We start from the raw sequence: 144179 nt of genomic DNA, 5'->3' as shown, positions 1-144179 counted from the left end.
GAGTGGAATCAGGAAACACTCATGGGCAAGCTGGAGCCCAGTGTGCTCAGATGACTCATAGCATAATAATCATCTCAGGAGGCTACCCAATCCAGAAGTTGGATTGAGTAGCTTCTGCCATTTGGTTTCAGAGTGGGGCACATCTAACCACAATTAGCCTGTTAGCTTGCAGAGACTGTATATTTACTGAGAACATTACAACATAAGATATGCTGTGTAACCTGTATTATCCTTAAAATCTGTGTACGTTTGTGAAGGTAAGTGGCATTGAAGGAGTATCATATTATAGACAAACTTTAAAAAATGTTGTTGTGTTTTTTCTTGTTGTTAAACCCTAATTGGCTGTCCTGTCCATCCATGTCTCTAAAAGAAAGTAAAAGTTTGAGCCAGGTTTCTGGGATCTTTTTGTCCAGTGGCATAATTATCTGGGATTGTAATACATTTTCTTTTTGATAACACACACACTTGCTTTGATAATGTAGAATTTGAATGCCTACGGATATAACTTCCTAAGCAATTTGTTCTAAATGCCTTTGTGCTGTTTTGAAAGGACTCTTCACAAGAACTATTTCACAAAGGTTTAAGACTGTCACTACACTGACTAGATAGCCATCAAAAAGGGATGAAGCTTTGATTCAGAATTAAGGGTAATAACAAGACAGCCACAAATGATTAGACTTATGAAAACTATTACAGACAGCTATCAAATTACAATCCTTTGCTTCACAAATTGGCAAATCCAATTTTGCAATGTTGTGGGTATTTTTGCAAAGATATACCAAGATTTTCTTTCTTCATCCAGGATGATTGTTTGCTGAGGCTAGAAGGATTAGAGAACTGACATATTAAACTGTCAGTCCCACTGTTTTCTGAGGCATTACTGATGATTTTGTGTAGCCTAGTCCCAGAAGTGTAAACTGATGGCATTACAAGGCTGGAATAATTAAACGTGGGAATGATTCCGACTTTACCCATGCTTACAGCTAATATTTTATATTTGTTTGCCAACATGTTCCAGCCAGAGAGCTAAAATAAAGTATGGTCTTCAAATTGTGACGTTGGTTAAGAAAAGTTTTTTTTAAATCATGATTTCTGTAGCTTTCACATCTTCAGTGTTTTCTCATCTCACAGTCCTAGTTCATCTCAATGCTGCCGGGTTGGATACCAGATATCTTTTATTGTTCCTTAAGTGAATTGGATGGGAGTTGTTTGTTTTCACTTTGGGATTTTTTATAACTCTGCTTTGTTAGGATGTTAGGAGGAGAAAAAAAAACTGGTTGGCAGGTCAGGTGACAGAAGTATTTTCAGTTTCAGTTCTGAGCTGCAGTTTAGTTTTTAGAAGGGACAGCAAGCTAAAAATAAGTGTTTTCTCTCTCCCTGTTTATTTTGGAAATTCTGCTGGTTATCTGAAAGAAAGGTCTTATCTCTCTGCAGTAAAGATTGTACAGTTGGTGGCATGACTAGTGAGTCTCTTCCTGGGGTTCTGAGAAGCTGTTTTGACTTCAATTTGTTCTGTGCGAATCCAAACGACTGCAGATTTCAACCAAATTACTCAATTTCCAGTATCACTGTGTTTAAAGGGTTTTGTCTACGGAAATTTTTGGTTTTGATTAAAGCACATTAGATATATTTTTAAAATGTCATACGTTATGGTGTTTGTTCTGTTTCTTGTTTGTAATTGATAAAAGTTCTTGCTAATTTTTTTACACGTTGACTATATTCTTATATAAACATTGTTTGATAAAACCTCCCTAGTAGGTCATCTGAATTACAACTGAGATGAAGCATATCATGCTTATCCTAGCCAAATTCAAGATGCAAAACTTATGATCCAGGTGGGTTCCATACAACACTTTGGAGTTTCTGACTTGAAGCACAACAAAGTTAAGCAGGATTAGGAAACGGGGAGGATAATTAGGTCAGGGATTGCAAGTGAAATTTAGTCCCCTTTTTTAAGGTTATTTGCCCTGAAATTCTAGACAACTGATTCCAATCTATCTTAACGTTTTAGAGTTTATTTCTTGGTGTCATAAGTAGGCTTACGTTAACACTGCAACTAATTTACTGTGAAGACTCTGGGAAAGAAGCAGAGCACCTGGAGAAAAATCATGCAGACATGGGGAGAACATGCAGACAGAGACTCAAGCCAGGAGTTGAACTGAGATCCCTGATGTTGTGAGGCAGCAGTGCTAACCACTGTGCCACCGTGCCATATCTTCATATTTGTTGTGAAAGAATGTTGGAAACCCGAGAGAAATTACATAAATGATCGTGAACACCAATTTGTAACATTGTGCTGGGCATTCTGCCCATCTCCTGCTGCAACCTCTACGGAACCCATGCAGAGTTATAGGCCAAATATTTAATCCAGAATTGTGAGTTAGTTCTAATTATAGTTTTCACAGGCTGATTCCATTACAACTGTCAACACAAGAAAATATACTGGGATATAAGCAGGAAGGTATTTAATTGTTGATATTATTGATTCTGAATTGTTTTGGTAATAGCAATCATTTAAAATTATATAATGCCCATCACATAATGAAAGGCATCTAATTATACTGGGTGAAGTATGGATACAGACTTTAAATGTTTAGTAAGATGAATGGAGGGATTTGTGGAATGCATATGAAGACTAAAAAGTTTCAGATGAAATTATTTTGAGGAATTTTCCAGAGGGCAGGGATGTATTGACCAAAAAACTGGCTTCTAAAAATTAATAGAATAGAATTATACATTGCAGGAGACCATTTGGCCCATTGATTCTGCACCGACCACAATCCAACCCAGGCCCTATCCCCATAACCCTATCCATTTACCCTAGCTAGTCCACCTGACACTAAAGGGCAATTTAATCTTAGAATAATAGATCATAGAATTTACAGTGCAGCAGGAGGCCATTCACCTATCAAATCTGTACCAACCAAAATCCCACACACATCCTATTCATGTAACCCCACATATTTACCCTCCTAATCCCCCTGCCACGAGGATCAATTTAGCATGGCCAATCAACCTAACCTGCACATCTTTGGAGTGTGGGAGGAAACCAGACCACCCGGAGAAACCCACAGGAAAATGTGCAGACTCCGCACAGACAGTGAACCAAGACTAGAATTGAACCCAGGTCCCTGGCGCTGTGAGGCAGCAGTGCTAACCACTGGGCCACCGTGCCGCCCTGGAATGGGCAGTGGGAAATTGTTCAGACTCAAGCAGGAAGCCTATTCTAGGATGAATTACAGGGGAAATCCCACAGATAAGGCGGAATGAGTTTGAACACTTGAAGACTCTGATGGGTATTGACAAGGTGGATGTGGAGATTAGGTTTCCACTTATGGGAGAATCTAGAACTAAGGTTCACTGTTTCAAAATAAGTGGTTAGCAATTTAAGAGAGAAATGGGGACAAATCTTTTCTCTTGAGAATGTTGTGGCTCTCTGAAATTCTCTTCCTTAAAAGGCAGTGGAAGCAGAGCCTTTTAATATTTTTAAGGCAGAGCAAGATAGAATCTTAACAAGCAAAAGAGTGTAAGGTTACCAGGGATAGGCAGGAATGTGGAGTTGAGGTTAGATTAGATAAGGCATGATCTTATTGAGCTGCAAAGCTCTCAAGGGGCCAAGTGGCCTACTCCCGCTCCTAATCTTTACATTTGTAATTCAAAGTTTTAAGGAGAAGAAAGTAGGACTTTCAGAATTTAACTTGCTAATTTGTGCCAGCTGATGCAAGAGTTGGCACCACATGGACTGGGAGTCCAGCCATTGCCTGTGGCCCTGAAAGTCACTGCCACTTTGAATATCTATGCCAGTGGCTTCTTTCAGGGCTCAATGGGTAATCTGTGTAGCATCCCCCAGTCTGCTGCACACAAATGCAAAAGGGAGGTCACAGGTGTGATATTTGGGAGGGCATCAATTTGGACCAGGTCCAGGTGAACCAGGATGCCAGGAACATGGGCTTTGCCCACATGGTAGGCTTGACCCGGTTGCAGAATACCATCAATTGCACCCACATGGTTCTGCATTCCCCATGGCAGCATGAGGTGACATTTGGGATCCCATTCTTTCAACATCTAGATTGACTTGTGACCACAAAATGCGCATTATGCAGATGTGTACCCACTTCCCTGGGAGCTTCCATGACAGTCGCATGTTGGGCATACGCAGACCCCATTTGTTTTTGAGGGTGAGCAGCAGCTGGAGGGATGGTTTCTTGGGGACAGAGGGTATCCACTCAAGAGGTGGCTGATGACCCCAATGCAGAGGCCCCAAATATCTGCTGAGACTTGCAACAACGAGGCTCATGCATCAAAATGTGCACTGGTCAAGCAGGTTATTGGCCTGCTCGGAATATGGTTCTGGTGCCTGCACAATTTGGGGGAAGCTCTCCTATACAAACTCCAGAGAAGCACTGCCCAAGGGACAAAGTGCTAATACCCAGGAGGCACCTTGGCACTGCCCACTGGACATCAGGGCCAGGCCTCTGTGGTGGGAAATCGCTGGGGATGGGGGTCCCGATCCCACTTTGCATTGGAGGTTGAAGGCAGAGGGAGGGAGGCTAGCAATCAGGGCTGGCTACTGGAGTGGGGAGGAGGTTGGCCGGCTGGGGGAGTTGGAGCTGCAGAGGGCAGGTCGAGACTGCAGGGAGAGGGTCGGGACTGTGGGTGGAGTGGGTGGGCATTCAGAGCTGGCTGGGGCACCTCTGGGAGGGTTAGTGGCCTGTTCAGTGTTATACGGCTGGCCTCTCCAGTGGGAGTAAGCCCACTCACTGATCTTTAGCATGATTCACACCAGGGCTGTCTGTAATGTACAGAATGCGGGAGACTCATTTTGAAAATGATTTACTCCAGTTTTTACGCGAATTCAGCATTTAGATTTGTTTGGACAGAATCCCACCTATGGCTCAAGTTCCACTCCAGAGAATTGAGCACTGAACTCTCAATGCAGTACTGAGGAAGTGCTGCATTGTTGGAGGTGCCGTTTTTGGCTGCAGTGATGAAGTGAGACACCAGTTGAACATGAATGAACTCATGACACTATTTCAAAGAAGAGGAGGGAAGTTAACCCTGGTATCTTTATCCATAACTATCCCTCAATTAATATGACTGTCATTGATGATCTAGTCATCATCTCATTGGTGTTTGTGGGAGTTACCCACAATAGAAATGGATGTTTCACTGAGATGACTGGAACAGCACTCTATTCGCTGAGAAGCAATTTCAGAAGTGGTGAGTTTGTGAAAGATCCTATGTAAATGTCAGTCTTCCATTTATTTGGTGTTATTTACCCATCAGACTATCTCTACAAGAAGGTAGTCACTAGGAAAAAGGATTTGAATGTGGTTCATTCTTTATGTTTGGCTTGGATTTAAGCTGGCATTAGCTGAAATGGACACTGAGATGGAATTTATTTTATTCAGAATGCTCTGAATTGTGATTCTAACACAGGTGGCATAGAAATCCACTATCGGCAAATGTCAGGGCTGAAATCTCCTGGCCCGCTAGCTCCCAGTGAGAGTCACGAGGTCTGGAGAATCAGGCATCAGGCAAAAAATCGGGTTTAGCACCCGGCGCCAAACCGATCGCGGCACTCTCAGACAATCCTGCAGCCTCGACTGGATTCCCACACATAGTGGCTGGGAACCCAATCAAGATTCAATTTGGCCAGTTAACATACTATTAGCGGGCTAGAAGCCTGATTCAAATAAATCTTGCTTTTCATCCGCCTCCTGAGAGAGACGTGGAGGAAGCAAGCTTTTGTATAGGTCATGACAAGTGAGGACCTGGCATGTTGGATCCCAAGGATCCAGGAAGTACCACCAACCCCTCAGCAATAAGAGGCCTCCACCACCCCACCCCACCACACTGTGTAGACAAGAGGTATACCTGACCTGATCCCCCACTCAGGCCACCTTCCCCCCTCAGAACACCACCTCCCCCCACCCCCCCACTCAAACCCCCTTCATAGAATCATAGAATCACAGAATCTCTACAGTGCAAAAGGAGGCCATTCAGCCCATTAAGTCTGCACCAACAACAATCCCATCTAGGACCTATCCATGTAGCCCCACATATTTATCCCCCGAACCTACACATCCCAGGACACCAACGAACAATTTAACATGGCCAATAAGCTAATCTTTGTGGGAGGAAACCGGAGCACCCGGAGGAAACTCACACAGACACGGAGAATGTTCAAACTCCACATAGCCAGAGACCCAAGCTGGGAATCAAACCCGGGTCTCTGGAGTGTTAATGGTGCACTGTCCCTTGGCACCTGGCACTGACACCCTGACCTGGAATTTGGGCTATGAGGGAATTCAAAGGAGTAGGTCCAGTGGCCATTTGCTCCTCCACTGTTGCCAGGCTACAGAGGAAGTGTCCCTCAAGTAGGGTTGGATGGGTTTGTGCTTGGAGCAAGGGGCTGACCTCACCACTCTCCACCAGGATGGGTGTGTTAAGGCTTGACTGCTCCTTGTAGTCCACGCACACTTGAAGATCACCCCTATCATGGTGATTTCAGGCATCCCTGTCATCCACATTTAAATTCCTGCCAATGAGCTGTGAAAATTTGGAAGTGGCCAAGTCAGTTTAATTTCTCGGTTCTCGCATGATCCCCCAGAAACCTGGTACAACTGCTTCCTGTGTGTGGTTTAGTCCAGAGGTTCCGCGCAATATTTCTTACGATCTTCCTGAGTCACTTCAATGGGAAGACTTCAGTAGGGATTTTACTGCCATTTTGACAGGAGCTAAATTGGTCTTAAATTATTTGGTAGCAAACAATCAGCTGATACATTATACTGAGCAGCAAGCTTCGGAGACACAATTAACTGAGGTTCAGGCTTAATTAGGTCATTCCCAAACCTCAAATTGGGCAGAAGATCATAACCCTGCCTCCGCGCCCACAATGGACAGCACATGAATATCTAATATTGAAGCAAATGGAAGATTTGTTGTAGCCTAACAATCAAGGCTGTGTGGCTTCATTTCTTCACATGTATCCAGTTTACCTCAATTGCATTGCATGCTGTTATATCTTCCATCAATATCCTAATCACTGTATGTTGTTACTTAAGTGATTCGACATGAAAGAAAGGCATGACAGGAAATCCCGCGGTCGACTTGGAAATGGATAGAGGACACAAGGTAACATGTCTTCTCAGATATCAATATTTTGTCTTTTTCAAAGCTGCACCTGGAGCTATGAATAATTACAGCAGTAAGCAGGCCAAGGAATATTGCACAGAACCTGCATGTCGTTTTATTTCTGATCACATTACATTAACATTCCTCCATTCATCATAAATGGTCATGGCAAGATTTGGCTCATCATTCCAGCCATTTTGGAATAATATTCACCCTACAGATCAACTGGAGGTGAAATCAGTAGTTTATCAAATTCAGAAATTCATTTTCTCGCTATTTTCTTAAAACAAAATGTTACTTGCCTGCAATCTATTGCCTCACCATCCCTTCAATAATGAAAGGTTTGACATAGGAGAAGCTTTTGAGGACTTTGCATCCGCATTTAATGGAATCCAGGAAGATAAGGGGCAGGCTGTCAATGAAGCTTCCAGAATACTGGAAGTCCTGGATTGAGTGGATGTAGGGAAGATGTTTCCATTAGTAGGTGAGACTAGGATATGAGGTCACAGTCTCACCTTTTAGAATCGAGACGAGGGGGAGTTTCTTCAGCCAAAGGGTGGTGAATTTGTGGAATTTGTTGGCACGGAAGGCAGTGTAGGCCAGGTCATTGAGTGTATTTAAGACGTTAGTAAGCGGATCAAAGATTACAGGAAAAAGGTGGGAGAATGAGGTTGATCGAATGACAGAGCAGACTCGACGGGCCGAATAGCTTAATTCTGCTCCTATATCTTGTGGTCTTACGGTCTCACAAACTAGCAGAATATCAAGGCTCTTTTTTTCCCTTTAGGCCTCAAGTGAACACTAGTGTGTTATTTCTTCCCTTCAAAGAACTTGGATGTTGGCTGCTTCTCTTTCAGGTCAGGACCAATGTGAATAATTTTCTTTAGTCGTCATGGTGATTCCATCCCCTCATGCACTCAACAAAGGTTATTGAAGGGATAGTGAAGCAATAGATTGCAGGCAAGTAACATTTTGTTTTAAGAAAATAGCAAGAAAATGAATTTCTGAATTTGATAAACCATTGATTTCACCTCCAGTTGATCTGTAAGACGAATTACACTGAAGATTTAACTTAAGAAAAGAAGAAAGTGACTTCCAATTACTATGACAACACTTTTCACACTGGTGTATTCCAACCGGCTCTAACTGTATCGACTTAAAGTGCACAAAACTTTAATTTTCTAACCTTTTTCCCTGTTACATATTACTGATTTATGTTAATAATCCAATTCCGGAGTGATTCTTCTTTTTCCAAACTGACAACGTAACAACAGATAAAAACTTACCCTCATTAAGGGATGCATATTTTTCATTACTGTGCTATGGGGGCAATGAATAATTATTTTGAAAGGGTAACACTCCCGTAATTAATTGAAAATGTATGGATGTTTTGTAAGATAAAACTCGGTTATATTTTGAATAACTGTGGTTTTGCCTTGCCTTTCAAATGTTGGATTTAACAGGGCACCATAATCAGCCTGACTACAAAGTCACAGGTGGGGGGAAGCCCACTTAGGAGGGTGGGGGGAGGGCATGGGAGTCCACCTCCCCACCAATCATCCACCCACCCAACAAGCCCATCCACAATTCCACCCATCTTCGATGGCACGCACGATCCCAAACATAAGCCCAACTGGGAACAGTGATTGGAAGCAAGACTTTGGACATTCCCCTTGCCATTTGGATCAAGCCTGAGTTCAGGTGTAATGCCTGTTCTTGTCATCTTGGAGCTAGTATGCCTCCTTGTCAGGACCATGAATTGGATTCAGTTTGAGATAGGGTTTTGGAATAAGCAAGGACATGGATTAAGAGCTTTCCCTGTCCACTTTGAATATTGTTTTTGTAACGCTGAGAATGGCATATTTTTTCTTCAATTAATTGGCTACATAAGGGCCTCAATGGGTTTCAGGGTGGGCTGACTGCCCAATGGCTATCCTGTCCCCTGTTTAAGTGTGATGGGGTGGCATTAAATGGTAGAACTTCTGCCCAAAGGATTTTCTGTCCCACCTTCAAGTGCACCAGTAGCAGAGCATATAATCTAACAGTAATCTTACTGTTAACAAGATATTTGTATTTGGATAAGCTACACAAAATTGCATGACTTTCATATCAACATATTGAGTGAGATTCTCTGGCCTGCTAGCCGAATAATGTTTCCCGCTGGCAGGAGGTGGCATGTTGTTTGTTAGCGGCAGGAAGGGGAATTCGCATTGATGGCACCCCACACTGGCGGGAAACCCATGGGTGGCTGTGCACTGCCAGCAGGGCTGGAGAATCCCGCCAACATGAATGGCCGGAGAATTCATAGAGTCATAGAATCATAGAATCATAGAACCCTACAATGCAGAAAGCGGCCCTTTGGTCCATCGAGTCTGCATCGAACACAATCCCACCCAGACCCTACCCCCATATCTCTACCTACTATCTCCACTAATCCCTCTAACCTACACATCCCTGGACACTAAGGGGCAATATCATTAGCAATTAACCTCACCCGCACATCTTTCCAGCCATTATATTTCCAAACAAGATTTGGTACATTGAACCACTTATGTGCATACACATTTACATTTTTGAATAAATAGGCAGACAGTAACTCAAATTAATATTTCATCCAAATGATATCCAATCCGACATTGCAACATTCCCTCAGAACAGTGTTAGTCCAGGTTTATTTACTAACCCTGAAGTGGGAATTGAGACCACAACTACCTGACTCAGAGATGAAAGCACAAGCACTGAGTCAATGGGATAGTTATTCCCCTGGTGAGGACTTCAGATGGTCACACTGGCAGAGCATGCCAGGCAATCTCTTAATAATTTCTGCAGAATTCCAGGCCATTCTGATATCTGGGCGTTATTATCATTTGACCAGTGTGCTAGAAAGCTGGTGCTTGGAGTAGTCCACCAATCCAGGTCATAATAATATCAAAGAAGGCAAATGTATGGGAACATTGTGATTGGGAGGGTCAGTCTCAGGGGAAGAGGATTAATAGAAGTCCTGGGTGACTTTGAAGAGCCTGGACGGTTATATTAAAAATATTTACCATGTGACTCAGCTAGGTACTGATGCACAGCAATAGTTTAAAACAGGATCGCTGGCCTTTGACCAGCATTCTGGGGATGTGACTGCCCCATTAATATCAGGCAGGAGACCCTGAATTCCCCTCCAAAGTTTTGATGCACGATAAAATAACATTCAAACTGACACCAAAACCACGGTTCAGTAAAACCAAAAGGACTGCAATTACACAGCAATGTTGTCACTTTGAAGCTCGTACAGACACTAAAATTGCAGAGAGAATCCAGCATCAGATCAGCCTTGAACTTTGGATTTACAATGAAAAACATTGGCGTCCAGACAACGTGACAAGGCTTTACATCAATTTGACCTTTGTACAAGAGCCACCTAAACTGTAAAGCTGCTCTGAGCTGACTGCTGTAAAAGCAACTCCCAAGTAACCTTGTATAATTACTGCTATAAAAACAAATGCTACAAAGACAGATGGCTCACAAATTTGAGTTCTTAGAATGTTACAGTACAGTAACAGGCCAATTGGCTAATCAAGTCTATATTAGTGTTGTTTGCCATCCAATCCCACTCTCATGCTTGTTCCACATATCTTTAACAAACATCTAATTTCTTTTTAAAGTAATTCATAGACTTTGCTTCAATACTGGTTTGTGGTTGAAATTTCCGCATTCGTACCAACTTTTACATCAAAGAAGCGCTTTCCAACATTTGATTAATTTTATGATTGTTCTAAAAATGTTCCCTTTCCTTCCCTTCCAATTCCACAACTGCTGCCATCTAGAAAGACACGGTCAGCAGGTGCATAGGAACTCCACCACCTGGAAGTTCTTCTCCCAGCAACACAGTATCCCGACTTAGAAATTATAATATATTGAAGGTAACTCATTGTGGCTCAATGTTTAAATGAGCTTATTGTCAACGATAAATAAATATCTACAAACAACAGGTCTGACAGAACCAAATACACGACTCTTTTCCACTCCTCCCTGGCTCCAACGGAGAATCTTCCCTGACCCAGCACCCAAATGATTCAACTTCCTGTCTTGACACTCCGTAGGGTCGGGTCCAATCACATGGTCCTCAGGGATTGCCCCTTAAAGGATCACCCGACTGCAGAAATATATCGCCATTCCCTCACTATTGTTGGGTCAAAATCCTGGAACCGCTTTCCATACAGCACTGTGGGGATACCTACACCACATGGACCGCAACAGTTCAAGAAGGCAACTCACCACCACCATCAAGGTGACTAGGGATGGGTAATAAATACTTGCCAGTGGAGCCATAAATTAATTTTAAAAAAAGTAACCTTTTCTGATTTGCTTCATCCTAATTTTTCATAATCATGAAGATCTCGATCAGCTCACTGCTGAACGGCTTTCTCAGCTGCAGTGAAGGAACGCAAACACAAAATTTCTGTTCATAAATGAAATCCCTTGCTAATGGCAGCAAAATCTACAAATGTTTCAGAATGGAAAAGGCCACTAGGGGCGGCGGTGGCACAGTGGTTCGCACTGCTGCCTCACAGCTCCAGGGACCTGGGTTCAATTAATGATTTGGGTCACCGATGTGTGGAGTTTGCACATTCTCCCCATCTCTGCATGGGTTTGCTCTGGGTGCTCCAATTTCCTCCCACAGTTCAAAGATGTGTGGATTAGGTGCATTGGCCATGCTAAATTGCCCCTTAGTGGCCCGGGATGAGTCGAGTTAGAGGGATTAGCGGGTAAATATGTGGGGTTATGGGAATAGGGCCTAGGTGGGAATGTTGTTGGTGCAGACTCGATGGGCCAAATGGCCTCCTTCTGTACTGTAGGGATTCTACCCTATGAGAACATGGTAATGACTCCATCTTGTACCTTTTCCATTTATTTTCTACCCTTCCAATAATGTCTCTGGGCCCAAACCAAGGAACTGTTTATGTTGCTTTTGTGGATTATTTATCTTTAATGATTGCCATATATTCATGTTGCAGATTGCTCCATTGTTCAATTTAAAAGCTTACTATTGAAGTTTGATGTTGCTTTCCCTGTTTTTACTCTCAAACCATGTAATGGATAGCATCTATCATCGATTTGTTGACCTGTGAGCCTATATCCTCTGACATGTTAAACAAGCTTTCTCACAATTTGCCACATTCTTTGTTCCCTTACTCAGTAAGTCCAGAACATTTATATACTGTGATATCTCAAAGGATTGGCGACCACCAAGTTTAGTAACTAAATCAACTATTTATTGTAATGAATACATTGGGCCTGATTGTACCATTGCATCACGCCTGAAAGTTGGGTGTGAGACCATTAATCTGATCCGTGTCTGCATCCACGCAGATGGCCACTTTACCAAGGCCCGAGAATGGCCCCGATCCAACCCAAAACAGGCGCAACAGTGATTTAAATGCATTTGCATGCATTGCAATTGTATTAATGAACTGCCCACCCAACTTTATCAGTAACTCCTCCTTTTCCTCCTTCACCACCACGTTCGCCGATCCGAAATCGCACCAAAATGGACATGCTGAATAAAAGCCTATTTCGGGTGGTCCAGCTGCTGAAGAAGTAAGTTCGGAACTTCCGATGGCTTTCTGACTCAGATCAGTTGGGGGCGGGGGGAGGGTGGGGAGGAGGGAGGTGGGTCAGATCATTCTCTGGTGAGGGGGTAGGGAGGGAGGCGGAGGCAGGTCAGATGTACCTCTTGGGGGGCGGGGGAGAGGGGATGGGAGTCAGGCCAGATCGTTCTCTTGGTGGGGGGGGGGGCGGGAGGGAGGGAGGCCAGATCATTCTCTGAAGGTGGGGGGGGGGGGGGGGGGGGGTGTGGTGTGGGGGCAGGGAGTGAGGCCACATCATTATCTGGTTGGGGGGGTGGGGAGGAGGGAGGCAGGTAAGACGCATCTCTCATGGTGGTGGCGTGGGGGGAGGCCCGATCACTCACTGGTTGGGGTGGGGGGGTTGGTGGAGTGGGGGGGTAGGCCAGATGAATCTCTGGTGGGGGGAGCAGGGGGGTCCACTACCGCTCTGCGAGTGATTGTTGGGGGGGAGGGGGGGAAGAGGGCAGGAGGGCACGATCAGTCTGGGTAGTGGGTAGATAAGGAGGACAGTGATGTGCGTGTGCGTGTGCACTATTGCTCCTGCATTTTGCCTCTGGTGCGTTTTCTGCGGTTCGGATGTGACACAGGCCCGCTTTTCCAAATGTTTTTCTCCCTGTGCATGCAACAGCTCAGAGCTCTGATCATTTCAAGCGTGATAAGCCCCGCTCACAGCGCCATTCAGACTCACTATTTGTTTTTTTCAGGCTGAATGCGTGTGGGGACGCCTGAAAGCAGATTTCCAAGTCGGATCTGAATGTGCCCAGGGTCATCACTTAGAATGAAAATGGTAAAATCAGGCCCATTATGTACAGCTGGTAGGAAATACGCTATTGACTACTTCGAAACCACTCTCGGGCTGACTGGGAAAAGTCTGTCCTCAGCCCCAAGATTTGTGCACTTCAGCCCAATCAGTGATCAGGTCACATGACACCTCACAATCTTGGCCCTAAAAAGGGGTTTGTTATTCTATATACTCAATAATTAATAAAAGTCCCAACATCTGTCCCTGCAGATTAACTCTCAGTACATCTTTAGGATAGAATCATCTTTCTAAAATCCCTAACCTTGGAAGTGTCAGGCCTGATTAAGTAGTAGAACTCTTACCTCTGAACATTGTGGGTTCCTATTCCAAAGGTTTGATCATATGATCCAGATTGACAATTCAGTTGATATTGATTTGATTTATTATTGTCACATGTATAACATGCAGAATGTAGTATTACAGTCATAGCTAGGATGCAGAGAACGGTCAACTTAATGCAAGGTAAGTCCACTCAAAAGTCTGACAGCAGCAGGGAAGAAGCTGTTCTTGAATCAGTTGGTACATGACTCAGACTTTTATATCTTTTTCCTGATGGAAGAAGGTGGAAGAAAGAATGTCTGGGTGTGTGGGGTCCTTAATTACGCTGGCTGTTTTGCTGAGGCAGCGGGAAGTGTAGACAGAGTTAATGGATGGGAGGCCAGTTTGCATGATGGATTGGGCTACATTCATGACTTTTGTAGTTTCTTGCGGTCTTGGGCAGAGCAGGGACCATATGAAGCTGTGATACAACCAGAAAGAATGCTTTCTATGGTGCATCTGTAACAGTTTGTAAAAGTCATGGCTGTCATGCCAAATTTCCTTGCAACAGATTTCCTTCCCTAAAGGACATTAATGAAGAGACGTATTTTCATGACAAACTGGTCTTTCTCAAATCCAGACTATTTAATTAATTCAATTTAACTTCAATGATGGGGTTATTAGTCGAGGCCTCTGGACAGCTAGTCCACTGATATAATTGCTCAGCTAACAGACTCTCACACTAGGACCTTGCTGGCCAGAGTAGGAAGAAGGCACTGACAATAAAGAAAAACTATCACACGATCTGACGCCTGCAGCCACCAGTTCAGAATCTGTGCTGTTGTGCGCATTAGAGGGCAGCACAGAGGGTGTGTTTGCAAGTGGTTAGATGCTGGGCACAAGTGTTTAGGAGATAGGACATGGGTCAGGGATGCTAATGGATCACTAAGATTGCCAAGGAATTGTCCCAGAGGAGTGGCAGTAGCTCTGTGTTTTATGAACCTGTTGTCCTCTTTCAGCATTCCTGTTCCCATCCCTGCTACTCTGCCAGTGCCCTTGATGTTGCCCGGCAGCCAGTCAGCCCGGCCAAGGTGGCTCAGTCTGAATCTGAGCATTTTCAGGTTCAGAGCTGGTCAAGGTCAGTTCCAGTCTCCTCACTGAAGGGCAGCAGCTACTGAGGAAGCAACACGTAGTCATACAAGGAAACAATGAGGCAGAGCCCAGGCATTAAGGGAATGCACAAAAGTAATTACTTCAATTTTTCATGCATCATGCAATGACTGAAGTGATAAATTTGGAATTCAATTTGCATTTTATTTCTGTGGTAAACTGAGGGGAGGAACTTGTCAGAAACAAGCCGGCATGATGGTTAGTGAGAGAGGAAAATAATAAGTGTTTCTGGACTGCTGGTGAACAGGGAGGTTTAGTTAAAAGTAAAGTTCATTTATTAGTCACCGGTAGGCTTACATTAACACTGCAATGAAGTTACTGTGAAAATCCCCGAATCGGAGGAAATCCACGCAGACACAGGGAGAATGTGTAGACTCCACACAGACAGTGGCCCAAGCCTGGGATTGAACCCAGGTACCTGGTGCTGTGAGGCAGCAATGCTAACCACTGTGCCACCATGCTGCCCAGTTGAGGTACTGGCATCATTCACATCACACGGAGCTTCACCATCTGTCCTGTAGCCTTCCTTCATCCTTCTCTTGTATTCCCTCCTGCCCTTGTTCCTCCTCTTGCTCCTCAGCTTCTGGCCTATTCGGTGGCAGTAAGGGCTGTTCCTTCACAATCATAGAATCATTGAATCCCTACAGTGCAGAAGGAGGCCATTCAACCCATCAAGCCTCCACCCAGGCCCTATCCCTGTAACCCCATGTATTTACCCTGCTAATTCCCCTGACACGAAGGGACAATTTAGCATGGCCAATCAACTTGACGTGCACAGCTTTGGACTGTGGGTGAAAAACGGAGCATCTGGAGGAAACTCACGCAGACATGAGGAGAACAGACAGCGGCCCAAGGTCAGAATTGACCCCGGTCCTTGGCACTGTGACGCAGCAATGCTAATGACTGTGCCACTGTGACATCCAATGGTGAGGCACATTGAATATCAGCGCAAATCCCACTACCCACTCTGCTGAATACCGCTATACTTTTCCACAGCACAAACCTAGGCAGCAGAAACTTTGTTTAAGATTGTCAGTGGTGTGCTCGATAATTTTTAAAGTTTTTAAACTTTAAAGTTTATTTATTAGAGTCACAAGAAGGCTTACGCTAACACTGCAATGAAGTTACTGTGAAAATCCCCAATTGCCATAAACCAGGGTCAATGCACCTAACCAGCATGCCTTTCAGGCTGTTGGAGGAAACTGGAGCACTCGTAGGAAAGACAAGCGGACATGAGGGGAGCGTGTAGGCTCTGCACAGACAGAGATCCAAACCAGGAACTGAATCCATGTCTCTGGCTCTGAGAGGCAGCAGTGCTAACCACTGAGCCACAGTGCTACCCAGAGTCATAGGGGTTCACAGCATGGAAACAGCCCCTTCAGCCCAACTTATCTGTGCCGCCCTTTTTTTCAAACCCTTAAGCTAACCCCGATTGCCTTTGTTTGGCCCATATCCCTCTATACCCATCTTACCCATGTAACGGTCTAAATGCTTTTTAAAAAATTGTACCCACCTCTAATACTATCTCTGGCAGCTCATTCCAGGCACTTATCATCCTCTGTGAAAAAATTGCCCCTCTGGATACTTCTGTATCTCTCCCCTCTCACCTTAAACCTATGCCCTCTAGTTTTAGACTCCCCTATTTTTGGGAAAAGATATTGACTATCTAGTTGATCTATGTCCCTCATTATTTTATAGACCTCTATAAGATCACCCCTTAGCCTTCTACGCTCCAGAGAAAAAAGTCTATCCATCCTCTCCTTTTAATTCAAACCATCAACCCCCGGTAGCATCCTCGTAAATCTTTTCTGCACTCTTTCTAGTTTAATAATATCCTTTCTATAATAGGGTGACCAGAACGGTACACAGTACTCCAAATGTGGCCTTACCAATGTCTTGTACAACTTCACCAATACGTCCCAACTCCTGTATTCAATGTTTTGACCAATGAAACCAAGCGTGCTGAATGCCTTCTTCACCACTCTGTCCACCTGTGACTTCACTTTCAAGGAGCTATGAGCATGTGCTCCTAGATCTCTTCGCTCTATAACTCTCTCCAATGCCCTGCCTGAGTAAGTCCTGCCCTAGTTCAATGTACCAAAATACATCACCTCATATTTATCTAAATTAAACTCCATCTGCCATTCGTTCGCACACTGGCCCAATTGGTCAAGATCCCATTGCAATCGGACATAACTTTATTCAGTATCCACTATGCCACCAATCTCGGTGTCATCTGCAAGCTTACTAACCATACTTCCTATATTCTCATCCAAATTATTAATATAAATGACAAATAACAGTAGACCCAGCACTGATCTCTGAAGCACACCGCTGGTCACAGGCCTCCAGTTTGAAAAACAACCCTCTACAACCACCCTTTGGCTTCTGACAAGAAGCCAGTTTTGTATCCATTTTGCTACCTCACCCTGGATCTTGTAAGATTTAACTTTATGTAACAACCTACCAAGCAGTATCTTGTCAAATGCCTTGCTAAAGTCCATGTAGACAACATCCACTGTGCTACCCTCATCTACCTTTTTGGTTACCTCTTTAAAAAATTCAATCAAATTTGAGAGACATAATTTTCCACTCACAAAGCCATGCTGTCCCTAATCAGTCCTTGCATCTCTAAATGCCTGTAGATCCTGTCTCTCAAAATATCTTCCAACAACTTATCCACCACAGATGGGTGGCACAGTAGCACAGTGGTTAGCACTGCTGCTTCACAGCTCCAGGGACCTGGGCTCGAATCCCGGCTCAGGTCACTGTCTGCGTAGAGTTTGCACATTCTCCTCGTGTCTGCATGGGTTTCCTCCAGGTACTCCGGTTTCCTCCCACGGTCCAAAGATATGCAGGTTAGGTTGATTGGCCGTGCTAAAATTGCCCTTAGTGTCCTAAGATGCGTAAGTTAGGGGGACTACTGGGTAAATATGTAGGGATATGGGGGTAGGGCCAGGGTGGGATTGTGCTTGGTTCAGTCTCGATGGGCTAAATGTGGCCTCTCTCTCTACTGCAGGGTTTCTATGATTCCATTCTATGATAACTCCCTGATTGGATTGGATAAAGATGTGAGGCTCACCGGACTGTAGTTCCCAGGCTTTTCCCTGTAGCCGTTTTTAAACGAACACACAACATTTGCCACGCTCCAATCTTCAGGCACCTGACCCGTGACTGTCGATGATTCAAATATCTCTGCCAGGGACCCACAATTTCCTCGCCAGCCTCCCACAATATCCTGGAATACACTTCACTGGGATACCTCTGTTCCTTATAATAGCACGGCTCGCTTTGTAGGCCAGCAGTGTATGCATGTGGGTTCAGACCAGAGTTATGAATCAGTTCATGAGTGGCTGGCCCAATGCTCACTAATTTGCCATCATCCGTCAAACATAGAAAGTACAGAGGATAGTCACAGAATAAAGGCTGTTGCCAATGGGCACTCACTTACATGTCCCTGCCTGTAGTCACACACATCGAGGGAATGGGCTCCCTTTCTGTGAATGAGAATGGTCATGTTAACTGAGGTGCCACACGGCAAAGTGTGACTCAGTGGCACCCTGCAATTCATGAAAAAACCTGCTTTCATTGCTACTGCTTGTCCCTGGTGTGAGGAAGCGAAAGGTACATGTTGCTCTTTGTCTGGTGAGCTGCTGTGACCTGCCTTTTATAGCAGCCCCCTGCAAGCTGCGAGCTGTTGTTTACATCCCCAGCAGCAACCTGAAATGCACCAAAGACAGGAAAGTTTAAGAGCCATGATTACCTTGACAGCCACAGGCAATGCTGACCTTACCTGGAGGCTGCAGTTATCCTGCTCTGTATGACTGCTCTTTGTTCTCCCAGTCATGTTCCAATCTGAAAGGGAAACCCTACAGGTTCACCTGTGTCTGGAAGCAATTCCTTTCTTATTTTAAACCCTGCAAAAATAACTGCAAGACAAGCCAGCATGCTGCCTGCAGAGTACTGAAACTTTAGCCCAAATACATATAATCACACAGGCAGCCAGAGGAAGCAGGAGAACAGCTAACCTATGAGTAATCTATGACCCTATAAAGCCTGGGAATGTCCTTAGTCTTAGAGTCATAGAGGCATAGAGGTTTACAGCATGGAAACAGGCCCTTTGGCCCAACTCATTCTGCTTAACATTGCATCTGGGCAAAACAGGCTATTGGCTGGAGTGTGGAGTTTCAAAATCTTAGTTTTCCATGTAAGTTTGCATCATAATCTTGCTGTTCCCAGTGGTCATTATATTTGTCCCTTTGCCAAGGTGGCACCTAACATATTTTCCATCAGAAACGTGCAGATGTATTTTGTATTTTGACCCTGTCTTGAAAGCACTTTCTTTGGTAGCCACGTCACATCTTGAAGAAAGGTTCCAGATGCCCCAATCTCAGTCTCAGCCTATCCTTAACTTTTAAGACTAACTTACCTGTTGAAAATCGTTTTTTTAAATCTTCCTTCCTCTGTTTTGATAGGGCGCAAATCATGTTTTGGACGGAGAATATTACAAGAGGAGATTCATAAGAACATAAGAAATAGGAGCAGGAGTAGGCCATCTAGCCCTTCGAGCCTGCCCCGCCATTCAATAAGATCATGGCTGATCTGTCAGGCTCAGTTCCACACTCCCGCCCTCTCCCCATAACCCTTAATCCCCTCGCTTATCAAAACGCCATCAACCCGCGTCTTAAAAATATTTAGCGAGGCAGCCTCCACCACTTCAACGGGCAAAGAATTCCAGAGATTCACCACCCTTTGAGTGAAGAAGTTCCTCCTCAACTCCGTTCTAAACCGCCCCCCCTTTATCTTGAGGCTGTGCCCCCTAGTCCTACTGTCCTTTCTGAGCGGGAAGATTCTCTCCACCTCTATCCTATCCATCCCATTCATCATCTTATATCTCTCAATGAGATCTCCCCTCATTCTTCTAAACTCTAACGAGTACAAGCCTAGTTTATTCAGCCTCTCCTCATTGCTCAACCCCCTCAACTCCGGTATCAGCCTAGTAAACCTCCTCCGCACTCCCTCCAAGGCCAAAATATCCTTGCGTAAGTGCGGCGTCCAAAACTGCACACAGTACTCCAGCTGCGGCCTCACCAATGCCCTATACAGCCGCAGCATGACCTCCCTACTTTTATATTCAATCCCCCTCGCTATGAAGGCCAGCATCCCATTCGCCTTCCTGACCACCTGCTGCACCCGCAAGCTGGGTTTTTGCGACTCATGCACAAGGACCCCGAGGTCCCTCTGCACCGTTGCCTGCTGCAGTTTTTCGCCAGTTTTTCACCAGGATTCGCGCTGGTGAAAATTCTATTTGGGATTCTCTTCATTCCCTGCTCTGCCCGTCCCATGCTAATATAGTCTAGTTCATGAATCAGAATAACATATTTAAATTGCGATTTAAATGTGAGGGGTCAGTTTAAAGCCAGATTCACCCAACTCCCAGGATTGACCAACCCTCTGGTGCAATGGGAACCCCATGCGAATCAGTACTGGCCTCTACAAAGTGCAGGTGTGATGATGGTCATGCTGGTACCTTGGGAGTGCCATCTTCGGAGAGAACGGGAAGCGGGCCTGATGCAGGCAGGGAATGGATGTGGGGAAGGGGTGATGTGGATTACTACCATGACTGCCTGGGGGGGGTTGGGGTGGGGGGGGGGGGGAGGGGGTGGGGGGGGGGGGGGGGGCGCGGTGGTGCATGTGTCAGGATGCCTGACGCCAGGGGGGGAGGTGCCTTGGAGGGAGCCTTCAGCTTCACTTTGAGATTGGGGCATTCTTTAAAAATGGCATCCCAATCTCTGAGTAGCTGGCCTGGTTGGCATCTTTCTGTCCTGGAGGCAGTCTTCCCAAGCTCCAAGAAATGACTGGATTGTGATCTGGATTGTGCCAACCCACCTGGTAAGATTCTCACTGCTTTTCCTGCCAAGATGACACTTAGTCATTTTATGGGAGAATAACCAAATGTTAAGGCTGAATAATGTTGCCAGTGCAATTCAAGCACAAGAGGTTTGATGGAACTTTGTTGAAACTGTCAAGAGCATTGCTGTATCATTGAAAGTAAGAGCATCCATCATGGAATCCTTTACTCCTTTACTTTAGTCATGCTTCTCGACTGCAAATAAAAAGAAGCCTTGAACAAAAGCAATGGGTCGATTTCTTTTATCTAGCAATTATGGGCTGAGTTGCTAATCAGTTAAGTGCAAAAGCTTCCACAATGGAAGCGCTTGAGACAGATACCAAACATACCTACTAAGGATGCTGAAGGAACTCTGAGTGTCAACCAAGAATCACTGGAGACAATTTGAACATTCAATCAGGTAAAAAAAAGTTTGGACCAATATTCTTACTGATGTTCAGACCAGTATTCTTATTTTCCAGTTTTTAATGTTTCTTTTCCATCTTGGAAAGAAGGAGGAGGAAGGGGTAAGAACTGTTACCTGAAATCTAAAAGAAAAGTATCTATCCAGTTAAACTCTGCGCAACGATTGATTCATCAATGACACCAAACCTTAGGGAGAATACCATCAAAACGTGGGCATTAGGAACATTTATTTTCAACTGATAAATAGTTTTGCCACTTGTTGTGAACTGGAGGCTATATTCTGTGATCTGTCACTTGCAGAGGAAAGCAGTGCTCATAGGGAACACACACCACAAAAGTGTGCACACAAAGTTTCATGAACGAGCATGAACGAGCTGGGAAATAACAAAGTTGGGTGGCACGCTGGCACAGTAATTAGCACAGTGCCAGAGATTTACATTCAATTGCGACCTCTGGTCACTGTCTGTGTGGAGTTTGCACACTCTCCCTGTACCTCTCCCCTCCCAGGTTTTCTCCAGGTGCTCAGATTTCCTTCCACAGTCCAAATATGTACAGGTTAGATTGATTGGCCATGTCAGGGGGATTGGCAGGGTAAATACGTGGGATTATGGTGATAGGTCCTGGGTGGGATTGTTGTGGGTGCAAGCCCGATGGGCAGAATGACCTTCTGCTGCACTGCAGGGATTCTATGATTCTATGAAGCTGGCATTAACTTTTTCTTACAAGATATTGACCTAGATTTTCACAGGCTTACTGAGGCGCCATCGCTTCTCCAGATCAGGAAGTCCAGAAGTCATGTCCCCACTTGCGACAGATCCTATTTCCATCAGTAGGAGAAGAGGAGCAGGACATTACTTATGGGAGAGATGAGTTATGAGAGAGCCCAGACCAGCAAGGCCATTTGCACTCAGTGCTGAGTTCACAAAAACCCTATTTTTACTGGAATGAGGGTCTGACCCCACAATGTGCGTCTTACCTCTTTAGAGTAGAGGTAAAATGTTCATAAATTCTTGCCCATAAACAAAACCAACTCACCTGTGTTTCTGAGTTGAAAGAAAATGCTTGCAGTTTCAATTATTGTTTGTTTGTTGACACAATCCAAATGGTATCATTAGAGTTTTAATACTTCTTGACGGCTTCCACAACCCATCATTATCAAAGTGGCATGGGAAAGGGTGGTGCTATAAGTTTACAATTTTATTGACAGCTCAAGAAGGTATTCAGGATTGGCAGTTTTTGATGTAGGATTAGAGCTGCAAATATTTGCTTCATTATTAAGGATTAAGCACTTGATGGAATTTAAAAGTCTCAAATTGGTTTTTAACAATGAGAGTTTTTTATGTAGTGAAGTTTGTACTTAGGTCTGAAGTTTTACCATAAAGCTGTCTGCTGTGGTGAAAATGACAGAAGAGCATTGAAATTATTGGTCCTACCCCTAAAAAAGGATACTTCCCATTTTCACAGGGGTGGAAATAGAGGATGGCCAGGGTTCATGCATGCACAGTTCGTGGAGGCAGTTAACCAATTTAATAACCAGTTGCCTATAGTTAAATTGGGATTTTGGCACTGTAGCAGAGTGGAGACATGTCTTGGTGTGTTTCCTTAAGTTGGCAGGGTACCCATTTAGGGAGGTACTTCTGAGGAGTTATCTTTAAACTTGTAATTACCGTCTCAGAAGTGTCAAGAACTTAACTCCAACTGTTTTCTCAGAGTTAGACTCATAAAGTCATGGAGGTTTACAGCATGGAAACAGGCCCCTCGGCCCAACTTGTCCAACTTGAAGCTGCAAGCACTAATTTTTACCAATTAGCTCGTCCCAAGTGCCCACATTTGGCCCATATCATTCTATACCAATCTTAACAATTTAACTGTCTAAAGGCTTTTTAAAAGAAAAAATTGTACCTACCTCTACTATTACATATGGCAGTTCATTCCAGGCACTCAACACCCTCCATGTGAACAAATTGCCCCTCTGGACCCTTTTGTATTCCTTCCCCCTCAACTTAAACCTATGCTCTCTAGCTATTGACTCCCCTACCTTTGGGAAAAGATACTGACTATCTACCTCATTTATGCCCCTCATCATTTTAAAAACCTCTATCAGATTACCCTTAATCCTAGTATGCTCCACGGAAATAAGGCCCAGTCTATCCAGCCTCTCCTAAAAACTCAAACCATCAAGTCTGGTAGCATCCTAGTAATTTTTTTTTCTGCGCTCTTTCTAGTTTAGTAATATCCTTTCTGTAATAGGGTGACTAGAACTGCACACAGTATTCAAGTGTGGCCTTACCAATATCTTGTACAACTTCAAAAAAGTATCCCAACTCCTGTATTGATGCATGTCAAATGCCTTCTTCACCATCCTGTCCATCTGTGACTCCACTTTCAAGGAGCTAGGAACCTGGGCCCCGAGATCTCTTTGTTCTATAATTCTCCTCAAGGTGCCGCATCAAAGGCTGTTGCGCAAGGTAAAAGTGCACAGTGTTACGGTTAATATATTAGCATGGATAGAGGATTGGTTGACTAACAGAAAGCAAAGAGTGGGGTTAAATGGGTGTTTTTGTGATTAGTGATCAGTGACTAGAGCTGTGCCTCAGGGATCAGTGTGGGAACCACAATTGTTTGTGATTTACACAGATGATTTGGAGTTGGGGACCAAGTGTCGTGTGTCAAAGTTCGCAGATGACACTAAGATGAGTGGTAGAGCAAAGTGTGCAGAGGACATTGAAAGTCCACAGAGGGATATAAACAATTTGGTATGGTTTGGTCATTATAAGGGCAAAGGCTGATGGATGGATGGCATGAGTTGGCATCAAGTTGTTATGTGGCTCTGAGGGGCTATGGAGATGAGTGAGAAGCCATTAGTTGACATGATTTGGCAATAAATCTGCAGAGGGCCTATGGGAGCCATAGGAGTGGGCAGAAGGCATAGGTTGGCAAGAGTTAATATGCGTGAGACATGTCAAGTGTGTGGGCTGGGAGGGGTGAGGAAGTGAGGGCCTCGTATTTAACAACACAACTGAGATGAAGACCCAATGAACTGAAGTGTGCATTTTAATGAGCCTCCCCAAACAGCAGCCTCTGTCTCTGCCTCAGAATTGTTTCTAGTATTGGTCAGCCCAACTCCGGAATGAACCTGTGTCCTGGAACGAACAGCCCTCAATTGTCAACATTGTTTCTCAAGGTGGGTGCGACAAGTTGGAAAATTCCCCCAATTCTGTGCACTGGCATTGGCAGCAAAAATCCAGGCAATAGTGTTTAAATTTAGGACGGTGATTTCTCCAACTTCTTTGTGCTAATTAAAAAGTGAAACTTCTGCGCTCCCCTCACTATTCCAGATTCAACCCTGCTGCATACTTCTCTTTCCCACCATTTTGTTAGGGAATGGCTTGCTGAGCTGCCAATGAAAGCTACCTCCTGGAGTAAGCAACCTTCCTTCCTTCCCTTTCATGAGCCATTGTGTTGTAGCAAGCTCCTTTAAGGGATGGGGTTTTAAAGTTTTTTTAAAGTTTACTTATTAGTCACAAGTAAGGTTTACGTTAACATTGCAATGAAGTTACTGTGAAATTCCCCTAGTCACCACAGTCTAGGTCAATGCATGTCTTTCAGATTGTAGGAGGAAACTGGAGCAAGCCCACACAGACACAGGGAGAATGTGCAAACTCCACACAGACAGTGACCCACGCTGGGAATCAAGCCTGGGTCCCTGGCACTATGAAGCAGCAGTGCTAACGACTGTGCTACCATGCTACCCATTCGGCCTAATGGGTCAAAGCGCTCCTTAATAAACCTGTTGGACTTTAACCTGGTGTTGTAAGACTTAGTTCCCCAGTCCAATGCCGGCATCTCCACATCATAGCTACCACCGACACCGCAAACCGTCGGCTCAAAGAGGAGAGGATCTCCAAGAAGATTGTGCATATCAACACATATATCAAGTTTCTAAACAGGTGCAAGAAAACAGCATTCCATCCATTATCCTATAATTGAGTTTGTGCCAATATATGTCTTGTTTGTGAACCCAACTCCCACTCACCTGACGAAGGAGCAGTGCTCCGAAAGCTCGTGCTATCAAATCAACCTGTTGGACTTTAACCTGTGAGACTTCTTACTATGCCTACCCCAGTCCAATGCTGGCATCTCCACATCGAAGCACTCCTTGGGCAGAGTGCGGGCTCTCCCAAGCAGTCTGGAGACTGGAGTCAAAGTAATTGGTCACATCTTTCTCAGTCTCTGTAAAATAGTTATTCCTGTAAATAAATAGATCTTTAGTTTCTGCACTTGGTGGCCGCCACACTTTCCAAGATATTACACATAGTGACTGCTTTGTCTGTTTCTTAGTTCCCTGCTGATGCCTTTGAATTGAAACCAATCGAACTCTTCAAGGTGTGAAGCTCTGTGGAATTTGTTAACCATGACAACCCACAATTATGTCAAAACTGACAAGGATAACAGCTTTAATGACTAATTCATCTTCCACTGAGAGGCCCCATTGAAGTTCCTAGTCACAATTAGATACAGCCACCATAGTTTTTTTTGCTATCGATTCATAAAATTATGCTGGGGCTATAAAGAGTTATCCATTTGTAACCTAGACTTGACTTTATATCAGAAATATAAGAGAGGAAGGTTAAGAGTGATAAATAGGTTTTTTTCTGTTTTTATTTTTTCACGGGGGCGGGTGTTGCTGGCTAGATCAGTATTTATTACACACTGTTACGTGCTTTTGAGGAGGTGGTAATAAGCCACCTTCTTGAACCACTGTAGTCCACGTGGTATAGATATGCTCAGGAAGGAAGGAGTCCCAGGATTTTGACCCAGCGTTAGTGAAGGAATGGTGATATATTTCAAGAAAGTCTGTCTTTATGCTTTAAGGCTGGTGTGCACTGGTCACGTGTGACTTTTTTCACTGTAGCAGCAACAGGCAGTAGCATTGGTCCACTGTGTTGCCACTGTACGTGAATCAAATATGCTACACATCAGATGTTAAGAGCTCAGCAGCAAAACATTCTGCTTCTCAATCTGGGGTGGACCAATATTTGTGACCTGTTCAAACAATGTTGGACTTTCTTGATTTAACAGCGAATAGGCCACTATGTTCAATGAATGAGTGCTGGTACAGTGGCATAGTGGATGGCGCTGCTGTCTCATAACACCAGGGACCTGGGTTCACTTCCCGACTTGGACCACTGCCTGTGTGAAATCAGCACATTCTCTCCCTATCTGTGTGGGTTTTCACCAGGTGCCCTGGTTTCCTCCTGCAGTCCAAAGGTGTGCGGTTAGGTGGATTGTCCATGATAAATTGCCCCTTAGTGTCATGGGGGCCAGCTAGGGTAAATGCCGGTGGGTATGGGATAGGGCCTGGGTCAGATTGTGGCTGGTACAGACTCGATGGGTCAAATGGCCTCCTTCTGCACTGTAGGAATCTGTAGGATTTATAATTGCACCTTATTAGAATCATAGAATCTCTGCAGTGCAAAAGGAGGCTACACAGCCCATTGAACCTGCAATGACAACAATCCCATCTAGGGCCGATCTCTGTAACCCCACATATTAATAGAAACCCTACAGTGCAGAAGGAGACCATTCAGCTCACCGAATCTGCACCAACCACAATCCCATTCGGGTCTTATTCCCATAACCACACCTATTTACCCTCCTAATCTCTCAGACACTCAGGGGCAATTTAGCATTGCCAATCAACCTCACCCACACATTGTTAGAGTGTGGGAGGAAACCAGATCATCCGCAGGAAACCCACGCAGACACGGGGAGAACATGCAAACTCCACACAGTCATCCACGGCCAGAATCAAATCGGGACTCCTGATGCTATGATGCAGCAGTGTTAACCACGCTGCTACCATGCCACCACCATGCCACCCTGCCACAGACTTTATTGGAACATGAGAACTGAATGCATGATACAGCCATTTCCAAGCCAGTGTGCTATCCTTTGTAAATAGCATGCAACTGTGGCAACTTGAACTTCATCGGCTGATTTGGCGTCCATTCAATGGTTAATGTTAAAATGCATGGGACATGTACAGGACAATGTGGAAAAGGCCTCAACATAGCTGATTGCACTGAAGTGATAATCATCATTTCTTTAATCTGCTACATTGGAGGCACTCTGTTACTTTCTATGTTTGATTGAAGTGGAGATGCTCAGTTTCTGCATCATCTTTTACTGGATGAGGAATGTGCAATAATCACTCTTTGCTTCTCTTTCATCAGGTGAAATGCCTCTTGGGCAACAGAGCAAAATGAGAGATGTTAAACTGGCAACCATTTTATACCAGCAAGTACAACTGCCTCCCCCTCTGACAGACACAATTCACTCCTATGCCTTTTCTATCTTACCACTGTTAGTAGCACTCAAGAAGCTATGGACTCAACTGTTACCCTAGGATCTGAGCATGTAATGAAGCTTAAGCAGGATAGCAAAGAGAGAGAGTGCCTTGGTTTCAGTGTTATCACCTTGACAAATCATTAAGTTGAGGCATCATCTGTTTCTTCAGGAATGTAGACATACTCACAAGGGACTATTGGCATCTTTCATGGTTATAGAGAGTCAGGTTACAGAGGGGCACCATTCTCCCTTAAGAATGAAGCAATTCAAAGAATCAGGCCTCCATGAACAACTGTAAATAGTATAGAAATTGAAACCACGCCACTGGATCATTCTGCATTGCGCCCAAGCTCACCAACACTCACCTTCTTCTTCAGGTATTCAGAGAAAAGGCTTCTATTTGTCAACATTCCAAAATCATCCAACACACCACCAATAACAGATCAATGGTCCCCACTTGCTGGTTGCAGAGTCTCATGTGCAAACTGGTTGTTGTGTTGCCTGCACAACCACAAAATATTATTCATTATTTGTGAAGCATTCTTGGAAGCATTATAAAAATACAATTCCATCCTCTTTCCTTTTTCTCCTCCCTGCTCTCTACATTTGTCTCTTCATTCCATAACTTAACTCACCAGGTTACCATGTTTATTTTTATTTATTTATTAATGTCATAAGTAGGCTTGCATTAACACTGCAGCGAAGTTACTGTGAAAATCCCCTGGTCGCCACACTCCGTCACCTGCTCGGATACATTGAGGGAGAATTTAGCATGGCCTATGCACCTAACCAGCACGTCTTTTGGACAACGGGAGGAAACTGGAGCACCCGGAGGAAACTCATATAGGCACATGGAGAAGGTGCAGATTCTGCACAGTGACCAAACCAGGAATCAAACCCAGGCAGCAGTGCTAACTACTATGCCACCATGCCGCCCCAATGTATTGTTAATACATTAGTTTGGAACAGTTATGTCTAATGCTATGTTTTGCATAGCTATTGCAATCAATTATTGACATGAGCTTTTCTCCTGCCAGGTCATTTACAGGTATGGTTGCTACCACTGACATTTTCAGCTTCTTTCAGTTTGCATTATATTCTCTAGAAAATGGAACCAGCATTGGCTTCTTACCATGGCTAATATCTAATTGATTGAAATCATAACCTTCCATTGTTACACCTAGATTGAAACTTGCACACAGTCCTCAATGTAATGTGCAGAAACCCACAGGGTAGATTAACAATAAGAAAATCATTAAGACTTGCACATGAAAAATTGGACAACACAGAAATGGCCACAGTGTGTCAAATCCCCATTGATGTGAACAAAGACAGCAGAATTTCAACTTAAAGCCTGTCACTTGTCACGGAAAAATGCTTGTCGTGAAAAGTTATCATTACTGCCTGACCCTAAGGTAAGAGCGACTTTTGTTGGAAGTAGTGTTAAGCAGCGAGGCAGGCTTGCAGGAATCTCACACAGAGTCCTACTGTAGGATGAGCAAAAGCAAGGCGAGGTTTTCAGGGCCGGGTTAAAAATAACATTTTTTGACAAAGAAGTAAATTGCTCCTGACTTGAGGAATCGAATCACTGCTTTCTGCTGCTCCAGAACAAAAACAAGTTGTCCTTTCTAAATCAGATTTCTGCTTTTGACAAAGTATGTTTTAGCCTGTAAAATGCAATGTGCAATGGTGGCACAGTGACGCAACGTTAACACTGCTGCCTCATAGCGCCAAGGACCCAGTTTGATCCCCGGCTTGTGTCACTGTGTGCAGTCTGCATGCCCTCCGCCCCCCGGGGGAAATTCTCCCAACCCCGTTGTGCTAATTTTTAGTGCAGGGGGCTGGGAGAATTGCGCGTTGGCTGATTCGCGGGATTCCCGTGAGCAGTTGTGCCGTCCTTGCGTTTCCCAGGCCCCGATTTCCATCGGCATCTGTCTGGCGCCGGAGATCGGCTGAGAGGTGGGGCTAAAGTTTAAATAATATTTCACACACTATTTAAATGCTAATTAGGCCCCCCCCCCCCAGTGGTCAGGTAATGGTGGTGCCCCCTGGATATGGGCACTTTGGTAGTGCCAACCTGTGTCCCCTGGCATTGCCCAATGGGCAAAGTGCCCATGCCCCGGGGGCACCTTGGCACTGCCCACCGGGCATGGGGCAGTGCTAAGGGGGCATGGCCTATTGGTGACAGGGCCAAGGGGATAGGCCACGGTGGGGGTGGGGCCTAGACAATGAGTGATCGGAATGTGAGGTCCCGCTGCCACATTGCAGAGGGATTGATGGGGTCTGCTGGGGGTGGGTGGGAGGAAGGGGGGTCTGCCGGAGTGGGGCCTGCCTTCAGAGGGGTGGAGGGGATCATCACTGCTGGAGGAAGTAACTGGTGATTGAGCAGGGCCAGGGCATGGTGGGTTTGGGGCTGGTCCGTGAACGGACAGGGTGCCGTGATCGTGCCGTGGGAGTGTTGGGGGGCAGCAATGCAGGGGTCCCTGGCTGGCCAGCAAACCAAAGGCTGACACTTTGGAGCCACTGCACATGCGCAGAGGTCAACTGGTTACAGCCTCTCCAGCGGGAATAGGCTCCGTTCCCTAAAATTTAATGATGTTCATGCTGGTTTCCTCTGCAGCACGCAGAGTTTGGGAGATTCAAGTCTGAACTGCCACTAACAAAAACAGCATGAATTACTCCAGTTTTTCCACGAATTCAACACTTAGAATTTTTTTGGGAACATTGCTCCCCCCACCCTGTGTCTGCGTGGGTTTCCTCCGCGTGCTCTGGTTTCCTCCCACAATCTGAAAGACATGCTGGTTAGGCAGATTGACTGTGCTAAATTCTCACTCAATGTACCTGAATAGGAATGTAGCAACAAAGGGATTTTCACAGTAACTTCATTGCAGTGTTAGTGTAAGCCCACTTGTGACACTAATAAATAAACATTAATGCTAATAGTTTATCAGTGAAGATTTTTGCTTTTCTTTTCATCCTTGCCAGGTTTAATTTGAATTTCATGCTTTAGCATAAAATGAATGATAGCATATCAACAAAACAGCCTGCAAATTCGTTTTCACAGAATTTGGATCATCATATAAAGTCAAAGAGGTTTAAAGTTTATTTATTAGTCACAAGTAAGGCTTACATTAACACTGCAATGAAGTTACTGCGAAATTCCCCTAGTTGCCGCAGTCCACTTGTTCGGGTCAATGCACCTAACCAGCATGTCTAACAGACTGTGGGAGCAACTGAAGGAAATCCATGCAGACATGGGGAGAACGTGCAAACTCTGCACAGAAGTTTAGAAGTTTGACCCAAGCTGGGAATTGAACCCAGGTCCCTGGCAATGTGAGGCAGCAGTGCTAACCATTGTGCCACCATGCCGCCCAAAAATACCACCCTTTTCTCTCCTCACTCCCAACCTTGTGCTGCTTCTGCAGTTTTTACAAATTTTGACATTCCGTTCAGTTTGCACTGAAGGGTTTTTATTTAAAGTTGCAAACAATGCTTAAAATCCTTCACTGTAAAAAGATGGATCTTATTGTCCATTTTAGTGGCTCTGAAATGGTAGCAGTCAAGAGAGAAGGTCAGATACCTGGGTCTTTAGCTGAATTTTATTAATCTAAACAGGAATAAACAGACACAGTGAGCCACAGCTCATTTCCTCATCCATCTATAGCCAAACATTTTAATAATAAGCAGATGAGTGTAATGAAATGCTAGCAATCTACACAGCAAAAATGTTTACTGTTCCCGAATTTGCATGTTGAGAAATTGTTTCAAAAAGTCAAATTGGAGTAAGGTAATAGGAAAATCATCGAAGTGTTAAGAGTGTCATTTTACAATGATACTTTACATTTTGCTGCGATATCATATTAGCTATTATATTTTTTATGAGCAAAGTTACATTTGCAAATCATTTCGCAAATGAAGTAAATACCCTTTCTCCAAGGCACCGCAGAGTGCTGCCCTTTGTTCTGAGAGTTAAGCAGATTGCTTTCCAAATGTACAGAGAAAAGTTCAGTCTCACGCAGCAGGTTTCCTTCCAGTTGGCATTTGAGAGGAAGCAACAGCAGATGCTACCAAAGGGATCTTTACAGAGTGTGACTGAAATGAGAATAATGAACAACAGGCAATTCTGACATTTAATGCATACAACCGGCGCATAATTTCAGCAATCAAACCAAGTTGTTTTGCATTGAAATATGCCACAGCTGCCTGTGACTCTTGACACCTCGTTGGAACACAAGGTCGCAACTCTAGCTTGCTTTCTGCTATTGGGCTTGCTTTTTTTCTCTCAGATAGGATGGAGTGTCACAGCAGCCGGGATACTATTGGTCTCAAATTTTTAAGGAGCCTGAGTGCAGGATGTCAGATTTCCATCTAAATGGGCCAGTAATTGGTGGAAGACCCTTTAAGTTCTCATGCAGGATTAGGATTCACTGAAGGATTTTCCACCTATATCTTGTATATCAAAAGAACATGAGAGGTGGAGGAGTAAAATCACATTGAGTAGTCTAAGCTTTAGATCTCCTGTAAATATCATCACAACTTTGCCAATTGAAAATTTGTTATGCTTGATACATTGAAACCTATTTAGAGTAAAGATAATTAATCCTTGGATGGATGGGCACTCACCTAAATAGAAGAAATAGATGCTGTATTAGAAAAGCTTAACAGATGGTCTAGGCTAATGCATGATTTGGATGATGATGTCCCACTGACAACAGTTAGTCATATGTTAGACTCTCTCTTAGTCAAGAGAGAGAGGTTGGAATTATGTCAAGGAGTTATGTATCTTGATTAGATGTAGAGCTAATAAACAACTGTTAAGCAGATATCAGAGTTATGTCTACAGTTGTTCCCGAAACAACTCCCACACCAAAGACCGAATTTCAGAACAATGGAAGCATCAATGTACACTGCTGCCTCACAGCGCCAGGGACCCGGGTTCAATTCCCGACTTGGTCCACTGTCAGTGGAGTCTGCACATTCTCCCCGTGTCTGCGTGGACTTCTCCAGGTCCTCCGGTTCCCTCTCATAATCTGAAAGATGTATGGCTAGATGCATTCGTCAATTTAAATTTTCCCTCAGTGTACTTGAACAGGTGCCGGAGTGTGGCCACTAGGGGATTTTCACAGTAACTTCATTGCAGTGTTAATGTAAGCCTACTTGCACCGCTAATAAATAAACTTTAAAATAGATTTAAACTTAAAAAAAACACATCAGTGTTATCGAAGGAACCAAGAATGGAGAGAACTTTGAAAGCAGCTCATAATAATTTGGCAGAAGGAGGTAGCACACTGGAGAGAGCTAGCTTGACTTGATGAAGAGACTCTGTCCTTGCCCCACCCCAAAGGGCCTGCAGGGAAGCCAGCAGTGGGAGTTAAGGAAACACTATTTGGAGAAGTTGATACATAGGCAAAACTATTAATCAGCCAAGTTTATTTATTAGTGTCACATTAGGTTTACATTAACACTGCAATGAAGTTTCTGTGAAAATCCCCTAGTCGCCACAGTCCAGCGCCTGTTCGGGTACACCGAGGGAGAATTTAGCCCAGCCAATGCACCTAACCAGCACGTCTTTTGGACTGTAGGAGGAAACTGGAGCACACAGATATGGGGAGAATGTGCAGACTCCACACAGAAGGTGACCCAAGCGGGAATGGTCCCCGGCACTGTGAGGTAGCAGTGCTGACTACTGTATCACTGTGTCGCCTCCAAGTCAAAGCTTCAACACTACCTTTAAAATTGATACTGCAGTTGCTGTGAGTATCTTCGCAGACAATTTTGATTGATTTCAGCCAATGACCTTTAGCCATCAGGCATCAAGTTACACATTCCAGGGGGCTTGGACCTTCCAATCAAAGGCAGAAGTATTGCTCCTCTTAGCTACAAAGGGCAACAGATTGTTGATTCAATGATCTTCACAATCAACGTACATCCTATTGAATGGCAATGTTGCAATGCTGCTTGGAATCCTAAAAAATAAACAGACAATGCTCATCATCTGAATTGTCTTTAATGCAACAATCTTCAACCTTAATTTAGAAGCAGTGGAAATTCAGCTTCTGAAGTTACGGAGGTTTATATCCTTCGCGGTAAGTCCCTTTCTTTCACAGAGATACCATCCACTGGACCCTGGGTGGAAATGGAATTTATTATTCCCTCAGTTCTTCATGAAAAAAGATCAGAGGTGATGGATACAAAAGGCACTGCAGCCAACGGTGACCATTCACATGAAGACTTGCTGGACTTGGATTTGTTCTTAGAAAGTGAGGAGTAAAATTCCTTGAGTGATTTCTTGCAGGTTGAAGTCCTAGAAGATGATTTGTTATTCCAGCTGATGGGAGCACCATATGAAATATCTGTTGCCCTTCTTGAGGATTAAGTTTTAAGTGCTGAGTAGCATTCAGATCTTTGCTCAGGGAACCTACAAATGTATTGTATACTTTATTGACTGTAGTCTATGAAGAATTTTACAGTGATGGTCCTTTGCCTGAGTCCAGAGCAGAATAGTAATTGTGGATCCCATTACTAAAGAGTTTTTAAAGTTTATTTATTCACGTCACAAGTTGGCTTGCATTAACAAAGCAATGAAGTTACTGTGAAAATCCCTGAGTCACTACACCTCAGCACCTGTTCCGGTATACTGAGGGAGAATTTAGCATGGGCAATGCACCTTACCAGCATGTCTTTTGGACTGTGGGAGGAAAGCAGACCATCCGGAGGAAATCCACACAGACACGGGGAGAACATGAAGACTCTGCGGAGGCAGTGACCCAAGCTGGGAATTGAACCCGGGTCCCTGGCACTGTGAGGCGGCAGCACTAACCACCGTGCCACCTAATGCAGAGCTGGTACCTTCCAGGGGTGAAAGTCAATTGACATCCATATTCCAGTGTCAACTGAAAGTTTTCTTCTCTTCAGGTCTAGAGGTCAGCACAGAATGTGCGGTGGAATCCTGTACTTAAATGTTGTTCCCAAGTTAATTGTCTACAGGAAATCCAACACATTGCAGAAGATGAGGATGCCTTGTCTCCAAATTCTCAACAATTGTTCACAGAGTGGAGCAACCTCAGTGAGAGAAGTGTGGCTGTCTTAGCACTGCCCACAGAAAGTAGACAGTACTTCCAAAACACCATTGGGAAATTATCCCTTCGTTTTCTGACTGTCTTACTTAAGTTGGTTGTTATTTCCTTCATTTTCTGAGTAAATTGAAATCTCGGAAATTCTATGCTTTTTCAGTCATGGATATACAGTGGATGATGCAGCAGTGACAGTTGTCCCTGGAGTTGAAGATTCTCCTCTTCCAAAACTCCTTCTTTGGAGTGTTTTAAGAGAGCACCAAGATTCTCAGAAAGTCCACAGAGCTTCTTTTCTAGTCACAGATCCTCTGAATGTCAATGTTTTTCAGTCCTCTCTCTCTCTCTCCAATAAGTCTTTGCTGACCTTACAATTCAGACACCCTGCAAAAAAAAAGCCGTTGCTTGTGAGGTGTCACTAAACATGAGTCCTCTATAACAACATGTCTTTGATGGAAGTTTCCCAAAAAATGACTAACACCGAGATTTTCCAGCCGTTCATGCCCTTCCGCCACTGTCAGTGGAAACTGAGAATTTGACAATTAGTCAAACTTTCATTTACTGCAGCAGGACCAGAGAAACCCAGCTGTGGGCAATGCTGGATAAATGAGCTTTAAGTTTCATTTCGGATGAGAAAACCGGTGTGATTCATAATGGGATGTTCAACACGAATCAGGTTACAAGCTCCCCCCGCTTGTGGGGCAATTCTCCGACCATCTCAGAATCTAATGTCCCGGTGAATGGAGTGCGAGCCAAACATCGGGATTCCCGATGGGCATGTGAGCTATTGGGATTCACTCAACCCATGCCACTGGCCTCCATCGGCTTTCTGCCCAGAGCGGGCGACAACCCAATTATGCAAATCACTAATTTTAATGTCAACAGCGGGTTTGACAGCCAATTCATAAGAACACAAGAAATAGGAACAGGATTAGGCCATTAGGCCCTTCTAGCCTGCCCTGCTATTCAATACAAAAATGGTCAATCAATGCCGGCCTCAATTCCTTTTCTGTGCCATTTCCCCCTTGCTCTCTATTCTTTGATCTATCAAATATTTATCCATCTCTGTTTAAGTACTTCCAATGACCCAACCTCTACTTGTCTTTGGGGCAGTGAATTCCAGAGATTCACTCTTGAAATGGAAAAATATGTAATTTCTGCAGAGGCAAATTTCTTGGGAATGTTCTCCTCCACATCAAAAACAAGCTTAAGTCCCCATTGCTGTACTACCCCTCCCAGCCTCTGCTGCACCTTCACTCGGGCTGTTCCTTACAGCGGCCATTTCCACTGCAAACAGTTCACCACATTGCGCTCACCTTGTAGTTCAGTTACACCCTGCTCAATGGATTCAGTTGCCTGGGCCATCTCTACTGCTTTTCCCAGAGAGTTTTTAGTTCCAGCCAGAAGCTTTTTTTGTGTTGTGACACTCTTGATGCCACAGACCAAACAGGTCTCTGAATAGTTCCCCAAAAGCTAGGCTGAATTCTGCTCACCCTCTCAAGCCGGCCATGAACCCATACACAGTTTTCCCTGGCTCCCCAGCAGCAGAATGAAATTTATACCTCAACATAATAATTGAAGGTCGGGTATTGAACATTTCTGCTATCTGGTCAAAAGACTTGTGTCTGAAGCATCTGGTGATGCTAGACTCCTCACTAGACTGGAAGGTTGTGGGTCACAGACTGTGTTGTAGCACCTTTTGTTTTTCTACTGTGATCTCATTAGCTACAAAAAAGCAATGCAGTCTTTCAATCTATTGCCCCCAGCTCTCAACTTTTGAATTAAACAGCTCAATCTTCCCTATATAAGGCATTTTAAAGGTATTTATAGTTGCCTCCTCTTAGCTTTGACAATCACTCTCTTCCCCCTCTAATCGCATACTGTGATCTGCTGACAACCGATGTAGTATTTCCTTGTCACCTTTGTAGTAAAGTCAAGGGCAAATTGTGGCTTCAATAATGAATGATTTATTATCAATGTAATATATGCAGAAGATAAGGGTCCTACAGAACATAAACACAGGTCTACCCTTTTCTCCTCCCTGGCTCCAACGGAGGTTCCTCTCCATCCCAGGATGCACACCCTTGCTCTTGTTTGGCTCAGCTTCACACACTGCCTCTCCATAGGACCCAGCCCAATAATGTGGTTCTCAAAGGATTGCCCCTTTAAAGGAACCACGTTACCACAGATGTAGTGCTCATAGAGAAGTGTGAAGCAATTATCGGAATATATCTCAATCTGTCTACCAACCAAGTTTCACGCCTAAAGCTAAAGACAGAAGGACCCGGAAAAGAGGCTGAGAGGATAATTTTCTTCTGGCACTTACGAGGCCTCTCCTCTGCCGGAGGTGCATGGTACCACTCTAATTTTACTGCCCCTCAGCATTAACTACTGTCGCTCCGTGACAAATGTCAGCCTCACTTAGGATTTTCAGCCTCATCCCATTTTAAGATCGAGCTAATTTTAACCTGTTGGCTGCCAGGGGAACCTGAGAGTACTGGGGAAGTTTATATTTCCTCAGCTTGTGCATTTAGATGTTGAACTCTTACACTAAAAAAAGACACCCAATCATCCAAGCTTTGTTAACTGCCGATCTAACAATTGTACATGAAGATGAACACTTTACCAGTGCATACTTTTCCCATTTTACCCTTAATGAATATTAAGATTAATTTTCTCTTATCTGTTCTAATTTAGAATCACATAAACCTTAGAGTGCAGAAGAGGTCATTCCCATTGAGTCTGAATCGATTCTCTGACAGAGCATCCCATCCAAGCCATCTCCCTGTCCTATCCCTGCAACCCTTACACATTTCCCATAGCTAATCCATCTGATCTAAACCTCTTGGGACACTAAGGGGTAATTTAGCACAGCCAGTCCACCTAATCTGCACATCTTTGGAGTGTGGGAGGAAACCGGAGCACCCGGAGGAAACACATACAGACACGGAGAGAATGTACAAACTCCACACAGGCGGTCACCCAAGTCGGGAACACACCCAGATCCCTAGCAGCAGTGCTAATAGCTGTGCCACTTGTCGAGCAATTTTGAATGAAGTTGGTCAAATTTCACTTAACTTCCTTCAGTTGCCTATTTGCTTCCAACGTTAATCGTAAATGTTGGAAAGTGATTTCTTCACCTGGAAAGCTGGGATTCAGGCAATGTAAAGGCTGGCGTTGTAAAGCTTAATAGTCTCATCATAGTCATATAAAGCATTCCCAAATGCTAAGTGCTACGACACACGTGTGAATCTGCTCCTGGTTACTGCAGCACAATAGTACCATGATCAACGTACCATGAAGACCATGAAGAGAGCCAAAAACTATCTCCTGCTCACAAAAAGAAATGCTCTTTGTGAAAAATGTTAAACAGCATCTAACAAAAAACCTTTCTCAAAATCAAGTTGCAAAAGTCTTTATTCAAACATAAGCAATCTTTCAGGACAAGTGCACTTGTTTGCACTTGGGGCAATTTGCTTGTAAATTTGTACCAACTCAAAACATAAAACCATTTGTAAAATTACATTTTATGCAAAGCCAAAGCCACCAACACAAATTGCAATCGGGTTTCTCTTAATTTCTAATCTAAGAACTACAACGTGTTTCACTTCCCACATATTTAATATGCAGCATAAGCTATAACTTGTTTTTATATATACGTCTTTTGCCAGACAACATCTTGTCGCTGCCTTAAATCGCTAACTGTGAAAGGAAATCCTGAAGGAGCTGCTGACATTTAGAATGGCAAACGCAACATCAGTGCAATACAAGAGCTTGCATGTGGAAAATTCATTTATTCAGATGATGGCAGGGCAGGTGAATCAAAGATCATGGCAAATTTAAAAGTTCACACTGGATTTTAAAATCAAATCAACGTTGGAACAGCTCTAACTACCAGACTGTCGCTGAGGAACTATAACTTTCAAACTAAAAACTATCACATAAACTCTCTACTGTGAACATTGCAAAGGTTGATATTTCTGCTTTCACTTTTTTATTGTCCAAAGTTGCATTTATTTGTGGCAATTTCTTGCGAATGGGAGTTCAGTTTGCATTCGATCTTTCCCACATGATGACAAAAATGACTACCAATCAAAAGAGTTGAATTGAATTGTGGGTGGCATCGTGGCACAGTGATTAGCACTGCTGCCTCACAGGATCCTGGGTCCAATTCCAGCCTTGGATTACTGACTGATTATGGAGTTTGCACATTTTCTTTGAGTTTGCTTAGGTTTTCTCCGGGTGCTCTGATTTCCTCCTGCCGTCCAAAGGCATGCAGGTTAGGTTGACTGGCCATGCTAAATTACCACTTAGTGTCAGGGCGATTAGTGGGGTAAATGTGTGGGATTACAGAGGTAGGGCTTGGTTGGGATCATTGTCGGTGCAGGCTCGATGGGTCAAATGGCGTCCTTCTGCTTTGTAGGGATTCTATGATTCTCTAACTGTGAAGTGCACTGAAATATCCAGTGGTTGTGGAAGTTGTATATAATATCAGCCTTCCTTTCATTAGGAGCTGATTATTTCTACACACAATCTATTTGTCTTGTTTAGTCCATGTATGGGAAACGTGTACACAATATTTATCATTTAAACATTCAGCCTCTAATTAGAAAAAAATGCTTTGCAGTGAGATATATCTTGCATAGAAATCACATAGATTAATATTGTGCATGCCTGCATTGCTTTTTAATGGAGACCTGCAGGGCAACAATGATACACTTCATTTTAAATGGGGATAAATTAATAATAACCAACATTATTCACCATTTTCTTTCATGTATAGCAACAAGAAAACATAAGTTTAACTGTGATTTTCATTGCAGCTATTTTGGTTACCCTTCAGAAACTGAAGCAGCCCAAAAAAATAGCAACACAACAGGTTGACACAGTAGAATCAAACTCCAAAAAGTTATATTCTGTTTTAAGATGTTGTCTGCAAGGTAATTCGTGAAATATGTTTTGCAAAGATTGCTTATGGGAACAATAAAATGCATGAAACTAATCACACAAGGGAATCCATCCCTGCGTTATCATAGAATCATAGAACCCTACAGTGCAGAAAGAGGCCCTTCAGCCCATCGAGTCTGCACCGACCACAACCCACCCAGGCCCTACCCCCATAACCCTACATATTTTACCCATTAATCCCTCTAACGTAAGCAATCTTTCATTTTTGGAGAAACCCTTTTATTAACGGTTGCCTGGCCAATCTCACCGTGTCTGTTCCTCAAATCAGAAATGCTTCCACATCATGGTTAAACATTTCACTTGGATTGCTTTCTTCTCATATTTTCCCGAGATTGAATTATTCTGGATACTTTGTGTGTGGGTGCAGAGACATATGGCTGTCTAATCTGTCACCAAATTGGTGGGAATAAGATTGACTAACTGAAATGTTTCTTGGTGAGGGACGAGTACATAGCAAGAAGCTGTGGAACTGTTTAAACTCTTAGAGCTGGCACCTCCTCAAACTTCAGAACTATAAATATATGCCACAAAACCTTAGAACTATTGAATCATGACAGTGCAGAAGACGACCATCCTGCCCATTGAACCTGTATTGATTCTCCAAAAGAATATCTTCCCCAGGCCTACCCTACCCCTGTAACCTCACGCATTTATCATGGCCAATCCATCTAACCTGAACCTCTTTGGGCTGTGGAAAGAAACCGAAGTACCTGGAGGAAACCCACACATACACAGGGAAAATGTAGATACTCCACATGGGCAGTCACCCAAGGCTGGAATTGAACCCGATTCCCTGGTGCTCTGAGGCAGCAGTGCTAACCGTTGTGTGACCATATTGATTCAATTAATGAATTGTTTTCTTGAAGGATTAACTTTAGGTGCACAGTTTCTGATTAAGCAACTTTTATGGTAAAGTATGGTACGAGTGTATGGCCCTAAACCTGGAGGAGACACATTTTTGGAAAGCTTAACTAAAGTGCCAGTATCTTCTGGTAAGGCAGAGTCAAGTATGTACTTATAGCACAATGATCAGCAACATTTGTGACCCCTCAGATACTGAAGCCGTCTATGTTCAAATGCAGCAAGACCTGGACAATATGCAGGGTTGGGCTGACAAATAGCAAGTAACATGCACACCATACGTACCAAGCAATGACTATCTCAAACATCAGAGCGTCAAACCATTGTCCATTGACATTCAATGGCATTACCATTACTGAAACCCCCGTTATCAATATCGGCGGGGGGGGGTTACCATTGACCCCAACTCAATTGGACTAGCTATATAATATTGTGGCTATCAGAGTGGGTCAAAAGCTAAGAGTTTGAACCCACCAAAACTTGCCCACCATCTACAAGGCACAAATCAAGAGCGCAATGGATTACAATCCAATTGCCTGGATGAGTGCAGCTCCAACAATATGAAAAAAGCTTGTCACCATCCAAAGCAAAGCCACCCACTTAATTTTCCCCTTTTACAAACATTCAATCCCTCCATCACCAATGAACGATGACAGTAGTGTGTACACCTAGAAGATGCACTGAAGGAACTCACCAAGGCTCCTTATGCAGCACCTTCCAAACCCACGACCACTACCATCTCGAGGGACAAGAGCAGCAGGTACTTGGGATCACCACCACCTGGAGGTTCCCCTCCAAGTCACTCACTATCCTGACTTGAAAATATTTTGCCATTCCATCAAGGTCACTAAGCCAAAATTCTGGAATTTCCCCCCTAACAGTAATGCAGGCATACCTACACCTCAGGGGCCGCAGCGATTCAAGAAGGCAGCTCACACCACCTTCTCAACAGCAACTAGGGATGGGCAATAAATGCTGCCTAGCCAGAGACACCCTTATCCTCCTCCTCATTAATGAATAAAATATAAATATATAAAAGTTGTCATAAACTTATCTGGCAGCAGAATGAAAGATGTGTCTAACTTCTGCCAAACATTTTAATGAACTTTGCAGTTTCTCCCAAGATTCTGCAGTCTCAGCCTTAGAGCTGTTTACAGACTTGACCTTACGGTTGTCAAAGCTACAGTCAGAGCAGTTTGCAATACAACTTCTCTTTACATCTATGAGCTGGAGAACACTCCATAATAGATAATATGTGGGATGTTGAATGCATGTTAGCTTCTCCACCCACCAACATCTTCAGGGACTCTAGCCAAACTGACTTCTGAAAGCTTCAGCCCTTCTGACACTAGATATCCCTAGTAATTCTTCCTGTTTTGTGCTTAAATCCAAACTGTTGAAAGCTTTATTGCGTTTGGCACCTATGTTGCATAGGAACAGGAGTCAACCGTTCAGCCTCTCAAGCCTGTTCTGCCTTTTAGTAAGGTTATTTATAACTGATCTGTGACTGAATCACACACACCTGCCATTACCCAATATCCTCTAATACTCTTGGATGATAAAAACTTTTCGATCTCAGATTTAAAACATACAATTGATCAAGTGTTAATTGCCATTTGGGGAAAAGAATTCCAAACTTCTACCACCCTTAGTGTATAGAAAAGTTTCCTAATTGCATTCATGCAAGGTCTGGCTCTAATCTTTAGATTATACTCCCTAGTCCAAGATGTTCAAACCAGCAGTAATAATTTCTGACTATCTAATCCATCTGATTTCCTTAATATCTTGAAAACTTGGATCAAATCATCCCTTAGCTTTCTAAATTTCAGGGGATACCAGTTTGTGTAACTCCTCCTCAAAAGTAAACTCTTAGTCCAAGTGCCATTGTGGTAATAGAATATAGAATTGTACAGTGCAGAAGGGGGCCATCCAGCCCATCCAGTTTGCATTAAACACAATCCCACCCAGGTCCTATCCCCATGCATATACCCTAGCTAGTCCCCTTGAAGTAAGAGGCAATTTAGCATTGCCACTCCACTTAACTAGCACATCTTTGAACATCACTGTACTCCCAAAGAGGACAAATATCCTTCAGTAGGAGCAGTGTCCAGAACTGCCCCCATGCATGAAATCGGAAATCAACCAGATTTTCGGTTGGATCTTGGTTTGAACACAACTTTCTTCCCCTCCATCCTCCCTCTCCCTTCTTAAAACTATCAGGAATGTACGATGCAAGACGGGACATGAGATGCTGCTTGCTTATCCCACAAATGAGGTGGAATGCTAATTGATGAATCATTGTCACAAGCAAATTATAAATGTCATACTCACTCGCAGAATAAGCTGAAATTTTGACTATTCTGCACTATGCATTATCCATGTGGAACATGTGTAGAATATAATTTAAAAATGAAATCTTATTTGATTTTAATGGACATAATTGCAAGTACGGAGAGTACTTTGCCATTTTAAATTAGCTTCCTCAAGTTGCCTCGACAGACCTATCAGTATTTATCTCTGTGATTCACCACAAGCAAAAATAAATTAAGAATCCTCTCCTATTCACTGTTCGCTTTTCCATAGAAAGAAAAGGTCATTGTGATATTTTAGTTTTGCAAGGGAGGCAGTATTTGTGATAAGTACCCAAGTCAAACAGGTTTACAGCTTTGTTAGATTTAGTTTCGGGAAATTTACTATGGTATGCGATAATTTTGGTCTTACCTTACGTGTAACACAAAAAGGCTAGCATAAGAAGTACGAGAGGAAATATATTGTAAGTCTCTGCTTTATCCATAATGTAGTGTATTTCACTTGGTTGAACTGGAAATATTCAGAAGGTCAAATGCCTGTTCATTCTTTCCTAGTCTTTCCTTGTTCAGCATATGTTAAAATATTCTTCATTTTCAAGTTGCTATGATGTTGATAAAGGAGACTCAAACGCTATTCATTTCAGGTTTAGGTTTTAAATCAACAATAGCTCTTGAAATAATTAGCCACAATAACTTGCCCTAGATGGCTCTACTTCATCAGTGATAACCTTATTGCATGAGACGTTGCTTAAGAAAGTCACTAGAAATGGCCACTTTCTCAGATAATTCAGCAGCTGGTGGGTTCCACATAGCCAATGCCTACAAGCCCCCAAACACCAGCTGGGGGCAACAAGTCTTGACCACTTCCCCCAACCACCCAACCATCCATGTGTGCAACTCTGCAGTCAATCAAATTGAGATACCCAGAACTGGACAGTGATGGTGAAGCGTTTGCAGAACCAGTAATGATCTGACACTTACACATGATCTCAAACAGCGAGGAAAACGGCATTCAGCCAGAGGGCATGAAGATTACTTCCCCGACTAATGCTGGGTTAGTTATCTCAATGGGATTCTCCACACTGCACAGAGCCTTGTCTTAGATGACTTCCTGCACAACAAATATCGTCCTCTACTCATTCACATAGGCTCACATGTCGCAGTAGCTAACAGCCCTAAGAAGATGCGATGGAACTTCTGCAAACCGACTGTCCAAAATACAGTTAAACCTTGGAAGACAACATCCCATTCATCCCATGACTAAACACCTCTGTTGATGAACCTGATAACCATCTCTGGAGTGCCATCTACAAAGCAGCCTGCATGGCAACTCCCAATGCCCCAAGCTCATCTACAAATACACTCCTAAAGGCATACAAAGCATCAGGGGACCCAGACGTAGGAGACTATCTGGTCGAGTCCCACATTGCTGTGTGCCGCACCAAGTGGAAAGAAAGCATAGCAGAGTTAAACTTCACACATTCCAGCAGGAAATGCTGGAGTCTAATCTATCATCTTAGAGCAATCCAAACGCCACCCACTCAAAACCACCCCTCAGTTACTCCCAGCCATGTCTCAGGGCTTCTGCAAGGACCACATGCTTGCAATAGCTAAGGCTTCCCTGGACTGAAACATCCGGCATGAACTAAGACAACACCAACACAGAGAAGACATTATTCTGACCCCCTTTAAGGTTGCAGAACTAATGAAGGTCCTCCAGGGCTTGAGGTGCAGCAAGACAGCAGGAGATAACAACATTGAGCCTGAAGTTATAAACACCTTGTTTTAAATGATGCTCATAAATTCCAACAAAAAAATGCCAACAGCAAAGTCATCGCCATACCAAAACCCAGAAAAGACCCCATATTTGCAGTTAGGACCGTCCAATCTCTCTCCTGTCAGTGTCATAGAAAATCCTTGAATGCCTCATTCTTCAGCACATATTCCCAAATGTAGAAGGGGCCCTGGGCATCGATCAGACTGGCTTCTGCAAGGACCACAGTACAAGGCAACAGATACTGGCCCTTACCACTCACATTGAAAATGACTTTCAGAGTAACTTGAAGACAAGTGCCACAACCCTCAATCGCACAACTGCCTATGACACTCTGGCCTCTTCCTGAAGTTATCACATGCTCTCCTACATGAGACGAAAAGCATCAGAACACTGTTCAACAATCAGTGGTTCAGCGTTCGCCTTCGACAGGCACGGAAAAGACAAACCAGTCTCACCAAGACACTCTACTGGCTTCAGCCCTATTCAAACCCTGTTCAACCCTGTACACAAATAACCTTCCCCCTGAAAATTAATACATGCCAACAACATCTGCCTCGCAATTCAAGCCCTCACCTTCGAAACTTTCGACTGGACCCTACTTTAGGACTTTAACAATACTGAAACATACGGCGCATGAAGCCAAGGCCTGCAGAAACGGTTTCCAGCTTATTCCATCTTCACAATGCAAATCTCAACAAAGAGCTAAACATCCAAATGAATGGCTACAAGATAAAGCACCACACACCTCAAATATACCTTGGAGTGACCCTAAATGGGATGCTGATCTTCCAGGAACACCTAAAAACAACTGTAGCCAAAGTAAATCCAAATTGCCAAACTAGCTGGCTTGATGTATGGGATTGTTGCTATCACCCTCTGAACTCAACATTCCTACTCTCATAATCAGTAACAGAATACTACGTCCCTGTTTGGCCAAGATCTAAAACACACACACACACGCACACACACACACACACACCATGTATTTCATTACTGGGATACTACACACAACACCACCCCCTTGGCTCCCTGTCCCAGCAAACAAAACTCCTCCACTGACTTGCGGCAACCCACAAAATGACAGAAAAAGTTCACAATGGATCCCACAGATTCATGCTGATCCATCCAGCCCAGCCAAGGTACAACTCCAACTAAGAAGACCGATCTGGAAAAAATCTTCCCAGACAGGACTTTAACACAAATTCCACCTAGACAAATGAATCAGAATCTTTAGACTTGACAAGCAAATACCTGGTCTCAAACCCAACCCAAAAACTGCCTGGTTTCAACTTTCTAAGAAAAGAGTGGTCCACCCTCAACAGGTTCAAGGCCAGCCACAGCCCCTGCTTGGCCAACCTTCACAGATAGGGCATTAGTTCCAGCCCCCTTTGTGACTGTGGGAGAGAGCAAATTATGCACCACATCATAAAAGTGTGTCCAATCCACAAACTCAGTGAAGGCCTATCCGCATTCTAAGCAACAGGATTAGGAGAAACTGTTTGCCTTAGGGACTTTGCATTTGGTAAGTAAATTAGAAACATATGTTCTGTTTTCTTCTTACAATCTTATGTCCATTAGCCCTTCTTTAATACTTATACTTATTCCTTCATAGCAGTGCTGCAACTATTTCTTGCTTTTGTGTTTGGACAATACCATTCCCAGATTCCTCATTGCCTCTGTGATTAGCCAACAAATATCCCAATGACACTACATTCTTCACAGCGCATTGGCAACCTCCACTTTCTCATTATACATGTTTAAAGTTCATTTGGACCTCACATTATGTTTTTTATGTGGAGTGATTCTCTGACCTTGCTGTGCCAGTAGCAGATCGCATTGATCCTGAAGAATAGAATGTGGGTCTAAAATCCATTTGGCGCCCAGCACCAAACAGTTTGCAAGTCTCCCAGCTCCTTCCTAATGGCACAAACCAGATCGTGCTCAGAGCATGAGGCCAAATATTATATTTAAAGTAATAAGTAACTATCACAGCCTGTTCAAATCTCAGTGTATGGAAAACTCTGGCCTTTGGGCATGGCATGATAATGGCACAAATCATTTCTGGTCTCCACTAGTGGAGACTCGGATTGATGGGGGCTCATGCTGGGGAGCTCAGAGGCCATTTGAGCCCTCGGGTGGTTGGGGGCATAGCTGGCTGGTGCCCATCAGGCAGTGCCCACCTGGCAGGGCCCATATTGCACACTGGTGGTGCCCACTGGACACCCCAGCAGTGGCCATTAGACACTCTGGCAGTGGCCACGTGTCATTCCGGCAGTGCCAGTTGGGCACCTCCGATGTGCTGGGCAGTGTCAAGAGGGTGGGGCCTGTATGGGCACTATGACGGCAGGGGCTATGCAGGGGGGTTATGATCGACTATGTGGGGGAGAGTCTAATGCAGGAGTGGATCATGAAGGCTGTTATGGCAGGGGTGGGTATATCGGGGGTCATGTTGGAGAACTATCAGGAGGGCTCTGATGCCCCACTGCCGGTGGACCCATGTTGAGGAGAGTGTTAGGAAAACAACTATTATGGTTTCAGCACTGGTTAGACAGCAGAGAAGCATTTGGGCTATGCCTGAGTAACTTTTATGAGTATCTTGGCAAGTGCCTTGTATCTTATCAAGCTCCAGCAGAAATTATGTAGTGATATGACAGCTATGCACTATGACTGTGGATGTTGAAACCAGGTTTTGGGCTGTCCCAAGGGATCAGCAAGATTCGATTTGTAATCTCAATTCATCTGCTTCACAATAAAAGAAACCTTAAAAAGGTATTGGAAATAAATTACTTAGGTTAGCATGCTTTGATATCTGTTGATAGGACCATAATCTTCAAGGAGCTGTAAATCCCAAAGGCATTAGCTCTGTTCCAAGACCATGACTGTTGCTTTCCCCAATACAATACACATTTTGGTCCCTTTACATATAAGTGAAAGCAGATCCTGAAAAATATGGAACCAACTAAACATCAAGCCAAATATTGCTACTATCTTTCAACCAACCTGTCAGCTGTTAAGCCTTTCACAGGACAAAACATGAAGGGTCATTCAGATTTGAAATGTTAGTTCAATTCTCTCTCCACAAATGCTGTCAGACCTGCTGAGATTTTTCCAACATTTTCTGTTTTTCATTCAGATTCCAGCATCCACAGTATTTTGCTTTAGTTTTTCTTTTCCGCTGGGGTCCGCAGTCATCAGTATTGCTGTCAGGGACCTGGATTTGATTCCCAGCTTGGATCACTGTCTGTGTGGAGTCGGTACGTTCTCCCCATGTCTGTGTGGGTTTCCTCTGAGTTGTCCAATTTCCTCCCACAGTCTGAAAGACGTGCTGGTTAGATGCATTGGCAATGCTAAATTGTCCCTCAGCATACCTGAATAGGCATCGAATTGTGGCAACCAGGGGATTTTTACAGTAATTTCATTGCAGTGTTAATGCAAGCCTACTTGTGACATTTAAAAAAAACTTTAAACTTTATCAACCAGTCAGACCAGGCAGGCAAAGCTGAAGTTTATCAGAACCAATGGACTATTAAGTTAGCAGTAATGGGAAAATATCTTGATTTTGAAAATGCAACGAAGTGCAGTCACCGCAGATTTTAAAAGGAATATCGCGATTGAATGAGAGAGGTGGGATTTTACCACCTCGCTCGACCCCAAACTGAAAAATCCTGCCGAGGTCAATGGACCTTCCCATTGTCTGCCCTTCGCTCACTCTGATTCCAGTGGGCGGCACGGTAGAATTCCAGCAGTGGCCATGGTGTCAGGGTAAAGAATAAAGCTTTTTGGACTAGTATTGAAACTACTGTGTGTGGGTGTGGGGGGTAGGGGTTAGTGGGTGGTGGGAACCCAGGAGTAGGATCAGATAGGTCAAGTTTAGATCAGGAAAATGAAGGACGATCATTAGCTAGAACATTAGATGTAGAAGATGTAGTGATACACTTGGAATGACAGGAGTGGCAAAATTGAATAAGTGTCCAGCAAGGGAAATTGAGGGGGTGAGACTGTTCAGCGTTGAACACAAGGAGTATTACAAACTATTACAAATTATTATTAATTGGGGCCTATCACAGATAAGGAAGGAAATTGTGTGTGGAGGCAGAGGCTTTGGAAAGGGTTTTAAATTAAAATTTTGTCTCTGTGGCTACAAAGGAAAGAGATGATGCAGAAATAGTAGAACACTGAAATCAATGGGATAATCTTAAAGAGAGAGGAAGTGCTCAAAGGTCTGGAATCTTTGAAAGTTGATAAGTTACCAGGGCCAGATAGATTGTTTCTGAAGCTGCTGAAGGAGGTAAGGAAAGAAATGCTTTGAGGATGATTTTCAAATCCTCACTAAATATAAGGGAGGTACCAGAGGACTAGAGAAGCACAAATGTAGGTTCATTGTTTAGAAAAAGGGATCAAAGGAAATGCCAAACAATTATAGGCCAATTAATTTTACGGCAGTGCTAGACAAGTTATCAGGATTAATGCTGAGAGATAGGGTGAACTGTCATTTCGAAAGGCATGGACTAGTCAGGGCTGATCAACATCAATTTGTCAAAGGAAGATCTTGCCACACAAATTTGATTGAATTCTTTGAGGAAGTGACAAGAAGAGTTGATGAAGGGAGTGCAGTGGATGTTATGTACATGGATTAAGCAAGGCATTTGGCAAGGTCCTTCATGGCAGACTGGTCAAAAAAGTAAAAGCCCATGGATACAGGATAATGCTGAAAACTGGATAAAAGGTTGGCTTAACAACAAGAAAAAGGGTCACGGTCGACGGATGCTCTTTCAAATGGAAAGTTGTTTCAAGTCTTGTTCCACAGGTCCTGGTGTTGGGACCCTTAAACTATCTGCGTTATATGCTAACCTCTGGATGTGATCATTGGCGAGTGGGGCAGGGAGGGTGGGGCATGACTGAGGAATATGCAGATGACACAAAGATTGGCTGAGTAGTGAGTAGTGTAGAGGATAGCTATAACCTCCAAAACGGGTATAGATGGGTTGGTAGAGTGGGCAGTAAAGTAGCAGATGGATTTTAACACAGAGAATTGTGAGGTTATGCATTTAGGGAGGTCAAACCATTGTAGAGAGTAGACAATAAATAGGAAGGTACTAAGAGGGGTAGATGATGTGAGAGATCTTCGCATATAAGAATACAGATTCCTAAAGGCAACAGTCCAAATGGACAAGGTTGTAAAGAAGGCATATGGAATGCTTTCCTTTATTAGTAGAGGTACAGAATATAAAAGTACAGATATAATTTTGGAATTGTATATAATACTTGTGAGGCTATAATTGGAGTATTATGTGTGGTTCTGGTCACCACATTACGGGAAGGGCGTAATTGCTCTGTAGAGAATACAGGGGAAAGTCCACGTCTTGCCACACATGGGTATGATCTGCTTCAGTATCTGAAGAGATGTGAATGGTGCTGAACATTGTGCAATAATTAGCAAACATCCCCACTTCTGTCCTTATGATAGTCCTTTTCTTGAAACTTCAGTGATAAATACATTATCCCAACTTTAACTGAGATTGAGCAACTTACCACAGACCAGAATCTTGCCTTCCTGTTTTGTCTAGTTTAAAAGCAAGGCAATCACTTACTGAGTCTTTAGAGGTATGATATATCGCAGAGGCCTTTACAACCAGAGGGCAATTGTAATACAAGGGGGAATTTTGTACACTGAGTTTGTGATACACATCCAATTCCAATTCTCTTCCCACACTTTGTGGTGCACACAGACAGTCTTTCGTCTGTTTCCATAGTTAGTTATTCCTGGAGCAGGTCTGTCGGCAAAAGGCTTATAGCTTGAGAGGCCACTTCTGTATCCCCCTCAGGACAGACCCTTGTGGGCAGAATGACCTGCAGCATACCTTTATAGAGCAGGTGTTTCACTCACCGGTTCCAACAGCCATAAACTAGATCATTAAGGTGAGTGAGGTGGGATGATTGTGATTGCAACCGCACTGATTAGATTGAGGTGCATGCAAAAGAATGCAAATTGACATTTTGTCCATTTTGGGTGAGTTTCAGTTCATGACCTTTTTTTGTTTGTTAAGATGGGAATGGGCACGAAATTGGGTCCCATTCCCGTTTGTCCACTCACTTCCGATTTTACAACCTCACTTCACCGAAAAATGGACACAATGAGGCCACAAAATTGCCCCTATAATATTTGGCCAGTTCTTTGGAAGATCAGCGATTAGTCCCCTTTCCTCTGTTCCTCAGAGCCTGGCAATCTTTTCTTTCCCCTTCATGTCCTTATCCAATTCTCTTTTGAAGATGATTATTTAATTTGTTTCCACTGCCCTTTCAACCAAGGCATTTCATTTGAGTGTTGCAATCACTTCATTGATTTATTGTAGGAGAATTTTCAGAATGATGCAGGAGCTGAGAGCATCGGGTCATGAAAAGAGGCTCGGGAAGCTAGCAATGTTTATCACAGGACAGACATGGCTAAAGGAGGGTTAATCAATGTGTTCAAGTCATCGGGGGTTTTGCCAGAGTGGAGAGGGAGAAATTATTTCCATTCGCAAAACAGTTGGTAATTAGAGCATTAAAATATTTACAAACAAGCTGAAGGGGGAGAAGAGGAGGAATATTTTCACTCAGTGAGTTTTTATGATCTGGAAGGTATTGAGCAAGATTTTCAGGCTGTTCCTGCTTGCAGAAGCTTCTGGCTCTGCTAATGACAACAGCCCACTGCAGGAGGGTGCGAACAACCTTAAACCCCATTGACAACGGCATGGCCAGAAGATGCCGACACCGCATGCCAATGGCAGTCCACTTTCGCTGCCATAAAACACCCAGAATGCTCCTTTTCCACCTCTGCTGGATGCTCTGAGGAGTTTTTCCGCTAACCACCGTTCAGTCAAGGTGACTGAGTCAAATCTCCCAGAATGCCCCTCTGCTGCCTCTGCTAGATGTTCTTCCTCTTGTTTGTCACTGGAGGGGTTCTTCTGCTACCCTCTGTACAATCAAGGTGACTGAGCAGACTTCTCCCAGAATGTTCCACTGACACCTCGGCTGGATGCCTAGTTTTTTTATTACTGTCACAAGTAGACATATATTGCTCGTGCTGCAGTGAAATTGCTGTGGAAATCCCCTAGTTACCACACCCCAGTGCCTGTTTGGGTACACTGAGGGAGAATTTAGCACGGTCATTACACCTAACCAGCATGTCTTTTGGACTATGGGACGAAACCGGAGCAGCTGGAGGAAACTCACGCAGACACAAGGAGAACATGCAAACCCTGTACAGACAGTGTCTCAAGTCAGGAGTTGAATGTGGCTCCCTGGCACAGTGAGGCAGCAGTGCTAACCACTGTGCCACCATGAACATTCTCTTATTACAGCACTATTTATAATGGAACCAAACGACACCCTGCTTACAAAATTTCAGACTGATACACTTGCCTTTTTGGCCTTAATGGCGAGACGCATTGTTTTATAAAATTGGAAGCTGTCTTTCCCGTCCTATTTTACGAATTATGAACTTGAGAAAATAGAGTGCACTATATGAGTCTCCACTGATAGATTTTGTGCAGCTTGGTAACCTTTCCTGAGGTTATTTTGAGGAACTACATCTCTCTCCTTTCATATAACTGACCCTAATTAGGTTATATATCTTACATCATCTGCCCTATGATTGTTGTTGAATATTCTTCTTTTTGGTCTTAGGGATGATGTTTTGTCATTTTTTTTTCTTAGTACTGTGTGCAGTTTTGGGCGCCGCACCTGCGCAAAGATATTTTGGCCTTGGAGGGAGTGCAGAGGAGGTTTACTAGGCTGATACCAGAGTTGAGGGGGTTGAGCTATGAGGAGAGGCTGAATAAACTAGGCTTGTACTCGTTAGAGTTTAGAAGAATGAGGGGAGATCTCATTGAGACGTATAAGATGATGAATGGGATGGATAGGATAGAGGTGGAGAGACTCTTCCCGCTCAAAAAAGACAGTAGGACTAGGGGGCACAGCCTCAAGATAAAGGGGGGCGGTTTAGAACGGAGTTGAGGAGGAACTTCTTCACTCAAAGGGTGGTGAATCTCTGGAATTCTCTGCCCGTTGAAGTGGTGGAGGCTGCCTCGCTAAATATTTTTAAGACGCGGGTTGATGGGTTTTTGATAAGAGAGGGGATTAAGGGTTATGGGGAGAGGGCGGGAAAGTGGAACTGAGCCACGACAGATCGGCCATGATCTTATTGAATGGCGGGGCAGGCTCGAAGGGCTAGATGGCCTACTCCTGCTCCTCTTTCTTATGTTCTTATGTTCTTATGTTCCTCTTCTTTCTACTTCTCTTTTCCTTTCCCTCTTCTCTTTCTCTTCCAAATGTATGTTTATTCAGTTATTGCTGAACTATAAGCTAGGGCAGCACAGTGGCACAGTGGTTAGCGCTGCTGCCTCACAGCATCAATGATCTGGGTTGGATTCCCTGCTTGGGTCACTGTCTGTGCAGAGTATGCATGTTCCCCTCATGTCTGCATGGGTTTCCTTCAGTGGTTCGATTTCCTCCCGAGACGTGCGTCCAAAAGACATGCCGGTTAGGTGCATTAGTCATGCAAAATGCTTCTTCAGTGTAACCCGAACAGGCGCCTGAGTGTGGCAACTGGGGGATTTTCACAGTAATTTCATAGCAACATAAACCTAATTGTGACACCAGTGAATAAGTTGACAAAAGTTTAATGCTATGCATTATTTATTCATTATGATTGTTTTAAAATGCCTAATAAGCAGAAATAAAAAAAAGACCTACACCATCGAGGAGAAAACAGCCTGTTTGATTGATACCCACCCACCACCTTCAACACTTGCTCGTTCCACCACTGATGCAAGGCGGCAGCAATGTGTATCATGTATAAGATGAACTGCAGGAACTCAGCAAAGCTCTTTTGATAGCACCTTCTAAACCTGTGACCTCTACCATGAGGTGGACTGTTTCCAATAGTTAAACTGTAATAAATTTGAAAACTTTCCTTACATAAAACTCTGCCTAATTGTATTCTGATTTTCTAAATATCCCGCTACTATTTTCTTAATAATGGATCCCAACATTTTCCCAATGACAGACGTCAGACAAACTGGCCTACACTTTCCTACTTTCTCACTCCTTTTTTAAATTGTGGTGTTGGATCTTGTGAGGCTTGGTAACCTTTCCTGAGATTATTATGCAGTGCTATGCCCTGAAGTCTGCAAGGCTCAATAGAACAAATGCCTTCCTTCTGTGCTGTACTATTCAGTAACTTTATGATTCTGTGGAGAAGCTTCCCAAGACTTTCATGTAAAGCCATAAGGGTACATACTGGATGAAATTCTCTGACCTCTCAGCATGTTTCTCGGTGGCAGGAAGTGGCACGCTGTTTGCTGACAGCAGGATTCTCTGTTCCTGTCGCTATCAATGGGAAGCCACTCCAAGACCCCAAGAAGCAGGGGATGTACTGCCAATGGAACCACAGAACCCTGCCAGCACGGATGGCTGGAAGATTCCAGCCATTGTATTCTTCTGTGAATATTGGGAAAGTTGTATCAATTCTCATAAATTACTGTATCCAGATAGCCTGCCCAAAGTATAACATTTGAAAATTATGTGATATGTGATAACTGCAAGATGTATCAATAAAAATATGTATCAGACATCACACTCACATTGCAATGAATACAAATTATACTTAATCCTATCTTGATATCACAATTGATTTGCATATAATCCACCTTTTAATTCATTTCTTAGATATAATGCAGGACAACATTGGTTGCATTTTGGATTGAATCCATATTTCATCTTCATGTGATCTTACGGTGCTTTTGATGTGAAAGACCTACTTGACTAGTCAGCGTTTAGTCATTTCTCAAATGTCTCTCAGGAAAACTGAGCAACAAGTAACTGATTTCAGCTTTGAACTCGAAGAATCATGAAGAGCAGTCACTGATGGAATCACAGAAGAATCTTAGAATCCCTATGGTACTGAAGGAAGCCATTCAGCCCATCAAGATTGCACCAACCCTCTGAATGGGCATCTTACCTAGGCTCACTCTCTGCTCTATCCTCATAACCTTCCCTCTTTACCCTGCTAATCCTCCTAACCTACATATCTTGGGATATTAAGTGGCAGTTCTAGCATGCCCTATCCACCTAACCTGCACATCTTTGGGCTGTGGGACAAAATCAGAGCACCCAGAAGAAACCCACGCAGACACAACAGTCACCTAAGATTGGAATCGATCCCAGGTCCCTGGTGCTGTGAGGCAAAAGTGCTAACCACTGTCCCACCATACCGTCCCTTAGGAGCCTCCTCCTGTCACTTGGGGGGTGAGTACTAAGATTTGAACTGATCAACATTGAGTAACTGTGGGAGCTTAGCAGGATTCCACCCAAAGATCTTCAACCTGTTAAATTTTATGGAGCTAACAGCAGTTTTTCTTTCTGAGAACACTATAAATTGATGCTTCTGAAATTCATCTTTACAAACATTAGCCACTTGAGACTGTCAAAGACAATGAAAGGAGAATAAAGGGCCATTACAATGTTCCCTTCCAATTGAGGCATTGTTGGACCGTTTTGTGATCTTTCTATAAAAGATCTTGCGGAGAAGATTGAGCCTTAGAAATGATCCCAAATGTTTCTGTTTAAAGTAATAACAGCTACCTCTTACTTTCAAAGTGCGGGAAATGCTATGAACTGTGACTGTGGATTTCAGTCATCTTAACGACAGAACGTTGAGAATAAATTATAGGCTGCGGTAGAGTGATGACAACACATTAAAAATAATGTTGTCAGGTAACTATTGCAGCAGTAGAATAGAGAAATTATTTTATAATCTTAAAAACTGAATTATGTGTCCAGTATGTGATATACCTGATGTGATTTTTTTTTGCTTGTAACTTGGAGTGAAATAATACTTAATGCCACTTAGCAGAATCACATACTTATAGAATTGTTACCACCCAGTAGGTAACTTATCTGCTACTTACCCAGCAGGGGTGAAACCATGATCAGGCAGGGGACGAAGTTAGCTCATTGCACTGGAGTTGTGCTGACACCATCGATCGTGGTTTGTCTAAGCCAGGGTAGAGTAAGGATCAAGGTAGCCAATTTGATTTGGTTTGATTTATTATTGTCACATGTACTAGCGTACAGTGAAAAGTACTTCGCGTCTTTGTGTGTGCTGAAAACTGGACCAGCAGATGGGCACCACAACAGCTCAGTGACTATCACTGCTAGCTGTGCAGATACATGGATTTGGACCAGTGTCTGTGGGAGTTTGCACATTCTCCCTGTGGTTGCGTGGGTTTCCTCCGGGTGCTCCGGTTTCCTCCCACACCCCAAAGATGTGGTCTTAGGCCGATCGGTGTAACAAATTGTCCCTAAATTATTCTCCCCTGAATCTGGTTTCCAATTGGGTTACCATACGCATACACACGGGTCAAGGTAGGTGTAGGAAAATGCTTTGTTAAGATGGCGGCGCGGGCTCGTTGGGCCGAAGGGCCTGTTTCCCATGTTGTGTTGTTCTTTGTTCTTTGTTGTTGTATTGCTTCTTGCACGCTATACGGACAAAGCATACTGTTCATAGAGAAGGAAATGAGCTAGTGCAGAATGCAGTGTTACAGTCATAACTAGGGTGCAGAGAAAGATCAACTTAATGTGAGGTAGGTCTATTCAGAAGTCTGACAGCAGCAGGGAAGAAGCTGTTCTTGAGTCAGTTGATACGTGTCCTCAGACTTTTGCATCTTTTTCCCGACGGAAGAAGATGGAAGAGAGAATACTGAGGGGTCCTCAATTATACTGGCTGCTTTGCCCAGGCAACGGGAAGTGTAGACAGAGTCAATAAGGTTAGACCGAGGCTTTGCCTGATGCAATGTTTCAAAACTTTCTCAGCCTTCTGGCGAAAGTGAAACATTAGATTAAGCCCAGGAGGGGGTGCAATGCCTCATCCTGTCAGCTTGGATCTTGTTTGATTGAGCCCAAGGTGGGATTCAAAGTCTTGTCTAGTCTTGTCAGCTTGGACTTTGTTAGTCTCTTGTGTGGGATCCATGATTGGATTTAATTTGAATTGGCTTTTTTGATTGGAAATAAAGAACTGAAAAGTACTAGTGAAAAAAAGGAGGCTCTTTGGCTATTTGACTCATCATGTACTGGCTCGCCAGATGTGCAACTCACCTTGTACCATTCTTCCACCTTCTCCCTATAACCCTGCACATTCTTGCTTTTTGGATAATAGTCTAATTCCCTTCTGAATGCTTCAATTGAACCTCCCTCCACCACACCCCCAGGCAGTAGATTGAAAATCCTAATCACCCAGTGTATAAAAGGTTTCTCTTTATGTCACTTTTGCTTCTTTTATGAATTAATTTAAACCTGTACCTCCTTGTTCTTGATTCTTTCATGAATGGGAATAGTTTTTCCCCAGTTACTCTGTCCAGACCCCTCACAATTTTGAATGCCTTGATCAAATCTCCTTTCAAACTGATTGTAGTAAATGTAACTGCATCTTTTTTATTCCTGAGTCCCAATCATATTGATTATGTCCTTGATCCCCTTTCTCCAGTACCACAATGTTCTTTTTTATCAATATATGGCAGCACGGTGGCACAGTGGTTCTCACAGTTGCCTCAAAGTGCCAGGGACCCAGGTTTGAGTCCCGGTTTGGGTGACTGTTTGTGTCGAGTTTAGACGTTCTCCCCGTGGGTTTCCTCCAGGTACTCTTGTTTCCTCGCACAGCCCAGAAGATGTGCTGGCTAGGTTGATTGGTCATGTTAAATTGCTCCTTAGTGTTAAGGGGACTTTTGTGATTGGGTTCTGTGCTGGCACTTCCCTTCCAGAGATTGTTTTACAAGGACTTGTCCCCGAACAGCAGTACCCTAACCCTAACCCTAACCCTATCCCTAACCCTAACCCTAACCCTGCTGATCGGGTCGAGGCTTATCCAATGTTCGGGGTGGGCTCTCATTATACCCGGTATGGAAAGGAAGCCCGAAGCATAACCTGGGCTCAAAATGTGAGCAGTGATGCCACCAGATGGGTGGTTAGTTAAATAAGCAGCAGAGGCTGAAATAAAAACAAAATATGCCGGCAAATTCTGCAAATCTGAAATATAATCAGAAACTGTTGGGAAAACTCAGTTTGTCTGGCAGCAGCTGTGGAGAGAGAGAAACAGGAGCTGTGATTTTCCTGTCACACCATAGCAGGGCTCATGACAGAGGATATGGCAAGACAGCCCAAAAGACGACAGACTTTCGGTGGAACCAGATGATTGTGGCTGCAGGCAGGACGGGAATATCTCACCCAGAGCTAACTTGTTGACTCCAATATAACGCTTCTTCAGAACTGGAGACATGTCATGGGTTTTTATGCTGTTGAAAAAGGGGCACTTGGGGCAGCACGGTGGCACGGTGGTTAGCACTGTTACTTCATAGCGCCAGGGACCCGAGTTTAATTCCAGCCTCGGGTGACTATCAGTGTGGAGTTTGCACGTTCTCCCTGTGTCTGCATGGGTTTTCTCCAGGTGCTCCAGTTTCCTCCTACACTCAAATAGGTGGAGGGGTTAGGTGCATTGGTCATGCTAAATTGTCTCTGAGTGTCGGGGGACTGGTAAGGTTAATATGTGAGGTTACGGGGATAGGGCCTGGGTGCGATTGCTGTCAGTAAAAACTGAATGGGCTGAATGGCCTCCTTCTGCACTGTAGGGATTCTATGATTTGCTAAAAATAGAAGGTCAAGGATAAGTTGGAGGATTATCATGGAACACAAGACAAAGGGGCTGGTAGCTGCAGTTTCAAAGACTAAAGAATAACAGAACAAAGGTCAGCACTATTTGAAAACAAAATAGCAGAATGTGTTTATCACAGAAAGGCGTGAGTTGTTGTCTGAAAACAAAAACATGAGATCAAGATAGATGCACTAACTTAGAGATAAAGATTCAAAGTGAAGGACAAAGTTCATGATCTAATTTCATTGAACTCAATGTTGAGTCCAGAAGTGTCCAATCAGGAGATGATGTGCTCCAGCTTGCATTGGACTTTCCTAGAACATGGTAGCAAACCAAGGGCAGAAATATGAGCGTAAGAGACATGGTGAGCTGAAATAGCAAGTGACAGGAAGGGTCATGCTTGGTAACTGAGTGAAGATGTTCCACAAAGCAGTCACACAGTCTGCACTTAGTCTCACCAATGCAGAGAGACCACATTGGGATCAGCGAATATAGTTGGCCAAATTGAAAAAAGAGGAAGTAAATCATTGCTTCACTTCTAAGAAGTGATTGTGGCCTTGGACAGTAAGGAGGGAAGAGGGGAAGGGACAGGTGTTACACCTCTTATGATCGCATTGGAAGATGTTTTGAGAAGGGGATGAGGTGTTAGGGTTGATAGGGGAATGGACCAGTGTGTCACAGATGGAGTGGTTCCATTGGATTGCTGATAGGGGAGCTGAGTGGAACATATATTTGGTGGTGTCATCATGCTGGAGTTAGCAGAAATCCTTTGAACACATTGATCAATGAGGTAAAAAGTGAGGAGTGCTGTTGTTGTTCTACATGAGAGGGGAAGGGGTGGGGAAAATGGATCAAGCACAGTTGAGGACCTGTCAACCCTAGTGAAGAGGAAATTCTCTGCCAAGGGAACAGCAAAACATGTCCAAAGTGCCATTGTGAAAGGTAGCATCATCAGAATCAATGTGGCAGAGATGGAGAAATTGGGAGAATGGAATGGAGTCTTTGCGGAAGAGAGGATGTGAGGAGGTGAAATCGAGTTAGATATGGGAATAAGCGGATTTGGTTTGAATTTTGGAAGACAATCTTTTCACCAGAAATGGAGGCAGGGAAGTCAATAAAGGGAAGTGTCGGAAATGGACCCTGTCAAGGTGAGAGAAGGGTGGAAATTTGGCGCTCACCTTCTACAATGTAAGGGTCGGTACGCCAAACAGCAACAGCACCACCCCTGTCAACGGGTTTGATAGCAAACCGGGGTTGGGGTGAGGGAAAGTGCAGCCTGATAGGCCTCAGTGGAAGGTAAGTGGGAGTACATTTGAAATGGAAATCACTGATGTAAAGTCAGAATAAAAGTAAAGCGAGGAGGTTGATTTCAGGCCTTGTTTCAGCACTGGGGGAAACCCAGGAACATTACTGCCAAATCCAAAAGCCCTTCCAATGGGCCACCTTTTCTTAAGGAGCAAAGATAAGTGGGTGGATAGGAAGAAAGCTCGTTGAGGACTGGGGTTCTGTCACGTGCGTGTGCTGCTGTGGAGTTAACAACCACCAGTCAGGTCAGGGTTGAGATGAGGATCTTTATAGCCAGGGTGGGGAAGCAGCAGTTGGCATCTTTGCCAGCATTTTCTGTCATCCATTTCCATGATTTATGGAGGGGACACTTGGCCTGAGAGCGGTGGAATGTAAATCAGACAGTTTAGATAAAAGAGGGGTTGATCCAATTTACAGTACAAAGATCAGAGCTGGAAATTACCTCCTGGAAACTTGTTTGCAATGAGTTGCTAAATAAAGAAAAAAGAGCATTTCATAACCTTAGGATCTTTCAAAGCACTGTCATGGACAAAATTGATGTGTTTTCTTACTGCCTGAGAGCAGCGTGCTTTCTTTCTCAGATGTGTGCATTTTTTTAACTTTCAGAGTGATTGCCCCAATTGAATTAGTTCCAGCTTTTTTTGTGAATCTTTAATTGAAGAAGGTTAGTTATTATCCCACGCTTGCTCTGGAAGTTTCAAAGGGTGATGTTAGGCACCGCATTACAGGAAGGACCTAATCCTGGAGGCGGTGCAGAGGAGGTTTACAGGAATGTTGCCAAGGCTACGAGGAAAGATTGGGTAGATTAGGGTTATTTTCCTTGGACAAAGAAGGCTGAGGGGTGACTTGAAAAAGTGTACAAAGTTATTAGGGGAAAAGATAGAGTGGCAGGATAAAATTGTTTCCCTTGGTGGAGAATTCTAGAACTAGGGAACATAGATTTAAAGTAGATGGCAAAAAATAAGGAGGGGACATAAGGAAGAACTTTTTAATGTAGACGGCAGTATCTGGAATTCACTGCCCGAGTTGGTAGTGGAGGCAGAGACTCAAAACTCTTTAAAAAAATACCTGGATCTACACCTTAAATACTATAAACTACAGGGTTATGTGCCGGTTGCAGGAAGGTAGGATTAAAAATGGACAAAATGGGCCGAATGGTCTTCTTCAGTGCTGTAATTTTTCTATGTTTCACCCATTATTACACATACTATCACCTCACAAAGATTTGATACAGATGAGGAAAGAAACAATATAATTACAAAGTATAATTGTCTCAGGTTCTATTTTATGACAGGCTGTAGTTTCTTAGATGAATTGATGGTTTTAGTTGAAATGAAAATCTTGTAACCAGAGGATCCTCTGTAAACAGGAAAGATTCTTGTAGCTGTATTTCAGGAGGTTGGTCCTGAGCAAAATCTAAATTTGGAACAGGTTGCAGAGTGTCTTTCACTCACTTTCAGTGTATTACTGTTTATTATCTGGGCTGCTTTGTTGATTACAGCTGGTTCAATGGTTTTCTGCCCAGTACAACCTCTTGCTATCTTATAAACAGGTCACAAACATGACTGTCTCACCATGTGACCAGTTACAAGTCCAAAGCCTAATTAAGTTGGGTAGTAAAATCAATTTGCATCCTGTGAAATGAGTTTAGTAATTATGTTTAATAAGGCTTTCAGGAATTCAGATACTATTGCAAACCAATGCCAGTTTGAGTGTCTGATCAGGTTCACAGAAACAAGAATCATAGAGGCTTCTCTCTCCTCCTCTGATATGTCTTCTCAGAGCTTCACGTCTCTATAACCTCTGCCCCATTTGCTAGTTATGGCACAAACCGAGAGGCATTGCAACAATAGCCTCTGTACCTTTTGCAAGTAACAAATCCTCTGTCCTCTCTGGTTAGAACACAGAAGGAGGCCATTTGACCTATCATATCTGCACCAGCTTTCCATACTCTATGGGTATGGACAGAGTTAGAAGGGAATAGCCATTCCTCTTAGTTGAAGGGTCAATCATGAGGGAGCATAGTTTTAGGGTAAGGTGCAAGAGATTCATAGGGGATTTGAGAAAAGCTTTCTTCGCTCAGGGGGTTGTGGGAATCTGGAATGCATTGCCTGAGAAGGTATTGGTGGCCGGAAACCTTACAACCTTTAAAAAAAATTTGGATGAGCATAGAACAAAGAACATAGAACACTACAGCACAAACAGGCCCTTCGGCCCACAAGTTGTGCCGATCACATCAACACCTACCAACCTACAGACCTATCTATAACCCTCAATCTCATTAAACCCCATATACTCATCCAGAAGTCTTTTAAAAGACCCCAGCGAGTTCGCCTCCACCACCACTGACGGCAGCCGATTCCATTCACTCACCACCCTCTGAGTGAAAAACTTACCCCTAACATCACTTCTGAACCTCCCTCCCCGCACCTTAAATCTGTGTCCTCTCGTAGCAACCATTTCAACCTGGGGAAATAGCCTCTGAGAGTCCACCCTATCTATTCCTCTCAACATTTTGTAAACTTCTATCAGGTCGCCTCTCAACCTTCGTCTCTCCAGGGAAAAGAGTCCCAGCTCCCTCAACCTAACTTCATAAGGCATGCCTCCCAGTCCAGGCAACATCCTTGTAAATCTCCTCTGTACCCTCTCAATAGCTTCTACATCTTTCCTATAGTGAGGCGACCAGAACTGCGCACAATACTCTAAATGAGGCTTGACAAGGGTCTTATAAAGTTGCAGCATTACCTCCCGACTCCTAAACTCAATCCCTCGATTAATGAAGGCCAGTACACCATACGCCTTCTTGACCACCTCCTCCACCTGCGAGGCCGATTTAAATATCTTTAATATGATTTAAAGCACTTGAAATATCATAACGTTCAAGGATATGGGACAAGTGCAGGAAAATGGGATTAGCACACTTTCAATGGTAGCTAATGTTTTTGCAGACACAGTGGGCCCACGGGCCTTTTCTGTACGGAATAACTCTGTATGACTGTATGAAGCGAGCATTATGACTTGCGGTTCATATGTCTCTTCCCATTGACATGGTGAGCCAGACTTCAATCTGAATCTTTGCATCGGAAATTCCAACACTCTGGAAAATTTTCCCATTCTCACTCATTCTACTTCTTGCCCCTTAGAGAGAAGACCTCTTTCTCTTAATATTTCAACTCTGTCATCTCCAGGATGAATTATTGGGTGGGATTCAGAGAGATGTTAAACCTGTCAGCTGTTCTGACTTGGAAAGGCTCAGTCATATTGAAGTTTGGTGCTTTTGTGACCTTTACAACCACTGGCAGCATCATCCTGGCCCTGGTGTGAGTGGACAGGAATGAATATAATTCTGCAACCACCTCTCTGATAAAACAGCTTTGCCTCATTCTTTGCTTCTGAATCAGATGGAGGTATGAGAACAATTGGTGGGAAATCGGAAGAAGCTTCTCATTTCTCCTCTCATCCCTCTTCACAGAGCTGCATATCTCTACTAACCTCTGCCCCATTTGCCAGTTATGGTACAAACTAAGAGGCATGGCAACAATAGCCTCTGTACCTTTTGCAGGTGACAAAATCTTCTGTCCTCTCTGAACAGATGAAAAAGCTCACCAAAACCCTCCCCAGGAACAAGCAACCAATCTGCCATTTACCTTTCCACAAGAGAAGTAAATCCAAAACATCTCACCTGCAAGCTGCATTAAATAGTGCTAGTGTGTGGGGGATGATCGGAATAGTCCCTGTATAGCTGAACTCAGCACAGAGTTCAGTTAACCTGCAAATGTACGTTCAAAACGTGTCTGTCATAAGAACATAAGAAGTAGGAGCAGGAGTAGGCCATCTAGCCCTTCGAGCCTGCCCCGCCATTCAATATGTCAAATCAGCCAGAATGGCTGATTGAAGTTAATGGCCCAGGTCTACTGGTCTCTTGTCTGTTGCACCCCAGAATTACCCAAGAAAATCTGCTAGGAGATCTCTTGGAAGCCCCCAAGCAAGAGACCATAGGAATGTCCAGGAAGTTTCAGCTTCCATTGGGCCTACCCTCCATCTGGAGCCCTCCAAAACTCTGATCCAAAGTCAGAGATTTTGGGTGGTTCCGACTTAGCAGAATAGTTATTCAGAACATGTTGGAAACATTAAAACCAGTCCAGAGTAACTGTATAACTGATTTCCCCCAACCTTCCCACTGGATCACCCAAGCACATCCCCCCAACTCTCTGGCTACCCTCTAACCTCTTCCAACAACTTAACTGCCCAACCTCTTTGACACACTCAAACAGTCCCCTTATCCCACCCTTTGACTATGCTCTGATCCCCAACCACCCAATTACTCTGCACTCCCATGACCACATGAATAAGCTTCAAACCCTACCCCTGTTGACTTCTTGACCCCCAACCATCTGACCACCTACCACATCCCCTCCAAACACCAAATATCGCCCCCTCACACCCAATATTATCAAAGTGGTGAGAGATTGCAGAGCTTTGAGATGCAGAGGAGTCAAAATGTCAATGCATAAGTCACAAAAGGTTAGCATGTAGCTATAGCAAGGAAAACTCATAGAATTCAAAAGTAGCGAGATTATGTATCACTTGTACAGGACACTAGAGAGGCTACATTTGGAGTGTTGTGTACAGTATTGATCATCTTATTTAAGGAAGGATATAAATGCATTGAAAACAGTTCAGAGAAGGTTTACCAGACTAATACCTGGAATGGGAGTGTTGCCTTATGACAAAAAGTTGAAGAGCCTAAGCTTGTATCCACGGAAGTTTAAAAAAGAGATGACTTGATTGTAACATAGAAGATTCTATGGGGTTTTGACAGGGTGGACTTGGAGAGGACATATTCTCTGGTGGGAGAATTTAGAAATCTAGAACTAGGAGTCACTGTTTAACGATAAGGATTTGCCCTCTCTAAAACTGAGTTGAGGTGAGATTCTCTCTCTCAGGACGCTGTGAGTCTTTGGCACTCTCTTCCTGAAAAGGTGGTGGAAGCAGGTTCTTGGAATATTTTTAAGGCTGAGTTAGATGGATTCTTGGTAAGTAAGGAAGTGTTGGATTATGAGGGTAGGGAGGAAGCAGGTTTGAGGTTACTATCATATCAGCCGTGATCTTATTACATAGCAGAGCAGGCTCAAGGGGCTGGATGGCACACTTCTGCCCCTCGTTTGTCTGTTCATTTGTTTGTAGGTGTCCCCAAGGCTTGATTGCTCAAATACCAGCCCCACACCCAACTACCCCCAATCCTGCTGACAACCGTCCCATTCAACATCCCCCAATCCCGAATAACCCAAACACCCTGCCCTGACTACACGAGCAACTCTTGGCTAACCCCCAACCCCGACTACCGTCCAGACCCACCAGTCCTGGTTACCACCACAAAGCAACTGCCTTAATCAGCTCCTGATTTCCTCCAAAACCCCATGGTAATCCAAATACTTCCCCTTTTCCTCACATCTCACCTTTTTCATCTCAAACAGATGTTCGTTCATTTATTTGCCCTTCTCTTGCTGCCTCCAATCTTAATCGAAAGACCTTGCACTCAGCTCAGTCTATGACAAAGCAGTCCTGAGTTTATGCAATTTGTTTACCACAAATGGGTGTCAAAGGGTGGTCAGCATTTATTGCCAGTCTCTAATTGCCCTAGGGAAGCTGGTGGTGAGCCATCTGCTTGAACAGCTGCACTCTCTGCGGTGTAGGTACACCCACAGTGCTGTTAGAGAGGAAGTTCAAGGATTTTGACCTAGAAACTGCGAACTATTTCCAAGTCTGATCCCAAGAGAGGAATTTCTTAGCTTTTTGGCTAAGATCAAGCCCAAAATAAGATGCTGTCCCTTTTCTTGTTGGCTTGATTCTTGTCTGTCTCTGTTGTGGGGACTGTGAGTTGGATTCAATTTGAGTTTATTGTTTAGAGCAAGCAAGAAGATGGATTCAGGCTTTGCAAATTCAGGCATTGGTTTTGTAACTTTAAGAATGGAGTAGTAGTTGCAATCTGTACAATTGTAAATGAGGCTTGAGCAAAAAGGTTTTTGATGTGTTAAAACATGTCGGCAGAATTCAGGAGGAATTCGAAGCTCAGACTCTGTGGACCTCCTTCCTGTCACTGCCTCTGCTGTGAGACTCTTTCTGTGTCACTTACCTAAGAGTCAGGTGTGGCAGCTGCTCTCTAAGATCATCGCAGATTTACTTCCAAATGATTCTTTTTATTAATTTACTAATGTTTGTTTTATTTCATAGGACTATCTTTAGCAATGCGGTAACCTGAATAAATGTTAACTGTGGAGTAACTCAAAGGATTGTAGAAGTACAGTCATTTGAGTTATTTTAGTATGTAAAAGGTCATTGTAGAGAGTTGTTTTTCAAACTGGAGGCCTGTGACAGCAGTGTGCCTCAGGGATCAGTGCAGGGTCCACTGTTATTTGTCATTTATATTAATAATTTGGATGACAATATAGGGGGCATGGCTAGTAAGTTTGCAGCTGACACCAAGATTGGTGGTATGGTGGACAGTGAGGAAGGTTATCTCCAATTGCGGCGGGATCTTGATCAATTGGGACAGTGGGCTGACGAATGGCAGATAATTTAGACAAATGCATTTTGCTAGATTGAACCAGGGCAGGTCTTACTCTGTCCATGATAGGGCACTGGGGGGAGTTACAAAATAAAGAGATCTAGGGGTACATGATCATAGCTCCTTGAAAGTGGAGTCACAGAGTAGTGAAGAAGGCATTCGGCATACTTGGTTTCATCGGTCAGAACATTGAATACAGGAGTTGGGGTGTCTTGAAGTTATACAAGACATTGTTAAGGCCACACTTGGAATACTGTGTGCAATTCCGGTCACCCTATTATAGAAAGGATATTATTAAACTAGAAAGAGTGGAGAAAAGGTTTACTAGGATGCTACTGGGACTTGATGGATTGAGTTATAAGGAGAGGCTGAATAGACTGGGACTTTTTTCTCTGGAGTGTCGGAGGATGAGGGGTGACCTTATACAAGTCTATAAGATAATGAAGGGCATAGACAAGGTAGATAGTCAATAGCTTTTCCCAAAGGTAGGGGAGAGGGCATAGGTTTAAGGTGAGAGGGGAGAGATACAAAAGTGTCCAGAGGGGCAATTTTTTTCACACAGAGGGTGGTGAGTGTCTGGAACAAGCTACCAGAGATAGTATTAGAGGCTAGTACAATTTTATCTTTTAAAAAGCATTTAGATAGTTACATGGGTACGATGGGTATAGAGAGATATGGGCCAAATGCAGGATTAGTTTAGGGGTTTTAAAAAAAAAGGGCAGCATGGACAAGTTGGGCCGAAGGACCTGTTTCCATGCCGTAAACCTCTATGACATATGACTCTATAACTGTATCTCATTGTACAGTCTAGCTGGTGGTCTTTGAGAAGGGTTTGTGATTGATGAGTAACTGAAACTTAGGAACCACATCAATAATGTTCTGTTGGATGTGAATATCAATGAACAAAGTTACTAATTGTAACAATGGGGTGAAGTTACAAGGGGTTATATTCTTCAGCTCCCAAAGACCCAGTCAAAATCATGCTGCCAGAATTCTCCTCTGTGGTAACGAGCTGGGCCGGCCAAAATCAGTTACCAGTGGAATTTGCACTCCTCAATGACAGGGTGTCCTTCTCTCAAGAGCTGTCATCCAACCTGATTAACCAGCAACTCTTGTTGTCCCAGCAGCCCAGAAGGCAGCAATGGCTACTGTCAGGAATACAAGGAATGCTGCAAAGAACCAAAGATGGCTGCCAGTCTTCAGGAGGCAAACATCAGTCCAGTCAAGGGGAAGGGACCAATGGGATGCCACAAGCTCCTCTGCCCAATGACCATGAGGTAAAAACCAATCAGAGCTGTAAACTGCAGCAAATCTGAACCCTTACATGTGCCCCCTTCCCAGCTGATTTAGGTAGATTGCAGGCCAATAAAATGTCGTGGAAGTTCCCCTTACAATTCCCCTTGCAACTGAATACCCTATAACTTCCTGAAAATAAAAAGCTGGTTAAAATCACTGAGGGCCCCTGCTGATACTGGTGGGTGTGAAATTAAGTTGATAGAATGTTTTCCCATTGAAAACCGGTTGCAATGTTAAACCATCCACGAGCTGAATTCACAATAAGTCATCGTTGGGATTTCTTCTGGTACCTACAGGCAGAGCAGCATTCAAAATGTGCCTGTCACTCCTTTCTCCTTTGGAGATTTCAAGCGGCTAATAAACACAGTCTGAAAGACCAGAGGGACTCTTACCCCGTTACTTGTGATGTGATAACATTGTGTTTTAGTTTATTGATAGTTACTTCATCTAACCAAGAACTTGGAGGGCGCGTATCAAAATGAAAAGGACTTCAATCCTTCCAAGGGAACTCAATTTTTTTTGCTCGGGGCCACTTTTAGAAGGCGACATGAAAATTCCAGTCTTTCTTCCCTTCTGTCACAAATCCCATTTCTCATTCAACCAGTTTCTGAGAATATATGTTCTTGTCACTTGTACTGAACTTTATCTGATTGCTTGCCACACTTTGCTAAAGGCGAAAACTTCATATGTACACAATCTGCAGATTCTGGTACAAAAGTATGAAAGCTTCCCATCCTTTTTATAAACTTTAGTGAAATCAGAGGCTAGAGGGATAAATTTAACCCAGTGTTTTATTGATGGATGCGGCTGGATTAATTATGATGTACCCTCTGTGCTGGTGTCTAGCTACTGTTCAGAAGCCTGTAAACTACTCCCACCAGTGACTTCTTTCCTTTGCTATTACTTGCCCTTTCCCGAATTAACACAACATTGTGCTTCTGAACCAAGGCAATTTCTCACTCCTTATTAAGTTACCCCACCTCCTTTTCCTTTATTAACAAAGCTACCCCATCTCCCTTTTCCTTCCTTATGTCCTTTCAAATTGCAACTACCCTTGAAACTTAAGGTTCTGGCCTTGGCCTCATTGTGAACATGGGTGGGGATTTTCTGGTCCCAACACTCACGATTCCCACTGGTATCAGAAAATCCTGGCCCACTTCTCTGGAATGGCTCGCATACTCATCTACCTCTATTTGTGCTCTCGTTTCATTCATCTTGTGAGAGTTTGGGTAAAGAGTCATTAATTCTGTTTAATTCTCTTTACAGTTTTGCCTACTCTGATCATACTTTTTGGTGCATTGTTATGCTTGCTGCTTTGTCCCTTCATGCCATACTCTGGTTACCATTACCCAGCACTATATCCTATTTTTCTCTTTGATATTCCAAATTAACCCTGACGAGAAGCCTCTCCACATCCCACCACTATTTAATTTCAATACTTCTCAGCAACCCTAGTTGCCTCACCAGTTTTCTAGTGCCAACATGATTCAGGTAAGGCCATCTCAGTGGTACAGCTTACTCTTTCCCCAGCACTGATGCCAAACCCCATTTCTCTCACACCAATCTTTGAGCTGGTCTCACTGACCGTATCCAATTTGTGGCTCAGCTAGTAATCCAGAGATTATTACCTTTGTAGTTAGAGAGATACATAGAAGATAGTAGTAGGAGTTGGCCATTTAGCTCTTCGAAACTACTCCGTGATACATTCTAATCATGTTGATCATCAAATTCAATATTCTGATCCCACCTTGATTGCCCTTGATTCCTTTAGCCTCAAGAGCTATAGAAACAAAGAAAATAGAAATAGAAACATAGAATCATAGCATCATAGAACCCTACAGTGCAGAAAGAGGCCCTTTGGCCCGTCAAGTCCACACCAAACACAGTCCCACCCAGGCCTCACCCCCATAGCCCTACATATTATACCCACTAATCCCTCTAACCTATGCATACCTTGACACCAAGGGGCAATTTCTTAGCATGGCCAATCAACCTAACCCACACATCTTTGGACTATGGGAGGAAACCGGAGCACCCAGAGGAAACCCACGCAGATACGAGGAGAATGTGCAAACTCCACACAGAAAATAGGAAGTAAAAGTTCTGCTTTATAATTTAGTTCTTCTGTGAGCCTGGCTGCAGTGTCTCGAGAAATGTCCATCCTATCAATGGAAGGCTTCACAGAGATGATACCATCCAAGATGAGACCACAGAGACTGGAAACAGACTCTTAGAACTGTTTTATTGGAGTCAGCAAGTTTCTTCTTATGGCGAGACTCCTGAAGAATCATCATCGCTATCATCCTCAGCAAAGCTGGGAGAGGACCTCCCTCATCAGTTGAGATCTCTGCTGGCTGTCCTTCCCACTGGTAGTTGCTGCCCTCTAATCTCTGCGCACCTCCAGTCTTACCCTATTGCACAGAACCTTTGCTCCCTCATTGGGGGCTGTGCTTTCAGTTGCCTCGATCCTACACTCTGGAATTCTCTTTTATTCTTAGCATTTGTCGCCCAATCCTGAGGGTGTTTTAAGAGTCAACCACCTTACTGTGGATCTGGAGGCCAGAACACATAAAGACAGTAGATTTCCTTCTCTAAAGGTCATTCGTGAACCAAAATTCTGACAATCAACAATGATTTCATCAGCCCTTTAATTCCAGATTTTTATTGAATTCAAATTTCGCCACCAGTGGTGGGATTCGAATCCGGGTCCCCAGAGCATTACCCTGGGTCTCTGGATTATTAGTCCAGTGACACTACCACTATGCCACTGCCTCCCCTTATCTTTTAAATCTTTTCTTTAAATCTATCATTTTAAGAACTTGTTGTAATTATCCTCACATGCCTTGATTTCATAATTTGTTTGATCATACTTCTATGAAGCACTTTGTGGCCTTTTACTCTGATAAAGGTGCTGTATAAATGTAAGTTGTTCTTCACCTTCTGCTGCTGTGGGAGCTGCTGCTTGGTGAGGGTGGCCTGAGACAAAGAGGGAAAAAGAGATACAACATGAGCAGGAGACAGATTCTGCAGCGGCAAATATTTATCTGAGCGACTGATGCTGGGCACTGCTGTGCGTACTGAAGGACAGCTCTGTTGTAATCAATCAGTTACATGACATTTTATTTCCATCACCATTTCCTGGTCTCATACTTTTAGAACCTTGGGACTGTTTTACTATGCTGGATCGATCTGTTCGGAGCCTGTTCCTCACTAGAATCATAGAAACCCTACAGTGCAGAAGGAGACAATTCGGCCCATCAAGCCTGTACTGACAACACTCCCGACAAGGCCCTACCCCCCATAATCCCATATATTTACCCCACTAATCCCTCTAACCTACACATCCTGGGACACTAAGGGGTAATTTAGTGCACCTAACCTGCACATCTTGGGACTACTTTGAGAAACAACTTGCAAACTCCTTGCAACACTATTTAACTCAATCTGTTTACCAAAGAAAAGAGAAAGCTGTAGGGACTAAAACATCAAAAAAAAACGCTGTTGCTGAATAGGTTACATGTGTTACAAAAGGGACAGAATGCAATCTTGTGAAAATATTAAATTGCCTTAAGACAAGGGAGCAAGGGAAATCGTGAAATTTGAATAATAATCAAGTGAGCTAAAACCAATTTCGCACCAAGTCATTAATTTCCCACATTCCCCCAGTAAACATCCTTTTGTTGATTGATGCATCTGTGATAACTCATTTTAAATGATGGCACAACATGAAGCTTCACAGAGAAAGGGAGCGTGCTCGACTGACTGGAGGATAATTCGGTCTGAGATGTCGCTGAGCACAACAGAGGCTTGAGTTGTAAAATCCAACAGTAGGATTAGTCGCTTCTCGGCCTTTTGGCAAAGATCAAGCGTAGTATCAAAATGCTCCACTTGGTTGAAGTCATTAGGTTACATTTTAGCTTCATTTGAAGCAATTTTTAAAAGCGGCATCTCGGCCTTTTGACTAAGATGAAAATGAGATCAAGCCTTGGAGGAGGAGCTATGTGTACTGCAATCAGCTTGTACTACGTAGATCAAGCCCAAGACAGGAGGTGAGAGCCCTGTCTTGTCAGCTTGGATCGGGAATGTCTCAACTTGTTGAGACTCTAGAACATAGAACATTACAGCACAGTACAGGCCCTTCGGCCCTCAATGTTGTGCCGAGCTATGTCCAATCCCAAGATCAAGCTATCCCACTCCCTACAATTCTGGTGTGCTCCATGTGCCTTTCCAATAACTCTGAATTGGACTTGATTTGATTGAATTGGATTAAAAAAACAGTGGGATTAGCCTACAGTAAGAAGTCTCACAACACCAGGTTAAAATCCAACAGGTTTATTTGGTAGCTTTCGGGGCTCTGCCCCAACTTTGGCATCTCCACATCTTAGGCTGCAGTGTCAGGAAGCAGGGCTACGAAGCTGTAGCGAAATGCTTACAGGACTGATCAGATCACTGTCAGCATTGTTCCAAATTATAGCTTACTATACCCCAGGTGGGAGTGGAATCAGGTCCAACATTCCAGAGGTAATTACATTACAAGAGACTTGTGGAAAAAAAAATGAATCAACAGAAACAAAAGTACCGAAGAAAGTAATTCCCTGATTTATTAGTTTTCCAACTGACGGAAGAAACAAACTAATGAATTCAACAGTAATTTCCGCTTGGTTCAAACTTGACAATGACAGTCTAGCTCTGAAAATCCCAAGAGGAAATACCATGGCACATTTAGCTTTCAAAGAAGGGTTTGTGACACTCCAGTACCATTTTTTCCCAAAAACATTTTTTAAAAACTAGAAGTATTAAATGCCATTCTTACTCTGTTGTTTGTCACCCGTTTGACAAGGCGTTCGGATACACTGATCAGCAACCAGAACGAAAGATGAATCATTTTAATCGTTTTATGTTGACTTTTATTCCGGCAAATACCATGCTGAGAAGTTGGTATTCCCATCCTTTGAAAACTCTTCTATATTCATTGTGAATTTGATTCATTTACAAGGCTCGAAATAAACTTTGCAGCCTGGTCCTGTGTTCTATCTTCCAGTTTATATACAGAAGATACGAATCACAAGCAGCAATGTAGAAAATAATCCCAAAGAATTTCGTTGAAGCATGAGGAATCATAGAATCCTACAGTGCAGAAAGAGGCCCTTCGGCCCATCGAGTCTGCACCGATCACAATCCTACCCAGGCTCTACCCCTATATTCCTACATATTTTACCCGCTAATCCCTCTAACCTACACATCTCAGAACACTAAGGGGCAATTTTTAGCATGGCCAATCAACCTAACCCACACATCTTTGGACTGAGGGAGGAAACCAGAGCACCCAGAAGAAACCCACGCAGACATGAGGAGAATGTGCAAACTCCAAAAAGACAGTGACCCAAGCCAGGAATCGAACGCAGGTCCCTGGAGCTGTGAAGCAGCGGTGCTAACCACTGTGCCACCGTGCCACCCGGAAGAAGTATCAAATTTATTATTGTCAAAAGTAGGCTTACATTCACACTGCAATGAAGTTACTGTGAAAATCCCCTAGCCACCACACTCTGGCGCCTGTTTGGGTACACTGAGAGAGAATTTAGCATGGCCAATGCACCTAACCAGCACATCTTTGGACTGTGGGAGGAAACTGGAGTGCCTGGAGGAAACCCATGTAGGGAGAATATGCAAACTATGCAAACACATAGACAGTGACCCAAGCCTGGAATTGAACCCAGGTCCTTGGTGCCGTGAGGCAGCAGTGCTAACCGCTGTGCCACCCGATGCCACACCTCTGTTCCAGAAGGTTACATATTTTGGCATAGTTTTCATTGAACCAGGCAGAGGATAAAGATCCAATGATGTTGAGATAGTGTAAATCTTCACTGGAATTTTGAGGGCAGTTTTGCAAAGAAAAAACTAGATGAACAATAGATGGGAAAATTGGAACTTTTCCTACTCATCTTTTGGATGCATTTGGTCAGGTGAATTTCTGGCACTCTATGCCAAAAATTCATAGAGTGCCAGGATTCATGCCAGTGGTAAGGGACCCCCGCCCCAATGGCAATACCCAAAGGGCACTACCTCCATGCCCGTGGTGGGGGAGGGAGTACATCAATGGCCCCAACAACAAGGCCACAAATTCGGTCCCTGTTGCTGGGGACCAGGATTAATCCCAGCTGTTGGGAACCTCAGCAGGGTGGGGGTGGGTGAGTGGGTGGGGGAGAGGGAGAACATTAGTGTATCTGGACCATGGACAGAGTGGATAGTCAGAAGCTTTTTCCCAGGGTGGAAGAGTCAATTACTAGAGGGCAAAAGTTTAAGGTGCGAGGGGCAAGGTTGTAAGGAGATGCATGAGACAAGTTTTTCACACAGAGGATGGTGGGTGCCTGGAACTTGCTGCTGTGGGAGGTGGAGGAAGCAAATATGATAGTGAGTTTGAAGGACATCTGAACAAATATATGAATAGGATAGGAATAGAAGGATATGGTCCCCAGAAGGGTAGGGGGTTTTAATTCAGTTGGACAGTATTGTTGGTGCAGGCTTGGAGGGCTGAAGGGTCTGTTCCTGTGCTGTAATTTTCTTTGTTCTTTATTCTTTATACTGTCCCAGGCTCACAAACAACATGGAAATGTTAATTTCCATATAGTAATCAGCCTCACACTGTTTCCCGGCGCGAGGCTGATTACTCCATAAAACATGACCTGGGAAAGTCCTCCCTCTTACCTTTCCCAACCCACCATGCTGCTTGAGTAAATCATGCCCTTTTTTGCTGAAAGGGGTAAATGAAGAAGTGTGAGCTTGAATCATTTCCAGATATTTGCATTGAAATCTTTCCCAAATTTTTGTCCAGTGTAATGTAATTAATTTTCTTGTTTAATAAATGTTTAATAAATATTTCATTCTTGGTGTTAAAAGGACACTGGCAGACTCTTCTGAATGTGTTCACTTTCCAAAATGCAAAGTTAGGATCTATCGATCAAACCCTGGCATTCAAGTCCCACAGAAGGTGGATAATTTCCTTATTTGGGATAGCAGGTGAGGACGTTACCAAGGTCAGATAGGACTTTTTCTTCAATCTTCAGTGGAGTCAAGAATTGAGGTGTAACTGCTGATGACATTGATTCCAGCTGAACTATACATGAAATGTCATCATTGGACAGTCAGACAGACAATATGTAACAGAGGAATTTAAATGATAGATTTGTGGCATTGGGACCTGGATCCAGTGTCAGTCTGTGGGGGCAGGCTTTAAGTGTGAGTGGGAGCTTGGTGATGTAAAGATACGGGCAGAAGTATTTTCGATGGGTTGAAGTTTATGAATGGGAGGCCAACTAGGTAAGAGAAGGGTTGAATATAGGTGACATTCATAGAGCTGTCTTTCTGATGGTGAGATCTTTGAAACAGAGACATAAGTCAGCCTCAGAGAGGACACAAAGGTTGCAGTCTGGTTCAACCTGAGAGGAGGTAAAGTTTGGTGAGAGTACCAAGTTTATAGCAGGGATAAAGGTAATGGTATTTTTGATTTCATTTAACTTACGATTGTCATGTGTATTAGCATACAGTGAAAAGTATTGTTTCTTGCACAATATACAGATAAAACATACCGTTCGTAGAATACACAGGGGAGAAGGAAAGGAGAGAACGCAGAATGTAGTGTTACAGTTACAGCTAGGGCGTGGTGAAAAATCAGCTTAATATATCCATTCAAAATTCTGATGGCAGCAGAGAAGAAGCTGTTCTTGAGTCAGTTGGTATGTGATCTCAGACTTTTGTATCTTTTTCCCAATGGAAGAAGGCGGAAGAGAGTATGTTCGGGGTGCGTGGGCCCTTAATTATGCTAGCTGCTTTTCTGAGCAGGAAGTGTAGACAGAGTCAAAGGGTGGGAGGCCGGTTTGTGTGGTGGACTGGGCTACATTCATAACCCTTTGTAGTTTCTTATGATCTTGGACAAAGCAGGAGCCAGACCAAGCTGTGATATAGCCAGATAGGATGTTTTCTATGGTGCATCTGTAGAAATTGATGAAAGTTGAAATGGACATGCCTGGCATTATATCCCAAAGACCCAACAGAAATACATTTGAAGTCAAAATGGCCCAAGATAATATTCAAGCACCACAAAATGATTCCTTTTAACAGGCATTAAGCTCCTTGCATATGTTCATGAGAGGCATAACATCAATTTAACTGCGATCATACCAGCTGAGGCTCATGAAAATGTATATAGCAAAAAAGCTCCAACATACCAAGTATCAGGAATTACATTTGGTCCCTTGTCAACATTCCTTCTGGGAAAAATCGTCCAAAATCCCACCCTGTCTTTTGTATGTAGCAATATAAACTTTCTCCAGAAATATGTTGATCAGTGTCCATTTTAAATAAATAAAGGACAGTTCCCATTTGGAGTGTTGAATGTTTGCAATAAATTTGCTTCCTTTGCATCAGCCAACACTATATCCCACAGGTCAATGATCCAGAAAGAACAAAAGAAGAACACATTGGCCCGATTTTACCATTGCGTCATGCCCATTTCGAGCACAAAAATGTGATAAAGTCAGGTGTGAGGCCATTAATGCGATCCGCACCCATGCAGATTGCCAATTTACTGAAACCCGGGAATGGCGGCGATCCACTTTGCGCCCAAAACAGCGCAACGGCGATTTAAATGCATTTGCATTTGCCAATCCGGAACTGCGCCGTAACGAACATGCTAAATAAAAGTCTGAATCGGGCGATCCAGCTGCTGAACAGCACGTTCAGAGCTTCCAACGGCGCTCTGACTCAGACTGGCAGGGGGTGGTGGCGGGGGATGGGGGGGGAGGGGGAGGTGGGTGGCGGGGTGGTGGGTGGGGGAGGTCAGATCATTCTCTGGTTGGGGGAAGGAGGAGGTGGAGGCGGGTCAGATGTATCTCTGGTGGGGGGGTTTTGAGTGAGGCCGAACCATTCTCTGGAGGGGGGGGGGCGGCAGCAATGACTGAGGCCAGATCGTTGTCTGGAAGGCGGGTGGGGAGTGAGGCCGGGTCGATGTCAGAGGGGGGTCATATGGATCTTTAGTAAGGGGGGGAGGGTGGTCCACTACCACTCTGCGGGCGATCGATCGGGGGTAGAGGGCAGGGATGGCAAAATATCTGGGTAATGGTGGTGGATGGATAAGGGGGACAGTCATGTATGTGGGTAGTAGAGTGGGTGGATAAGGGTGATAGTGATGTGTGTGGGTAGTGGGAGGTTGGATAACGTGTACAGTGATGTGTGTGGGTAGTGGGGGGGTTGATAAGGGGGACAGTGATGTGTGTGGGCAGTGGGGGGGTTGATAAGGGGGACAGTGATGTGTGTGGGTAGTGGGGGGGTTGATAAGGGGGACAGTGATGTGTGTGGGTAGTGGGGGGGTTGATAAGGGGGACAGTGATGTGTGTGGGTAGAGGGGGTGGATGGATAAGTGGGACTGTGATGTGTGTGGGTAGTGGGGGGGTTGATAAGGGGGACAGTGATGTGTGTGGGTAGTGGGTGGGTTGATAAGGGGGACAGTGATGTGTGTAGGTAGTAGGGGAGGTTGATAAGGGGGACAGTGATGTGTGTGGGTAGTGGGGGGGTTGATAAGTGGGACTGTGATGTGTGTGGGTAGTAGGGGAGGTTGATAAGGGGGACAGTGATGTGTGTGGGTAGTGGGGGGGTTGATAAGTGGGACTGTGATGTGTGTGGGTAGTAGGGGAGGTTGATAAGTGGGACTGTGATGTGTGTGGGTAGTAGGGGAGGTTGATAAGGGGGACAGTGATGTCTGGGGGTGCCATCGCTCCCGCTTTTCGCTCCCAGGCCGCTTTCTCCACTGTCTGTGGCCGGGGACCAATTTGACACGGGCACGTCTTTTCAATTATTTTTCTAACTGCGCACGCGCAGTTCAGAGCTCCAATGGTTTCGGCCGCGCTAAGCCCCACCCATTGCGCCAAGGGTCCTGCAATTGTTTTTTTCAGGCTGAGTGCGTATAGGGCACCTTAAAGCTGATTTCCAAGTCGGATCTGCATTGCGCCCAGGTTCAGCAGTTTGAATGGAAATGGTAAAATCAGGCCCTTTATGTGAAAATTTCCAACTGTACCCACCCAAAGACCAGAAATCCCCACCCAAGGTCAATGAATCTTTAAGCAGTTTGTCAAATTGTCCATCTCGCCACAATGATTTCCATGCCCGGTGACACTGGAAAATTTACACTTTTACTTCTCATCATATGATTCCTACAGTCCAAGAGGAGGCCATTAAGCCTGCACTGACAACAATCCCACCCAGGCCCTATCTCTGTAATCCCATGTATTTAGCCTGCTAATCCCACTGACACTAAGGGATAATTTACCATGGCCAATAAACCTAATCCCGCACATTTTTGGACTGTGGAAGCAACCCAGAGCACCCTGAGGAAACACATGCAGACGTGGAGAGAAGGTGTAAACTCCACACAGACAGTTGTCCGAGGCCAGAATTGAACCCGGCTCCCTGGTGCTGTGAGGCAGCAGTGCTAACCATTGTGCTACTTTGCCACTCCAATCTGGTCTAATGCTTACATACTTTGCAATGCGTCCTTTTGCTCTTCCCTAACTAATCTAATACAAATCATTATTCCACACATGCAGGTCCAGTCCTTCCATCATTTGACAGATTGAAAACTTAAAGCTCCATCCCCGCCCCCCCACAACATCTACGTTTAAAAAAAATAAACTTCTCCAGCCTCCTATGGATTTTCCACCAAATGTAAAACAAGCATTCAGTAGAACCCTTGTGGAAATTTAACCTCTTTATCTTTATGCTTTGATTTGTGTTGGCTTTTTGTCTGGGCCGGTCCAATAAGCCAACTCAACCTCACCTTCAGAACTCAGTATGCTTATATACTTCAAACCATTCGTGGGATAGAGGTTTATAGCATGGAAACAGGTCCTTTGGCCCAAATGTGCATCTGAAAAGTTGAACTGTGTATTTTGAATGAATTGGTAGTTAATTATTCTTTTCATCTTCAAAATAGAGCTTCAAAAGTGAGAACTTAACATATGCTAGTGTGGGAGGATGCTGGCACACAGTTTTAAGCCAGTAATGTTGGAGTAATGTTAGATAGCACTCTTAACTTCAAAGATCAACAAAGTAAAGACTAAGGTGGGCAGCCAGAAACTATGCGTAGAATTTGCTAGCGCTTACTACTGGTGGGATCTTCCAGTCCCACTGAAGTCAACCCCGGCCACAGTTTCCCAAATGGTGCCACAGGCCAGGAATTTAAATCATTATTGACTCTGGCAGGACTGGAAGATATAACTGCCAGCTAATGGTGAGCAATCTCCACCACGGGAAAACCCACTGCAAGGAGGGTGCAGAATTCCGCCCAATGTCTTAAAGATACTGGCCAGCTTTAAGTTTGGAACTGACCTGAGGATGTTATGAACAGCAGAACGTGTGCTACTCAATCAACTGAATATGTCTTCCCAGTGTGGGAGTGCTCTCCCTGTGCCAGGACGTTGGATCCTGTCCTCAACATAGCTGGCAGAAATACAGCTGAAGGCCTGCAAGCTACTAAAGTGGGTGATCTACATTTGTTTGCTGTTGCTGCTCTATCCACCATGAGGAGGCAAGCTACATCAAATCTAGAATAGACAATGCAGGTCAGTGACTCTATTCATCCTCTCCTGCAGAAGGGGCCAGCAACAAAAGCATTTCTTGGATACTTTCCAACAACTCAAAGCCCATTGATTTTTGGAAGGACTAAACTGGAGTGGAAAGTTTCACCCGTAGAATCAAACATCACAGAAGGATGCCATTTGGCCCATCATGCTTTTGCCAGTTCTTTGTAAGAGATATCCAATTAGCTCTACATCTGTGCTACTTCCCCAATAGCCCTAATCTTTTTCCCTTCAAGCATTTATCAAATTTGATTTAAAATTTATACATTAATTCTAAATGCACTCTATTATACAGTGGATGCAACCTGACAAGATATCCTGAAGTATTCTATGTGCAACTTTATGTACTCACAATTCTTCCTCCTTGAGTTAACAATACAATATTTGTTTCCTTGACACTCAGAGAGTTTGAATTATAAACTGACTCTGAACCAGACTTTAACAAGGCCAATTATTTGATAGTACTCAAAGCTTTTGATGGATGTAGACATTGTAAATTCTACTGCCCAAACTTTGATGTCTCCATGTTGCTGATTGTGCAGTGAAACAGTTTTATTTTGAATTCACAAAACAATTCCATGCAAAAAAAAATAATGTAAATAATATGTATTTATCCTTTAACTTCAATATCCCTCGGGTTTAAATACCTCTTTGACTGTTCTCTAGCCTTTATATCAATGACACATCGAGGTTTTCCCTGACCTTGGAAATTTAGACGTGCACAGGCAACCCTGTCATCTTCAGTTCCATGCACACGCCACGATAATTGGTCCTGTTAAAGTCTGGTTGAGCATCAATTTTTAATTGGCCATAGATAACCTACCTGTCTCTAGCTTTCAGGAACATAAGTACCTAAGTTTCATATTGTCAGTTCAAGGAGGAAGTTCACAGATTATAGTGAATTGGAAATCGAATACTCTAGGATAGCCAGCCAGTTGGAGTTGCCTATATAAATTCACTGGATTGCGTCTGCACAAGTCTTTTCTCATTCAGAATTCATTTTAAACAAAATGTTGTCTGCCAGTTGTTGCCAAACGCACAGCTCAATGGTTCTGAAGCAAGTGCCATGACTGTTTAGTATGTAGAATGGATTTTAACCTTGCTCAACATCATTTTTTTAATAGTTCTTTCATGAGATGTGGGCATTGCTGGAAAGGCCAGCATTTCTTTTCCATCCCTAACTGCTCTTGAGAAGGTAAGCTGCCCTCATGAACTGTTGCAGCCCAGGTGGTATAAATACACCCAGAATGCTTTTAGTGAATTATCCCCAATAACCTTTGACTGCTTTGTTAGTCAAGAATCTATCTACCTCGGCCTCAAAAATATTTGATGGCCCTGCCTCCACAGCTCTCTGAGAAAGAGAGTTCCAGATTCATGACTTTCTGAGAAAAATAAACTCTCCACATTGCTGTCTGAAATGGGAGACTCTTATTTTTAAACTGTGTTCCCAAGTTACACTAGGGGAAATCAGCTCAGGATCTTACAGAGTCACTTCTCAATCTTCTAAACTCTAATGAATACCGGCCCAGCCACATAAGATAACTCCACCATCCCAGCTATCAGTTGAGTGAACTTTCTTCTCTGAATTGCTTTTAACTTATCTATATCCTTCCTTGAAAAAGGAGACCAAGACTGTACACAGAACTCACACTAACATCCTGTAGCATGGTAACAAAATTCCCTAATTTATATTCCGCTCCATTGGCCTTCCTAATCATTTACCGTACCTTCACACTAACATTTTGTGATTTAAGTATCAGGACACCCAGGTCCACCTAGACTTCAGACATCTGCAATCTCTCTACATTTAACTAATATGCTGTTTTTCTATTCTATCCTTCCTGTCAAAGTAGAGGGCTCTGCTGCCTCACAGCACAAGGCACCGGGTTCAATTCTGGCCTCGGGTCACTGTCTGTGTGGGGTTTGCTCATTCTCCTCATGTCTGCATGGGCTTCCTCCAGGTGCCCTGCAATTGGTAGCAAGGTGGCACAGTGATTAGCATTGTTACCTCACAGTGCCAGAGACCTGGGTTCAATTCCTGCTTGGGTCACTGTCAGTGTGGAGTTTGCTTGTTCTCCCCATGTCTACGTGGGGTTTCCTCCAGGTGCTTCAATTTCCTCCAACAGTCTAAAGGATATGCTAGTTAGATGCATTGACCCAATGCCAGAATGTGACAACTAGGGTAATTTCACAGTAACTTCATTGCAGTAGCCTTGTTTGTGACTAGTAAATAAACTTTAAACCTTTTTCCTTCCACAGTCCAAAGATATGCATGTTAGGTGGATTAACCATGTGAAATTCCCCTTTAATGTCCGAAGATGGGTAGGTTAGAGAGAAACGTGCAGGATTACAGGTATAGGACAAAGGGGAGGACTTAGGTAGGATGCTCTTTTGGAGAGTTGATCCAAACTTGATGGGCCAGATAGTCTCTTTCTACTCTGTAGAGATTCTATGCTTCCATGGTAATGTGTTAGGTCCAACCATTTTCCTTCAATCATAAGGTTAGAAGTGGGGATGTTCGCTGATGGATGCACAATGTTCAATGACTTCCCAAATACTGAAGCATGCCAAATGTGGGAAACCTGGATAATATCCAGGCTTGGGTTGACAACTGGCAAGTAACATTTATACCACACAAGTGCCAGACAATGTCCATCTCCAACAAAAGAGAATCTAGCCATCATCCCTTGACTTTCAATGGCATTACCATTGCTGAATCTCCCTCTATCAACATCCTGGGGGTTACCATTGATAAAAAACCGAACTGGATCAGCTACATACTTGCTGTACCAGAGCAGGTCAGAACTGAGAAATTCTGCGAAGAGTGTCTCACCTCTCTGAAGCCTGTTCACCATCAAAAAGCACAAGTAAGGGGTGTCGTAGAATACTCCACACTTGCCTGGATGAATGCAGCTCCAACAACACTCAAGGAGCTTGACACCATCTCAGGCAAAACAGCCCACTTGATTGCTACCCCTTCTATAAACATTCAATTCCTCCACGGACAAACAGTGGCATCTACAATATACACCGCAGGAGTCACAAAGGTTTCTGAGGCAATACCTTCCAAACTGACAAACATGACCAACTGGAAGGACAAGCGCAGCAGATATTTGGGAATGCTGTCATCTTGGAGGTTCTCTTCCAAACCACTCACCATTCAGAGTTGAAAATATATCGCTACTCCTTCACTGTCGTTGGGTCAAAATCCTGGAATTCCCTCATTAACAGAATTGTGGATGTACCTACATCTCAAGGATTGCAGCGGTTCAAGAAGGCAGTTCTCCACTACCTTCTGAAAGGCAACTGAGGATGAGCAGAAAATGCTGGCCTGTACACCTGCATCCTGTAAATGAATTAAAAAATACACTTACTCATGTCATGTGTTAAGTTACTCATATGCCTTATGTCAGAGCAAATGTTGTATCCCTTAAAGTGCCTTTCCTGAATGCACTCTGATGGAACTTCTCATTCATAGTTGCCCGTTTTTTAAAGTATAAGATGTCAATAACTACTCAGTATTCCCATCAGGTGAGAACACTAAGCACACAACAATTTCAGTTGAAGAGCAGTAGTATTGCATGTAATACCTTACAAGCCTTTAAAGAAGGAACCTGAATTGTTTTCTTTTACACACCACTGGTTAGTCAGTGGGTGTTTTATCACCAGATTTCAAAGCCATCTGAACATTTCTGCCTTAATTTATTGAGATCTATGTTCCATATCACTCCTGTAAACTGGGAAATTTGTTTTCTACAGTTTTGAACTTCTCAGAGAGGGAATAGAGAGAGTTTACAATTTATAAAACCGCTGAATGATGAGCAAACAACATGCAGTCCCACCCCACGTCTCTTCAGCTAGATCTGGCAACTTAATTCTCATATCTGGCCAAAATTTTTATTTGAAGGATAACCATCAGATTGCAAATATCGATCCAATTAATAGCATGTCAGACAAGTGCAGGAATTTTACGGCCTCGCCCATCCGAGGCTCGTAAGATTCCACTCAAGGCCAACGGAGAATGCAGTTCTGTGAGTCCGGCACCCTGATTCTGGGAAGGCCGAGACACTAAAATTCTGGCAAATATTACTGTGGGGGAGAGAAGTTGGGAAACACCTTACTGCTATGTTTCTTTGATCTTGTTTAAAGCATAAAGCTCCAGATTTTCAAACACAGTTCAGTGTTACAACAGAGGCATGTGGATGGGGCTCGCTGGTGTAATTCACTGTTCTCCAAACATGGCAGCCGAATCACGCAATTCATCATGTGACTCAGCAGCTGATAAGACAGGTATTTTAGTTTGTTCTATTTGTCTCCCCTTGGTGTGATTCAATGAACAGCAAACCCTTGTTGGTCTGCACTTGTAGCCAACGTATTTACATGAGCCAGGAGCTCTGGGTTCGTCTGCCATCATGTGGAGATGCTGGCATTGGACTGGGGTAAACACAGTAAGAAGTCTCACAACACCAGGTCACCTGACAAAGGAGCAGTGAGTGCTCTGAAAGCTAGTGGCTTTTGCTACCAAATAAACCTGTTGGACTTTAACCTGTTGTTGTGAGACTTCTTACTGTGTCCATCTGCCACCCCAGGACTTGATGGTCAAGGAAGGTACATTCATAATGCAGTCAAACATGTTGAGTGTCAAACTGCAAATCCTCCAATATATGCCAATGGCTGGTGGTAAGAACAGAAAGGATTCCTGGTCAGCCCCACTTGATGTGGAGTGGCATCCCTCAAGCTGTAAACCACTGGCTTATAGCTTGAAATTTACAATTGGAATTGGAATAGAACAGTGGGAGACTTTGGCCTAATTGTAATGTAACTCAACTAGTAATATACAGTCTAATGCTCTGGGGACATGGATTCAAATCCCACCATTGCAGCTAATGGAATTGAAATTCAATAAATAAACATGGAATATAAAGTGAGTCTCAGTACTGGTAATTATGTAACTATCATAGATTGTAATAGAAACCTATTTGGTTCATCAATGTCCTCCAGGGAAGGAAATCTGCCATCCTTATCTGGCCCGGCCTACATGTGATTCCAGACCAACAACAGTATTGTTGACTCTTAACTGCATTTTGAAATGGCCTAGCAAGCCACTCAAGGGCAATGAGAGATGGACAACAAAAGCCGGCCTTGCTACAGTACTCATATTCCCTGAAAGAATTAATAAAACTATTTGCTGAGAATCAACTTTTTATTCCAGATTTTTATTCAACATTTTCCGCATAGTGTACCAGTGGCTTGAAGAGATAAGCAGAAGCAAACCCTGAATAGTTCTGACCAGATCAATGATGACTGCATGAATTAGTTTGAGGGTAGTCACAGTGGCACTTACTTGGATTCTTAGTACTTAAAAAACCTGCCAAATCAGAACATTATCCTCGACCAATGATTAGAGATTTGTCTCTTGCCAACACAGTGCTATAACTCCTTTAGATGCTTAACATCCCAAATGGATTCTGGTGCTTGTGTTTCGATGGACAAACAGTACATCCTAAAACATTCTGTGTGCTTTTTGGATGATATTGCTGGCAGTATTTGCCATTGGGGATCAGCTCAGTAGCCAGAGATTTTTCAATGCAAGACACTGGAACCGATGAGACTGATACATTGCAAATGATCCTATGAAGACTACTTTAGAAGAAAAGCTTAAAGTGTTGAAGCTAGACAATGATAAACAAAATCTAGAAGTTTCCCTGCATAAATACAATTATTACACTCTGGCGCTAAATCATATATTGGGATTTTTTTGCCCTCGCTTGGGCGTGGCTCATGAAATGCAGCCCGAGGTCAACAGAGAATTACATTCTGCGAGCCTCGCCTGCCTCAACTCTGGGATGGATGAGGTAGTAAAATTCTGGCTATAGAACCCCTACAGTGCAGAGGGAGGCCATTTGACCCATGAAATCTGCGCCAACTCTCTTACAGATCATCTCTCCCAGGCTCTATCCCTGTACCCCCACTTATTTTCCCTGCTAATTCCCTTAATCTACACATCTTTGGACACTAAAGGGCAATTTAGCATGGCCAATCCACCTAACTCGCACATTTTTGGACTGTGGGAGGTAACCAGAGGAAACCCTCGCAGACACTGAGAAAATGTGCAAACTCCACACAGAAAGTCACCCAAGGCTGGAATTAAACCCGAGTCCCTGGCGCTGTGAGGCAGTAGTGTTAACCACAGTCCCAGTGTGCCGCAGTAACTAAATTAAACCTTGCAGAAAAATAATTGTTTTTACAGGACATATTGTTTCAGGAAGAGGGCCAAGTGGACCCAACCAACGTTAAAACAATTTTGGAAGTGCCCCCACTTACTGATGCAGCAGGGATCCAGAAACCGCTGGAATTTGTTCAATACCTGAGCACATTTATTCCACATCTGTTGGATATAATAAAGCAGAAGAAACAAAATGGTTTTGGAAGTGTTGTAAAAGTTAGTGTTGCAGTGACTTACAACAGTGGTGACTGGTACTTAGGTATTAAAGTCTCAAGGAAGAAGCCACTCTCTAAAGTAATGCATCTTATTTTGGAGTTAGAGAAGCATTGAGACAGGACCAACAAGCAGTGGCATATGCATCAAAGGCATTAGCAGCAGCAGAGTCAAGATATTCTTAGATCGAGAAAGAACTTCTGGTAATCATACTTGCCTGTGAGGAATTTGAAGACTACACCTGTGGTGGAAAGGGGTGAATATTTAAATGGATCACAGTCCATTAGAATCAATAGTTCTCAAGTCATTAAACACGTGCCTAAGGGGCTTGAAAGAATGTTGTTAAGATTCTAAAAGTGTTTTCTTTTTGTCTTCAAGAGGAAAAGATGGTCCGAGCAGATAAACTGCGCAGTGCACGCTTGTCAGATGTCAACACTTGTGATTTTACACTTGAATTGCAAGAAATTATCCATCACAAATTACTTTCTGTTGGAGGTTCATGCTGACAACAACTTAATTATGCTGCCGGGGAATAACCTAGTATGGAAACAGCTACAAGTTATTGTCAGGAAAGGCTGGCCTGGATTCAAGTCCAAGGTACCTGGACGTTTCCATCCTTTCCATTGACTTTCAAGATGAACTAACTGTTTAAGGCAATTTGATGTTTAAAAGAATAGTAACTTTCTAACTCCATTACTCACAGATTTAATGTTAGTAACTGAATGAACACACATCAGGACTGGATCTTGATGCATGGAGACTGTGGCAGCCTATCCTGGCCCAGAATGGAAACAAAGCTTGAAGGTGTCATTAAGTGTGATATTTGTTTGACTCACAGGCATTCTCCCAAATAAGGAATACATCACAACTTTGAAGCATGTTGGGGCTGTGAGTTATATAATCTTACCCTGCTTTTTGTGTGTCACGCTTACAGTAGTTTAACAATAGCAGTCAGCTTCATAATATATTGTACAGGTGGCACAGTGATGCAGTTTTTAGCATTGCTGCCTCGCAGTGTGTGGAACCCTGGTTCAATTTTGGCCTTCTGTCACTGTCTGTGTGGAGTTTACACTTTCTCCCCATGTCTGTGTGGGTTTCCTCCGGGGACTCTGGTTTTCTCCCACAGTCCAAAGATGCGTGGGTTGGGTTGATTCCCGTTAGTGTCAGGGGCGTTGGCAGGGAATCCTGGATGGGATTGTGGTCGGTACAGATTTGATGGGCCAAATGGCCTCATTCAGTACTATAGGATTCTATGATTCTATCATTAGGGTACCAAACACCTTAGTAACAGGTAATAGTAAAACACAATGGCGGCACGGTGGCACAGTGGTTAGCACTGCAACCTCACAGCACCAGCGACCTGGATTCAATTCCAGCCTTGGGTGATTGTCTGCGTGGAATTTGTATGTTCTCTCCGAGTCTGTGTGGATTTCCCCCAGGTGCTCTGGTTTCCTCCCATAGTCCAAAGGTGTGCAGGTTAGGTGGATTAGCCATGCTAAGTTGCCCCTTTGCATGAAAAAATATGTAGGTTAGGGGGATTAGTGAGGTAAATGTGCCAGTATTAAGGCAGGATATTTGGGCTGAGTAAGATGCTCTTTCAGAGAGTCAGTGCAGACTCAATGGCTCCATGACCTTCTTCTCTATTGGGATTCTATGATTCTATGATAACTTGTATCTGGGAATTTGCAGTGCTGATGTTTGTGAAGAAAGTCAAAGATAGATTTAAGGGATTCATATTTGGATGGGTAAAATGTGAGAGGTTAGGTAGGTTTAATTTCTGTGCTGAGAGTGAAGCTGTGGTTAGATGTTGAAAATAATGTTTGGCTCATGAGGGGTTAACTTCAGTTTCTGCTGAAATCCAAAGCTATCTGCCCTACCAGCAAGATAAGAAATCACACAGTAAGAGTGGAGCTGGAGGACTTTGTATTCAGAGGTGTCGCAAAAGCAGCTTTGTTGTTTTTGAGGGCTATGAGGAAGCTGGGGGAAAGATCTCTCTCTCTCTCTCAGGAAAGCTGTTAAAATGTAATAAATGTAAGCCAAACAAGTCAGCTCAACAGAACGATGATCAAAACTAGACTTCAGAATACTGAAGCAAAATGAATGGAGAATAAAATATGCTCCAGAAGCAGCCAAGGGGGAGAGAAACTGGAGCTTTGAGTTAAAGAAACCATTCTATTTAACTAGATTTATGGTTGGGAGAAGACGTTCAAGGACAAAAGAATGTTTTAAAGTAACCCTATGAAGAAGCTGGCACTTGAAGTTAAAGCAACTAACAGTGAGAAGAAGCAGTAAGCCAGTTGAGGCAGAGGAAACCGAAAAGGATTGTTTTGAAATACTGCCAGGAATTACTGAAAAAAGGAAAGTGAAAACTCAACAATAAAAATTTTCTTGGAAATTCTGAGGAAGAATCCGTAAGCCCAAACTTGTGTGCTAATGAGTCTACTGTAACTTCAAATTTACTTTGTGCAATGACACTGCACCCTTAAGAAACATGCATATATCACTTTTTTTGTAAGGGTATATTTAGAATTCAGATCTGTTTTTCAGAGTGCCAGTTTGTCTAAACTGGGAGCTGGGAGCACAGGCTAAATACTCATTTTAGATCTAGAATGTTTGTTTTACGTTGAGCTAATGCATTTGTGTTTACTTGGATCTCTCTTGGGTGTTCCAGAATAGAGTTTTGATTAGTTTGATTGACAGGGACATGTGCTTAATGGGAAGAGCTAAGCTTGCAGGGAAGAAATATTGTTTCAGTTTTATATTTTAAAAATTCCAGCAGTTGCTGCTTGGACTGCCAGAAGACACATGTCTCTCTCTCTCTTTCCCTCTCTCTATCTCTCTAAAAGTGTTCTGAAAACTCGAGGATTGTTAACCTGAGATAAGCAAGTATGCCTGTGTTTTACTGACTAATTTTATAAAGACCTTTAAGTCTTTAAGAGGAATATTGCTTGAATTGGAACTCATAGTGATAGATCAGCTGCCAAGAATTTTACCTTATCATGTTTAAGTACTTCTCAATTGTCAAAGATTCATTTGTTATGATTAAACTGTGTTGTTAAATAAAGTTTGTTTTGACAAAACCTTCCCAGTTAGTCAGTAGAATATTACTTGGAGTAAAACATCTTATCCTCACACTAATACCAAAATAGAAAAATTGTTGGGGTCTAGTCTTATTTCATATTGTAACATGGAGTATCTGATCTGGTACCCTAATGTTCGTCATCCATGTTAACCTTAAAACCTGTGTGTATTTGTTAAGCTAAGGGGGGCGTAAAGGAGTATTATTATGTAATCCATTGCTTTCATGTTTAATAAATGTTTCCTTTTGTTGGTAAAAACTAATTAGCCTTTGTTTAAGAAGGGTGCCAGGCAAAAGGCGGGGAATTATAGGCCGGTTAGTTTAACGTCTGTGGTAGGTAAAATGTTAGAATCTGTCATTAAGGAGGAAATTGCGAGGCATCTTGAAGGGAATTGCTTGATAGAGCAGACGCAGCACGGTTTCATTAAAGGGAAGTCGTGTCTGACAAATTTACTGGAGTTCTATGAGGATGTGTCTAGGGCGGTGGATAGAGGAGAGCCGGTGGATGTGGTCTTTCTAGATTTTCAGAAGGCGTTTGACAAAGTACCTCACAAGAGGTTATTGCAGAAGGTCAAGGGACATGGAGTTGGGGGTAGGGTGTTAGCGTGGATAGAGGATTGGTTGTCAAATAGGAGGCAGAGAGTGGGGGTCAACGGGTGCTATTCGGATTGGCGGATGGTGACTAGTGGAGTGCCCCAGGGGTCGGTGCTGGGGCCTCAGCTTTTTACCATTTATATAGATGATCTGGAGGAGGGAACCGAGTGTAGGGTGTCGAAATTTGCTGATGACACCAAGATTGGGGGAACGGCAAATTGTGCGGAGGGTGTGGAGAGTCTGCAGAAGGATCTAGGTAGGCTGGGCGAATGGGCCAGGAAATGGCAAATGGAATTTAATGTTGGCAAGTGTGAGGTGGTCCACTTTGGTAGGAAGAATAGGAGGAAGGACTATTACTTACAGGGCGAAAAACTGCAGCAGGCGACGGTGCAGAGGGACCTCGGGGTCCTTGTGCATGAGTCGCAAAAACCCAGCTTGCACGTGCAGCAGGTGGTCAGGAAGGCGAATGGGATGCTGGCCTTCATAGCAAGGGGGATTGAATATAAAAGTAGGGAGGTCTTGCTGCAGCTGTATAGGGCATTGGTGAGGCCGCAGCTGGAGTACTGTGTGCATTTTTGGGCGCCGCACCTGCGCAAAGATATTTTGGCCTTGGAGGGAGTGCAGAGGAGGTTTACTAGGCTGATACCAGAGTTGAGGGGGTTGAGCTATGAGGAGAGGCTGAATAAACTAAGCTTGTACTCGTTAGAGTTTAGAAGAATGAGGGGAGATCTCATTGATCTCATTCATATAAGATGATGAATGGGATGGATAGGATAGAGGTGGAGAGACTCTTCCCGCTCAAAAAAGACAGTAGGACTAGGGGGCACAGCCTCAAGATAAAAGGGCGGCGGTTTAGAACGGAGTTGAGGAGGAACTTCTTCACTCAAAGGGTGGTGAATCTCTGGAATTCTCTGCCCGTTGAAGTGGTGGAGGCTGCCTCGCTAAATATTTTTAAGACGTGGGTTGATGGGTTTTTGATGAGAGGGGATTAAGGGTTATGGGGAGAGGGCGGGAAAGTGGAACTGAGCAGCGACAGATCAGCCATGATCTTATTGAATGGCGGGGCAGGCTCGAAGGGCTAGATGGCCTACTCCTGCTCCTATTTCTTATGTTCTTATGTTCTTACGTTCTTCCAGTGACTCCATTTCCTCCACATTTGATGAAAAAAAGTTATGGTCTTTGAGCTTCATTCTGGGATCCTGCCATCTAGTCACAACATTAATTGGCATCATAACAGGTTTGTGTGAACACTTTAATCACAGAAAATGATTCATCATCACACAAAAACAGAAAATGCTGGAAAATCTCGGCAGGCCTAACAGCATCTGTGGAGAGAGAATAGACCCAGCATTTCAAGTTTAGATGACCCTTCATCAGGACTCTGATGAAGGATCACTTAGACCCTCCATTCCACTTACTGATTCTGCCCATAACTCTGAAATGTTTTCCTCTTCAGGTAATGATTCCCTTTTGAAAGCCGTGATTGATTCTGCCTGTGCCACACTCTTAGGCAGTGCATTCCAGGTCTTAATCACTTGCTGCATGAATAAGTTTCTCCTCATGTTGCCATTGCTTCTTCTGCCAATTACCATAAATTTTTGTAATAGTGTTCTTGATACTTCCGGCAGAGGGAAGTTTCTCCTGAATTACTCAGTCTAAACCCCTAATTTTTTTGAATACTTCTAACAAACCTCCTCTCAACTTTCTTTTCTTTAAAGACAACAGTCCCAACTTCTCCAATTTTTCTACGCAACTGACATTCCTCATTCCTGGACCATTCTCATAAATCTTTCTGCATCCTCTCTAGAATGCATTCACATCTTCCCAAAATTAGGCTCAGTATGACAGTTGAGGCCAAACCTATATTTTATAAAGGTTTAACATAATTTACTTGCTTTTGTACTCTATACCCCTTTTGCAGAATATTTGGCAACTTGGCTTTGATTGGGTGAGACATTGCCAAGGCTAAGGCAGCAGGGAGCTACTGTCCCCCATGCTTTTGTTTATTAACATATGTTGCAATGTCTGGACATTGGCGTTTATTGGTAGGGGGATTGAATTTAGGAGTCGCAGCGTAATGTTGCAACTGTACACTACTCTGGTGCGGCCGCACTTGGAGTACTGTGTGCAGTTCTGGTCCCCACATTACAGGAAGGACGTGGAGGCTTTGGAGAGGGTGCAGAGGAGGTTTACTAGGATGTTGCCTGGTATGGTGGGGAGGTCCTATGAGGAGAGACTGAGGGATTTAGGGTTGTTTTCGTTGGAAAGAAGGCGGCTAAGAGGGGATCTTATTGAAACATATAAGATGATTAGAGGTTTAGATAGGGTGGATAGTGATAGCCTTTTTCCTCGGATGGAGAAAGCTAGCACGAGGGGGCATGGCTTTAAATTAAGGGGGGGTAGCTACAGGACGGATGTCAGGGGTAGGTTCTTTACTCAGCGGGTGGTGAGGGATTGGAATGCCCTGCCTGCTGCAGTTGTAAATGCGCCTAGTTTGGGGGCATTTAAGAGATCTATGGATAGGTTTATGGACGAAAAGGGATTGGTATAGGCTAGTGGGTCATTGTTTTTGTAACTGGTCGGCGCAACATCGTGGGCCGAAGGGCCTGTTCTGCGCTGTAATGTTCTATGTTCTATGTTCTATGTTCTATGACATGTGCCTTCTGTGTGCAGAGGACAGGTCCAAGTATGTTTATAGATGTAGCTTCCAGCAAGTGTAAGTGAGGAGAGTTGTGAATCCACCCAATAATCTTAAACTGATTGTTGTTAATGTAATTCTGAAAACACTCAGGATTCTTCAGCAAATTACCAAATGGGAAATCACATCTACCATTGGACACTATGTATGAGATTTTATGGCTTTGTTCATTCAGAAACCATAAAAACACGCCGGAAATCAATAGACAGTTCCATAGTCTGCCCGTCTGGCTCGATCATAGAAAAAAGAAGATAGCAGTGGAAGGATGTGTTTCTGAATGAAGGGCTGTGACAAGTGGCGTTCCTCAGAGATCAGTGCTGGGACCTTTGCTATTTGTAATAGATATAAATGATTTGGAGGAAAATGTAACTGGTTTGATTAGTAAGTTTGTGGATGACACAAAAATTGGTGGATTTGGGCATAGTGATGAGGACCATCAGAGGACACAGAAGGATATAGATCAGTTGGAGACTTAGGTGGAGAGATGGCAGATGGAGTTTAATCCGGACAAATGTGAGGTAATGCATTTTGGAAGGTCCAATACAAATATAAAATGTATAGTTAATGGCAGAACCCTGAAGAGTATTGAGAAGCAAAGGGATATGAGTATACAGATACACAGGTCATCAAAAGTGGCAACGCAGGTAAAAGAAGTAGTCAAGAAGGCATGCGGCATGCTTGCCTTCAGCTGGGACATTGAGCTTAAAAATTGGCAAGTCATGTTGCAGCTTTATAGAACCTTAGTTAGGGCGCACTTGAATACAGTGTTTAATTCTGATTGCCACACCACCAGAAGGATGCAGAAGCTTTGGAGAGGATACAGAAAAGATTTACCAGGATGTTGCCTGGTATGAGGGGCATTAGCTATGAGAAGAAGCTTGGTTTGTTCTCACTGGAACAATGGAGGTTGAGGGGTGGCCTGGTAGGAATCTACAAGACTATGAGGGTCATGGACAGAGTGAATAGTCAGAAGCTTTTTCCCAGGATGGAAAAGTCAATTACTAGGAGGCATAAGTTTGTGTGAGGGCAAGATTTAAAGGAGACATATGAGGCATGTTTTTTATACAGAGGGTGGTCGGTGCCTTGAACTCACTGCTGGAGGAGGTAATGGAAGCGGGTATAATAGTGACTTTTAAGGAGTGTGTTGACAAATACATGGATAGGATGGGAATGAAGGGATTATGGTCCCTGTTTGGATAGGGGGTTTTAGTTCAGTCGGGCAGCATGGTTGGTGCAGACTTGGAGGGCCGAAAGGCCTGTTCTTGTGCTGCAATTTTCTTTGTTCTTTGTTCAATTCTGGGTTTTGTGGCCAGAGAAACAACTACGTGTTCCTGTAATGATTGAATTTTATAGCACTATTGCTCTTCTAGCCTTCCTCATGCACCTCAGGACAGTTGTGCCAGCTATTGTGCCATGAACTTGACTCTGGTTGCACTCCCCAGATGAAGCATCACCTCTGTCAAAAGGTCTGCAGGTTAGATGGATTGGCCGTGCTAACTTGCCCTTTGTGTCTCAAGATATGTGGATTAGCCATGGTAAAATGTTGGGGGTTGGTCCTAAGTAAGTTAGTGTTTCAGAGAGTTTATACAGACCCGATGAACAATTGCCTTCAGCAATGTAAGGATTCAATGAGATCTGAAAGGCAGAATCAGCCGCCCCTTACCCCGACCTCCTGGGGGCAGTGGTTGGGGGGGGGGGGGGGGGGGGGGGGAGGGGGGAGGGGGAGGGCACGCTCAACGGCCTGTATTCGCTCCAGCAGGTTGGGCTGCCTATTCCTCAATAGTGGGGAGCAGTTGCAAATGCTGCTGGAGCGAACCATTCCTGACGGGGGTGGGGATACGCTAACCAGCCCAGATACGTCAGTTCCGGGCCTGCTAATCAATCACGATTAGAATATTGAAATTAGCTCCATGCCAGAAATTGGCACGGAGCTGAATACTCTCAAAACCTTGGTTCTGGAGATGCAAGGATGTTGTGGTGCCCAGTGGAAATCCTGTGAAACGACCTCCGCTGATGTCTCCTGGTCTGTTGCACTGCTAGAATCACCTCTTATTTGTTGGAATAGTGTCTATGATGATGTTCTGTTTGGATTAAGTTTCAGATTTCCTATAAATGTGTAGTTTTTGTTGAATCTTGAAATGGTAGGTATATTCCTTTGAGGGGAAGGTGCGATGCAAGATGACCATTTATTTTGTGCCTGGTGTCCGAGTCATGGATGCATCAGGTAACTCATCAGGTGATGAATTATGTGATTCCTTTGTCTCCTCTTCATCTCTCTGATATGATATGAAGCAGCAAGTACTCGCCACTCCAGAAAACTTGGTCGAATTTTCCCATCCCGCCTGCGGAGGGTGGGCAAGATGAAAGATGTGTGTTGACCTCGGGTGGGAATTTCTGGTCTTGTTTAGTTGTTACCTTACAGAGGTAAATTAAATATTGCTGCACATTGTAGTAACTCAAAGCTACCCTACTACTTAAAGAAATCTCAACACATTTACCGATGACACAATGATGATGGGGAAGACTGCTCATTGCCAGTGCAAACTGGAATTCTTGATTCACTTCTCTTGGTTTCCAACATAAATCAGAATGCAGGTATTTCGGAGTTCTCTAGGATTTGCATATTCAAGGTCATTTTCCAATGTTGCAGTCCCTTTCGATAGCCACTGAAAATACTGGAAAAGTAATCAACCCGAAACGTTGGCTGAAATTTTCCAGCCATTCCCGCTGGCAAGATCTTCCAGTGCCATCAACGGTGCCCTGCCATCATGGATGGCCCATTGATGGAGGGTGCGAATATTGGCAAAACCAGTTGACATTGATGTGACTAGAAGATCCAGTTGCTGGCCAATGATGGGCTATCTCTGCCACCGCAGACCTAGCTGGGGCAGGGTGGCGTGTAAAATCCAACAGATTAACTCTGTTTTTCTCTCTCCATATGTGCTGCCTGACCTCAAATCATAGAATCATAGAATCCCTACAGTGCAGAAAGAGGCCACTTGGCCCATCGAGTCTGCACTGACTCTCCGACTAGAACATCCAACCCAGGCCCTATCCCCATTACCCCAAGTATTTACCCCACTAATTCTCCTAACCTACACATCTTGAGACACTAAGGGACAATTCACCATGGCCAACCCACCTAACTGACACATCTTTGGATTATGGGAGGAAACTGGAGCACCCAGGGGAAACCCACATAGAACAAGGGGAGAAGATGTTTGCACAAGGCCGGAATCAAACCCGGGTCCCTGGCACTGTGAGGGAGCAGAGATAGCCACTGTGCCATTGTGCTGCCTCGTGCCAGCCTGCTGAGTACTTCCAGCATTTTTTGCTTTTCGGAAAATTAGCACATTTCCACAGGTTGATTTTTCATTTATTTAAATGCTCGGAAAGTGACACTCAGCATACATCTAAATTTTTATCATGCATTAGCTGTCGGCGAGATTTCTTACCAGGGTCATGAAGTTAAGGAATTATCCTGAGTATTATTTGTTTTCATTTCCAATTGATTGACTGTCAAGTGTCTGTGTCAGACTAACCTCTTTACATGCTAAGTTGCTATCAAATGTCTAAACTGTGTTATTAGCTTCAATAGACTGAGCTAAAGAGCTTGTGTTTACAATCGCGCCCTGAATTGATGCATTCCCATGGGCATCTGATGCCAAGGGCTGTCAAGAGTTCTGTGCTCCCTTTCTGCCCTCAGCACTCTGCAATGAAGCACAGCTCAACATTCCCAGTGCACACATGCAGCATCTGTTCCGCAGCCATTCTTATAATTCCACTTCAGAGCGAACATTGACAACGGCTAAAGTGCTTTCATAAAGGTCAGCAGGAGTCAGAGCTGCTCGGAATGATTGTGCTGCAAAGAGGTCTTAATTGGCTCTAACATCGCAACAGAAAGGACACAAAAGCATCAGAAGCAGTAAACGATTCCAAGTGCTACTAGCTTAATGGTCTTGCCCTCTAGACTTCCACGTGTATACCGTCCAGCCGCAGGAACACTGTGCGGCAGGATTATGCATCTAGGTGTCCCATGGCATGGCTGCCCCTACCAGAACTCTGCATCATGAGCATATTCCACACAAGTTCCTCATGCTCCAGATGATCCCCACAGGAATCTTGCCGAGGGATGGGAAGGAAGATTTTGGATGCTGCTCCTGCTTCCATTGAAGCAGTTATTTGAAGGGAATGGTGTCTTTGTGAGCAAAGAATTGCCTGAACTTTCTGTGACTTAATTTGTTGATTTGCACTAACAACACGGAGTTGCAGCTTGTGGAGTTGCTATTTCAGAAAGTGGGGGAAAGCGATTTGACAATTCACGATGGCCAGTCCACTTAACCTACCCATCTTTGGACTGTGGGTGGAAACTGGAGCAACCAGAGGAAACTCACAAAGACATGGGGAGAAGACAGTCATCCAAGGCCGGAATTGAACCTGGGTCCTTGGCACTGTGAGGGGGCAGAGCTAACCACTGTGCCACCGGGCCATCTCATGGTAATCTGATGAGTATTTCCAACATTTTCTGCTTTTCGGAAAATTAGCGTGGTTCGACTGGTTGATTTTTCATTCATTTAAATGCTTGGAAATTGACTGTCAGCATACATCTTAATTTTTATGATGCATTAGCTGTCGGCGAGATTTCTTGCCAGGGTCATAAAGATAGGGAATTATTCTGAGTATTATAAGTGCAAGGGTGACAATTTTTTAAAATTGGAGTGGGAGCCAAGGTAGCTCAATGAGTACAGAGCACAAAGAATTTGCCTTATGTTATTTACCTGATCACCGTGAACTGCATCGCAACATTTCAAACATTCCACTCAGCTAGAAAAGCTTATCAGGAAATAAATTTGGAAGCCAGCTAATGTTTGTGAAAATATACGAGGTCACTCAGAAACCACAATTGCTTTATATGTGATATTATTAAAAAAAAGGCAATTCAACATTTGCTTTGGTTAAATGCAATATCCAGAACCTAAATGATTTGCCTTCATTCAAATTGTTTTTATCAACGTATTTCTCAAAGACTGTCTCTGGCTTACCCCAAATAAATTTACTTGAGCTCCTTTATAAAATATTAATTCTATTCAGCAACATCCCAACAAAATTCAATAGCATTCAATGGCATTCCCGTCGCGGACTCCACCACCATTAACATCCTGGGAGTTACCATTGATCAGAAACTGAATTGGATTAGCCACAGAAATGCTGTGGCTACAAGTGCAGGTCAAACGTGAGGAATCCTGTGGTGAGTAACTCGCCTCCCAACTCCTTAAGCCTATCCACCAACTTAACGAAACAAGACAGGAAAATGATGGAATACTCCACGTTTTTTGATGAGTGCAACTCCAATAACCCTTCAAGAAGCTCAACATAACCAACTTCAAGTTCTCCTCCAGAGTCACTCAAATCCTGTGAGCAAATAAGAAATCAAGAAAGCAATTATAGGCAATGTCATTACAAACCTCTTTACTCATCCGCAATCAATATGTGTTTTGATATTTTAGGGTGAATATTGTAGCACATTGCTGCATTATGCTGGCTGTAGATCAGATCTTCCTTGCATTCCACTGCAAAATGACACTGAGAAAATCTCATGTTAATAATGACTGATATAAATTCTTAGACTTCATGCCTGCCTTTTGGATGTTGTCTGCACAAGGATTTTTCAGCAGTAAAGGAAGCGCACAGATTTGGATGCAGTTTTGTGACCTGGTTTGATAATTTTTACAGGAAGTTTTGCTTCAGTTGTATAAAATGTTATTCAAGGGGCTGAATGGCCTACTCTTCTTTCTAATGTTCTCTATCTCCTTTTTGAGTCGAATTGGGAATCCACTCATGAGCTGCAATATTACAATAAAACCTCTGTCAATTGAGCAAGAGAGAAGGACATTAAACTCACTGATATCTCCAAATTAGTCTGTTAATTAGTAGTCAGCTACTAAAGTGTTCATTTTACATAATCTTGACCAGGTCTCAATGTGAAAAAGATAAAGGAGTTGTGGGTTTTGCCAGGATAATTAACACATATTTCAGTGATAATAATCCTGACATTTCACAGAATCCTACAGTGCAGAAGGGGGCCATTTGGCACATCGGTGTGCACCAACCACAATCCCACCCAGGCACTTTGCCCATAGCTCCACGCATTTACCCTGTCAGTCCCGCTGACACTAAGAGGAAATTTAGCATGTCCAACCAACCTAATCTGTACATCTTTGGATTGTGGGAGAAAACTGGAGCACCTGGAAGAAACCCATGCAGAAACAGGGAGAATGTGCAAACTCCAAACAGACAGAGACCTAAGCTGGGAATTGAACACGGGTCCTTGGTGCTTTGAGGTAGCAGCGCTAACCACTGTGCCACTGCGTTATCCAACTGATTCATGAACAAAATGGGAACCAAGTCTGCTGACATTTCAGCCATAGTCCAACTACTCAGCGGTCTTTATGTCAGAAAATTGTGGCTTCAAACTCCACTCCCTGCCCCACTCCATATATCATCTGAATATATGAATAGTGTCAAATTGACACTATTCTCCCCTGAATCTGGCTAAGTTAGGGGTTCCATCGTAGACACGCAGGGTAGAATAGGTGTAGGGTGATGCGGCGGTGCGGGCTCGTTGGGCCGAAGGGCCTGTTTCCCATGCTGGGTTGTTCTTTGTTCTTTGTTTTTGTTCTTTGTATATAATCTTGGTTTGCACTTCATCGCAGTAATGAGAGAGGAATACACTGTCATTGCTAACCTAACATTCCATTGTTCTCTTTCACAGGCAGAATAACATTCCATTGCACTATATTGGCAAAGAGCAAGGGAGCTCTCCCGAGTCTCCTTTTTTTCAATATTAATTTGTGGGTCACGAGTGTCACTGGTTGATCAGCATTTATTGCACATCCCTAGTTGCATGAGGGCAATTCAAGGTCACATTGTTGTGGCTCTTGAGTCGCATGTAGGCCAGATCAGTTAAAGGCTGCAGATTTCCTTCCCTAAAGTACATTACTGAACCAGATGGTTTTCAGACAATCGACAATGTTTTCATTGTCATCAGGAAATTCTTAATTCCAGATTTTTTTTTTACTGAATTTAGATTCCACCATCAGCTGAAGTGGGATTTGAACCCACGTCCCCAGAACGTTAGCTGATTTTCTGGATTAATAGTCTAGCAATAATACCACCAGGCCATCACCTCCACCTAACCAGTTAATCGCTCAACTAGCATTATTATGAATGTTGAAAAACTGAAATAAAAGCAGAAAATGCTGGAAATATTCAACAGATCTGGCAGCATTTGTGGAGAGTGAACAAAGAGGGTAGTAAGGGAGTGGAATGCCCTGCCTGCAGCAGTTGTGGACTCGCCAACTTTAAGGGTGTTCAAATGGTCAGTGGATAGGCATATGGATAATATTGGAATAGTTTAGGTTAGAGGGTCATTAGATTGGTTCCACTGGTCGGTGCAACATCGAGGGCTGAAGGGCCTGTACTGTGCTGTAATGTTCTATGTTCTAAAATTTTAATGCTGATGGTTGGGGAGGTGGGGAGATATATCTCAGGAGGTGGGACTAATCTTGTCATGACTATCCTGTCTCTGTTGCCGCAAGATGCCAGGAAAAAGGGGATTTTCCCAATTACACTTTACGCTGAGGTCGAGACTGTCGTCTTAAGTGCCACCCCAGAGGTTGGAACCAAGGTTGGACAGCACCCATTTGTGCCTGCTGAAGGCCCGCCTTTGTCACCACATTTTTCAAGAGTTACAAAAATCCCTTATGAATGCCAGCAATAGGGATGATTCCCAGTTGCCAACACTTAAAAAATGCAGATATTAGCCTCTTGGGCCTTGAAAATTGATGCCTCCCCAAAATTTGGTCCTTCCATAAAATCCTTGCCTTGCCTCAACCCACTTCCTTAAGGAAATTTCTCAAGGGTAATATGGCCCCAATATGAGTCTTAAGTGTCTAAAACTGCTCTGACTTGATTTTCAAGAGGTTTCTGACATTCTGCTTCATCTCCGTTGCTGTTACTTCCTCTGTTCACTCATCGAGTGGCAGAAGGTTTCTAAAGCCTGCCTACCATTTTGAAAATCAAGCATGCTTTGAACTTGGGCCTTTTGAAATGGCCACGCACCTCGGACATACTCTCTTCCACCTTTCTCCATCGGGAAAAAGATGTTTAAGTCTGAGGTCACGAAGCTACCGACTGAAGAACAGCTTCTTCTCTGCTGCCATCAGACTTTTGAATTGGCCTACCTTATATTAAGCTGATCTTTCTCTACATCCCATCTGTAATTGCTACAACATATTCTGCAGAGTCTCCTTTCCTTCTCCTCTATGTACTCTTTCAATGTATGTTTTCTCTCTATAGTGTGCAAAAAACAATACTTTTCACTGTATCCCAATTCATTTGACAATAATAAATCGAATCAAAACTTCATCCCAGGAACATCACTGCAGTGCTATGCCTGGATGGGCTGGAGAGCAATTGGTCAGTCCAATAGACAGGCAGCTAGCCAAGGTGGGAATTCAATCCAACTGGTGATGAACAGAATCAGAATCCCTACAATGCAGAAGGAGGCCATTCAGCCCATCATGTTTCCACCATCCACAATCCCACCCAGGCCCTATCCCCAAAACTCAACATATTTACCCTACTATTCCCCCTGACACTAGGGGAAATTTAGCATGGCCAATCCACCTAACCCGCACATCTTTAGACTATGGGAGGAAACTGGAGCACTCAGAGAAACCCATGCAGAGATGGGGAGAATGTGCGAACTCCACACAGACCTTCCCAGGCAGAACATTCCAGATTCTCACAATCATTTGAGTAAAACATTATTTTTTCAAATTCCCGAATTGCCGGCCCCTCACCACTAAATTATGTCCCCTCACAATTGCCTCCTCAACAAAGGGGAACAGGCTTTTCCTACTTACCCTGTCTATACCCCTCATAATCTTTTATGTTAAATCTCTGAGATGTTTCCTCAAGAACTACTTCACAGCCAGGCATCAGGGAACACAGATCTTTATTCAGTTTATTCCAAATGTTGCACCATACTCCAAACATAGACTCCAGGCGGTTCCCAACCAGCTCATCCCACACCCCAGGCCATATAACTCATTCTCTTAAAGGGGCCACACCTCAACATATATAACAATCCTCTTCTCTAAACAACAATGCCCCCAGAATAGCAACGGGATGCTTTAATTCCTTACACACAATTATACTTACAGGTTCAATTGGGGCAAGGGTGGACTCCCCATACAAGGCCTTGCCCATCCAAGTGTAATCTCACCGTGTGATTTGGCAAGGGAAACTGAAGGGAATCTACATTCAATTTCATGCTCCTGCCTGCCTAAAAATCCCATTGATGGGGGAGTGTAAAATTCTGGCCAAGGTCTTGACAGGAGCATTGATATCCTGAATGAAATGCAATGCTGCATTTTTAAATTGCACCAAGTCTGACAATAGGAGAGGTGGTGGTATAATGGTATTTTCAATGGACTACTAATCCAGAGACCCTGGCTAGTGTTTTGTGGATCTGCGTTTGAATCTTAGTGCGACAGATGGTGAAATTCGAAACTAATAAAAAAAATCTAGAGTTAAAAGTCTAATGATGGCCATGGCAACATTATCATTTATTGTGAAAGCATTCTCGTTCATTAGTGTCCCCTTAGAGAAGGAAATTCAACATCTTTGTCTGGTCTGGCCTACGTGTGAGTCCGAACCCATGGCAACAGGGTTGACTTTTAACTGCCTGCAAGCCACTCAGCTAAGGATCATTAGGGATGGATAATAAATTTTGGCCCTGCCAATGCTTAGGTTCTATCAAAGAAAGTTGACAAAAGGTTCAAGCACAAGTTATGCTAAAATGGCACCACATGGGTGCAGGATTTCCGACCCCTTTTTCAACAACCACCCCCTCCCTCCACCATCCCTTCTCTCCCCGGCAACATGCTTTGTAGAGATAGCGAAACAGATGCTGACATTAGTCCTGCTGCTGTCAATGGGTTTTCCTGCTGTTTACATTCTCTACCAACAGGGAGTAGCGAGGGGGAGGGAGGAGGAGCCATCATCAGTGAGACCTGAACATCCCGCTGGCAGGAGCAGCCTGAAAACTTTGGCCTGGGATACTCGAGTTAATAAAAGGTCAGACTTTAACAACTCCCTTTTACTGTAACTTGTGATGTGGGTTTATTGAGAGAAGGTTTATTGAAAGGAGATTTCAATCAGCTCAGACTGACAAAGCTAAAGTAAATGCATGCTTTACTTTTGTGGAAAAACAAAGAACTTTGGAAGGCAATTTTAAAGCTTTCAATTTTTGCAACGGGCAAAGGCTTTCTTCAGGACACAGAGAAAACATATACATTAGCTGAGGGGAGTTCTCTGGCAAGAACTGTCTGCTCCCTAATGCATTTTTGATGACAACCCTTCCAGCTGTGCACTATAGTCAATTACTTGCTGGAGACCAAAGTTAGCTTTGTGCTCCTTGAAGAAACTTGAGTAAAGACAGGGGCCAATTTGACACGTAAAAATAATAGAGATGTCCTGCCATTATTGCTTGCTATCAGCTTCTGTTAGTCATTCTCCAGTTGAAGAAGAAATCTTTAACAATTACCCCAATTGTTATTGAACTCTTTCAAAAAGTAGAGGCATAATCTCTGTTGAAAATTCTAAGATAGTTTGTCAGCAATTTTATATTTTGTATGATTGCCATTGAAGGTGAAGGGTGGCAGAGATGGAATGTAGCATTTTTTTTTATGAAGGCTACCCGCAAAGTTTTTTTTCTTGATAATTTAAACTTAACAGCTTTCTTAACCTCACAAAAGGTATTCAGTTGAATGCAACTAAAAAGTTCATGACTCATGAGTCCATGAACGAGTGTGTGTCTGTTTTGTTGGATAGTACGGGCACGTTTCTGAGCCAATAATACACTTGCTATATGAGGCATAGACATCAAAAGAGGCATGTTCGAGAGAGTTGTTGGGTCCTTTTCACTCTTACTTAATTCATTCATAGGGCAAGGGTATCACTGGCTTGTCAGCATTTATTTTTCATCCCTCGTTGCCAAGAACTGAGTGGCTTGCTTGACCATTTCAGAGGGCTGTTGAGAGTCAACCACATTGCTGTAGTTCTGGAGTCACATGAAGGCCAGACCAGGTTTTTTTTATTGAATTCAAATTCTATTAACTATCATTGAACCCGGGTCCCCAGAGCATTTGTTAAGTTTCTGGATTAATAGTCTGGTGATAGTACCACAAGGCCATCACCTCCCCTGATGGCCTAGTGGTTTTATTGGTCATTGGTGGAATTTGAATTCAATAAAAAATGTCTGGAATTTAGAATCTACTGATGATCATGAAACCACTGTCAATTGTCACAAAAATCAATCTGGTTCATTAATGTCCTTTAGGGAAGGAAATCTGCTATCCTTACCTGGTCTGGCCGACATGTGACTCCAGAATTACAGCAATGTGGTTGACTCTCAACTCTGAAATGGCCCAGCAAGTTCACCACCACCTTCTCAAGAGCAACTAAGAATGGACAATAAACGATGGACTGGTAGTGACATTCATGTCCCATGAATGAATGAAATAAGTGTATATTTTATAGACGTATTCCGATTTAAAATTTGACATATACTTAACATCAGTTTGCTCGATTCGTGACATTCTGCTCTTTGAGTTCGAAGATTGTTAGTTCGAAGGCTTTTTTCAAGATATGAATACATAGGTTAAGATTTTACTATTGGAATGATGCTGAAACGATTTATTATTATGCCACTGAAACTGACAGCAACAAGTCATTGAAGTCCCTCAAGACTACAATCAAGATTACAAGACTGCAAAATACTACAGTTATGAACGAAGCCCAGACCATCACACAAACCAGCTTCCCATCCACTGTCTTCACTTTGATCTGTCTTGGAAAAGCAACCAGCATAATCAAAGACCCCACACACTCTGGATGTGCCCTCTTCCATCTTCCTCCATTCTGAAAAAGATATAAAATTCTGAGGACATGTACCAACAGACTCAAGAACAGCTTCTTCCCTGCTGCCATCAGACTCCTGAATGGACCTACCTCATATTAAGTTGATTTTTCTCTACACCTTAGCTATGACTACAAAACTGCATTCTGCACTCTCCTTTCCTTCTCTATGTACGGTATACTTTGTTTGTATAACGCACAAGAAACAATAGTTTTCATCGTATACTGATACATGTGGCAATAATAAATCAAAATCAAATCAAAATCAATCGGAAATCTAACATCTGATGATCAATTGCTGTTGGTCTCAACATAAAAGCATTGAAAAATGTATGCTTTGTTGAAACAGACATAAGACGGCATTCCAATGGTGTACTAACTTCATAAAAACTGCTAAACATATGCACTAGCTCTGAACAATTAATTGTGTCTTTGTGAAACTTCAAGTGTCTACCTGTGTCTACCTGGGTTTTCTCCCACATCCAAAGATGTTCAGGTTAGGTGCATTGGCCATGCTAAATTGTCCCTTAGTGTCCTGGGATACATAGGCTAGAGAGATTAGTGGGGTAAATGTGTGGGGTTACAGGAATAGGCCATACGTGGGATTGTTGTTCATGCAGACTTGATGGGCCAAATGGCCTCCTCCTGCACTATAGGGTTTCTATGATTCTATAAAATTTGTAGACTTTACCACATATCCTAGCTAGTAGATCTGAATTCACCAACTCTGTTTCATGAGAATGGTGTTCTCTCAATCCAGTGAGATACAATATTGGCATGTGAAGTATTACCTATGTTTTAAAAGGATAGGTGTTGTGGGGTAAATTGAGATGATCAGTATTGTCTTTAACTATAGACAATACAAAGCTCATGAGGCAGATATCTCTGGATAACATTTATTTAAATGTTTTTTATCCATCATTTCCACCTCATATTACTTCAAAATCAATGACATTCAGTCATACATTAATAATAATTCCTGAAATACACCTCAAGCAATTGCATTTTACCATCCAACATAATGATATCTCATTCATCCATTTAATCCAGACTCTAGCTCCTATCCTGGTTGAAATCACTTCCTGTTTGCCTGGTTACTCTAAATGCTTGCTACAGGGGTCAACGTGGACCTTCCACTGGTGCATTGCCAACCTGGATCCAGGTTCCTGCATCCAAGCATGCCCCTATCCTAAGTCTAGGCAATGAATTGACCGATTCATAATGCTACAAGATCTGCTCCCTCACCAGAAACTTTCTAATATGAATTTTGCTAACTTTGGTGTTTCAGGGCCTTTGGCTGTGAACTCTTTGCCTTTACCATCATACCTTGCAATAACTTGCTTATGGCTGAAGCGAGCAATGATTCATACAATACTTAAATACATTTAAAATATTGATATATATGTTTTTAAAATCATAATGACTTATTTAACCCTCTTACTGCATTCACATACATATAAACTGTTAGTCTCATTAACTTATTAAGTTTGTTTCAAGAATCTTTTAACTCTTTACTGGTAGTGTTGTTCATGCCTTCGGTATTCTGACTAAAACCTTATTAACTAATTAGTAACTTCCCTCTTCAGCAGGTACTAAAAAAAAGTTCTACATCTAATACAGTATTGATCACTTTATTTAAGGAAGGATTTAACTGCATTGGAAGCAGTAGAGAGGTTGATCAGTTTTATCCTTGGAGTTCAGAGGAATGAAGGAGATCTTATTGAGGTGTACAAGATGATAGAGGGAGTTAACAAAGTAGACATGGAGAGGATGTTTCCTTTTGTAGGGCAATCTGGACCGAGAGATCATAGTTTTAGGATAAGGGGTGGCAGATTTAAAATGGAGATGAGGTGAAATTATTTCACTCAAAGGGTCGCTTGTTGGATGGAATTCACTATCCCAGAATGTGGTGGAATCCAGGACTTTGCGTAAATTTAAGAAGAAGATGGACTGATTTTGAATTAGTAATGGTTTGAAGGGCTATAGTGAATCAGCAGAAAGTGGAGTTGAGATCAGCCGAGATGGGAGCAGCCACGATTGTATTAAATGGCTGAGCAGGCTCAAGGGAGTAAATTGCTTGCTCCTGCCCCGATTTCTCATGATGCCTATGAGTTCAGAGAAGGTTGACTAGACTGATACCTGGAACTGATGGATCATCTTTTGAGGATGGGTTGGACAGATTAGGCTGAAATCTGCTGATGTTTAGGAGAGTAAGAGGTGACTTGATTGAAGCATGCAAGATTCCGAGGGGGTCTTTAAGAGTGGATCTGGAGAGGATGTTTCCTCTTGTAGAAGAATCTAGAACTGGGGTCACCCTTTTAAAAAAGGGATTGTTCAATTTAAATCTTCGCTCAGAAGGTCATAAGTCTTTGGAATTCTCTTCCTGAAAATGTTATGGAAGCAGAGTCTTTGAATATTTTTAAGACTAAAGATGCATAGATTTTTGATAAGCAAGTGGCTGATAAATTATTGGGGTAGGCAGAATGTAGATTTGATGTTACTTTCAGATCAGCCATGATCTCATTAAATGGTGGAGTAGACTCGATGGGCTCAATGGCCTACTGCTTTTCCTTGTTAGTACGTTTGTATGACTTTGCTACTCCTGTAGTAAAATCCTCTTGTGGTAAATGTCAACTTCTCATTAATCTTCTTAATTGATTACTGCACTGCATATTAACTTTCAGTAACTTATAGTCGAGGGCACTCAGGTCCCGATGTACATCTACACTTTCTAATCTCTGACCAAAGTAGAGTACCTCAGATTTTTCCAGATTATGTTCCATTTTCCATGTTCTTGCCCACTCACTAAGATTGTCAAAATCCTCTTGAAGCTCTTTTTGCATCTTCTTTACTTTCCCACCTCGCCTTGTGTTATCTATGAACTTCAAAATATTACATTTGGTGGGGGAGACGAGGGCCTAGTGGTATTATCACCAGACTATTAATCCAGCAACTCAGCTAATGTTCTGGGGACCCAGGTTCAAATCCTGACATGGGTAGATTGTGGAATTTGAATTCAATAAAGGAAATCTGGAATTAAGGATCTACTGATGACCATGAAACCATTGTCGATTGTCGGAAAAAAACCCATCTGGTTCACTAATGTCCTTCAGGGAAGGAAATCTGTCGTCCTTACCTGGTCTGGCATACATGTGACTTCAGAGCCACAGCAATGTGGTTGACTTTCAACTAGGGATGGGCAATAAATGCTGGCCAGCCAGCGATACACATGTCCCATGAATAAATAAAATGAATTTGGTCCCTACATCCAAATACCTGACATATATTGTGAACAGTTAGGCCCCAGTATCAATCCTTATGGTACCCACTAATCACAACCTGTAACGTGAAAATGACCTGTTTATTCCTACTCAGTTTTTTTGTCTGTTAGCTAATCCTTAAACCATGTCATTATATTAGTCCCTATTCCACGTGCTACAATATTGCTAACCAACCGCCTGTACTTTAACAAAAGCCTTCTGAAATTCCAACTTTACTATGTCCATTCAATCTCCTTTGTCAAATCTGTTAGTAACATCCTCAAAAATCCAACAGGTTCACCAGAAGTGACTTCCCATTCATAAATCCAAGTTGACTCTGCTGAGTTGGATCATTGTTACCAAAATGTCCATTAATTACATCCTTTACGATAGATTCTTGCACTTTCTCTAATGATGGTCGAAAGCTAACAAGACCATAGTTCACTCTCCCTCCCTGCTTGAATACTGGAATGACATTGACCACCTGGCCAAACTGTAGGAACCATTCCAAAATCAGTCGAATTTGGAAGATGCTCACCAATGCATTCATCACCTCAATTACATCATATATACTCATACTGGGAGGCAAGGACTTACCAGCCTTCAGTCAAAGAACAAAAAGCAACGAACAAAGAAAATTACAGCGCAGGAACAGGCCCTTCAGCCCTCCAAACTTGCACTGACCATGCTGCCCGACTTAACTAAAACTCCCTACCCTTCTGGGGACCATATCCCTCTATTCCCATCCTATACATATACTTGTCAAGACTCCCCTTAAAAGCCATTACCGTACCTGCTTCCACTACCTCCCCTGGCAACAAGTTCCAGGCACCCACCACCCTCAGTGCTGAAAATCTGCCTCATACATTTCTTTTGAAACTTGCCCCTTGCACTTTAAACCTATGCCCCCCTAGTAATTGAATTTTGCACCCTGGGTAAAAGCTTCTGACTATCCACTCTGCCCATGCCTCTCATAACCTTGTAGGCTTCTATCAGGTCTCCCCTCAACCTCAGCCACTCCAGTGAAACCAAGTTTCACCAACCTCTCCTCATAGCTAATCTCCTCCATACAAGGCAACATCCTGGTAAATCTTTTCTGTATCCTCTCCAAAGCCTCCACATCCTTCTGGTGGTGTGGTGACCAGAATTGAATACTATATTCCAAGTGCAGCCTAACTAAAGTTCTATAAAGTAGCAACATGACTCGCCAATTTTTAAACTCAATACCCCGGCTGATGAAGGCAAGCATGCTGTACGCCTTCTTGACTACCTTCTCCACCTGCATTGCCACTTTCCATGACCTGTGTGCCTGTACACTCAGATCCCTTTGTCTATCAATACTCCAAAGGGTTCTGTCATTTACTGTATATTTCCTATCTGTATTAGACCTTCCAAAATGAATTACCTCACATTTGTCCAGATTAAACTCCATTTGCCATCTCTCCGTCCAAGTCTCCAACTGATCTATATCCTGTTGTATCCTCTGATGGTCCTCATCGCTATCCACAAATCACTAGCCTTTGTGTCATCCGCAAACTTACTAATCAACCCAGTTACATTTTCCTCCAAGTCATTTATATATATTACAGACAGCAATGGTCCCAGCACTGATCTCTGAGGAACACCACTTGTCACAGCCCTCCATTCAGAAATGCACCCTTCCACTGTTATTCTCTGTCTTTTTTGACCAAGCCAGTTTTGTATCCACTTTGCCAGCTTACCTCTAATCCCATGTGACTTCAATTTCTGTACCAGTCTGCCATGAGGGACCTTGTCAAAGGCCTTACTGAAGTCCATGTAGACAACATCCACTGTCCTACCCTCATCAATCATCTTTGTCACTTCCTCGAAAAACTCGATCAAGTTTGTGAGACATGACCTCCCCTTCACAAAACCATGTTGCCTCTCACTAATATGTTCACTTTATTACATCCCACTTATTTAAACAAAAAATAAAGAGAACAAGAAAAGTACAGAAACAGACCCATTTGCCCTCCAGGCCTGTGCCAATCATGATGCCGTAACTAAAGAAAAAACCTTCTGACCTTACTCAGTCAATCTCCCCCTGTTCCCTCCCTATTCAAGTATCTATCCAGATGTCTCTTAAATGTTACCAGTGTGCCTGCATTCACCTCCGTCTCTGCAGTGCATTCCAGATACCCATTACTCTCTGCATCAAAAACTTGCCCATACATCTCCCTTAAACTTTCCATCTCTCATCTTGAATCTCTGCCCCTTGCAATTGACACTTCCACCGTTGGAAAAAAAACTCAAACTATCCACCATGTCGGTGCCTCTCAAATGCCTTACTAAAGTCCATATAAACTACATCCACAACTCTTCCCTCATCGATTATCTTTGTCACCTCTTCAAAAGACTCAACCAAGTTGGTGAGATGCGGTCTTCTCCTACAAAACTATGCTGTTTATCACCATCTAGTCCATTTTTGTCCAATGTGTATATATCCTGTCCATCAGTATTTTCTCTAAAAGCTTCCCCACCACAGTCATCAGGCTCACCGGCCTATAATCTTGTGGATTATCTCTGCTTCCTTCCTTAAACAAGGGAACAACATTGGCTATTCTCTAGTCCTCTGGAAACTTACCTGTGGTCAAAGAGGATGTGAAGATATTTTTTAAGGCCCTAGCCATTTCTTGCCTTGCCTCCTGCAGTATTTAGGATAGATCCCATCCTGGGGACTTGTCTACTTTAATGCAATTTAGGAGACTCAACACTTACTGCTTTGATATACTGACATTTTTTAGAGCGTTCATACACCTATCCCTAATCTCAACATGAGTTATTTCCATCTTCTTGGTGAATACTGATACAAAGTACTCATTAATGATCTCATCCACTCTCTGTGGCTTCACACACAATTTCCAACCATTGTCCTTGAGTGAGCCTACTCTTTCTCTTGCTACCCTCTTGCTCCTAATATACGCAAAATAAGTCTTGAGATTCTCTTTTACCCTGTTTGCTAAAGACATTTCATGACCCTTTTTAGCCCTACAAATTCCATGTTTATGTTCCTTCTTACTTTCACTATATTCCTCAAGGGCTTCATCAGTTGTTAATGCCTAGACCTATAATCTACTTTCTTTTTCATTTTGACTAAGCTTACAATTTCCCTTGTCATCCATGGTTCTCAAATCCTGCAATTTCTATCCTTCATTTTTGTGGAGACACGCCTGTCCTGCACTTCAATCAACTGGTCATTAAAATCTTCCTAATGCCAGGCGTGGATTTGTCCTCAAATAGCTGCTCCCAATCCGCATTCGCCAGTTCCTGTCTATTTCCCCAACACAACTTTCTCAGTGATACAATTTCCTTCAATTTCTCATTCTTACTAGGCCCTTGAATCTCTAATTCTGGGAGATCTTTTGTATCTTCTTCAGGATTATCCTCAACACTAGTGCCCCATAAGGCTGTGCCCTCTGCCCCCAGCTATACTCCTGATACACCTATGACTGTGTGGCTGAATTCCCCTTCAACTCCATTTTCAGGTTTGCTGATGACATCTCAAATAATGATGAGACAGAGTACAGGAAAGAGATAGAGAATTTGGTGAAATGGTGCAACAACAATAATCTCTCCCTCAAGGTCTTTAAAATGAATGAGATAGCCATCAACTTCAGGAAGTGTAGTGAAGGAAAGCCACTGTCTACATCAATGGGTTTGAAGTAGAAATGGTTGAGAGCTTCAAGTTTTTAGATGTCCAGATCACCAACAACCTGGTTCCTCCACGCTGGCGCACGAGTTAAGAAAGCTCATCAATGCCTCTACTTTCTCAGGGGGCAAAGGAAATTTAGCATCCCTCATCAATTTTTATGGATTCACCATAGAACACATCCTTTCTGGATGTATTCCAGTTTGGTATGGCTCCTGTCCTGACCAAGATCGCAAGAAACTACAAAATGTTGTGAACATAGCCCAGTGCATCAGGCAAACCAGCCTCCCATCCATTGATTCCATTTACACTTCCCACTGCCTCAGAGAAGCAGCCAGCATCAATCAGGACCCCACGCACCCTGGACATTCTGTTTTCCACCTTCTTCCATCAGGTAAAAGATACAAAGGTCTGAGATCACATACGAACTGACTCAAGAACTGCTTCTTCCCTGCTGCCATCAGATTTTTAAATGGCCCTACCTTATATTTGACCTTTCTCTATACCTTATTTATGACTGTAACACTACACTTGAAACCTCTGCTTTCCTTCTCCCGCATGTATTTTATGAATAGTATGTTTTGTCTGTATAGTGCAAGAAACAATACTTCTCTCTACATCCCAATATGTGTGACAATAAATCAAATCAAATCAAACCAAACCAAATTAAATCAAATTGAAGACAGATACAAAGTAATAACTTAGCTTCTCTGCCATTTCTCTAAACCCCATTATAAATTCTCCTAACACTACCCGTAACATTTTAGCCTTTTTGCATACCCGTAGAAGCTTTTAGTCCTTCTGTTTGCCAATTTTCATAAATATTAAATTCTCTGTTTTTTAAATCAGTCCTCATTCACTGTATTCTAAAATCCTCCCAATCCACAGATTTACTGGTATTTCTGGAAATGTTCTCGGCTTTTTCTTTTAATCTTATACAATCCTTAATTTCCTTTGTTAGCCACGGTTGGCTGATTTTTCTTCGGTGGTTATGACTTGAAGGAATGCATAGTTGTTGTAAACCAATGATTGGCAACCGAGGCTATTAAGTGGACTGCATGGGTGGGCCTCCTTCACCTCAGTAGGCCCCAAGCTAGAAATCAGACATACTCACCAACTATGAGCCTTGAATAAGATAAAATACATTTAAGGCCCATTGAATATTTCATTTCAAGTTAGAGAAATATATTAACTGATGTGCCCTCAACTTATATAATAGAATAGAATCCCTACAGTGCAGAAAGAGGCCATTTGGGCATTGAGACTGCACTGACCACAATCCTACCCAAGCCCTATCCTGTAACCCCACATGTTTACCCTGCTAATCCTCCTGACACTAGCATCAATTTTAGCATAGCCAGTCAACTTAACCCGCACATCTTTGGACAGTGGGAGAAAACCGGAGCACCCAAAGGAAACCCACACAGACACGGGGAGAACATGCAAACTCCACGCAGGCAGTGACCCAAAGCCGGAATAGAGCCTGGGTCGCTGGTGCTGTGAGGCAGTAGTGCTAACCACTGTGCCACCATGCCACCCTTCCACTACTTTGCCCACCTTTCCTCAAAGGGTAAAACACAGTATGAGTGTGAAGATATGCTAACAACAACAACATTACGAGCCATCACAAACCAGTGCAAAAAAAAATCACCCCTCCAAACATGACCTCTCCTTGAGAAAAACTTATAGATTCTTGAAATGAAAACAGAAAATGCTGGAAAGTTCCACAGGTCTGGCAGCATCTGTGAAGAGAGAAACACACATTTAAAATTTTGAGTCGAATATGACTCTTCTTTGGAACAGTTGCCAGACCTGCTGAGCTTTTCCAGCATTTTCTGCTTTTATTTTCAGCGTGTGCAGTACTTTGCTTTGATTATACAGGCTCGCCCGAACCACGGGCGGGATCTTACGGCCTCGCTCGGGCAAGACCGGAAATTCCTGCCTGAAGTCTTTGGAAACTTCCGCTGCCGGAACATTGCCTGCTCCGATTCCGTGGTGAGGTGGTAGAGTTCCAGCCCCTGTCTTCCAGCAAAAGGAATGATTTGTTTACTTTGCCTATGTGCACTGATGTGCTTTCTCTTTATGCCTTTGTTCTTGTGTGCATGCCAAAAATTTTAAATAGTTTTCAATAAACATAAATTTACAATCGGGGTCACCTTGGGTTCTTGTGTTAACTTGCTTCTCGTTCCCAATAACCTTCCATCACGCTGATGTAAATAAACAGCTTTCAGATCCTTTAAGCATTAGAGGCAGGCATTATTCATCACCAGTGCTTTTAAGTTCCCATTGTTGCACAGAAGAGGAAGACATTTACTCAGTTCCTGGAGCACTTAAAATCATTCTGCAGTGTAATAGATTGAGCAGGAAGATAGGCATTAGCAGCTCTTGATTTCTTAAGGGCTCCAAACAAGAACCCCAGAAACTGTTGACAGCTCACATTTTTGATTGGTTCAGTATACTGGAAGAGAATAGCAATGTCTGCAGCAACACAAACAGGACAATGCAACAGATCAGCTGTGTGTTTTCCTCCCTGCCTGATAATGAGAGCAAAGAAGAGAATTGAATATTACAAGAATGAAGCTGCATGAGAAACATAGCAAGCAGGCACAATTAAATTCAAAAGCACGAGGCAAATATAATTAAATTGTGAGACTTTCTGATTTGTTTATTCCTTTCTTATTGTTCATTCTTTCTTCACAGGGATGACAAGGGCGAAGCGTGGGACGAAAGAGTTTAAAATGCCTGATGTGCGGAGATACACATAGACACAGCACACACCACATGCCACACACACACACACACACCTCACAACACATGCACCACATATGTACACGCACACACGCATGCACCACACACCACATATACACACACCACACACACATCACAAACACATACACACACACACATACACACACAAACATGCAACACACACTGCACATACACACATACCACACACAGACCACACATACACACACACATACATCCACACACCACACACACACATCCACATTCAGCACACACACGCACATCACACGTACGCACACACGCGCACACACACACACACACTCCTGCACATCACACATACACATGCACTCCTTCAAGTTGTGATGTGAATGCATCTTACTTTCCAAATGTTTCCTTTCCAAGGTTGCTGCGGAAGGTTAGGGTGTACGGAGTTGGGGGTAAGGTGTTAGCATGGATAGAGGATTGGCTGTCTAATAGGAAGCAGAGAGTTGGAATCAATGGGTGCTATTCTGGTTGGCAGTTGGTGACCAGTGGAGCGCCACAGGGATTGGTGCTGGGGCCTCAGCTGTTTACCATTTATATAGATGATCTGGAGGAGGGGGCTGAGTGTAGGGTGACGAAATTTGCTGATGACACGAAGATAAGTGGAAAAGCAAATTGCGTGGAGGGTGTGGAAAGTCTGCAGAGAGATCTGGATAGGCTGAGTGACTGGGCGAGGACCTGGCAGGTGGAGTATAATGCTAGCAAATGTGAGGTTATCCACTTTGGTAGAAATAATAGTAGGAGGAATTATTATTTAAAAGGCGAAAAGCTGCAGCATGCTACGGTGCCGAGGGACCTGGGGGTCCTTGTGCACGAATCACAAAAGCCCAGTCTGCAGGTGCAGCAGGTGATCAAGAAGGCGAATGGAATGCTGGCCTTTATAGCGAGGGGGATAGAATATAAAAGTAGGGGGGTCTTGCTGCAACTGTACAGGGCACTGGTGAGGCCGCAACTGGAGTACTGTGTGCGGTTTTGGTTGCCACACTTGCGGAAGGATATATTGGCCTTGGAGGGAGTGCAGAGAAGGTTCACTAGGCTGATACCGGAGATGAGGGGGTTGGACTGTGAAGAGAGGCTGAATAGATTGGGTCTGTACTCGTTGGAGTTTAGAAGGATGAGGGGGGATCTTATAGAGACGTATAAGATAATGAAGGGGATAGGTAGGGTAGAGGTAGAGAGATTTTTCCCGCTTAGAAAGGATAGCAGGACTAGAGGGCACAGCCTCAAGATAAGGGGGGGGGGGGGGTGCAGTTTAGATCAGAGCTGAGGAAGAACTTCTTCACTCAAAGGGTGGTGAATATCTGGAATTCTTTGCCCGTTGAAGTGGTGGAGGCTACCTCGCTGAATATATTTAAGTCACGGATAGATAGATTTCTGATAGACAGGGGAATTAAGGGTTATGGGGAGAAAGCGGGAAAGTGGAACTGATCCACTTCAGATCAGCCGTGATCTTATTGCATGGCAGGGCAGGCTCGAAGGGCCAGATGGCCTACTCCTGCTCCTATTTCTTATGTTCTTATGTTATGTTCAAATGTTGCTGAGTGGCCCAGAAGTTCTGTGGGGTGTCAATCACCTTCAGATTGCCACTCTGTTCTTTTTTAATTGCCTGCATCAGGAACTGTGCATTTCTCTCTGATCTTCCACTTTAGGCCTGGTTAAAAAATTGTGCAGCACCGCAGGTCCTAAGTCCTTCCAGTGAAGCAGCATTGGAGGAAGTCAAGTCAAGCCCCCTTTTTATGGCATTAGCAGCCATAACCAGATATGCTTAAAGGTCCAAGTCATTTTGACAGATGAGAAGGTAAGTGGGTAGGGTCAGTTGTTGGGGTTCTGTGTGGGAGAAAGAATATTGAGTCGTGAGGGAGGGGGGGTGTAGTGGGTGGATGGGGATAGTAGGGAGGGAACGAGGTGTAATCATGGGTCAAGAGGTAGCTGGATGGGGGATAGTCAGATTTGGGAGGGAAGATGCTGGGTGGGGTGTAGTCGGGGCTTGATCAGCCAACGTACTGTTTGGGGTGTGGGGGCTTAGTCAGCGTATTGGATGGGTATTCAGGAGGCCCTGTGGGGGGGGGGGTCAGTGCTAGTTGGGGGGGTGATTCTGGAGGGGGGTAGTTGGGTGTCGGGGGTAATCAAGAGGAGTGAGGGACATCGAGCAGACATTCAGAGATCCAGTGGGGGATTAGCAGTGGGGGGTGAGGAGGAAGGGTTAGTGGTGGGAATGAGTTTGGTGTCATACTTGCTGAGGAAAGGGAAGTGGTTATAATCCTTCTACATTTACCCTGGGCAATATTTCCTAAGTCTCTGAAGTATCACATGCTTTCAGGTGCAGGTAATGGTCCCTTGGAAGTATAATATAGCTGGACGTTGTTGTTGTTGCTGTGTGAGAACATGGGACAAGAATAATCTGACTTGCCTTGCAAGTCATCACTGGAAATTGCAATTCCCAGGCAATGAGTGCTTTTATGTTGTCACTGGGGTACAACACCTCGAGAGAAGAGATGTTCTGGGCCATTATCTGCAATATAAAGACACAATTTACCTCCCCTGGGCAGCACGGTGGTACAGAAGTTAGCACTGCTACCTAAGTGCTGTGGACCCAGGTACAATCCCCAGCTTGAGTCACTGTCTGTGTGGATTCTGCATGCTTTCCCCATGTCTGCGTGGGTTTCCTCCGGGTGCTCCGGTTTCCTCCCAGAGTCTGAAAGACGTGCTGGTTAGGTGCATTGGACATGCTAAGTTCTCCCTCAGTGTACTGGAACAGGTGCTGGAGTGTGGAGATTCGGGGATTTTTACAGTAACTTCAATGCAGTGTTAATGTAAGCCAACTTGTGACGCTAATGAATAAATGAATAAATATTCTTCATAGGTTTTGGGATCTTTGCTTTCAAATCCGCCCCCATGTCATCCACCCTCCCTATCTCTGAAACCTCTACCTATCCACTATGCTCCCAGTGAGTAGTATTCGCTCACCATAGGTGGTCATGACTTTGGCTGCCTGGATCTTAAGTTCTGGAATTTGTTATCTGGACTCTCCACACCTTGACCTCAATATGCTCCTTCCAGATGCTCCTTAAAACGTAGCTCTTTGATCTAACTTTTGGCCCCCTGCCCAACCATTGCCTTATGAGGTGTGATGCTATATTGTTTTTGAAGACCACTGTGGCAGTGACACAGTGGTTAGCCATGCTAAATTGACCCGAGTGTCGGGGGATTAACAGGGTACATAAGAGTTACGGGAATAAAGCCAGCCTGAGTGGGATTGTGGTCAGTACAGACTCAATGGGCCAAATAGCCTCCTTCTATGATACTATTCTATGAAGTGCCTTGAGACATTTTATGTTGAACCTGCTATGCAGACGTAAGTTGTTGTTGCTGTGTGAAAACATGGGACCAGTAAAAACTGAAAATGCCTTCCAGGTCATCACTTTGTCAGCTGCAGGTCCAACTGCTAACCACAGGGTGAATAATTATCACCCCCCTCTTTTTTATCCTTACTCACATTAAACCTAAAGCTTAGATAGAGAACATTTCATGCTGGCCTTTCCCATCACAATATTTGCTACTCTATATTTTTTCTGTACAAATGACACCGAACTCATTATGTTTTGAAAGATGTTATTTTAACTCATTTCCATTATAGTCTCTGCTCTGAGAGATTCCACATGTGTAAGTGCTTTAGATTGCTGTAAACCAAGATATGATGGCACTGTACACGGAATGAGTTGAAAAATCTTATTATGTCAGCATGTTTTTTTTTAAATCTACAATGTTACAATTCACCAGGTCTGCTTTTGGTGTCTGTAGATCTGACTATTCGCATAAATTCCTGGCCAGGCTCCCACATTCTATTCTCTGAAGTCTTAAGGTCACCTCTCCTGCCTGTGTTCTAACTTGTTCCAAATTCTGTTCACCTATTACCATTGAGCTTGCTGACCTCTGAGATATCTATTTTGAGATATGTGAATCCAGACTTTAATCACTCCATCATTGTCCGTCGTGCCTTCAGCTGCTCAGGCTCTTATATTCTGGAATTTCCCCCCTAAATCTCTGCCTCCCTAATTTCCTTTCATCTTTTAAAGCAATCATCAAAACCTACTTCTTGGACTAAGCTTTTTGTTAAACTGGGCAAGCTTATAAAACACAGATACAATGGGTTTCAAGGTCAGAATGTCAAGGAACCAACTCAAGAGCAGTCTGTTTAAAATCTATTACTGTGCAATAATAACCTTGCAGTAAAGGGACCTTGAGAGAATTGTGATCATGACAAGATCCACAAAGGAGACTGTTAAATAAGTTAAGAGCCCTTGGTGTTAAGAGTAAGATCCTGGCATAGATAGAGGATTGGCTGATTGGCAGGAGGCAGAGAGTGGGGATAAAGGGTGTTTTTTTTCAGGATGGCAGCTGGTGATTAGTGGTGTGCAAGTTAAGCAACGGTGCTTCAGTTCCTTCTTCCAAATATTGTGAAAAGTTGTGGTCCTAGCACCGACCACTAGAACTTAGTGTCCAGGCTTTACATGCAAGGGTTCCATGCCATGCCTACCTTGCCATCACTTCAGCACTGTAATAATTGAGTGCCATAGTTACTGGTTGCCTCTGTACAAAGCAGCCATACTTTGCAGGTCACCGTGGAGTGATGGCTGCCCCCAAGTTTCTCATGATTCATGGGACATGGGCGCCGCTGGCTGCCCGGTATTTGTTGCCCATCCTTAGTTGCCCTTGAGAAGATGGCGTTGAACTGCCTTCGTGAATCGCTGCAGATCGCATGCTGTGGGTCAACCCACAGTGCACTTAAGGAGAGAAATCCAGGATTTTGACCCAATGACTGCGAAGGAACAGCGCTATATTTCCAAGTCAGGATGGTGAGTGGCTTGGAGGGGAGCTTGCAGGTGACTCCAGAGGTGTTTCACCCATCCAAGTCCCCTCTTCCTGTGACTGCTTCAGCTCCAGCTCCATAGGCCAAGGAGGGTGGCACTGCCACACAGCAGACCCTGAAAGCAGGCTGTCCCCCAGATCTCGGCCTTCCAAGGTCAGAGCAGACAACAGGGTATGGCTGACAGCAGGCTGGATCCATCTCCGCTGTGGATGTTGGGGATGCACCAAGGCTTAGTGAAGCGGGAATCATGTATATTCACATTTAAATAATGTGTTGAGAATTTTTTTCCGAACAAAAGTCGTAATATAACATACATAAAATCTCAAAGATCGCCTTAACTCTTCCAAAGTTGTCCTGGGAACACATCCAAAAGGGTAACTAGCGGCTACAAGTGTACCACACCTCTCCAAAGGTCTCAGGCAGTTTTAGAACTTCTCATATCTGGTCTAAATTGCATACATTGTGACAAACCATCGGCCATAATGAGATCTGACTGAGGCAACTGTACTTTAACATGCGCAGTTGCCCCCTTGAACCACGAATGCACGATTCGAACCTGCCCCAATTTCCCCACCCCTGGGAAAATGGCGGGGGCTTGGTTCAGGGGCAGGACTTCCTCACACAGACCATGCCACTGTTCTTGCAAAGGTGGAGAGCCTCTGCACTTCAGACCTCAGTGCAAAGTTGGGGGTAGTGTGGGGGGGATGGGTGGCAAAGTGGCACAGTGGCTAGCACAGGGACCCGGGTTCAAATCCAGCCTTGGGTCAGTGTCTGTGTGGAATTTGAACATTCTCTCTGTGACTGCGTGGGTTTCCTTCAGGTGCTCTGGTTTCCTCCCACAGTCCAAAGATGTGCGGTTAGGTGGATTGGCCATACTTAATCGCCCCTTAGTGCCAGGGGGACTAGTAGGATAAATACATGGGGTTACAGGGATAGGGCCTGGGTGGGATTGTTCGCGGCGCAGACTTAAAGGGCCTACTTCTGCACTGTATAGGGATGCTAGGATTCTATGATAAAGGAAAGACAATGCTAGCTTTGAGCAATATTGTAAAAGTTATTTTTTGCGGCAACCAGATCTCTGCTAAGAGGTTTCATATAAAAGAAGGAATCAAAATAAGATTATTCAATAATTTGGAGGCAAGATGATAACATGGAGTGTTACGATATGTTGCTTTTTTTATATTAAAGGAATTGTTCTACCAGTTGTCTTTCTGTGAGACTGTTTTCATCCTCTTCCCACCGAGGAAGCAGATCAGCATTGATTCTGTGCAGCCTACTGTGGATACTATTCCCAGGAAGAGCAGTGGCAGAACACTAGGTTCCCAATCAGGAATTCAAGCCCATACCCAAACCTTAGATCTGATTTCACAGCAGGTAAAACTCGAAGTAAGGAATGCAAATGTCCATTTTGATAGTTAAAAAGTGATGCCAGGAGTCAAAGCAGAAAATCTGAAACCACTCAACAAGCGAGGCACCAACTGTTGAGAGAGAGAGAGAAAAACATATGGACATTCTTAGCCAACGTTCTCTCAATGCCATTGAATCTCTTTGGCCACAAACTGGCATTGAGGCAAAGTGTATACCTCAAAGCAGTAAGCAAACAGGTGGTATTCCAACAACGTGCACTTCTTATTGAGTTAAACATTTTGAGTAAATTGACATTGGTTTCCAAAGATTTTCTCAATGCCACCGTGGCTTTGAGACAATAAAGCTGATATTGTGGCAAAAGTGCATTTCTCCATGAGATAAGCATTTCGATTAAATTCAAATTCATTTCCCAAAATTTTCTCAATGCCAGTGGCCTGGTTTATCCAAAAAGCTGATGGCTCACCACTGGTTACCAGCTGGAATCTTCCAGTCCCGCCAATATCTATGCACTGGAATTTTACCGCCTTGCCCACCCGAGGCTTGTAAGATGACACCTGAGGCCTACAGAGAATGCCATTCTGCGAGCTTTGCCACCCTGACTCTGGGGCACATGTGCCGGTAAAATTCCAGCCCTGGTGTTTTTTAGTGGGTCACCAGTTCTGCCACTGGGAGACCAGCTGCTGGGGACCACCTTCAGCAGCACCGGCCCGGAAATTCCACCTCTACCCATTATTAACATTCCAAGTGGCTGAGCTTCCCCCTCTGCAGACTTTGCCTCATGTTCTGTTTTAATTGCAGGCTTCTGACATAAGATGAAGTGACGGTTAGAAGAGCGAGTATTATGGTATGGTGATTGTGGGCTACCTGCAGGCAGGGGAACCAACAGGTGGACCAACACATTCAGGCACCTGCTGACAGCCAACCATCATTTTATGGGTGGTGTATAGAAAGTTTGCCTTCTCCAAAGTCCAGTTTGGGCCCTTATTTGGACAAGTAATACCCAATTAAGTGCCTTGCCCTGTCACTACTCTGTTATAATGGCATCAAGCAAGAAATTAGAGATGCGTGCATTAAGGGTACAGCAGTTATTATGGATGACTTCAATCTGCATACTGACTGGACTCACCAAACTGGTAGCAATGCGATGGAGGAGGATTTCTTGGAATGTATCAAGGAAGGTTTTCTTGACTAATATGTCAAGGAACTAACTAAGGAGCAGGCCACCCTAGACTGAGTATTGTGTAATAGGAAAGGATTCTTAGCAAACCTTATGGTGTGAGATCCTTTGGGAAAGAGTGACCATAGTATGGCAGAATTCTGCATTAAGATGGAGAGGGATGCAGTTAAGTCTGAGACTAGGGTCCTGAACATGGGGAAAGCTAACTTTGATGGCACGAGATGTTCATTGATTAGGATGAGTTGGGAGAGGGTACTTGAGGGGTTGACAGTGGATAAGCAATGGCAGACTTTCAAAGAACTTCAACAACCGTATATCCTGTCTGATGTAAGAGTAAAACAGGGAAGGTGGCTAATCCATGGCTAACAAGAGAACCTGGTGTTGTGAGACTTCTCACTGTAACAAGAGAAATCAGAGATGGCTGAAGCCAAAAAGGAGGCATATAAATTGGCAGCTAAACCGAGGACTGGAAGAAATTTAAAATCGAGGGGAGGAGGACAAAAGGTTTAATTTGGAAGGGGAAAATAGAATATGAGTGGGGGCTTGCAGAAAACATAAAAACTGACTGCAAAATCTTCTATAGATATGTAAAGAGAAAAGATTGGTGAAGACAAATGTAGGTCCTTTATAGTTGGAATAAGGTGGATTCATAATGGACAACAAAAAGATGGCAGACCAGCTGAACAAATACTTTGGATTGGTCTTCACTAAAAAGGACACAGATTGCTTTCCAGAAATACCAGGGGACATAGAGTCTAGCATGAAGGAGGATCTAAAAAAAAATCCTTATAGAATTCATCAGGAAATTGTACTGGGGAAATTGCTGGGATCCAAACCCAAAAAGGTCCACAGGGCCTGATGTTCTGCATCCCAGAGTACTCTAGGAAGTGGTCCGAGAAATAATGGATGCACTGGTGATCATTTTTCAGCATTCTTTAGACTCTGGAAGAATTCCAGTGGATTGGAGGGTAGCTAATTTGACCCCGCTCTCCAAAGTCCTTGAATGCCTCTCAAATGCCTTCTCATCTTTGATGGGATTTCATGTTTGAATCCTTCCAATCAGGTTTCCACCCTTGCCACAATGCTGAAACAGTTCTTATCAATGTCACAATTCCAGTGTGACTTGGCAAAAGTAAACTTTATTTCCCCAACTTCCTGCTGCCTTGGAAAAGTGGTCAGCACAATTAAGGCCCATGCGCCTCGGACAGGAAATTGATACAAAAGCCTGAGGGCACATACCAATTGACTTGAGAACATCTTCTTCCCTGCTGCCATCAGACTTTTGATGGACCTACCTCACATTAAATTGATCCTTCTCTGCACCCTAGCTGTGACTGTAACACTACATTCTGCACTCTCTCCTTTTCTTCTCTATGAACAGTATGCTTTGTCTGAATAGCATGCAAGAAACAATACTTTTCACTGTATACTAATACATGTGACAATAATAAATCAAATCAAATCATCCTTGTTCTGAATGGACCTACCTAAAATGAAGTTGATCTTTCTCTACACCCTCGCTACGACTGTAAAAGTATATTCTTCACCCTTTCCTTTCCTTCTCCCCTATGTATTCTAGGAATGGTATGTTTTGTCTACATAGCACACAAGAAACAATACTTCTCCCAATATATGTGACAATGAGAAATCAAATCAAATCTAATTAAATCTTGTTCTGTCTACAATCTTTGATCCACCATCATCCTGTAACATCTCTCCAATGTTGTCCAGCTGGGTGGGAGTACTCTCACCTTGTTCCATTCCTTTCTATCTAACGGTAGCCAGAGTATCACGTGCAATGGCTTCTCTTACTGTTCTTGAATCATTCTCTCTGGTTCACCCCCATCCCTCAAGGATCATTCCTTGACTGCTTTCCTATTTCTCATCTATATGCTGCTCTTTGATAAACATTATCTTAATGCACAGCATTCATTCTCATATAGATGAGAAATAGGAAAGCAGTCAAGGATAGATTCTTGAGGGATGGGGGTGAACCAGAGAGAATGATTCAAGAACATCAAGAGAAGCCACCTCTCCCAACTCCTCCACTGTTGCCGAGATTTAATGAAGTCATTGTTTTCTGTCCCCTCTCCAAACTCCATTCCCAAGCTTCTGACTCCACACCGCTCCTCGACATATGTCTGAGATGAAGCTAGTCTGCTTACACCCTATTTGACTCTGAGATGAGCATCTGATCTCATACTTATGCCATCGCTCAGATTGCCTAGTTCTATCCATGTAACAACACCCAAACTTTTCCCTGCCTCAGTTCATCTGGCAATGAAACATTATTCTAATAAACTTATGGCTGGCCCCCCAATATTTTATCTGCTGTAAACTAGAGCTCATCCAAAACTCCATGCCTTAACTCAAGCAAGCCCTGTTCCCCTGGCAACCATGTGCAAGCTGATCTTCACTGGCTCAAGATCAAGCATTTTAAAATTCTCATCTTGATTTTAAACTCCTTCATGGTCTTGCTCCCTCACTATCGCTGTGATCTCTTCCATCCCCACAACTCTCTAAAATATCTGTATACCTCTAACTCTCGCCTCTTTTGCAACCCCAGTTTTAATTGCTCCACCATTGACTGCGTCTACTTTCAGTTGCCTCGGCCCCAAGCTCTGCAATGCCCTCATTGCACCTTACTGCCTCTCCAACACTCTTCCCTCCTTCAAATACTCCTTAAGACTTACCCCTTTGACCAATTTTTTGAAGGATCCAGCTCTTGTGCTCCGTGTGGTTGCCATAGCACCAGTAGGTCTATGCTAGGCTCTACTGAGGGATTATGAGCAGCTGGACATGAAATTGAAGAACAAAACCACAAAAGTCATAATCTCTGGTTTACACACGAGATGCGAGCAAACTGTCACAGCGTAAATGAGATCAGATGTGCGGCTCACATCATGAGATTGGTGTGGGAGACATGGTTTTCGATGCATGGGAAACTGGTACCAGTACCGGGGAAAGGTGGTGCTAGACCTTTGGGACACATCATGTGCTGCGATTAGTGTACTGGCTAATCAGGTGACTAAAGCTGCAGATAGTGCTTAAAAATAAATAGTGGAGTGAACTTTCTCATTCCTCCCACCACCTGAATTGTAGTGGGTGAGGGGCGCTCTGCAGAAAGGCCTATTGACCTTGAGCAGGATTTTTCGGTTGTGTGTGTGTGTGTGTGTGTGTAAGAGAGAGAGGAGAAGAAGGTGGGGAGGATTGGTGGGGGGAAGATTCACGTAAAAGAAGAAGATTTGGAAAGTTTAAGGGAAAGGATAATGCAGCAGCCCAGTTATTGATACATGCAATGATAATCAGAGTGTGAAGGGACAGAGCTTACAAAAATAAGATGCACCAGCCAGTAAGTTCAGAGAAACATGGTAAAAAAGCAGAATCAAAGGCTTTTTATCTGAATGCATGCAGCATTCATAACAAAATGATAGTGCAAATAGAAATAAATCAATATGATATGACAGCCAATACACTTGTTTTCAAGTGACCACTGCTTGTACCTGAATATTCAATAGTACTTGACATTGCAGGAGGATAGGAAGAAAGGAACAGAAGGAGGCTGGTTCTGTTAATCAAGGGTGAAGTCAGTACAGCAGTGCATAATGTCCTTGGTTTAGAGAATTAAAATATCAAATCAGTTTGGGTGGAGATAAGAAATAGCAAAGGAACTAAATCATTGGCAGGAGTGTTTTATAAGCCCTCTGATAATCGTTACACCGTAGAAGAGAGTAAAATAAAAAAAAAACAGGAACTTGCAAGAAAGATACTGCAATAATCATGAGAGATTTTAATCTTCATATAAACTGAACAGATCAAATTGGCAAAGGGAGCCTCATGGATGAGTTCATGGAATGGATTTGGGAACAGTTTCTTAGAACATCTGGAACCGATCAACGAACAGACTATTTTAGACATGATTAATAAATAACATCATAGCACAGGTAAGAGAGATCATAACATGATTGAATTTCAAATTCAGTTTGAGGGTCGGTAATTAGTATCTTAAAGTTGAAGAAAGACAATTGCACGGGTACATAAAAAAAAGTTGCTAAAATGAACAGGAATAGATTAAAAGGTAAAATGATAGGGAATCAGTAGCAAACATTCATGAAGGGATTTTGTAGCTCTCAAAGTATAGAAAATGAAAGACTACTGATTCATTCAGAGTTATCTGAGGAAGTTATGGTTTCAAATTGAAAGAAAAGATATATAAGGTTGCAAAAATATGTGTAGTAGGCCAGAAGATTGTGACATTTTTAGAAAAAAGCATAGGATCTTCAGGGAGAATGAGAGAAATATTGAAACAGACAGTAAAACCTTCTTCAAGTATTTAAAAGGAAAACAAGTAGTCACAGTAAGCAGCAGTCAAACAAACATTCAAACATGCAAATTAGGAACAGGAGTAGGCCATTCAACCCTTCCAGCTTGCTACACCTTTCAATAAGATCATGATGGATCTGATTGTAACCTCAAATCCATATTCTGACAAACTCAAACAACTTATTGCCCCTTTGTTTATCAAGAATCTATTGGTCTCCACGTTAAATATTTTCAAAGACTCTTCTTCCACCACATTTTAAAGATTTTTATTATCCACGACATTCTGAGAGAAAAAAAATTCTGAGCTACCCGTTAATTTATAACTGTGCTGCCTAGTTATAGATTTTCCCATAAGAGGAAACATTGGACCCATATTCTCCTACATTGCCCGCAGCCCAGATTCTCCCTTCCCGATGCTATGAATGGAGATTTGGCTGAGCACCAAATTCTCTGTTTCTGCTGGCAGCGGTGTTGAGACCGGTACAATAGGAGAATCAAGCTCACAATCCAGAGATCATTACCTTTGAGGCTGTAATCATACTGACTGTGCAGAACAACTTTCCTTGTCTTGCCAATATTGTTATAGAGTTATAGAATCATAGAGATTTACAGCATGGAAACAGACCCTTTGGCCCAACTTGTCCATGCTGCCTTTTTTTTAGACCCCTAAGCTAGTCGCAGATGCCCACATTTGGCCCATATCCCTCTATACTCATCTTACTCATGTAACTGTCTAAATGTTTTTTAAAAGACAAAATTGTACCCACTTCTACTACTACCTCTGGCAACTTGTTCCAGGCACTCACAATCCTCTGTGTGAAAAAATTGCCCCTCTGGACCCTTTTGTATCTCTCCCCTCTCACCTTAAACCTATGCCCTCTAGTTTTAGAGTCCCTTGCCTTTGGGAAAAGATATTGACTATCTAGCTGATCTTTGCCCCATAGATGGTTGTTGTTAGCTACGTGGACCATGATGACTAGATCCTCCCTCTTATGCTCCATGTTTCTTTCCAGTCCTGAGCAGACCTCCTGAATCTAGGCACCACAGTTGCCTGGACTCTCGCCCTTTGTTACAGAGAACAGTCAGTCTCTCTGAATATATTGTCCCCTCCTAATGCTACATTAATTTTTGCTCTCCCCACTTCAATGGCTTCCTGTACCACAGTGCCATGGTGAGTCATTCAGCTCATCCACCCTGCAGCTCCCAGTCACGTCCAAACAAGCTGAAGGAACCTCAGACTTGTCAGACAATTGCAAAGGCTGATGTTCCTGCACTCTGGGTCTCCCTGACCTGCCTATCTGCAGTCACATCTTCTTGTCCCTGACTACTGGCTTAAACAGTGGACCCTAACTTAGTGGATGTGACTCCCCTCCTGGTACAAAGTGTCTGTGTCTCTTGCCCCATTCTGATACCTCATGTTATTTGCAGCTCAGCCTCAGCTTCATGACTAGGAGCTGAAGCTCCTCAAACCACAAACTCTTCTGAAGATATGGTTACCCTGGATCAAACTGAAAATAAAAGTACGGAGATCTTGCTGCAACTGTACAGGGCACTGGTGAGGCTGCAGCTGGAGTACTGTGTGCAGTTTTGGTCGCCGCACTTGCACAAGGATATTTTGGTCTTGGAGGGAGTGCAGAGGAGGTTCACTAGGCTGATACCGGAGTTGAGGGGGTTGAGCTATGAAGAGAGGCTGAATAGACTGGGCTTGTACTCGTTGGAGTTTAGAAGGATGAGGGGGGATCTTATTGAGATATATAAGATGATGAAGGGGATGGATAGGGTAGAGTGGAGAGGTTCTTCCCGCTCAGAAGGGACAGCAGGACTAGAGGGCACAGCCTCAAGATGAGGGGAGGGGCAGTTTAGAACAGAGTTGAGGAGGAACTTCTTCACTCAAAGGGTGGTGAATCTCTGGAATTCTCTGCCCGTTGAAGTGGTGGAGGCTACCTCGCTAAATATATTTAAGACGTGGGTAGGTAGGTTTTTGGTAGGCAAGGGAATTAAGGGTTATGGGGAGAAAGAGGGAAAGTGGAACTGAGCCACTTCCGATCAGCCATGATCTTATTGAATGGCGGGGCAGGCTCGAGGGGCTAGATGGCTGACTCCTGGTCCTATTTCTTATGTTCTTATGTTCTTAACTGAGCTCCCACATGCTGCAGCCTTGATACATTACCTTGCCTGCTATCCTTACTACATCTCAATGAATACTTAGTTATTTTATTCAATGAATTACTTTCCTTTCATATATATATTGTATGTACATTTCCAATTGTCTTAAACCTGACACTGTTAATGAAAATATAGAACCATAATACCATAGAATCCCCAAGCTACAGAAGGAGGCTGTGTGGCCCATTGAATCTACATCAACTCTCTGACAAAAGTGTCTTACTCAGGCCCACACCTTCTGCCCTATCCCTGTAACTTCACACATTTACCATAGCCATTCTACCTAACCTATATAGTTTTGGACTGTGGGAGGAAACTGGAGCAGGCACAATGTGAAAACTCCACACAGATGGGTCCCTAGCGTAGCAGTGCTAACCACTGTGCTACCATGCCACTGCAGGATTGGCTAGATGGAATGCTAAATACCTTTCCAACACTGCATGTGGGGTAATGGAGTAGGACTGCTTCCCATGGTTACCATGTTTTCCCCTCCCGTCCCCTCCCCTTGCAATCTTACCTGCCCCAACTCCCCCACCACACCGCCCCCCATAACCCAGCCACTGAACTGCAATGATCAAACCCTTCCTGTCCACTCCTGCCCTGACGTCCATTCTCTTCCTAACATCAGCTGCCATCTCAATGTCTAGCCTGTTAGTAACTTTGACACCTCTCCTGATGTTTCTTGTGTGCTGGGACCTGAAGCTGCACCATCAGGCAGACAACCTCTCAATCTGCCCGGTCACAGTGAGGAAATAAAGCTTTGAAAAATCAGATCTGGTCATTAAGTTTGGACAGATCTCCAGGAAGCCCATACTTTCGGATTTCCTGGCTTCTAAATCTCCAACCATAAGACCATAAGACCATAAGACATAGGAGCAGAATTAAGCCACTCGGTCCATCGAATCTGCTCCGACATTCAATCATGGCTGATATTTTTCTCATCTCCCATACGTCTGCCTTTTCCCCATAACCCCTGATCCCCTTATTAATCAAGAACCTATCTATCTCTGTCTCAAAGACACTCAATGACCTGGCCTGCACAGCCTCCTGCGGCAAAGAGTTCCACAGAATCACCATCTGTGGCTGAAGAAATTCCTCATCATCTCTGTTTTAAAGGATTGTCCATTTAGTCTGAGATTGTGATCTCTAGTTCTAGTTTTTCCTACTAGTGGAAACATTCTCTCCATGTCCACTCTATCCAACACAACCCCAATCCACCAGCAATTCCTTTGTGCTTCAAATTTATTATCTGGACTACCTCTGTGAGGCTGTTTGAACTCTCTTAAAGATGCTCATGATCTAATTCAATATCTTAATATAAGGACAATAGGGGAACGTTATGCAGGAAACAAAGAGAAAAAACAAGATATCAAATGATCTTAAATTACAATTAAATTTTCTTCCTGGGTTGTCAAGGCAGTGTTTTCTTTAAAATTTATTTATTAATGTAACAAGTAGGTTTACATTAACACCGCAATGAGGTTACTGTGAAAATCCCATAGTTGCCACACTCCAGCACCCATTCAGGTGCAGTGAGGGAGAATTTTGCAATGCCGATGCACTGAGCCAGCATGGCTTTTGGATTGTGGAAGGAATCCAGACCACCCAGAGGAAACCCATGGGGAACATTCAAATTCCACACAGGCAGTCACCCAAGTCAGGAATTGAACCTGGATCCCTGTGAGGTAGCAGTGCTAATCACTGTGCCACAGTGCTGCCTACTTATTTGCCTCTCTCTTATTTACCTCACCTCGCAGTTGTCCTTATCACGGTTTAGAAAGGTCTCTCTGGGGCATTCTCTCCAGCGAATCTAGCCAGTGTCGAAAAGCCTAACAGTCCTTTCTTGCCTTTCTTCTCACTTATTTGTACACTGCGGGGTACAGATCACTGACCTATACGCTGCCATTTAAAATCAATTTAAATGGGATCGATTGTTTTAAAAAAAAAGTGGCTATCATTACTAGTACTAGGGAAATGAGGAATGCATTCAACTGACAATTTGATTTCTTCATTTCAACTCGATATTTATAAGAATTTTGCATTTTGCTTTTTCATATGATCAGAATGGCTCAGTGGCGACCTGTGACTCTGAATACAGAGCCAACTTGCTTATGCTCATAAGTAGAACAGCTTGAGAACATGCTAACATTTAAATGAATATGTCAATGGACAACTTGCCCATTAACTGAATTGTACTGTACCTTCAAGAAATGTATTGTTTCACAAAGGGCTGTAAATTTGAGATTTTGTTTGCTATCTCCTGCCCCAAAGCTTGTTTGTTTTTTATGGAAGCTTGTACAACGTTAGAGGGACTCATGATGGCAACTTGCAAATAGGAAGTTCGCTAGACATACTAAATCCAGTGGGATTTGTTTGTCCTGCTGTGATTTCTGAGCTCTGTGTTCAAGCTGATAGATAGCTTTCAATCGTACATAGCGCATAAAAAGTGAGGAAAAATCAGTAATTTCACCAGGCGAAAGCAGATCATAAGATTTATGAAAGCACTCCATTGAAAAAAGAAGATAATTATAGTGGTAAGATATGGTGTGAAAGGTTGAAAGGACTGTGTAAGAACACAACTCTCTGTTGAGCTGGAAGTCGGTGAAACCTGTAGGAATTGGAAGTATTCTGGTAAGTGCTGGTCACAGCAAGGATTTTACTTCCTGGAGGCACTCTGACTTCACTTTTTTAAAGTTTATTTATCAGTGTCATAAGCAAGCTTACATTAACACTGCAATGAAGCTACTGTGAAAATCCCCTAGTCGCCACACTCCAGCGCCTGTTCGGGTACACTGAAGGAGAATTTAGCATGGCTAATACACCTAACCAGCACGTCTTTTAGACTGTGGGAGGAAACTGGAGAACCACGAGGAAACCCACGCACATATGGAGAGAATGTGCAGACTCCACACAGAGAGTGACCCACTACAGGGAATCGAATCCGGGTCCCTAGTGCTATAGTGCTAACCACCTGTGTCACCGTGCATGTCACACTGTGCGGTCCTGTCCTTTCAAAAGCAAAAATAAAGCCAGATTTCTTTTTGTTGCCTCTTTCACCAGGTGGAACCAATTTCAGTTCATGAAGGCTGAGCCAGATGGAGAAAGGTTAATTAGTTTGTCGTGAATCCTGACATTTATTAGAACTCCAACATTCAGATCCTTCGTTGTTAAGCAGAATTATCAGGATCAGGCTGTTGCCTTTGTTCATGATTATTCTACTGTAAAGCTAACAGTGGGAGTAAGTTAGTGCAAAATAAAACCTGCTTTATTTCTTCTAGCTATGAGCACAACTCTGCCTACATTACCCCAGCATGCTAAATGCCGAAAATAATACAATTTGAATGGGTAAAGTAGTAACAAAAGATATGAAAAATAGCCATATTATAACAAAATGAAAGCAGACAGCAGGGGAGTTGAGAAATGGAATAAAGCAGTGTCTGTTTAATGTTTTCATCTATAAAGCATGATGGATGTCATTTTGAATAGAAATCCTTGAAACAATCCTTGAGCCAGGAGGAAAGAAACAAAAAGGGTACCCGTCTTTAATTCATAGTGGATGCTGATTGAAAACAATAAAAGTTTTTATTTTTCTGGCTGTTTCAAACATTGGAACAAACTTTGAACTTAAAACCCGAGGGGAGTGTACAGTGTTCCAACACTGCTCGCCAGCATTCTGTTAATTCTAGTGTACGGCTGATGGGATGATTAGTCCTTTGATGACATTTTAACCTTTTAAATGAGCAAAGCCATTTAAAAAATGTAGCAACACAAAAATGTTTCACTGATAGATACCAGTAACATAAAATAATTAAGTGGAAATTTGTGACTCAATTATACAATACCTACTGACTACTTTAATCCTTGATAAGATTATGTACAATGAATAATATATTAAAGAAGGGATTTGCATAATTCTTCATGTTCATGTACATATGTCACAACACAGAATCAAAAACAAACCTTTGGATGACTTTATTCCATGGTGCTAAGTGTACTGGCCATCACAGGCAGGAGGAGGTGATTGTTTATTTGTTCATGGGATGTTGGGCCACTGGCAAGACCAGCATTCATTACCCATCCCTGATTGCTGTTGAGAAGTTGGTGGTGAGCCGCCTTCTTGAACTGCCGCAGCCCATGTGATGTAAGTACGTTCATAGTGTTGTTTTATGACAGTGGCAACAGGTAGCACTGGGGCAGCACAGTCACATAGCGGTTAGCACTGCTGCCTTACAGCAACAGGGACCAGGATTCAATTCCCAGCTTGGCTCGTTGTCTGTGTGGAGCTTGCACATTCTCCCCGTGTCTGCACAGGTTTCCTCCAGTTCCTCCCACAACCTAAGGATGTGGGGTTAGGTTGATTTGCCATGCTAAATTGACTCTAGTTTCGGGGGATTAGCGGAATAAGTATGTGGGGTTATGAGGATGGGGTTGATTGCTCTCGGTGCATGCTCAATGGGTTGAGTGGCCCCATTCTGCACTGTAGTAATTCTATGATATTATACATGTTTTCTGCACACCTTGGCCTGATTTCTCCAACCTTGCTTGCAGTTGAGATTCTCCAAGCCCACTGCAATGAATGAAGTTTTTGCTGAGTGCCAAGTTCTCCATTCTTGCTGGTAACGGTAATGGAATGAGATCAGGAGAATCCCACCCTGTATCTTTTTCCCTTTTTACTTCTATCCCACCATATACACTAACGTATTTCACTGGCCACTTCTCTTTTCCTCTCTCTCTCTCTTACCCTCTCTATTATCCAATTAAGTAAAAGCTAATCCTTGTCAGTGTCTGTTTACATTTCAAAAGGCGAAGATGTCAACATACATTGGTCACTTGGTTAAGATTTATCCCTCAATAAACACCATTAAAAACAGTTCTAGTTACTTACGCCATCATTCTTTATGGAACCTTACTGTGGAACAAGACCTGCAAAGGAAATCTTGTGGAGCAATGGGTAGCATCCCTGCCTCTGAGCCAGAAGCTCCAGGTTTGAAACTTAAAGGCCAAGGAAGGTGCATTCATAACCCGGTTTAACAGGTTAACTGTCAACCTGCAAATCCTTCCAACATGCCAATGGCTAGTGGTAAGAGCGGGAGAGACTCCTGGTCAGCATGCTTAATGTGGAGTGGCGTCCCTCAAGCTATAATCCCCGGTGACAGACAAACAACATGTTCTGGAAATTACTGACTATGGAAATGGACAAAAGGCAGCTAGATGTGGGAAGAGAGTTGGAATGGAATGAAACCTGAGTGCAAATTGGCAGTTGTTTTTGCCTCCTTATCAATCGTTACTCCACCTCAGAAGCATCTCACAGATATCAAACCATTTTGGAACTTCCTTAGGATGTGAGAGGTGTTATACAAGTACAAAGTTATTCTTTAAATTTGCAAAATTGCAAAATGCAAGAAACGAAACGGGCCACAATATATACAGGATAAATTATCATCAACCGAATGCTTAATTGTGGAGTGGACACTTGTGGTTAGTGAGGCCTCTGACTATCAATTGAAATTTATTTTTAACAATTTAGCAAAGCAGCATAATGATTCTATTGCTTCCATATCCAATCACAAATCTGTATTTAATCAGTGTTATTTCCCAATAGGTATTGAACACAGACTGGTCTCACTTTAGAGCTTTCACATGAAGTAGCACACTGCCTTTATTTCTCGTTAATTACTTGTTACCCTCCCTATTGAAGTAAAGCCATTTCATCCTCGTTTGTCACATGAGCATATTATTTTTGTTTTCTCTCCACTCCAGTCCTGAAGATGCTTTCTTGAATTGGAATACAGTTCTGTGAATGCTGCTGTTCTTCAACTTTGAGTGGTAAATGTATGCTGTTTCCCTTCTCTAGCCCAGCACTGCTGAAGGCAAATCTCTACTTGAAATCAACTTAACTTGAAAGACCAGGAATCAAACTACAACTTGGTGCTACGAGCCTCTGGTTGGTGCTACAACGGATCATATAATCCCTACAGTGCAGACGGAGGCCATTCACTCATCAAATCTGCACTGGCTCACTGACAGCGGATCCCAGCTAGGCCTTTTCTCATAACTCCATGTATTTACCCTGCTAATCCCCCAAACCCACACATCTTGGGACACTAAGGGGCAACTTAGCATGGTCAATCCATTGAACCTGCACCGCTTTGGAGGAAACTGGAGCAACCGAAAGAAACCTGTGCAGACATGGGGGCGAGTGTACAAATTCCACACAACCACATGAAAGCCGGAATTGAATCCGGGTCCCTGGCGCAGTGAGACAGCGGTGCTAACCACCATGATGTCAAGCCGTTATCTTTGAGGCACTGGAAGTTATTACAGAGGTATTCAGTTCTCTAGTTAACATTATTCGTTTGGTATCTGAATGTATTATGTATGCCCCTGTGGACTGAGGGGCATAAGGAATCAGGAGGTAAACTTAAAAACTTCAATACTGAGAGCTGTTAATTGAACGCGTGCAATCATTTTCAGTCAGGTCTAGGACTGCCCAACAGGATCATCCGGGGGTCACCTGAACCGTACTCTTAAAGGGGCAGCCCACATTCCAAACACGAACATACTATATATACATAATAGTGCAAATTAGAGAGAGTTGAGAGATCCACCCAGTAGTATTTCGTCCAAATCTTATTGTTTTATAAAAGTTTGTGTCTTTAAGCATAAACTCCAGTCAACAAAGACATACCTAAACTCGATGGGTGAAAGTTGAGGTCAGCTGCACCAGAAGTTCTTCCAAATTTCAAACATGCGTGAAACATGTACACCAAGTCAAAAATAAAGCTCTTCACATTCTCATTCATGGTCTCAGCCCATGAAATGAGGTTAAGATTTGATTGTAGTTCTCATAAACAAAAAGACTCAATGGAAACTTCATGATTCCGGTCCCTCCCCCCCATCTCCCCCACACGCCCCCCCCCCCCCCTCCGCCCCCCCGCCCCCAACCCCCAGGGGTATTGATAGAGCCAATGTGGAATGGCTGCTTCCTCTTACAGGGGAATCGAGAACTTAAGGGGTTATTCTTTAAAGATAAAGGTTGCCAATTTAAAACAGAAGTGAGGCAAATTTTCTTTCCTCTCAGAGGATCATGAATCTTTGCAACTCTATTCCAGGAAAGGCAGTGGAAGCAATTCCTTTGAATATTTTTGAAGCAGAAGTGAATAGATTCTTGATAAAAAAAGGTAGATAGGATGCAGTTTTGAGGTCACAAACAGATTAGCCATATCTTACTAATTGAGTAGATTTGAGGGGATCGATGAGTCGTTCCTGCTCTTTTCTTGTGTGTTTGAAACGGCTTTGCTCGTTGTTGGTTCAGTGGCTCGGTTGTTAGCACACTGGTTTTGGAATCACAGCATTCCAGGTTCAAAACCTAATCCAGGACTTGAGCTCAAAAATCCAAGTTGCCCCTTCTGATTGATGTTCACCGTGACTTCATTACAGTGAGAACATAAGTCTTCTTGTGACTAATAAATGAACTTCATTTTTCAGTGCAATACTGAGGGAGCCCTGCATTATTGGAGTCACTGCGGGTGATTCTCCCATCCTGACGCAGAATGTGCTGACCCCAAAGAGAAGTGTGTGGGCCTAAAAATCGGTTTCCCACCCAGCACCTTTACAGTAGCACAAACTGGATTTTGCCAAAAAACGATGCGAGGTCAACTTGCATGAGATTGACTGGATTTCAATCTCTTTCGCGAATTTAGCACATAATCCTTCTCATTCCCGGATTGCTCCCATCTCTCCAGTGGGAGGACATGCTGGCACAAACCATTGGCTGGCCTCCATTGGCCGAAGCCCAGTACAATGGTTGCACCGAGGTGTTTGGGGGCCATTGAAGTCCCTGGATGGTCAGGGGGAGCATGGCCATGCAGTGACCAACGGGGCAGTGCCCACCTGGCAGTGCTCACCGGACACCCCGACAGTGGCCATTGGACACCCCGACAGTGACCACCCAATGGTGTCCACAAGACAGCCTGGTATTGGCCACCAGACAGCCTACCAGCAGTGCCAGATAGGGACTGCCAGTGCGCCGGGGCAGTGCTGAAGGGGGGGAGCCTATGACAAGGAGCTAAGCAGGGGGGATGGAGGGGGCACGACAGGAGGGACTGTGCAGAGAGGCTCTGACAGGGGGGTTATGCAGGGGAGCATCATGTCGGGAGTCAGACAGGCGGACGTATCTCGAAGGCCCTGATGCCAGTGACCTATGTCTGGGAGGAGGTGGGGAAGCATGCCACCGATGAGGTGGGTGGGGTGGGGGGGCAGCAGTGGGTTGTCTTATGTCCGTGGGTGAAGGAGGGGGTCTCCCAATGCACTGTAAGATCAGGGTATCCTTGGGAAACGGTGCCTGAGCAGTCTGAAGCCGGGCTTACCATCATGTTTATGCCCTGCACGCCCCTCTCCTCTCTCCCCACCACACCCCCTCCCACTCCTACTCTCCCCCCTCATCTGCCTTCTTGGGTGAATGTGAAAGGTCCTTTGGTACCATTTTGAAGAATCGCAGGGGAATTATCCCTGATGTCCTGGGAAATATTGATCTCTTAGTCAGCATCCCAAATAAAACAGATTATCTCACCGTTATCATACTGCTGTTCATGGGAGTTTGTCGAGTATGAATGAGAACTGTTTATTCTGCATTGCAACAGCAATTACACTTCAAAAAGCATTTTGTTGGCAGTTAAGTGTTTTGCGGTGCCCAGCAATGAAAGAATCTACATAAATGCAAGTCTCTCTTTGCTCTTCAGTAACCATTGACAGAACAAAATATTTCTTTTTCTTCTGTTACATCAGAACTCTTACTTCCAGACCTGAGGAATTATGGATGCTTTATATGTTGAAAAGAACCCTGAGATGTTTTAAGTTAATTGAAAAATAATCTTTAAATGACTTCTCTTTTAAAGGAGATATAAGTCTACTGATCAGCAGATGGTCTGATTTCCATTGGTGAAACCAATGGAAAATAGTTCAGAATATGAGTGCAGCAGTGAGTGAAAAAGGATGTTCAATGGGTTGAGAACATAAATGGAAGCATTTTTTAAATTAATGGAATGGGAAAATAATTTGATAATTACGTTGGACTTGGGGTTGGAGATAAGAATTAACTAATTGCATATACTATATTAAGCAGTATGGATTTGTAAATCCAATTGGATTTCCTATCTCCCATGGAATTGCATACCTTTACTCAAATATGTGCCTTTCAAGGGAAGATGATCATATGATGGATGACGTACATTAATTGGTAGTCGTATTATGGTAATATTATAAAACATGCAATGAGAGATGCCAGAGAACTGTTCACTTTTTTCTCATGTTGCACTGAGAATACGCTTGTGCATTTCACTTTCAATCTGACCTGTCACCAGAAATACGTCTTTCATGTAACGGATACAAATGTTTGATTTTCAGTGTCAGCAGTTTATATAAGAAAGTTATAGTTCGGACACTTTGCGTACACAAGGAGCTATCTGGGATTTTATTGGTGTGATGATGATTGCTTTGGAATGATGGCTGACGATTGCTTTGTAATAAAAGGGATAGCATGACTGCATATGTGGCCGTTCTCTTCCCCTTCCAACTCATGCAGAATTACTTGGCCTTTGTGCTGCCCTTTGCACATATTACCACTGAGGCCTGTTCAACGATTGCGCACTGCAGATTGTTGAAGACTGCTGTTATATTCAACTATCCAACAGCAGTTGATACAGTATAGTCTCTATCAGCTCCCATCTTCTTCGTTTAACACCACATCCCTCTTCGCCCACCCCTTGCCACTCAAGCTTTGAAAGCAAATGTATGATAAAAATACAAGCTTTATTTTCCTGTTAGGCTGATAAATCTTACATATTAGGCTTTTATATTTTATAGAAAGCAAGGGCGCAATTTTGCCATAATATATCAAAGTGCCAGGCACTGCTGTCCAGTTGCCTCATTCTACATGCCTTCTCCTGTCATGCCAGTCTTGCTCTGGGAAAGATGGGGGCATTTAACAATCAGCCAATCTCCCCTCGGAAGGAACATTCTCATTAATTTCTGATTCCAGAGTCTGGACCTGTATTTTTATTCTGGTCATGCCCTGACCCCACTTCTTTTTTCCTTATTCCCCAATTTATTGTAAGAAGTCTCACAACACCTGGTTAAAGTCCGACAGGTTTATTTGGAATCACAAGCTTTCAGAGCACTGCTCCTTCATCAGGTGAGAGACACAGTGCTCCGAAAGCTCGTGATTCCAAATAAACCTGTTGGACTTTAACCTGGTATTGTGAGACTACTTACTGTGCCCACCCCAGTTCAATGCCGGTATCTCCACATCATTTATTTATTGTAAAAATAAACTAACCCTCTTATTTTCATCTGAACTCGGGTTGGCTGTGCAAATTATAACAGAGGATTAGAACACTTCCAAATTTAAAGGTTGAGAAAAATGTCATTCTAGTGCATTGCATTCCACTTTCTCATTGACTAATATTAAGCCCAGTATCATAGAATCCCCGCAGTGCAGGAGAAGGCCATTCAGCCCATCAAGCCTGCACTGACCACAATCCTACCCAGGCCCTATCCCCATAACCCCAAGGATTTACCCTAGCTAGTCCCCCTGACACTAAGGGGCAATTTAGCATGGCCAATCCACCTTACCCACACATCTTTGAACTACGGGAGAAACTGGAGCACCCAGAGGAAACCTACACAGACATGGGGAGAATGTGCAAGCTCCACACAGACAGTGGCTCAAGTCATGAATTGAACCTGGGTCCCTAGCGCCATGAGGCAGCTGTGCTAAACAGTAGGCAAATGAAATCTCCCAGTTGGCGGTAGACCTGTACAAAAGCAGAAGTCTCAAATGCCATATGGGCCAGAGGTTTAGAGTAAATTTGAGGTGAAATTTTTTGAGATCAGATGAGCCATAGTGCTACGTGATTAAAGACCTGTATTTCCATTTATAAGTGAGTTTAATCAATGCCACAGTGAAAACAGGCAAACGGTTGTTTGTTTTTAACTTTAATTGCCCTCGTCAGGTCATTATGTTTACAGCACTGATCCACTATCTTGATCAAGAGAGAGGGGACACTCAGTCCAATAATCATCACCCTCCAAATGGCACTGACCTCTGTGACCTCCCTCACTGTGAGTAATCAGGTTTGTCTCTGCAGTCTGATCTCATCACGGAGAACTTCCTTATCAGAATCTGAAACCTTCAGCTCTCGTCTCTTACTGCCACAGCATCCCTGAGGTCTTCCTTGTTATCTGTCAGAGTATGGGCTGGAAACCTGGCGAGAAAACACTAGGGGTCCTTTGGTTAAACAGTAGTGCAGTTAAACATTCTGACAAATGCTGGAAGGGAAACCTCACACGGCAGTACATAACTGCTGTGTCCTCAAGAATCCACTGCCAGCTGAAGTTACTGTAGACTTTTAAAGTCAGGACACAATGTACTTCCCTCTCCCTGTGTTTTACTCCTGGATTGCATAGAAATTACTCTTCAAAGCTGACTACTAGAATTCCACCTGTACAATTCACCAACGCAGCACAGGTTTTGAGGGTTATTGCTTTTTGATTTAACAATAAGCTTATTTTCTACAATCAATGTCACTCCTACTCCAGAGGAATTGATTGTGATTTCATCTTACAATTTGAATTACTTTGAATTATGTCGATTTAAACTTATTTAATAAAATTGCAGTTTGTTTGGACTTGAATGAACTTCTTTTAAGAAAAGATTGCTTTGCAGACTTAGAAGGATTACTGTTTGTTTTGTTGAAACTATTTACGTGTGGTTTAAGTTTATTTATTAGAGTAGGCTTACATTAACACTGCAATGAAGTTATTGTGAAAAATCCCCTAGTCGCCACACTCTGGCGCCTGTTAGGGAATTTACTAAGGTCAATGCACCTAGCTAGCACATCTTTTAGAGGAAACTCACGCAGACACGGGGAGAGCATACAGACTCCACACAGACAGTGATCCAAAACGGGAATGGAACCCAGGTCCCTGGCGCTGTGAGGCAGTATGCCAACCATTGTGCCACTGTGCCATCCAATAGGGCCAGTCCTATAGGTCTGGTCCTATAGGTGCAATAGAACCATTCAATTTATTTGCTGTAATTTAAAGTATTTCTGTAGGCTGACAATCCTCCATCAGTCTCAGTGAATGACCCTCAATGGTGAGTTCCAGCTGCTCACTTCTGATGAGGAGCACAACAATTGTGTTTGGCAATGTCCTCAGCCAATCTCTCAGCACAGGCACATTTTCCAGTACAGCGGAGTGGATAGTCACCAGGAGCAGGAACACTTGCTGATTTTATTTTTATCCTCATCCAAAGGTTATTATAGTCACCTCGTTGAAACGCCAGTAAGATCAGCTAACTCAGCATGGAGTCTAAGGATTGAACTTTCAACCAGTTTCTCATGCTCTACAAAAGAAAAGTCCAACATTTTGTATTTGTGTCATTGTTCCTTACTCCTCGGAGGACAGTGAGGACTTGCCACCAGGGACAAGCCTTTTGCATGATAAATACAAAAGTGTTTGATTCTCTGTGTCAGCACTTCACAAAGATAAATCATTAGTCTAACGCTGCCATAATGTAGCCTGAAGTCTTTTCCCTCTAATCCCTATAATGGCAAAGTACAGCTCTTTTTATAAGGTCATTTATAGTCGTAACAATGAAGCTGAAAGATTCTTCATAGCTAAGGCAAATGAAGCGTGTCTTCAATTAGATCTTTTCGAAAATACACGGATAGCCTACTGAGAACAAAATTGCATTCTCCCCTTACATCCCATTCTCCAGCTTCTGGATTTAATCGTTCTTTGAGCTGGACAGCATACTAAACATTCACGCAGGGCACCCCAGCAATCCTATGTTACAGGTTGGATCTGTTGATCTGCCAAAGATAAAATCTCGTGGCCTTTTTTCTGTTGCAAAACAATAACCTTTCCTTTGAAATATTTTTCGCCAACAGCAAGAAAAGCCATTCAGATTGTCTTGGACCTCACTTGTCTGAACACTCCAAGCTCAGGCCTGTGTCAATTATTAATATGACTTATGCAGTGACAGAAGTGGAGGGCAGCATGTTGGCGCAGTCATTAGCACTGCTGCCTCACAGCGCCAGGGACCCAGGTGCGATTCTTGGCTTATGTCACTGTCTGTGTGGAATTTGTACATTCTCCCCGTGTTTGCGTGGGTTTCCTCCAAGTACTCCACGTTCCTCTAAAAGTCCAAAGACGTGTGGCTTAGCTTGATTGGCCATGTTAAATTGACCCTAGTGTCAGGGCGATTAGAAGGGTAAATGTGTGGGGTTTAAAAAGAAATGGACACAATACAATGGTAAAATCAGGCCCACTGTCTTCCTATGCTAATTAGAAAGCAAAAAATAAACCTAATTATGTGTTATATACTTTGGAGCATAGCCCTTTAAGGGAACAGATCATGTGACTGGGTATGTGGAGTGAGCTGGATGGGAATCACCCTGAGTGGGCAGTCAGTGTTTGGAGTGTGGAGTGAGTAGACTGAATAAAGATCTCTGTTCCCTGATGCCTGGCTGTGGAGTAGTTTTAGAGGAGACATCTCAGTACTCAGAGATTTAACATTCTCCAGTTGGATAATGGGGTGGCACACTGGCACAGTGGTTAGCACTGCTGCCTCACAGTGCCGAGGACCCAAGTTCGATTCCCGGTTTAGGTCGCTGCCTGTGCTGAATCTGGACCCGCTCCTTGTGTCTGTGTGGGTTTTGTCTGAGTGCTCCAGTTTCGTCCCACAATCCGAAAGACGTGCTGGTTGGGTGCATTGGCCATACTCTCCAAGATTTTTGTCAGGTCACCTGTCCACTCTCTCTTTTCAAAAGAAAAGAGTCCATCTGTTCTGTCTTTCTGTGCTATTTTTGGCTTTCTAAAGTTTTTTGGACATTCAACACTGTACTAATATCCATTTTTGCAAAATGCAGAATGGAACTATTCTCTCAGAACTACTTTCTACTTTCTCAGAAGACTAAAGAATTTTGGTATGTCCACTACAACTCTCACCAATTTCTAGAGATGCACCATGAAAAGCATCCTTTCTGATTTTATCACAGCTTGGTGTGGCTCCTGCTCTGACCAAGGCTGCAAGAAACTACAAAGAAATGTGAATGTAGCCGAGTTCATCACTCAAACCAGCCTCCCATCCATTGACTCCAATCACACTTCCCACTGCCTCGGAAAAACACCCAGCACAGTCAAGGACCCCGGGCATACTCTCTTCCACCTTGAAGTCTGAAGACACGTACCAAATGACACAAGAACAGCTTCTTCCCTGCTGCCATCAGACTTTTGAATGGACCTATCACACATTAAGTTACCCTACTGGTAACTGCAACACTATATTCTGCACCTTATCTTTTCCTTCTCCTCTGGGTACTATATGAACAGTTTGTTTTGTCTGCAACAGCTCGCAAGAAACAATATTTTTCACTATATCCCAATACATGTGAAAATAAATCAATTCTGTTCAATCAAACTGTACACAATGTGTCATGCTTGATCTAACCAAGACTCTGCACAGGTTTACCATAACCTCTCTGCCTTTCAATTATCCTTCTCTCAAATTGAATCTCAATTTTTGGTTTACATTTTATAGCCTTGTTAACCTATGTTACTACCTTTTAAGAATTTGTGAATCAATATCCCTAAAACCTTTTGATCTTCTACTGACGCTCTTTCAGTGTAAAATGTTAACAAATACATTGTATTTCTGGTAAGCTCCACAGTCTTGTTTTTAAATACATCTCTACGCTTTTAAGTATTGACTTATGTTGCTGCAGTTTTAGAAAGAGGCCACCAGTTCGCTGATATCTCATGTCAGTGTCGAAATACTTGATGAGGTTTCAACAGTCTGCTGCAGTCATTCAATTACGATCCAATACAGGAGACTGGCAATGTGTTCTTTCTTTCCTCAAATGCTATTTGACAGGCTTAATCCAAGAGTTTTTGGTATGGGCACTAAACTTTGTAGATTTCTTTCGAATATCAAAGATAAAGTTTCTTTATTAGTGCCACAAGTAGGCTTATATTAACACTGCAATGAAGTTACTGTGAAAATCCCCTCGTCACCACTCTCCAACGCCTGTTTGGGTACACAGAGGGAGAATTTAGCATGGCCAATTCACCTAACAAGCACGTCTTTCGGACTGTGGGAGGAAATTGGAGCATCTGGAGGAAAATGTGCAGGTGTGAAGAGAACATGCAGACTTCGCACAATGTCCCAAGCAGGGAATTGAACCTGGGTCCTTAATCAGCCAGGAATTGAACTTGGGTCCCTGGCACTGTGAGGCAGCAGTGCTAACTGCTGTGCCACTGTGCCACCCCATCGTACGCTCCATTTTGCAGGAAAACAAAGGCTTTCATCAAACCACTAAGGAAGAGAAGTTGTGGTTATTGCATACAGGAAGGGTGTGATCACACAGGACAGGATACAAAGAGATTTACAAGGAAATTTCCAGAACAGCAGAAATTTGGCTTTGAGGGAAGATTGGATAGGCGGGCATGGTTTTGTTCAGATCAGAGGAGGCAAGGACAGACTTAACAGCAACAACAGCATGTATTTATACAATGCTTTTGCTGTATTTAAACCTCCTGAGCTATTTCATCAAGACATTATGGAACACGTCATTGAACCACATAAGGAGGTATTTGGGAAGATGAGCAAAAGCTTGGTCAGGGAGGTTGGTGTTAAGGAGTGATTTAAAGGAGGAGAGAGAGAGGCAGAGGAGGAAAAGCGTAAGGGAAGGAATTCCAGAGCTTCAAGCCAAGCAGCTGAAGGTCCAGCACTAATGGTTAAAATGTTCAAGAGGCTGGAATTGGAGAAGCACTGGTATGTCGGACAGTCAGAGGAGATTCCTGAGAAAGGGAAAGTGAGGTGTCTAAAAATGAGGAGCTGAGACAGAATGCATGGGAAGGAATCATTTTTGTCAGAAGAATGGTCAATAGCCAGGGGACAATGATTTTGAATAATTGATAGAAAGATTAGAGGAGAGAGTGTATTTGTTTCACTTTGAGAGTAGTTGGAGTGTGGAACACATTGCCTGAAAGCGGGGTAGCTGCAGAAGCCTTCATTGCATTTTAAAAATGTGGATATATATTTGAAGTGCGTAAAGTTATGGATTTTGGACAAAGAGGTAGAAAGTGGGATTTGACAGGATAGCACTTTTTTGACTGGCCTCTGTAGATCTTTTTATGTTTCTATGCTTTCGATGAAAGCAGAGGAAATAACACAGAAACATAGAAACTAGGAGCAATAATAGACCATCCGGCCCTTCGAGCCTGCTCTGCTATTCTTTATGATCGTGGCTGATCATCAAATTCAATATCCTGATCATACCTTCTCTCCTTGATTCCTTTAGTCCCAAGAGCTATATCTAATATCTTTTTGAAACCAGACACTGTTTTTGGCCTCAACTACTTTCTGTGGTAGAGAATTCCACACATTCTCTGGGTGAAGAAAGCATTCCTTCCAAGTGCATTTGACTGATATGCCTATGTCGCAGAAATGATGTTCCAGTGAATATGCTGAACTGTTCATTTTTCTCAAGGCTTTGTAGGTTTGTGCTGTGCACAAATTGGCTGCCATGATTACCTAAATAACAACACAAGCTGCACTTGAAAAATAAAGCGAT

This window comes from Carcharhinus amblyrhynchos, chromosome 7 (assembly GCF_965287045.1).
Source record: "Carcharhinus amblyrhynchos chromosome 7, sCarAmb.v2.hapA, whole genome shotgun sequence".
Taxonomy (NCBI): domain Eukaryota; kingdom Metazoa; phylum Chordata; class Chondrichthyes; order Carcharhiniformes; family Carcharhinidae; genus Carcharhinus; species Carcharhinus amblyrhynchos.
Note: the sequence above shows the minus strand (reverse complement) of the source record.